This window comes from Hyla sarda, chromosome 6 (genome assembly GCF_029499605.1).
Source record: "Hyla sarda isolate aHylSar1 chromosome 6, aHylSar1.hap1, whole genome shotgun sequence".
Classification (NCBI taxonomy): Eukaryota; Metazoa; Chordata; class Amphibia; order Anura; family Hylidae; genus Hyla; species Hyla sarda.
Window position 1 is genome coordinate 131,341,811 of NC_079194.1, and position 144,179 is coordinate 131,485,989.

Below are 144,179 nucleotides of genomic sequence, written 5' to 3' on the forward strand. Positions count from 1 at the left end.
CCGAGGACCCCCGCGATCTGACATCTTATATCCTATCCTTTGGATAGGGGATAAGATGTCCTGGGATGGAGTACCTCTTTAAGGAGACATTTTCTTGGCATTAAAGGGTTACTCCACTGGAAAACTTTTTAATTTTTAAATCAACTGATGCCAGAAAGTTAAACAGATTTGTAAATTACTTCTATAGCTAGTATTCTCTCCCCAAGTTTATTACCTCCATCTAGCCCTGAAAACGCAAGTAACTGGATCAAAATGATGTGGACAGGCAAGATGTGTAGTGTGCCAGTATGCCATAAAAACCTTTTCCTTCTCTGATGAACGCTCTAACAAAACTTATAAGATCAGAGATTTTCTTAATTGGGATTCTTGTTTTGTAATATAACATGCTCCACTTGCAATTTGACATACATTGGTTCTACTAAAAGAAGTGTAAAAAAAAACGCATTCAGGAACATATCAGGGGTGCAACTAATTCCCTTAATGTGAATGAGTCCAATGTATCTCGTCACTTTCGTGATGTTCACGCTGGTGACGTTTCCTACATGTGTATTTTTGCCATTGAAAGAGTCCATAAACAAATTAGAGAAGGCAACTGGTTGAAGGCACTCAGAGAGCGGGAGACCCTGTGGATATATCGATTTGACTGTTTCCAGCTAAAAGAGTTGAATAACCGTGCAGAATAATTTTTTCATTATTAAGAAATTGACGCTTTGTGTCTTTGTACTTGTCTCTGCAACAAACAATTTCTCCAGCTACTGTTTTTATGTTTGTTTCATATTTTACCTGTTCAGATGATGCGGTTTTACTAGCCAGTATTGGCATTTATGTATAAGAGCGCTCAGTGAAAGTCCACAGGCCGTTAATACCCCAACAGGTGTCACCCATCACTGTTTACTCCCCCTCCCGCCCCCTGACTATAAATATATGTTACAATTCTGTACATGCTATAGGTCTCGTTAAAGAGTCATCAACCGTGCATGCTGACTGTTTGTTTACCTGGTTCCTGACAATTTTAACCCCTTAAGGACCGGAGGTTTTTCCGTTTTTGCATTTCCGTTTTTTGCTCCTTGCCTTTAAAAAATCATAACTCTTTCAAATTTACACCTAAAAATCCATATGATGGCTTATTTTTTGCGCCACCAATTCTACTTTGTAATGACGTCAGTCATTTTGCCCAAAAATCTATGGTGAAGCGGGAAAAAAAATCATTGTGCGACAAAATTTAAAAAAAAACGCTGTTTTGTAACTTTTGGGGGCTTCCGTTTCTACGTAGTACATTTTTCGGTAAAAATGACACCTGATATGTATTCTGTAGGTCCATACGATTAAAATGATACCCTACTTATATAGGTTTGATTTTGTCGGACTTCTGGAAAAAATCATAACTACATGCAGGAAAATTAATACGTTTAAAATTGTCATCTTCTGACCCCTATAACTTTTTTATTTTTCCGTGTATGGGGCGGTATGAGGGCTCATTTTTTGCGCCGTGATCTGAAGTTTTTAACGGTACCATTTTTGCATTGATAGGACTTATTGATCGCTTTTTATTCATTTTTTCATGATATAAAAAGTGACCAAAAATGCACTATTTTGGACTTTGGAATTTTTTTGCGCGCACGCCATTGACCGTGCGGTTTAATTAACGATATATTTTTATAATTCGGACATTTCCGCACGCGGCGATACCATTTATGTTTATTTTTATTTTTATTTACACTGTGTTTTTTCTTTTATGGGAAAAGGGGGGTGATTCAAACTTTTAATAGGGAAGGGGTTAAATGATGTTTATTCACTTTTTTTTTGCACTTTTTTTTTGCAGTGTTATAGGTCCCATAGGGACCTATAACACTGCACACACTGATCTTTTACATTGATCACTGGTTTCTCATAAGAAACCAGTGATCGATGATTCTGCCGCATGACTGCTCATGCCTGGATCTCAGGCACTGAGCAGTCATTCGGCGATCGGACAGCGAGGAGGCAGGTAGGGGCCCTCCCGCTGTCCTGTCAGCTGTTCGGGATGCCGCGATTTCACCGCGGCTATCCCGAACAGCCCACTGAGCTAGCCGGCATGCTTTCGGTTTCACTTTAGACGCGGCGTTCAACTTTGAACGCCGCGTCTAAAGGGTTAATAGCGCGCGGCACAGCGATCAATGCCGCGCGCTATTAGCCACGGGTCCCGGCCGTTGTTAGAGGCCGGGCCCGACCCGCTATGACGCGGGGCCACGCCGTGGCCCCGCGTTATAGATCGGGAGTGGACACATGACGTTCCAGTACGTCATGTGTCCTTAAGGGGTTAAAGCTGCAATAAACTTGGAGTTTTAAATGTGCCGGCCGTTCCACTTTTCCTTCTTCTAATTTATAAATCTGTTTAACTTTCTGGAACCAGTTGATTTGAAAAAAGTAGTTTTCGACCAGAGTAATACCACCCGTATCTGTCAAATCAATCTTCATTGCAACATTTACATCACAAATATGTGCAATTGCCTAGAGGTTATTTCAATAAAGACTAATCCACAAGGACATGTAGCATAGTATTTTACAGCTCTGCAGATGATCTAATGAACAATGCGGTATTCAGTATCTCCCCTGGAGTTTGTTAACGTGTTTGTTCTCATCATATGCATACAAATGGGGCAATCCCTGCATGGTACAGATACTCATTTAGGAACTGTGATGAAAAGAAGCAGGAAGCCTTTGGTGGTACATAGTGACTACTGACAAGAGTAACTTCGGGCCATATTTTCTTCAAGTCTGGTGATAAGTCTGATGATATAGGTTTCATTATTCCTCTTTTTAGGTGTCAATAAATCATGATGATTAGAATTCCTAGCATGTCCTTTGGAGAATATCCCTGTTTCAAAAAATGTTGTACTAGTTCAAAAGATTGTCAAATAATTGACTCTCCAAGTCACAAATGTGACTCTCTGGGGGAAATTTATCAAAACCTGTCCAGAGGAAAAGTTGCCGAGTTGCCCATAGCAACCAATGAGATAACTTCTTTCATTTTTGAAAAGACCTCTGAAAAATAAAGAAGTGATCAAATTGGTTGCTATGGGCAAATCAGCAACGTTTCCTCTGGACAGGTTTTGATAAATCTCCCCCTCTGTGTATATAAAGCTGTCTACATGGTATAGCCCGTATTGTGTGCGATAGATGCGAAGAACTGGCATGCAAAAGAGAATTGACACTCGTTTCCTTCCTGTGTAGCATTGTGTGCAAATCGCCAACCGATCCATAAAAATTTCAGATCAAGAAAATCAATGTTGTCACATTTTATCACATGTATAAACGTGATATTATATTCATTATAAATAAATCCGTACCTTGCCAGATGAACAGGATATCATCGATAAAGCGCATCCAAAAATTGCTTTTTCGATGTAGCTAAGCACGTTTTCTTGTTCCGAGAGACCAACGAACAGAGTTGCCTAGAATGGGGAATCCATGGCCACTCCCCTAGTCTCAAGAAAAAATATTATTTAAAGAAAAAGATTATAATGAATTTATATTCAAATAGGCATAAAAGACATTTGAGAAATTTAGGATCCATGCCTCTCATCTGAAGACAATAAAGCTATTCTCTTGGCTGCTGTGCAGTAAACAGAGGATTGCTACACAGATAACTGGCTGTGAAGAGAGGGTCTGAGCAAATGTGTCCACTACTGCCTTAGGTGGATTTAGCCATTGCTATTAGCTTTGAACACTCAGTGGTGCCATATAGAGATAAGCAAATTTTTGAAAAATTTGATTCTGCCGATTTTCCGAATTTTCCTAAAAAAAAAATTGGTTTGATACGAATTTATTCGCGTCAAATCACTTTTAAAAACGGCAATTTCTGGGCTACAGAGAGCCTCTGTAGGGGTGAAGAACACTTTGCCTTGCTGTAACATGTCTAGGGTGTGTGCTGGGGTAGTGAAATAATACTGTTATTCAGTATGACATGCAGATTCTTTTGGAAATGTCCTTCATGCCATGAGAATGTAGTGACAAGAGTTACCTTCCATTTTGGACTTCTTACCTGGCTTTTATGTATAGCAATTATATATTTAAATTATATAAAATATTATTTAAAAATTTACAAGTCACTTTTCATAAATTATAAAACGTCATTAAACAAAGTCTGCAAACTACAAGGCTCTTATAACAGCGATCAGATAAGTGCTAAACATTGTTACATGATGTGCATCACAGACAGAGCTGTAGCTCTGAGGTGAGAACAGAAAATTGTGCCCCCCCCCCCTCATTTTGGCTTGGGGCACCCCTTTGGAGAAAAAAAATTTGCGGGATATCCTTACTGAATAATCAGAGTCATTCAGTTTTTTTTCTTCTTCCCCATCTGGCACAGGACATCATGATAATCTGTTCCAGCCAAAACTCTTGGGCAGAACCTGCAACACAAACAGAGGGGTTTAGAGGGGTGACAGAAGGGTGTAGAGGGATGACAGAAAGGTTTATGGGATAACAGAGGGGTGTTCAGGGGTAACAGAGAGGTTATGAGCAATGACAGAGAGGTGTAGCAGAGTGAAAGAAGGGTGGGTGCACTACCTGAAGCTGAGTAGGCCTCTGTCAGCACTGCCCCTGCTCCTTCCCTCCATCCGCATCATTCTGCTGAGGGACCAGGGAGAATCCAGAGTCCGGAGCTTTTCCACAGGAGAAGGAGGACACGCAAGGATTGGAGCTGCAGCATCACTCGTCCCGGCACTGCACACAGACTTCCCTCCCGGCTGGCCTGCATGCCTGTGACTCACAGGAGCGCAGGCCTGGGCAGAAAAATCAAAAAATATTAGCGCAATATTTCCCACCAGAGTGTCCTGGCACCCTGGTTGGGAATCAATGCCTCAGTGTAATGTGCGCTGAACCCCCCTTGCACCCCTTTGCAACAGCACACCTGAGGCAATCGCCTCACTCGCCTCATCAGAGACACAGCCCTGATTACAGAACATACAAGTGCAAAAAACACAAACTTCATAAACCACAACAATCGGTCATAAACGTGCTTTCAAAAAAGAGGTAGTATGTATATGTGACAACTGTTACGCCGAGCGCTCCGGGTCCCCGCTCCTCCCCGGAGCGCTCGCAGCGTTCTCTCATTCGCAGCGCCCCGGTCAGACCTGCTGACCGGGTGCGCTGCGATATTACTCCCAGCCGGGATGCGATTCGCGATGCGGGACGCGCCCGCTCGTGATGCACATCTCGGCTCCCGTACCTGACCCGTTCCCCGTCTGTGTTGTCCCGGCGCGCGCGGCCCCGCTCCTTAGGGCGCGCGCGCGCCGGGTCTCTGCCATTTAAAGGGCCGCTGCGCCACTGATTGGCGCAGCAGGCCTAATCAGTATTCTCACCTGTGCACTCCCTACTTATACCTCACTTCCCCTGCACTCCCTCGCCGGATCTTGTTGCCATTGTGCCAGTGAAAGCGTTCCCTTGTGTGTTCCTAGCCTGTGTTCCAGACCTCCTGCCGTTGCCCCTGACTACGATCCTTGCTGCCTGCCCTGACCTTCTGCTACGTCCGCTCTTGTCTACTCCCTTGTACCGCGCCTATCTTCAGCAGTCAGAGAGGTTGAGCCATTGCTGGTGGATACGACCTGGTTGCTACCGCCGCTGCAAGACCATCCTGCTTTGCGGCGGGCTCTGGTGAATACCAGTAGCAACTTAGAACCGGTCCACCAGCACGGTCCACGCCAATCCCTCTCTGGCACAGAGGATCCACCTCCTGCCAGCCGAATCGTGACAGTAGATCAGGCCTTGGATCCCGCTGAAGTCCCACTGCCAGTTGTCGCCGACCTCACCACGGTGGTTGCCCAGCAGTCGCAACAGATAGCGCAACAAGGTCACCAGCTGTCTCAACTGACCGTGATGCTACAGCAGCTATTACCACAGCTCCAGCAACAATCTCCTCCGCCAGCTCCTGCACCTCCTCCGCAGCGAGTGGCCGCTTCCGCCTTACGATTCTCCTTGCCGGATAAATTTGATGGGGACTCTAAGTTTTGCCGTGGCTTTCTTTCGCAATGTTCCCTGCACTTGGAGATGATGTCGGACCAGTTTCCAACTGAAAGGTCTAAGGTGGCTTTCGTAGTCAGCCTTCTGTCTGGGAAAGCTCTGTCATGGGCCACACCGCTCTGGGACCGCAATGACCCTGTCACTGCCTCTGTACACTCCTTCTTCACGGAGATCCGAAGTGTCTTTGAGGAACCTGCCCGAGCCTCTTCTGCTTAGACTGCCCTGCTGAACCTGGTCCAGGGTAATTCTTCTGTTGGCGAGTACGCCATCCAATTCCGTACTCTTGCCTCCGAATTATCCTGGAATAATGAGGCCCTCTGCGCGACCTTTAAAAAAGGCCTATCCAGCAACATTAAAGATGTGCTGGCCGCACAAGAAATTCCTGCTAACCTGCATGAACTTATTCATCTTGCCACCCGCATTGACATGCGTTTTTCCGAAAGGCGTCAGGAGCTCCGCCAGGATATGGACTTTGTTCGCACGAGGCGGTTTCTCTCCCCGGCTCCTCTCTCCTCTGGTCCTCTGCAATCCGTTCCTGTGCCTCCCGCCGTGGAGGCTATGCAAGTTGACCGGTCTCGCTTGACACCTCAAGAGAGGACACGACGCCGCATGGAGAACCTATGCCTGTACTGTGCCGGTACCGAACACTTCTTGAAAGATTGTCCTATCCGTCCTCCCCGCCTGGAAAGACGTATGCTGACTCCGCACAAAGATGAGACAGTTCTTGATGTCTACTCTGCTTCTCCACGCCTTACTGTGCCTGTGCGGATATCTTCCTCTACCTTCTCCTTCTCTGCTACGGCCTTCTTGGATTCCGGATCTGCAGGAAATTTTATTTTGGCCTCTCTCATCAACAGGTTCAACATCCCGGTGACCAGTCTCGCCAGACCCCTCTACATCAATTCTGTTAACAATGAAAGATTGGACTGTACCGTGCGTTACCGCACGGAACATCTCCTAATGTGCATCGGACCTCATCACGAAAAAATTGAATTTTTGGTCCTCTCCAACTGCACTTCTGAAATTCTTCTTGGATTACCATGGCTTCAACGCCATTCCCCAACCCTTGATTGGTCCACAGGAGAAATCAAGAACTGGGGTACTTCTTGTCACAAGGACTGTCTTAAATCGGTTCCCAGTACTCCTTGCCGTGACCCTGTGGTTCCCCCTGTATCCGGTCTTCCTAAGGCTTATATGGACTATTCTGACGTTTTTTGCAAAAAGCAAGCTGAGACTTTGCCTCCTCACAGGCCTTATGACTGTCCTATTGACCTCCTCCCGGGTACTACCCCACCCCGGGGCAGAATCTATCCTCTGTCTGCTCCAGAGACTCTTGCCATGTCGGAGTACATCCAGGAAAATTTAAAAAAGGGGTTTATCCGCAAGTCCTCCTCTCCTGCCGGAGCTGGATTTTTTTTTGTGTCCAAAAAAGATGGCTCCCTACGTCCTTGTATTGATTACCGCGGACTTAATAAAATCACGGTAAAAAACCGCTACCCCTTACCTCTTATCTCGGAACTCTTTGATCGCTTACAAGGTGCCCACATCTTTACCAAACTGGACTTAAGAGGTGCTTATAATCTCATCCGCATCAGGGAGGGGGACGAATGGAAGACCGCATTTAACACCAGAGATGGACACTTTGAGTATCTGGTCATGCCCTTTGGCCTATGCAACGCCCCTGCCGTCTTCCAAGACTTTGTTAATGAAATTTTTCGTGATCTCCTATATTCCTGTGTTGTGGTTTATCTGGACGATATTCTGATTTTTTCTGCCAACTTAGAAGAACACCGCCAGCATGTCTGCATGGTTCTTCAGAGACTTCGTGACAATCAACTTTATGCCAAAATGGAGAAATGTCTGTTTGAATGCCAATCTCTTCCTTTCCTAGGATACTTGGTCTCTGGCCAGGGACTACAAATGGACCCAGATAAACTCTCTGCCATCTTAGATTGGCCACGCCCCTCTGGACTCCGTGCTATCCAATGTTTTTTGGGGTTCGCCAATTATTACAAACAGTTTATTCCACACTTTTCCACTATTGTGGCTCCTATCGTGGCTTTAACCAAGAAAAATGCCAATCCCAAGTCCTGGTCCCCCCAAGCGGAAGACGCATTTAAACATCTCAAGTCTGCCTTTTCTTCCGCTCCCGTGCTCTCCAGACCTGACCCATCTAAACCCTTCCTATTGGAGGTAGATGCCTCCTCAGTGGGAGCTGGAGCTGTCCTTCTACAAAAAAATTCTTCCGGGCATGCTGTGACTTGTGTTTTTTTTTCTAGGACCTTCTCCCCGGCGGAGAGAAACTATTCCATCGGGGATCGAGAACTACTGGCCATTAAATTGGCGCTTGAGGAATGGAGGCACCTGCTGGAGGGATCAAAATTTCCAGTTATCATATACACTGATCACAAGAATCTCTCCTATCTTCAGTCTGCCCAACGACTGAACCCTCGCCAGGCTAGGTGGTCGTTGTTCTTTGCCCGTTTTAACTTTGAAATCCATTTTCGCCCTGCTGACAAGAACATTAGGGCCGATGCCCTCTCTCGTTCTTCTGATGCCTCTGAAGTAGAGGTCTCTCCGCAACACATCATTCCTCCGGACTGTCTGATCTCCACTTCTCCAGCTTCCATCAGGCAAACTCCTCCAGGGAAGACCTTCGTTTCTCCACGCCAGCGTCTCGGGATTCTCAAATGGGGACACTCCTCCCACCTCGCAGGCCATGTGGGCATCAAAAAATCCTTGCAACTCATCTCTCGATTTTATTGGTGGCCGACTCTGGAGACTGATGTTATTGATTTCGTGCGGGCCTGTACTGTCTGTGCCCGGGATAAGACTCCTCGCCAGAAGCCTGCTGGTCTCCTTCATCCTCTGCCTGTTCCTGAACAGCCTTGGTCACAGATTGGTATGGACTTTATTACGGACTTGCCCTCATCCCGTGGCAACACAGTTGTTTGGGTGGTCGTTGATCGATTTTCCAAGATGGCACATTTTATTCCTCTTCCTGGACTTCCTTCAGCGCCTCAGTTGGCAAAGCAATTTTTTGTACACATTTTTCGCCTTCACGGTTTGCCCACGCATATCGTCTCAGATAGAGGCGTCCAATTCGTGTCTAAATTCTGGAGGGCCCTCTGTAAACAGCTCAAGATCAAATTAAACTTCTCTTCTTCTTATCATCCCCAATCCAATGGGCAAGTAGAAAGAGTTAATCAGGTCCTGGGTGACTATTTACGGCATTTTGTTTCCTCCCGCCAGGATGACTGGGCAGATCTTCTACCATGGGCCGAATTCTCATACAACTTCAGAGTCTCCGAATCTTCTGCTAAATCCCCATTTTTCGTGGTGTATGGCCGTCACCCTCTTCCTCCCCTCCCTACTCCCTTGCCCTCTGGTTTGCCCGCTGTGGATGAAGTGACTCGTGATCTTTCCACCATATGGAAAGAGACCCAAAATTCTCTTTTACAGGCTTCATCCCGGATGAAAAGATTTGCTGATAAAAAAAGAAGAACTCCCCCCATTTTTGCTCCCGGAGACAAGGTATGGCTCTCCGCTAAATATGTCCGCTTTCGTGTCCCCAGTTATAAACTGGGACCACGCTATCTTGGTCCTTTCAAAATCAAGTGCCAGATCAACCCTGTCTCTTACAAACTCCTTCTTCCTCCTTCTCTCCGTATTCCCAATGCCTTCCATGTCTCTCTCCTTAAACCACTCATCCTTAACCGTTTCTCTCCCAAAGTTGTTTCTCCCACTCCAGTTTCCGGATCTTCTGACGTCTTTTCTGTGAAGGAGATTCTAGCATCCAAGACGGTCAGAGGTAAAAGATTCTTCTTGGTCGACTGGGAGAATTGCGGCCCTGAGGAGAGATCCTGGGAACCTGAGGACAACATCCTGGACAAAAGTCTTATCCTCAGGTTCTCAGGCTCCAAAAAGAGGGGGAGACCCAGGGGGGGGGGGGGGGGGTACTGTTACGCCGAGCGCTCCGGGTCCCCGCTCCTCCCCGGAGCGCTCGCAGCGTTCTCTCATTCGCAGCGCCCCGGTCAGACCTGCTGACCGGGTGCGCTGCGATATTACTCCCAGCCGGGATGCGATTCGCGATGCGGGACGCGCCCGCTCGCGATGCGCATCTCGGCTCCCGTACCTGACCCGTTCCCCGTCTGTGTTGTCCCGGCGCGCGCGGCCCCGCTCCTTAGGGCGCGCGCGCGCCGGGTCTCTGCCATTTAAAGGGCCGCTGCGCCACTGATTGGCGCAGCAGGCCTAATCAGTATTCTCACCTGTGCACTCCCTACTTATACCTCACTTCCCCTGCACTCCCTCGCCGGATCTTGTTGCCATTGTGCCAGTGAAAGCGTTCCCTTGTGTGTTCCTAGCCTGTGTTCCAGACCTCCTGCCGTTGCCCCTGACTACGATCCTTGCTGCCTGCCCTGACCTTCTGCTACGTCCGACCTTGCTCTTGTCTACTCCCTTGTACCGCGCCTATCTTCAGCAGTCAGAGAGGTTGAGCCGTTGCTGGTGGATACGACCTGGTTGCTACCGCCGCTGCAAGACCATCCCGCTTTGCGGCGGGCTCTGGTGAATACCAGTAGCAACTTAGAACCGGTCCACCAGCACGGTCCACGCCAATCCCTCTCTGGCACAGAGGATCCACCTCCTGCCAGCCGAATCGTGACAACAACGTCATCAAGGGTGGATTTAAAAGGGAGGCAGTTTAAGTTGTAGAAATTCCTACAAAAGTCCGTTCCATAAACCTGAGTGAGGGGAACTCTGAGGACAATGCGCTCCAGTATGCTTAAAACAGAATTTGTCTACAACACCAGCCGGTGTGTACTTTTGCCTTGCCTTTCACAGTATCTAGGCCCTTAATACTTTAACAGGAGCAAAATAGTACACCACTGTTACGTTATGCGCTCCGGTTGCACAAGCTGGCCGTGAGCGCATGGTCCCGTTACCTGCTGCTGCTAACGGGGCTGGGACTCGCATTGCAGGATGCACCCGCATGCGAGCCCCAATCCATTACTCCCCTGGTGCTTCTCCTGCCCCCGCCTATGCCTCTCTGCTCTGGCGTGCGTGTCCCTGTCCCCTAAGGCGTGCGCTGAAGCTTTAATATTTAAAAGGTTCAGTGCGCTCATTAGTGTAATTCACCTGTGGCTCACTGATAAATTCCTCCACCCTCCTCACTTCCCTGCTGGATCTTTGTTGCCTTGAGCCTGAGAGAAAGCATTCCTGTTATTGCCTTGCCATGTATCTCATCCTTTGCTCTGTGACCTGACCTTGCTCCTTGCCTACTGACCATTTGCTACGTACTTGACTACGCTACTGTGAAGCCTGCCCTGACCTTCTGCTATCCTGACTACGAGCTGTCTTATCCCTTCTGTGTCTCGCATCTACTCAGCCACCTGGTGTCGCCTGCCGCAGCAAGTCCATCCCGCTTTGCGGCAGGCTCTGGTGAAAACCAGCGGCACCTTAGACTCCGCTCCCTGGTACGGTTCGAGTCATCTGCCACACAGATCCTGTCTTCTGAAACGTGAGTGTTACAGTAAGATCCGGCCATGAATCCTGCTGAGGTACCCCTGCCTGCAGTCGCCGATCTTCCCTCTGTCAGTCGCAGCAGTTGGCCCGACAGGCGCAGCAACTTTCTGATATGATGCAACAGCTTTTGGCCATACAACAGCAGCAGGTACTGCAAACTGGCCCTCTCCCACCGCCGGTTCCTGCAGTGTCTTCCGTTACCTTCCAAGTATGATGGGGATTCCAAGTCATGCAGAGGCTTTGTTACACAGTGCTCCATGCACTTGGAGCTCATGTCTGAACAGTTTCTGACAGAACGTGCTAAGGTGGCCTTTGTCATTAGTTTACTGTCCAGAAAAGCCCTGGCCTGGGCTACACCCCTTTGGGACCATAGTGATCCGGTATACTCCAATTTGTCAGCCTTTTTGCCAGAATTTTGCAGTGTCTTTGAGGAACCCGCACGTGCCTCTTCTGCTGAAATGGCTTTGCTGAACCTATGTCAAGGGAATTCTTCCGTTGGTAACTACGCGGTTCAATTCCACACTCTTGCCTCTGAACTTGCATGGAATGATGAGGCATTGTGTGCCGCATTCAAAAAAGGACTGTCAAGCAGGATTAAAGATGCCCTCGCAGCACGTGATCCTACATCCTCTTTGACTGAACTTATCCACTTGGCCACTCGCATTGATGTGCGTTTTGCTGAGAGACAGGAGGAACTCCGCTTAGAGAGGGAACCTGCCCGAACAAGGAGATACCCTCATCTAGCACCTGTGTTTCAACGTCCACCTCTTCTGTTTCCTATGCCTCTTGCCGAAGAGGCTATGCAAGAGGATCATTTTCGTCTTACGCAACAGCAGAGGTCACGACGACGTACTGAGAATTTGTGCTTGTATTGTGCTAACCGGAGCACCTCCTCAAGGACTGTACAGCTCGCCACAACTTCCGGGAAACGCTTGCACCTAGGGTTTGTGGGAGAGCCATCCCTGGGTGTGAATACTACCTCTCCACGCTTAACTATTTCAGTACAAGTCTTCACTTCAGCCAAGTCTTCCTTCAGTGCTACAGCATTTTTGGATTCTGGATCAGCAGGTGACTTTATTGATACTTCTTTGGTCCACAAGTATCATCTTCCTCTTACTCAGCTTGCTAAGCCATTGTTCATGTCCTCTGTTAATGGATAAAATCTGGACTGTATGGTTCACTTCCGTACTAAATCTCTTGTCATGCAAGTGGGAGTATTGCACAAAGAAAAGATTGAATTCAATGTTCTGCCACACTGTACTTCAGAGATTGGAGTAACTGGAGAGATTATTCGTTGGGGACAATCCTGTCAAATTCTGTCAGTTCAGTCTAAAATTGTTTTTTGTCCTCCTCCTTTAGCTTGTCTGCCACCACCTTACCAAGATTTCTCTGATGTTTTCTGCAAGAAACAGGCTGAGTCTCTGCCTCCACATCGTCCTTACGACTTCCCCATTGATCTTCTGCCTGGTACCACTCCTCCTCGTGGAAGGATATACCCTCTATCGGTTCCTGAGACCAAAGCCATGGCTAATTATATTCAGGAGAATCTCCAAAAGGGATTTATCCGTAAGTCCTCTTCTCCTGCTGGAGCTGTTTTTTTCTTTGTTGGAAATAAAGATGGCTCACTCCGTCCATGCATTGACTACAGGGGACTTAACAAAATCACGGTCAAGAACCGTTACCCTCTACCTCTTATTTCAGAACTTTTTCACCATCTGTGTGGTGCAAAGGTCTTCTCCAAGTTGGACATATGTGGAGCGTATAACCTCATTCATATCCGCAAGGGAGATGAATGGAAAATGGCCTTCAATACTCGTGACGGACATTTTGAGTATCTCGTAATGCCTTTTGGTGTCACGATGCCGGCTGGCAGGTAGTGGATCCTCTGTGCCAGAGAGGGATTGGCGAGGACCGCGCTAGTGGACCGGTTCTAAGCCACTACAGGTTTTCACCAGAGCCCGCCGCAAAGCGGGATGGTCTTGCTGCGGCGGTAGTGACCAGGTCGTATCCACTAGCAACGGCTCACCTCTCTGACTGCTGAAGATAGGCGAGGTACAAGGGAGTAGACAGAAGCAAGGTCGGACATAGCAGAAGGTCGGGGGCAGGCGGCAAGGTTCGTAGTCAGGGTGATAGCAGAAGTTCAGGTACACAGGCTTTAGACACACAAAACGCTTACACTAGGCACAAGGGCAACAAGATCCGGCAATGGAGTGCAAGGGAGGAGACCAGATATAGCCAGGGAGCAGGTGGAAGCCAATTAAGCTAATTGGGCCAGGCACCAATCATTGGTGCACTGGCCCTTTAAGTCTCAGGGAGCTGGCGCGCGCGCGCCCTAGAGAGCGGAGCCGCGCGCGCCAGCACATGACAGCAGGAGACGGGAACGGGTAAGTGACCTGGGATGCGATTCGCGAGCGGGCGCGTCCCGCTGTGCGAATCGCATCCCCGACGGCCATGACAGGGCAGCGCTCCCGGTCAGCGGGACCGACCGGGGCGCTGCGGAGAGAGAGACGCCGTACGCGCTCCGGGGAGGAGCGGGGACCCGGAGCGCTAGGCGTAACAGTACCCCCCCCCCCTTAGGTCTCCCCTTCTCTTTGTCCGGTAACTGCCTCCCCTGGGATGAGGACACCGGGAAAGGATGGAGGGATTCCTCAACGGCAGGCAGAACAGCAGGAGTAGGAATGGGGAGGGAGGGCAGAGGGCGAGGCCTGGCACGGGGCAGTGTGACACCAGGACGAGGGCCATGAGGGGACACAGAGGCTTGCCTGATGGGACTGGGAGGGGGGGAGAGGCATTTCCTGTGGCAGGCAGAGTCCCTAACGACCTTAGGGGGACCGGTTACAGGAGGAACCACAGGGTCACGGCAGGGAGTACTGGGAACCGGTTTAAGGCAGTCCTTGGAACAAGAGGGACCCCAACTCTTGATCTCCCCAGTGGACCAATCCAGGGTTGGGGAATGGTGTTGAAGCCAGGGTAGTCCAAGGAGAATTTCGGAAGTGCAATTAGGAAGGACAAAAAATTCAATTTCCTCGTGATGAGGTCCGATGCACATTAGGAGGGGCTCCGTGCGGTAACGCACGGTGCAATCCAACCTGGCTCCGTTGACCGCGGAAATGTGGAGTGGCTTGACAAGACGGGTCACCGGAATGCGGAATTTATTCACTAAGGACTCCCGAATAAAATTCCCAGAGGCACTAGAGTCCAGGCAGGCCACGGCTGAGAGGGAAGAGCTGGCTGAAGTAGAAATCCGAACAGGCACCGTGAGACGTGGAGAAGCCGACTTAGCATCAAGAGACGCCACACCCACGAGAGCTGGGTGCGAGCGTGCGTTTCCCAGACGTGGAGGACGGATTGGGCAATCCACCAAAAAATGTTCAGTACTGGCACAGTACAGACAAAGATTCTCTTCCTTACGGCGATTCCTCTCTTCCAGGGTCAGGCGAGACCGATCCACTTGCATGGCCTCCTCGGCGGGAGGCCTAGGCGCAGATTGCAATGGAGACTGTGGGAGAGGTGTCCAGAGATCTAAGTCTTTTTCCTGGCGGAGCTCTTGATGCCTCACAGAAAAACGCATGTCAATGCGAGTGGCAAGATGAATGAGTTCATGCAGGTTAGCAGGAGTTTCTCGTGCGGCCAGAACATCTTTAATGTTGCTGGATAGGCCTTTTTTAAAGGTCGCGCAGAGGGCCTCATTATTCCAGGATAGTTCTGAAGCAAGAGTACGGAATTGTATGGCGTACTCCCCAACGGAAGAATTACCCTGGACCAGGTTCAGCAGGGCAGTCTCAGCAGAAGAGGCTCGGGCAGGTTCCTCAAAGACACTTCGAATTTCCGAGAAGAAGGAGTGTACAGAGGCAGTGACGGGGTCATTGCGGTCCCAGAGCGGTGTGGCCCATGACAGGGCTTTTCCAGACAGAAGGCTGACTACGAAAGCCACCTTAGACCTTTCAGTAGGAAACTGGTCCGACATCATCTCCAAGTGCAGGGAACATTGCGAAAGAAAGCCACGGCAAAACTTAGAGTCCCCATTAAACTTGTCCGGCAAGGACAGGCGGAGGCTAGGAGTGGCCACTCGCTGCGGAAGGGGTGCAGGAGCTGGTGGAGGAGATGGTTGTTGCTGCTGTAGTTGAGACTGAACTTGCTGTAGCTGTGACTGTTGCTGCTGTAGCTGCGACTGGAGTTGCTGTGTCATGGTGGTCAAGTACGACAGCTGGTGCTCTTGACGGGCTTGCTGGGCGACCACCGTGGTGAGGTCGGCGACAACTGGCAGAGGAACTTCAGCGGGATCCATGGCCGGATCTGCTGTCACGATGCCGGCTGGCAGGTAGTGGATCCTCTGTGCCAGAGAGGGATTGGCGAGGACCGCGCTAGTGGACCGGTTCTAAGCCACTACAGGTTTTCACCAGAGCCCGCCGCAAAGCGGGATGGTCTTGCTGCGGCGGTAGTGACCAGGTCGTATCCACTAGCAACGGCTCACCTCTCTGACTGCTGAAGATAGGCGAGGTACAAGGGAGTAGACAGAAGCAAGGTCGGACGTAGCAGAAGGTCGGGGGCAGGCGGCAAGGTTCGTAGTCAGGGTGATAGCAGAAGTTCAGGTACACAGGCTTTAGACACACAAAACGCTTACACTAGGCACAAGGGCAACAAGATCCGGCAAGGGAGTGCAAGGGAGGAGACCAGATATAGCCAGGGAGCAGGTGGAAGCCAATTAAGCTAATTGGGCCAGGCACCAATCATTGGTGCACTGGCCCTTTAAGTCTCAGGGAGCTGGCGCGCGCGCCCTAGAGAGCGGAGCCGCGCGCGCCAGCACATGACAGCAGGAGACGGGAACGGGTAAGTGACCTGGGATGCGATTCGCGAGCGGGCGCGTCCCGCTGTGCGAATCGCATCCCCGACGGCCATGACAGGGCAGCGCTCCCGGTCAGCGGGACCGACCGGGGCGCTGCGGAGAGAGAGACGCCGTACGCGCTCCGGGGAGGAGTGGGGACCCGGAGCGCTAGGCGTAACATTTGGTCTCTGCAATGCTCCAGCCAAAATTTGTCAATGATATCTTCCATGATCTTCTCTACAACTGTGTTGTCATATACCTAGATGACATCCTGATCTTCTCTTCCAACTTAGAGGAACATCGGCCTCATGTTCGTCTGGTTCTTCAGCGACTACGAAAGAGTCATCTCTACGCCAAACTGGAGAAATGCCTGTTTGAGAAATCTAGTCTTCCATTTCTTGGCTACATTGTCTCTCATCAGGGCCTGCAGATGGATCCAGATAAATTATCTGCAGTATTGGATTGGCCTCGTCCTTTGGGTCTACGTGCCATTCAATGCTTTCTGGGATTCACAAACTATTATTGTCAATTTATCCCACATTTTTCATCCTTGGTTGCTCCAATTGTGGCTCTTACTAAGAAGGCATCTAATCCTAAGTCTTGGCCTCAAGAGGCTGAAGAGGCCTTCTCCTGTTTAAAGTCTGCGTTTGCCTATGCTCCTGTGCTTACAAGACCTGATCCGGAGAGGCCCTTTGATTTGGAGGTTGATGCCTCATCTATTGGAGCAGGTGCCGTTCTTACTCAGAAAAACGCCAAGGGCAAGACTGTAACTTTTGGGTTCTTCTAGACCTTCTCTCCTGCGGAGAGGAATTATTCCATTGGAGATTGTGAACTCCTCACTATCAAGCTAGCTTTGAAGGAATGGCGACATTTATTGGAAGGTTCTTCTCATACAGTCAGCATCTACTCTGACCTTAAGAATGTTCTATACCTTCAGTCTGCTCAGCATTTGAATCCCCACCAGGCAAGGTGGTCACTGTTCTTTTCTAGGTTCAAGTTCTTCATTTACTTCCATCCAGCAGACAAGAACATCAGGGCTGATGCTCTCTCCAGGTCCTCTGATATCATTGGTTTGGACTCCACGCCTAGGCATATTATTCCTCCCGACCGTTTGATTCCTGCTGCTCCTGCCAAGATTCAGCAAGTTCCTCTGGGAAAATCCTTTGTGCCCGCCAGATTGAGACACAAGGTCCTGAAATGGGGTCATTCTTCCTTGACAGCAGGACATCCTGGAATACGCAAGACTCTACTTCTTATCTCCCGGCACTACTGGTGGCCCCATCTTGAACGTGATGTTTCTGATTTTGTTCGTTTCTGTGAAACTTGTGCCCATGACAAAACTCCTCGACAGAGACCTGCAGGACTCTTACAGCCTTTACCCATTCTAGAGACTCCCTGGTCCCATATTGCCATGGATTTCCTCACCGATTTGCCTCCATCTCATAATATCATCATCTGGGTCGTTGTAGATCGGTTTTCCAAGATGGCTCATTTCCTTCCTCTACCAGGTCTTCCTTCTGCCCGCAGCTGGCAAAATACTTCTTGTTGCATGTCTTTCGTTTACATGGTCTTCCTCAGCATATCATTTCAGATCGAGGTGTGCAGTTTGTCTCTAAGTTCTGGCAAGCCCTTTGTAATCGTCTGGACATCAATCTGGACTTCTCCTCGGCCTACTACCCTAAGTCTAACGGTCAGGTGGAGAGGGTTAATCAAATTCTAGAAACTTATCTTCGGCATTTTGTTTCAGCTCACCAAGACGATTGGGTCGACCTTCTCCCCTGGGCTGAATTCTCATATAATCATAAGGATTCCGAGCCCACAAGGTTGTCCCCCTTTTTTGTTGTCTACAGACTCCATCTCTGTCCTCCTCTTCATCTCCCAGTCTCCTCCGGTGTGCCTCCTGTTGATGAGCTGGTCCATGACTTCTCTACCATCTGGCAACAGGCTTCTTCACGCATGAAGGCGCAAGCAGATAAAAGTAGAACTCCTCCGTCCTTCTCTCCTGGTGACATGGTGTGGCTTTCATCCAAGTACATCCGCTTCAAGATCCCCTGTTACAAGCTCGGTCCTCGCTACCTTGGTCCCTTCCAGATTCTACAAAAAATCAATCCTGTCTCCTACAAACTCTGTCTACCTGCTACATTACATATTCCCAACTCCTTCCATGTCTCTGTCCTCAAGCCTCTTGTCATAAACCGGTTTTCTCAGAAGAATCTTGTCCCCACACCTGTCTCCGGCTCTTCAGACATCTTCAAGGTTAAAGAGATTCTTGCTAAAAAAATCACAGGGAGGGTAACGGTCCTGAGGAGAGATCTTGGGAGCCTGAGGAGAATATCCAGGACCATGACCTTCTCAGGAGATTTCTGACTCATAAAAGGAGGGGGAGGAGACTAAAACAGCCAAACCCGTGCTTGGCTCATTGAGATGGCTCAAGGAAGGGGTTAGGAAACCAATTATAACCACCTATATGTGCACGGTGTGCACCAACAATAACCCCAAGATAATGTAACAAAATAATAAATAGCTTTGTTTAATAAATATATATTTTATTTAGTACATGATAACAACAATATTATCCACATAGGGACAGAATAAAAAGGGCATAAAAACACATTAAAATTAGTATACCGTATTTATCGGCGTATAACACGCACTTTTTAGGCAAAAATTTTTAGCCTAAAGCCTATGTGCGTGTTATACGCCGATACACCCCCAGGAAAGGCAGGGGGAGAGAGGCCGTCGCTGCCCGCTTCTCTCCCCCTGCCTTTCCTGGGGTCTAGAGCCCTGCTGCCGTCCCTTCTCTCCCCCTGGCTATCGGCGCCGCTGCCCGTTCTGTCCCCCTGACTATCGGTACTGACTATCGGTGCATAGCAACGACGCAGGGGATGCACGCCGGAGGCCTGCAGCAGCGCGGACCCGACCCAGGTAATTATGCCACCGGGGATGGGGGGAGGCAACGGGGCAGCGGCGCCGGCAATGGGTGCCGCTGCCCCTTCTCTCCCCCTGGCTGTCGGCGCCGCTACTCTCCCCCTGGCTATCGGCGCCGGCAACGGGGCGCCGGTACCGATAGTCAGGGGGACAGAACGGGCAGCGGCGCGGATAGCCAGGGGGAGAGAAGGGCCGGCAGCAGGGCTCTAGACCCCAGAAAAGGCAGGGGGAGAGAAGCGGGCAGCCACGGCCTCTCTCCCCCTGCCTTTCCTGGGGGTGTATCGGGGTATACACGCGCACACACGCACCCTCATTTTACCATGGATATTTGGGTAAAAAACTCTTTTTACCCAAATATCCTTGGTAAAATGAGGGTGCGTGTTATAGGCCGGTGCGTGGTATACCCCGATAAATACGGTAGTTAAATGGGCACTGTCACCAACCTTTCTTTTTGATATGTTGTAGTACTTATGTACTTATGTACTACAACATATCTCTAATATAGATTCATAATAAAAATAAAAAAAAATAATAAAATATTGTATTTTACATTTGAAAACCGGCCACTAGGAGGGAGACCCCTAGTGGCCGGTTTTCAAATGTAAAATACAATATTTTATTATTATTTTTTTTTATTATGAATCTATATTAGAGATATGTTGTAGCCTGCAGCCTGACATGACGTCATGCTTGAATTCGGACCGATGCCGATCGGGCAGTCGGTCCTAATTCAGTCAGGCTGCGCTCGCTCCCTGCCTGTCAATCAGACAGGCGGGAGCGAGCGCAGAGAACAGAAGATGCGCACATTGGCTCCCTGGCTCCCGGCATATATGTGTCGCTGCTGCCGGACTGTCCTGCACTTTGGTATGTATGTCTTCTTTGTGGGGGAGCGGGTTGCGCGGCTGTCATGGAAAGATATAGTTTTCAACACAGGGTGCCTCCAGTTGTTTCACCACTACAACTCCCAGCATGCCCTGACGGCCAATAGATGTCAGGGCAAGCTGGGAGTTGTAGTGGTGATACAGCTGGAGGCACCCTGTAGAGATGAACTAAGGGCGGAAGTCGGCCACTCCAGCAGGCATCAGTCGCGCCTACTGGGGAAGTCTGCCTGGTAAGTGAGCACACTACCAGGCAGACAAAAAGACATTTTTAATATAGTAAAAAAAAAATTAAAGACAGGGAGGGGGTTAGGGATAAATCGACAATAGGCAGGGACAGAAAAAAAAAATAAGGATGGTGGGAGCTACTCTTTAATTGATGATTGTATATCTATAAAAACTGTCAGGAGTGGGAGAGGGAGTCCATATAATTAGCTTGATGACATGTGGACAATAAATAGACCTCTATTACAGAAAGTGCTGTTGCATGTAAACTAGTGAGGTAGGGAAGGGGGATAAAAATATAACATGTGAGCACACAACTGTGGTAAAAATAAATAAATAAAGCCAGCCTAAAATAGCAGCTTGACTACCAACATGAATGTGCAACAAATCACATAAGGAAAATAAGGTTCTAAGTGCAAAAAACAGTCAAGTGTGAACACACAACCAAAGTGCAGGTGCATGGGAAATAGCAGCAGTGACATTTTGTCGGGTAATACATACAAGGAGGACTCCGCCACACTGCTCCGTATATCCAATGCAATTCGCTCGAGGGCTTTATCAAGGAGTGGGCTAGTGAGGGATAAGCGCGGTATATATACAACTATGGACCAATCGGATACCAAATAAGCACCTGCAGGTAATCTGGAATTGCCGACAGAGGTGGCATATACTATTTAGTTTAATTGACTAAGGAAAAATGTCCGCCATCGTAAAAGGAAGGGGAGACCAAAGGGGGGGGGGATACTGTTACGTTATGCGCTCCGGCCGCACACGCTGGCCATGAGCACATGGTCCCATTACCTGCTGCTGTCGACGGGGCTGGGGCTGCGGGCACCAGTCCATCACTCACCTGGTGCTTCTCCTGCCACCGCCTCTGCCTCTCTGCTTCGGCGTGCTTGTCCCCGTCCCCTAGGGCGCGCGCGTGCTGGAGCTTTAAGACTTAAAGGGCTCATTAGTGCATGTCACCTGTGGCTCATTGATAAATTCATCCACCCTCCTCACTTCCCTGCTTTTCAGTGCAACACACACTGCTCTCTGTCCCTCTCTCTGCAATAAAAGGATGAAGTGATTGGCCGCGAGATAGCTGCCGATTATATAGGGCTGTGATATCACAGGGGGTGACTGGCTGCTGATAGGCTGCATCCTGCATGTGATTCAGGGTCATCCCGGCCTACCCTTGTTCCCACCTTCCCAGGATTCCTTGCCCCATGTCCTCACATGTGGATCCGCCATTTTGATTCCCTGGAGCCTGAACCCCACTAAATGGAGTTTAACCCGATAACGACCACGGACGAGTATAGACGTCCAGGTTGGCGGGCGTTCCGGCACCTGGACGTCTATACTCGTCCATTCTTCTCGTGGGTGCTGCCCAGTGCACCCACGAGATCGCGGCAGGGACTCGGCTGTATCACACAGCCGGGACCCTGCTGCACTGCCAGGACCGAAGTAAACTTCGGTCCCGGCAGTTTTAACCCTTACAGCCACGGTCGGAAGTGACCGCGGGCTGTAAGTGTTATGACAGAGGGAGGGAGCTCCCTCTGTCACTCCTGCAGCACCCCGCATCGCGATCGCGGGGTGCTGTGTGTGTCCGCGGCTGGCCGGGACCTGCCGCACTGCCGGGAGTGAAGTTCACTTCACTCCTGGCAGTTTAACCCTTACAGCCGCGGTCAGAAGTGACCGCGCACTGTAAGGAGTTCTGACAGAGGGAGGGGGCTCCCTCTGTCTCCTCTGCAGCACCCCGCAGCGCGATCGCGGGGTGCTGCTTCATACCTGGGCAGCCGGGGTCCTACAAAGACCCCCAGGTCTGCCCTGGGTATTGCCTGAAAGGACGTGCCAGACGCACGTCCTAATATGCTGCCTGCTAGTGAAAACTGGCAGGCAGCATATAACTATAATGCTTTGGAATACTAAGTATTCCAAAGCATTAAAAAGTGTAAAAATAAATAAATAAACAAAATAAAAGTGTAAAAATTAATGAAAATGTGATAAAAGTGTAAAAAATAAATAAATAAATAAAAATATATATATATATTATATATATATATATATATATATATATACATTAAAAATACATTAATTAAATGAATCTAATTTAAAAAAATGCATAATGTGTAGGATCGCATTGGCGGACATCCACAGCATGTAATATGCTGCGGATGTCCACCATGTGATCCTACACATTACGCAGCAGTCACGGTAATGAGCTCCCTGCTGCGGCTGGGTAGCTTTGTGTGTCCACTCATAGCGGCGGATTTCCTGTCAGCAGTCATGAGCGGACACACTGAGCTACCCAGCCGCAGTAGTGATGGATATATTCGCCATGAGCGGGTGCTTATTCCCACAACATGGCGGATATATCCATCAGGAGCCTTAACTGTCACAGACAGACGCGTTATACCCCCAGTCGACCAAGGACTAATCAGAGTGGTCCCTGGTGCAGCCAATAACTTGTAGGAGTGCGGTATATAAATGGGGTCACTTGTGGGGGTGGGGGTACTGTTCTGCCCTGAAAGCCAAATGGCGCTCCTCTCCTTCTGAGTCCTACCAAGCGGCCAAGGAACCATATATGGCCAAAGCGGGGGTATTTCCAAACATGGGACAAGCAGCTAAATAAAATATAGGGTGCATTTCTTTCAATATCAGAAGTGATGTACAAAAAATATGCCCCCCAAATGATGCATTTGTGAAAAATTGCAAATTTCGAATTTTTAACACTGACTTTGTAATAATTCCTGCCAAAAAACTATGGTGTTAAAATACTCACTGTACCCCCTAGCGAATACCTTAAGGGGTCTAGTTTTTAAAATGGGGACATTTGGGGGGGGGGGTGTTCCTATGTTCTACTACCTTTTAATTTCTGCAAATCTTGCATAGCACACAAAAAAAGATGTACTTTTCAAATTTTCTAAATTTTCTAAATTTCAAGTTAAATTGTTAGGCTTCTAACTAATTTAAAATGTTAATTAAAAACAAAAAAAATGATGTCAAAATAAAGTAGACATCTGAAAGTATAAGTTTCATAAACTATTTGGTCAGTATGTATAAATATATGCACCCTATTAGTGTTAAAATATCAAAAAAACGTAATTTTTTGTAAACATTTCATGATTTTTTGCATTATAAAAAAAAACTACAAATGATATCGGCTTACTTTTACTATGTACATGAAGGACAACTTGTGACAAAAAAACAATGTCAGAATTATCGTGATTGGCAAAATGTTACCAGAGTTATTCTCTAATAAAGACAGACATCCCCGATTTGAAAAAACAGGCCTGGTCTTTCAGGGGCGTACAGGTTTATTTGTATTGGTCCTTAAGGGGTTAATGAAGTGATTTGCATTCATTGCAAATGGAATTTTTCCTGAAATTCATAACGAATTCGGAATAGTCAGATTCGATTCGCTCATCTGTAGTGCCATACTATGTAACGGAACATTTTGTAAAAAAAAAAAAAAAAACATTCATTTATTTTATGATCTATACCAGTGGTTTCCAACCTTTTTTGCCGAAGTACAATTTGGTAGCCTATTTCCAAAAATTGTATCTCCTATATAAGCAACATTTTTGTAATGAATATAGTTGCTGTTATTTAAAATTTATATACTTTTCTTTACTCCATATCCTCTCACTAGCCCTGATGATCCTCTCTGAATCTCACCAGACTCCTTGATCCTCATAATGGCGGAGAAGGTGGGCCACTCCATGCAATTGTCAGTGTGCAGCACAGGGCATGTCATCGTAGATATTTGGAGTAGTAGCTATGGCTAAGCCAATACATGTCTTTATGGCCCCAAAATCTTGCAGACTGAGACTCCATCGCTTCGACTTCTGCCACCTGCCACCTATACTCATCTTAATCCAGGTCGTCCTCCATGGACATCTTGCTACTTTCCACAGGTAAGAGTGTAGCTTGCCTTTTTTCTCCTCCCTCCTTTCATTTATGAAAAGTCAAGCGCTGTCTTATATGTGCTAAACCTGGGCAAGAAAAGTCACACAGCGAAGAACCTGCTGCACTGTCTGCAGCAGGAAGTTTCGCACTGTCTCTCTGATTGAAGTCTAACATTTGGAAACATGGATGCAGATAAAGGCACAAATATCATGGCTGCCCTGTGTCTAGGTGTCATGACACCTTCTCCCTGTATGTCACATGTGCTAAATTTTGTTGTCAAGTGCTTCTTGAAAAACTGTGGCGGCCTTGGTGATGTGCTGGTTAGTTGTAGGAAAGTTTGCATTCGGTTTAACAGTTTTTATGCTTTTAAACATGCCCTCCGTGACCTATAGTACCAAAATGATCTTCCTCAACACAGCCTTATTTGCGACATTCCAACACAGTGAAGGTGGAATTCAACACCATTTGGCGCTGTTCCAGCAGCGCCAAGTGGTGACAGACTTTCTAATGCAGCAGACGGACAGTTTTTGGAGTCAGTTTGACTTTAAGATGAGGAATTGGGCAGCTAATCAGGCACAGCTGTGCTTAGTTTTTTCGAAGAGGCAACAAGGGTTGTCAGTAAAGACAACAGTGGCATTAATGATGTAATGCTGCGGATATTCCTTCTGGAACACACAATCACAGTAATGATTGAGGAAGGAGGGATGGAGGAAGGTTCACATCTGGCTGGCACCAGTATGGATGTTCTCCTTGGGTAGGAGTTGGAGGAAGTAAGACCTAAGAAGGAGAATTTGAAGATTGAATAGGTCAAATGGACAGGGGATGAGCACCTACACAAAGCAACAGTGATGATGATGATGAGAGGACCATGATGGCCACCCTTGGCAATATGGGATTACTGTCACATGTTACAGATCTGTTACATAGTAACATAGTAACATAGTTCAAGAGGTTGAAAAAAGACCAGAGTCCATCAAGTTCAACCTACAAGTTCAACCTATAACCCTAATGAGTCCCTACCGAGTTGAGTTGATGCAGAGGAAGGCAAAAAACCCTCATACTAGAGGTCCTTATTCTCCAAAAATGCATCATAGCCTTTTTGAACTCTTTTACAGAGTTCACCATGACCACCTCCTCCGGCAGAGAATTTCACAGTCTCACTGTGAAAGAACCCCCATCTGTGCTGGTGTAGAAACCTTCTTTCCTCTAGATGTAGAGGATGCCCCCTTGTTATAGATACAGTCCTGGGTATAACTAGATCATGGGGGAGATCTCTGTATGGTCCCCTGATATATTTATACATAGTTATCAGGTCTCCCCTAAGTCTTCTTTTTTCTAAACTAAATAAGCTTAATTCTGATAATCTTTCTGGGTACTGTAGTCCTCCCATTCCCCGTATTACCCTGGTTGCCTGTTTTTGAAACCTCTCCAGCTCCACTATATAATTCTTGTACACTGGTGCCCAGTACTGTACACAGTATTCTATGCGTGGTCTGACTAGTGATTTGTACAGCGGTAGAATTATTTCCTTGTCGTGGGCATCTATGCCACTATTGATGCACCCCATGATTTTATTTGCCTTGGCAGCAGCTGCCCGACACTGGTAACTACAGCTAAATTAACTGTTAACTAAGACTCCCAAGTCCTTTTCCACGTCAGTCGTCCCAAGTGTTCTCCCATTTAACACATTATATCAGCCCGGATTTTTCTTCCCCATGTGCATGACCTTACATTTATCAGTGTTGAAAAAATTAGCCCTCATACCGGCCCGTACACAGAAACATAAAAAATTTATATGGGTTAGAAGATGAGAATTTTTAACATATAAATTTTCCTGCATGTAGTTATGATTTTTTTCCGAAGTACGGAACCTATATAAGTAGGGTATCATTTTAACCATATGGACCTACAGAATAAAGATAAGGTGTTATTTTTACTGAAAAATTAACTGCGTAGAAATGGAAGCCCCAAAAGCTACAAAATGAAATTTTTTCTTCAATTTTGTCGCACAATGAATTTTTTTTTTTTTGCTTCACCGTGGATTTTTGGGTGAAATGACTAATGTCACTGCAAAGTAGAATTGGTGGCGCAAGAAATAAGCCATCATATGGAATTTTATGTGCAAAATTGAAAGCGTTATGATTTTTAGAAGGTGATGAGGAAAAAATGAAAATGAAAAAACGGAAAAACCCTGCGTCCTTAAGGGGTTAATTACTTATATGTGTCACACCTATTAAATTATGGCTCCATATGTCAAGTGTGGAATGTGGGTTTAAGACCAACTTTGGACAGTTAACCCTTAATGGTTATGATGTTAATTGCTTATGAAATAGCACCCCCTAGCTTATGGGTAGTTGACATTATACCGACAGGAAAGGCATTATGGGTTATATGCTCAATGCATTCTGGGTATTATAGTGATGTCATAGTCATTACAATATGTACACGCCCAACCTACATTCATTGGGAAATTCCAATTTAGGAGGGTGTGTCTAATTAAAATGTCTGGTAAACCAGATGTTAGGAACTGTAGACTGTACTGTGCTGTAGAGAACACACAAAGATACAGGAAAGAGGTCCAACCAGGTGGGAAAGCCATGTGAGATCCCAGCAAATGGACTGATCACACAGTACCAGACCAATGGCTATCCATGACGATGAGATGGACCGTTCAATTTTCCTAGGACCAGAAGCGATGTTCTTACATAGACTTGGTAAGAGATACAAAAATGGTATTCCATTTAATTAAGACTAATTGGGATAATGCGGATGGAATTATACCATTTAGATTGGCGAATACATTTATAAAATAGTTAATTATCTCCATATTGAGATTATAGTTTTAGGATATTGTGAGACTTCATTCTACCTGCAGAAGAATCAAGACTCATTATCTATCAAAGCATGAAATAATTGCTTAGACATATTGATAGAATTCCTACTTGCCAAACTAAGTGTTATAAGTATATTTCCCACACAGGAAACTTGTTTCAAGTTTTTCCTCCTAAAATATAGTCTAGCGAGATCATAAAACTCTGCTATTTGTCTTAATGTCTTACCAAGATGATGTATAGAAAATAGTCCAGAATGTGGTGGAAGTATATCATAGTTCTTCCATGTTTATATATCCTTAGATGGATCTGCTCATTCATGGAATCATGTGATTTGTAATTGGTTAGAAGGGGGCAGGAGAGTATTTAGCATTCCATATTGATATATCTATAATTAGATATTGCCCATCTTAATATCATGAGGTTCCTCTGGATAGAGTGATATGAAACTTTTTTCTTATATGATATCCTAACCAAGTAGCTTTTGTTTCATTTTAACCAGTTACTTACTACTCACATGTATTGTTCTACTATATGTAGTCAATTAACAAGCTTGTAATGTTTATTAATATATCTAATTGATATTTATTTGAATATATCATTGTGTTTCTTACTCATTTATGTTTATAATCTTATAACCAATAAATCTGCATACTTTATAATACCTGTGTATTATTGTACAGTGGAGATCAAAAGTTTGGGCACCCCAGGTAAAAAATTGTATTAATGTGCATAAAGAAGCCAAGGAAAGATGGAAAAATCTCCAAAAGGCATCAAATTACAGATTAGACATTCTTATAATATGTCAACAAAAGTTAGATTTTATTTCCATCATTTACACTTTCAAAATAACAGAAAACAAAAAAATGGTGTCTGCAAAAGTTTGGGCACCCTGCAGAATTTATAGCATGCCCTTTCCCCTTTGCAAAGCTGAGACCTGCCAGTGTCATGGATTGTTCTCAATCATCATCTGGGAAGACCAGGTGATGTCAAACTCAAAGCTTTTAAATGCCCAGACTCATCTGACCTTGCTCCAACAATCAGCACCATGGGTTCTTCTAAGCAGTTGTCTAGAAATCTGAAAATAGTTGATGCTCACAAAGCTGGAGAAGGCTATAAGAAGATAGCAAAATGTTTTCAGATGTCAATATCCTCTGTTCGGAATGTAATTAAGAAATGGCAGTCATCAGGAACAGTGGAAGTTAAAGCAAGATCTGGAAGAGAAAGAAAAATATCAGACAGAACAGCTCGCAGGATTGTGAGAAAAACACTTCAAAACCCACGTTTGACTGCACAATCCCTCCAGAAAGATCTGGCAGACACTGGAGTTGTGGTACACTATTCCACTATAAAGAGATACTTGTACACATATGGTCTTCATGGAAGAGTCATCAGAAGAAAACCTCTTCTACTTCCTCACCACAAAAATCAGCGTTTTAACTTTGCAAATGAACATATAGACAAGACTGATGCATTTTGGAAACAAGTTCTGTGGACCGATGAGGTTAAAATTGAACTTTTTGGCCGGAATGAGCAAAGGTAGGTTTGGAGAAGAAGGGGAACGGAATTTTATGAAAAGAACCTCTGTCCAAATGTTAATCATGGGAGCGGATCAATCAACATCTCACGAGTAGAAGGAAAAATGGATTCAATAAAATTTCAGCAAATTTTGGATGCTAACTTGATGCCATCTGTGAAAAAGCTGAAGATAAAGAGAGGGTGGCTTCTACAAATGGATAATGATCCTAAATACACCTCGAAATCCACGGGGATTACATCAAGAGGTGTAAACTGAAGGTTTTGCCATGGCCTTCACAATCTCCTGACCTCAACATAATTGAAAATCTATGGATAGACCTTAAAAGAGCAGTGCGTGACAGACAGCCCAGAAATCTCAAAGAACTGGAAGAATTTTGTAAGGAAGAATGGGCAAAGATACCTCAAACAAGAATTGAAAGACTCTTGGCCGGCTACAAAAAGCATTTACAAGCTGTGATACTTGCCAAAGGGGGCAGTACAAGATATTAACTCTGCAGGGTGCCCAAACTTTTGCAGACGCTATTTTTTTGTTTTCTGTTATTTTGAAAGTGTAAATGATGGAAATAAAATCTAACTTTTGTTGAAATATTATAAGAATGTCTAATCTGTAATTTGATGCCTTTTGGAGATTTTTCCATCTTTCCTTGGCTTCTTTATGTACATTAATACAAATTTTACCTTACTTCTCTGATGAACCAAAACGCGTCTACCTTGTCCATGTACCTGTTGCCGAATTTGAAATAAAGTTTTTACGGGAGCTGCGCTGGACTTCCATCCTTTCTTTTCTATATTATTAGATATTACAGATCCCTATTATTCTTAGATATTACAGATCCATATTATTAGATATTACAGATCCATATTCTTAGATATTACAGATCTGTATTATTCTTATATATTTCAGATCCGTTTTATTCGGATTTGCCTATACTGGAGAGTTTTTCCTCTTTCTAGTGTTTACAGTGACGTATCAGGCACCTGAATGCATATGTTCTGTATAGACTATAAAGGAGAACCCCGGAAATAGCAGTCTCGGTTTAGCTATGTTAGATAGACGCTTTATTTTTTGCGGCGCGTTTTTCGTTGCCATGGGAACAGGACTCCGGGGGGCGTGGCTTACGAATTGTCAGTCGGCGATGTTTTCAGAGGAGCGGACCGAGGAAGTGACGGGGTGTGTGGCCGCTTCTGTCACGTGGTGTCTGTGTTTCTTAGTTCCCAGCATGCATCGCTGGTAAACAGGAATGGCGGATGAGGAAGGGGAGGAAGATCCCGGTTTAAATAACATGGGCAACCAGCTGCAGCTTATCCCCGGTAATGTACAGTGCGGCCGGGGTCATGTATACCGCCCCCGTGTTCCTCCCGTCATACATTGCGCAGGCAGACTTACACTTCGTCCATACCTGGCGCAGTCCTGGCAGCCAATCAGAATGCTGCTTTCATTTTGAACCCTTCACTGGTGAATTGTTGCCTAGTTGCCCTTACAGTTGTTTTCCCCATCATGCATTGCGCGTCCTTTAAACTTTAAAGGGATTGTTTAGTAACTCTGCATAGTTCTATGTGACATTTAATATGGATGGGGCTACGTGGGTAGAAGGGGATGTATGTCTTCATAGGTAATGGTGACTGTATGGGGTTGGAGGGTGTGTGTGCTCCCTGACCCCGCTCATGTGTATCACGGTGTACCTGTCCCTATGACACCCATAACATGTCTTATTCTAGGGCAGTGCTTGCCAACCAGTGTGTCTCCAGCTGTTGCAAAACTACAACTCCCAGCATGCTCAGAAAGCCAAAGGTTCTAAGGAGTCTTTGCCACAGGATGGATCTTTAAAGACAGCTAAAGGCCTTCCGGTCATGTTGGGAGTACAATGACCCCCCCCAACCTACGATGGCCCCGACATACGATCATTTCAAAATACGATGCTTTTCTATGTCGGGGCCATCGCATTAACGTCTATCCGGCAGCGCAGACTGCTTCAGCTGCTGCCGGATAGCCGTTTACGGTGCCCCGTGTGCTCCGGTGATGGTCTCCTACCTGTCCTCGGGGCTCCGGAGCATCCTCTTCGGGATCCCCTGCATCGTCGGCGCTCTCCATCGACGTCATCACATCGCTGCACACGCCGTCCCGTCATCCAATAGGAGCGGCGTGTGTAACGACTTGATGGCGGCGATGGAGATAGAAGATGCCGGAGAAGCAGAGGCCTTGCCGGAGCGTCGGGGACGCGACGACAGCGATGGACGGCGACATCCAGGGCAGCGGTGACGGTCCGGAGCGGCAGGGACAGGTGAGTACAACTTCCTCTACCAGTTGTCTTCAACCTGTGGACCTCCAGATGTTGCAAAACTACAACTCCCAGTATGCCCGGACAGCCGTTGGCTGTCCGGGCATGCTGGGTGTTGTAGTTTTGCAACATCTGGAGGTCCGCAGGTTGTAGACCACTGTCCTATACTTTACATTGCATGGATCCCAACAAACGATGGTCTGTTTGGAACGGATTACCATCATATGTTGAGGGACCACTGTACTAGTTTTGCAACAGCTAAAGGCACACAGCTTGGGAAACACTGTGCTAAGTAGTCTTTGGCACAGGAAAGTCATCCCCAATGAATCTTACAACTACCCGCATGTGGGATACACTTTATGTCAGGTAGATGAGAACATGATGGTGTAACTGGCTCTTAAGTCTAACATTTCCTCTTCTGACAGAGAGCGAGGAAGATGACGACATGGAGATGGAAGATCCTGATGGAGGAGACCAGGAAGCACCTAATATCATCAATTTTGATACCAGCCTACCTACGTCTCATGCAGTGCGTAACGCGGGGTTAACTTAAAGGGGTCTTGTGTCAATAAAGTTTGATTATACGTTCTGCAACTTTTTAATAGACTTATTATACTCTCATGTGAGTAAAGGAAGAAACTTATCACAGCTGAGAGTTTGTTACAGTTTCATATGGTCTAGAGCAGTGGTCTCTAACCTGCGGACCTCCAGATGTTGCAAAACTACAACTCCCAGCATGCCCGGACAGCCAACGGCTGTCCGGGCATGCTGGGAGTTGTAGTTTTGCAACATCTGGAGGTCTGCAGGTTGAAGACCACTGGTCTAGAGCAGGGCATGCATGACCCTTGGGCTGCTTGCAGCCTCCTCCTGGCTGGGCGGAAACAATGAAGGAGTAATTCACTCAATGGCCATTGAATGGCGCCTGTCCCTATGTCTAGGAGTCTATACTATACAATGAACACTTTCCTCTGTAACTAAAGGAAAGTGATATTTTACACACAGGTGGTAAGATGGCAGGGAAGAATTACATTTATTACTGGTGCCATTACACAGTGTGTAGTGTCAGGTAAGTGCCTGCCATCATTTATACCAGCAGAATGTCTGTCATTAACCCTTTCATTAACCTTTTGTATTACAATGGTGAGTAGTCCCCTTATTGGGTGGAATTATACACTGGTTGCTGTGCCCTAAAAATGGTTTCTTGGGTGGCTTTGTCCTTGTGTCCTGTATTTCGTTAACCCATTGGTACCACACCATACACATATTGCTCTGACAGCCATAGGCTTCCTTGTCTGAGAACTAGGTGTTGGTTAAGCCATTTTTGTAGCTACATTTTGCTTTTCTTTCCATAGCTAGGTTGTCTCTTATTTGCTAGTCTGCCTATACTGCCAGTACTATATGTCACTAGGCTGCCAGCCATGACCTGAATGCCTATGTGTAGATGCTTTTTTGGTCAACAGTGGAGACAGACTATCAGCTCATATCCCAATGATTAGTAAAAACTTTGGTTTAAAGCTATACATGCTGTATATGTTCAGAATTTTGCATATATATATATATGTGCCATAGTTATGACTTTATATTGATGATGACTATGTTAAAAGAAATGCACAGTGATGCTAGATAAACAAGCCTTATACGAATTCCCAGAAGCCTGCAAGACAAATTCAGTACACAAAAATAGCCAACATTTGCCTGGTTTTCCTAACAGACAAACAATTTAAGAGAACAAATCAAAAAACTTACATAGGGGACTTGTAGATCCATACGATGAGAGGAGGTAAAGTAAGGCAACTTAAAGGGGTATTCCAGGCAAAAAAAAACTTTTTATTATATATCAACTGGCTCCGGAAAGTTAAACAGATTTGTAAATTACTTCTATTAAAAAATCTTAATTCTTCCAATAGTTATTAGCTTCTGAAGTTTTCTGTCTAACTGCTCAATGATTGTCATGTCCCGGGAGCTGTGCATGATGGGAGAATATCCCTAACATGATGGGAAAATATCCCCATAGGAGCTGGACAGCTCCCGGGACATGAGTCATCAGAAAGCAGTTACTCAACTCAACTTCAGAAGCTAATAACTATTGGAAGTATTAAGATTTTTTTAACAGAAGTAATTTACAAATCTGTTTAACTTTCCGGAGCCAGTTGATATATATAAAAAAGTTTTTGCCTGGAATACCCCTTTAACTTGAGCAGAGTGGCAATGGCTGATATCAGAGGAAGGAGAGCAGCAATCCTATAGCTCATAGCAAAGGATGGAGAAAATTAAAAGGGTATTCCAGGAAAAAATGTATATTTATTTATATATATATATATATATATATATATATATATATAAAATCTCTCAATTGGCTCCTGAAAGTTAAACAGATTTGTAAATGACTTCTATTAAAAAATCTTAATCCTTCCAATAATTATCAGCTGCTGAAGTTGAGTTGTTCTTTTCTGTCTGGCAACAGTGCTCTCTGCTGACATCTCTGCTTGGCTCGGGAACTGCACAGAGTAGAAGAGGTTTGCTATGGGGATTTGCTTCTACTCTGGACAGTTCCCGAGACACGTGTCATCAGAGAGCAGTTAGACAGAAAAGAACAACTCAACTTCAGCAGCTCATAAGTACTGAAAGGATTAAGACTTTTTAATAGAAGTCATTTACAAATCTATTTAACTTTCTGGAGCAAGTTGATATATAAAAAAAATTTTTTTCCTGGCTAACCCCTTTAATTCTATGACAGAGGCAGGCTCTGTGTACACTGCAGTGAGCCTGTAATGGTAGCCCAGCCCCCACTTACTGCAGTCTGTCTTGGTATTTATAGAGACAGACTGAGCATAACAGAAGGTAGTTAACAACATATGCAGTGGAAGGATAATGTCCCCATATACTATGGAACAAGCATACGTTTTATAAAAGGTTAGAGACCATTTAAGGAGCAGCACCAGAAATAGTAGTACCATAATAGTAGTGGTTAACTGGTGCCATCAACCCTAGGAGGACGGCTTTGATTGACAGCCAGCTTTCGCTAGCAATGGCTGAAATCAGTAGTGACTGTGGCAGCAGTGTGAGCTCCTCTGCCAGTAGACAGTGTGCTATAAAAAAAAATAATAATAATAATAATATATATATATGTGTGTGTGTATGTGTAATTTATTTATTTAGCATTACTAGTTAAACATTAAAATATATGTACCCCAAAACTTTGCAACTCCCACAAAAAAACAAGCTTTCATATATGTATGTAAATAAAATTAAAAAAAATGCATGACATTTGCAAATCTATGAGGAAAGCCCCAAAACCCCTGGATCTTTAAGGATAAAATTGTCTGCGTCCAAAAGGGGTTAAATAAGTTTGCTGGGATTTCAATTCAAGTTCTGCAATGTTGCAATAAAGTTTTCTTTGAGGGCATTGGTAATCGATCCTACTCAGGCCCCTATGTGTCACTGTGGAGAGATTGTTTACCTGACGAAAATTGACTTCTACTTATTGTGGTTTTTGCCTCCTCTGGGTCAGCATATTGGGATCGTTTGGATAGTCTTTTTGTCCTTTTTTCCATTTTCAGCCTTTAAAACTAGTCTACAAAAAAGCTTATTAAAGTTGCAGAACTGTTCATTATACATGATCTATTTTAAATGTTTTATTTTGTCAAACAAATTACTAAAAAAATGAAAGGTATAAGGAAAAAAAGAATCCTGCCTATGAAAAATACAAATATATAGAGGTGTATAAAATAAATTTATTACCAGAATTAAATAAATTAAATAAAACCTAATTTAACATAATTATTATTCATTTTTGCACTTTTGTTTTTTCCTCCTCACCTTCTAAAAATCATAACACTCTGTTTTCCACCTATAGATCTATATGAGGGCTTGTTTTTTGTGCCACAAATTTTACTTTGTAATGAAATCAATAATTTCACCACAAAATCTGTGGCAAAACGCAAAAAAATTATTTGTGGAAAAATGGAAAAAAAACACCATTTTGTGCGCTGTGATCTCTCATTTTTAGTGTATACAGAGTGATCAAAACTATGCAATTCTGGATTTTGGATTTTTTTTACGTATACACCACTGACCGTGCAGTTTAATTAACATTATATTTTTATAGTTCAGACATTTACACACATGGCGATACCACATATGTTCATTTTTGTTTACATATTTTATTTTTATTTTTTTTATGGAAAAAGGGGGGTGATTCAAACTTTTATTAAGGAAGGCGTTAAATCACATTAAGATTTTTATTTTACCTTTTTTACACTATTTTATAGTCTATACATGGAATCGTACACTGTTTCATACAATGTTCAATGCTATGCCATAGCATAGCATTGATCAGCGGTATCGGTGTTCGATTGCTCCAGGCTTCTGAGGCCGGTGAGGACCCTCCCGCTGTACCCTTAGCTGATTGGGACATCGTGGTTTCACTGCAGTGTTCCTGATCAGCTCCGCTAAGCTGCTGGGACTGTTTTATTCCTATTTTAGATGCGACAATCAATTTTACGGCATTAATGCCGGGCATCACAGCAATCGGTGATGTCCAGCATTAGAGACGGGTCCCGGTGGCTATTACCTGCTGGGATCACCCCACCATGATGTGGGCTCAGCTCCTGAGCCCGCATCATAAAAGAGGTGCAGGGTGTACGTGTACGCCCTGCATCCTCAAGGGGTTAAAGGGTTGTTTCCAACTTGCAAAGTTTTCTCCTATTCACAGGATGGAGGATACCAAGCTTTTCGGTGTTGGTCCGAGCGCTGGGACCCCCAATGATCACAGGAACAGAGGAATATTGTTTCTGGAATGAATGGAGTGCATCATTCATTCTCTGTTGGGCATCTGAACATTGGCAAGCCCTGAGCTAGACCATGTTTGGAAGCTCCATAGAGACTGAACAGAGCACTTGCCACGCACATGCTATGTGCTTTTAGTTGACAGTTTTCCTCTCTTCTTGGAATTAGTGGGCGTCCCAGAGGTTGGACCCCCACTGATAAACTTGTTAATCCCTATCCTGTGGACAGGGCATAACTTTGTTAGTTTAGACTAACTTTAGACCAAGCATTTGAAATGGATTCATCTTGGATGGATTTATGGCACCTGACTGGTTGTGGTCATGGCCCCAGGTGACCCCATTCACTAGCCTTAGCTGCAATGTAACATGAACACTGCTGTGCGATGTGGCAAATTTTGCTTGCATGACCCCTGTCATGGCCAAAATCACAATGTAGCCCTAGCCTTATACATGCATTGCTTAAGCAGGAAAAAAAAAAACAATGGAGGTTAATGGGAGGAAAACGTCACACTAAAATCATGCTGCTTTTCTGAAACTGGCAATGACACAAAAACACATGTACTGTAATAAAATGCAATCTTTTGGAAAAACAAATGCACAAAAACAAAACACTGAAGTTTTTGGAGGCATGTTTAGAAGCATAAAAAAAAAAAAAAAAAAAACACACACTCCAAGTTTTATAAGAAGTGTAAGAGGAGATGTTCCCGATAAATGGAGATTGCCCAAAGTTGTTCCCATCCACAAGAAGGGTAGAGAAGAAGCTATTATAGGGGTGGTGTTGATGGCTCTAAGGCCATGTTCACGTGTCAGAATTTTTTTGCATTTCAGAGTCCTGTTGAATTCAACGGGATTCTGATGCGCGGTGCACACGGCGGAATTTCCGTGACACACGTTTCCTGCACAGAAATTCAATTTTCCTTTTCCGCATTTTTTTGTGCTGAGTCTGTACGGAATGCATAGCCGTCTATGAGCTGGCACATTTTGGCTGGCACAAGTTACTTAGTGACTGGAACAGATTAAAAACCCAGTGTCACTGTGCTCTAATATAGTTATAAGGTTAGGTGGATCACCATCCACAACACTTTATTTATGGGTGGGGTCCCTCATAAAAACCCTACAAAACTCCTCCGTCAGCAGCCACAATGTTGCACTGTTTAAAACGCAAAAAGATGCCCCCCTCTACATGTTTCGGTGTAAACATGCCATTGTCAGTAGGAAATGAGGCAAACACAAAAACATTTGCCTCATTTCCTCCTGATGACAATGGCCCATATTTATCAAACTGTGTGAGAGAAAAGATAGAGGAATTTTCCCATAACAACCAATCACAGCTCAGCTAACAAGCTTTGGTAAAGTGAAAGCTGAGCTGTGATTGGTTGCTGTGGGAAAATCCCTTTTTTTTTTTTTTTCTCTCACAAAGTTTGATAAATCTGGGCCAGTGTGTTTATAACGAAATGTGTAGAGGGGCATCTTTGAGTTTATAATATAGTATAACACTGTAGCTGCTGATGGAGGAGCTGTGTAGGTCCCCCATATACCAAATGTCTATGGGGTAGATCTATCAAAACCTGTGCAGAGGAAATGTTGCTGAGTTACCTATAGCAACCAATCTGATTGCTTCTTTCATTTTGCAGAGGCTTTTTCAACAATGAAAGAAATGTGATTGGTTGCTATGGGCAACTGTTCAACTTTTTCTCTGCACTGGGTTTGATAAATCTCCCCCTATGTGTCCAAACTGTGAACATTCCAGCAGATTCCCATTGTTTTTAAAGGGGTTCTCTGGTGCTTAGACACAGGGTCGGCAGCGTGTGACATCACGCCTCCGCCCCCGTGTGACGTCACGCTCCGCCCCTCAATGCAAGCCTATGGGAGGGAGCGTGACAGCTATCATGCCCCTTCCCGTAGGTTTGCATTGAGGGGCGGAGAGTGACGTCACACGCCGCCGGCCCTGTGGTCGTTGGTAATCAGACCCGGAGCGAACATGCTCCGGGGACTGATTACAAACGGGATGCTGCGTGCAAGATCCTTTGGATAGGGGATAAAATGTCTAAGCATCAGAGAACCCCTTTAATGACATTCCGCTGCTCTGTTCTGACTGTGGAATCACCACAACAGAATTTCACCGGCGGAAAGTACATCTGCCCAAAGAATAAACATGTTCATCCTTTTAGTGGAATTCCACCAGACTGCATTGTCATCACTAGAGAATACTTTGGCAGTGACTGCTGCAAGCGGAATTCTGCTGGCTAAATGTCCATAGTGTGGAAAAGCCCTTATTTTGTTACTTTTTCTTTATTTTACAGTACCTGGGAGTTGACATGGAGGAGTTTCATGGAAGAACAGTACATGACGATGACAGCTGTCAGCTGATCCCGGTGTTACCACATATACAAGTGATGTTAATTCCAGGCCAGACCCTGCCGCTACACCTCTCCAGACCACAAGAGGTCAGCATGGTGCGGGGCCTCATCCAAAGGGACAGGACATTTGCCGTGCTAGCCTATAGGTTTGTAAGGGGTAGAATAAATATTCAGTCAAATTTCTTAAACTCTGAATCAGTTTGGGCTTTTTTTTTTTTTCATAGATCATAGAATAGTATTAGTTGCGGTATCCATAGTGAAATTAATAAATGTGAAATTAATAAATGTATTTTTTAATCACAGTGAAGGCCTTCAGAGAGACGCTCGCTTTGGGACGACTGCAGAAATCTATGCATATCGTGAGGAGCAGGAGTACGGCATTGAGACAGTCAAAGTGAAAGCCGTTGGACGTCAGCGATTCCAAGTCCTGGAAATAAGAACTCAAGCAGATGGGTGAGAGGTGGATTTGGTAGAAGAAAAACTGGCAAAAAATACTAATATGTAAATTAAGTACAAAGTATCCCAAGTGCCCTGCAGCTCTGCCCAGTACTGAGTAATCTGCTTGGATAAGGGCCTGTAGTTCTGCCTAGTAATATAGTGACTCCTTCCCCCCGCTCCAATATTGTTACAGAACAAGGTAGATTTAAAAGGGTACTCCGGTGGAAAACGTTTTATTTATTTATTTCTTTTTTTTTTTTTAAATCAACTGGTGCCAGAAAGTTAAACAGATTTGTAAATTACTTCCATTAAAAAATCTTAATCCTTCCAGTACTTATTAGCTGCTGAATACTACAGAGGAAATTATTTTCTTTTTGGAACACAGAGCTCTCTGCTGACATCATGACCACAGTGCTCTTTGCTGACATCTTTTAAGAACTATCCAGAGTAGAAGAAAATCCCCATAGCAAACATATGCTGCTCTGGACAGTTCCTAAAATAGACAGAGATGTCAGCAGCGAGCAAAGAAAATAATTTCCTCTGTAGTATTCAGCAGCTAATAGGTACTGGAAGGATTAATATTTTTTAATAGAAGTAATTTACATATGTGTTTAACTTTCTGGCACCAGTTGATTAAAAAAAATTATAATAATTCCAGCGGAGTACCGCTTTAAGCAAAAATGTATGTGCGTTACAAAACATTTTATTTTATAATAAAGGGGTTTCCATCAAGAGAAACATGTTTTTAAAATGTCAGATGAAATTTATTTGCTTTCATTAAACATTTCTACAGGCGTCATCCCTTGCTTTTAGAGGCAGATGTGGTTGTGTAGTTCATGGTTGTCTCCAAATAGGGCAAACAATGCCCCCTACTGTCTGTATTGAGATGTCAAAGACTGTAGATTAGAGGGGTTTGGTTTGCTAATTCACTCGATTTCAAGCTTCAGGAGTCTGTCCTGGGCTCCTTTTTCTCTACCCTCAGTTAAAGCTGACCATACATATAACATCATAGCTGTCGGCTGAACAACAGCTATCTCACCCAATCCCACCATAGTCATGCATGCTCGGCTCACCTAAGCATGCATGTCTTTTGAAGACCTAGAGCAAAGAAAGATGCTGCCAGACTCCTGGTGGTTACTTATCTCCCAGAGAACAAAAGAATAGGGTTGTAGACATTCAACACGTCTGGTCATTATCAATCTGGGGATACTCACAAGGCCACCTTACACTTTATGGGTGCCTCCCAGCTGGTCCCGCCAAAATCATAGGGACATTTCCCGGAAGCTTTGGCATCTCGATAAAAAGCTAGTAACAATTTAAAGAGATGGTGGGTCCAAATAAGAATATTGCTGCTCAGATGTCCGGAGGATCCAGGCACACAATTTCAGGTATTTTTATTTTTTTATATATATATATTTTTTTTAACTTAATTAAGGCTGCATTCACATCTCATTTTTGTAATACTGTTCAGGTTTTTTGTAAAAAACAAAAAATAAAAAAAACTTATGTCTCAAAACCGGACCGAACTATATACAACCTTGTACAACCGTATATACTTCTGTACGGTTTTAAACCGTATACGGTTTGAAGACAGATGTCCGGTTGCATACGGTTTAATACGTTTTTTGAAAGAAAAAAACGGATAAGGTTTTATGTTTGTCCTTAATTAAATAAAGTTCTTCTTGTATTATTTGTGGGAAGAACTTTCAGCGTGCACTGCGTATTGTGCAAACCGGATGGAACCGTACGCACATACGGTTCTGTATGGTTCCCATTGACCACCATTTAAACAAAAAAACGTATACGGGTTGTATCCGTTTTTTCACCCGGACATAAAACCGTAGTTGACTATGGTTTTGTGTACGGGGAAAAAAAGGGATAAAACCGTAAATTATGCAAAAAGAACACAACCGGATGCTACTTTTGGCATACCGTTTTCAATGAAATGTCTATACATACGGTTTGCAATATTGTTCCATATGGTTTTTTACACTGAAACCAGATACAGGAACCGTATTGCAAAAACGAGATGTGAATGCAGCCTAAGTCACAAGTTTCAGCTGCATATAACTAGGGAACCCATGTAACTCTCTTACAATGCAGTGGTAGAAGGTGTCCTCCTAGTCTTTAAACTTGTCACTTTTGATGTTAACAGCTTCTTTACTTTGCCAGGATCCTGCTTGCTCGGGTCCAGATTTTACCAGAGCGGGTCCTGCCATGTCCAATGATATCCATCCAGCTGGAATCTCAGAATCGCCATCAAGTTTTTCCAAGCAGTAAATCACTGAGCAGTCGGAGTCCACAGAGCACCTTTCAATGGCTGCATAAGTACCGCAGGGTGAGGACACAACCCCTTTCTGCCACAGCCAAATTGTATGATTTTCATCCCCACCTTTTTCTGTAGATGTAGCCATATGAATTGTATTTTTTAGAGCAAATTTGCAGTAAAATAAATGTATCCCCTATCCACAGGATAGGGGATAAGTGTTTGATCGCGGTGGGGTCTGAACGCTGCGATCTCCTGCACGGGGCCCCCACTTTGCCGTGGCTCTCCCGTGCAGGAGGCGTGCCGGCCGCAGCATGATGCAGCGGCCGAAACGCCTCCTTCATATAGTTGTATGAGAGAGGCAGGGATACAGCGTTCGTGCACCCGGCCTCTTCCATAGAGCTTATAGGGGGCTTTGTCCATTGAGCTCTCTGAGCTCCACAACACACGCATTAGCCAGCGCACTGCGAGAGAGATCAAGGGGGGGTCCCAGCGGTCGGACACCCTGTGATCAGACACTTATCCCCTGTCCCGCCGATTAAGTTTATTTCACTGCAGTTGTCCGTTTAATAGCACCATTTTGGAGTATTTATATAACTTGACCCAAGATGGTCCCATAGACTGCACTAAATTGTTCAGGCCACAAGTGGTGCAAAATGTCTAAAAACTCCTGGCAGTGAAAGTTTTAATGTTTTTTGCCATATTTTTCTCTCCTACAGAGGAAGTTTTATGGTGCCAATTTGACGTCATGGCCATCGTGGCTCTACGCCTTGTACGACGCTGTGAGTATAACGGAATGACTGTCAGCTCCTTGGTTGGTTTTCTGCTTCTGTATGCGCTTTTGCATTGCAGTGCACATGGTATAGTCCTGCTGCACTTAGTGTTCACTTTTAAAAGGGTTGTTTCGCAAAGCAAAGTTGGTAAAATCAGATATGTAACACATTCGTAGAATTGTGCTATTTTAAAGTAAAGTAAATAACATCCCTGTACTGTTCTTCTACCTCATGGGTCTGCTCAGAGGAGACTAACTAAGCCAGGACTTCCTGGACAGACTGAGCGTGTGTGACCACCTTAGTGTTACATTGTCAGAAATGCTTGGACATTTCACATGATGCATACATTTAGAACTATTTAGCTTTATTATACCAACCCTTTTAATGCAGAGACCTTTATGTAGGGAGGCTTAACCCTTTAATGACGCAGGGTTTTTCCGTTCTTGCATTTTTGTTTTTTTCCTCATCGCCTTCTAAAAATCCTAACGCTTTCAATTCTGCTCCTACAAACCCATATGATGGCTTATTTTTTGCCTCACCAATTGTACTTTATAATTATATCAGTCATTTCACCACAAAATTTACGTCGAAACCAGAAAAAAAATATCTGTGGGGCAAAATTGGGAAAAAAAATTACACCGCGGCGCCCCCCCCCCCCCCCGAACTGCCCACTGAGCTAACGGGCAACAGTTTTCTCGCCTTTTAGACGCCGCAATCAACTTTGATCGCGGCTTCTAAAGGGTTAATGCTGGAAATTATTAGCCGCGGGTCCTTGCTGCTGAAAGCAACCGGGACCTGCGGGATATGAAGCGCTCTCAGCCTCTGAGCGCGCTTCACATATCGGGAACCCCCCTTAAGGGGTTAAAGGGGTACTCCGTCGAAAAACATCTTATCCCCTATCCCAAGGATAGGGTATAAGATGTCTGATCGCGGGGGGTCCTGCTGCTGGGGACACCTGCGATCTCCAGGCCAGCAGTGGCACTGTCCGGAAAATGGAAGCTTTGAGCTTCCGCGTTTGTGATGTCACACCACACCTCCTCCATTCATGTCTATGGGAGGGGGCATGGCGGATGTAGTCACAGTCATCCGGCACGGAGCGGCGTTCGCTCCATGCACGGATGACTGGGGTGCTACACCAGAGATCGTGGGGTTCCCCAGCGATCAGACATCTTATCCTTTATCCTTTGGATAGGGGATAAGATGTTTTTTGGTGGAGTACCGCTTTAATGTAATCTGTTAGTCTGAGCTGCCACAAGTAACATTGTGCAGATTTGTAATGATACAACATATGGTATCGGTATCTTTCTTTAGGATTCTCTCATGGAGAGGGTGAAGCGACAGCTGCATGAGTGGGATGAAAATCTTCGGGACGATTCTCTGCCTGCTAATCCTATAGGTGAGACAAAGTGGGAGTCATTTATTTTAATAAGTCTTCTGCAACTTTCCAATGTATTTTGTGTTTCAATACCTCTACGTTTTTGAGATGTCTGCTTGCCATCATTGTATTGAGTAATTCCATTTTCCATCCAGAGGGTAACAACACATCTTTATACTTCTTATAACTCACAGTATTAAGCAGTAGGACAACTCTCTCTCCTAAAGGGTTTCTACAATGTATCAGTACCAAGTAAAATTTAGCAGCTGCTACATTGCCACAAAGTCCACATTCACTGACAGCAAGCCAGCAATCCTTAAAACGGTAAGGAAATGGAACTAAGTGTATAATATAAAGCTCAGCAGCTTTCCAATATTACACAAGAAAATAAAAACTATAAATCTTTTAACTACTAAAACTATTAACCCCTTTGACAACAGGTTGAACATTAAAGATTATTCATCACCTATTCATGGGCTGTTGAAACCTTCACCAATTGCCAGTATGGGGCATCTGGTCTCCCTGTTTCTCACAGCTAGGCAGAGTTTTAAGTCGAGCATATGTACTGTTGCTTCATGTCTATATCATTGACAGAAGCATCTGAGTCAACAGAATAGTAAATGCAGCTCTAGAATCTTAACATATAGATTTAATTTATACAAAGAGGCTTTGTATCCCTTTAAAGGGGTACTCCGGTAGAAAACTTTTTTTTCTAAATCAACTGGTGCCAGAAAATTAAACAGATTTGTAAATTACTTCTGTTAAAAAATCTTAATCCTTCCAGTACTTATTAGCTGCTGTGTACTGCAGAGGAAATTCTTGTATTTCTTTTTTGTCTGTCCACAGTGCTCTCTGCTGACACCTCTGTTTATGTCAGGAACTGTCCAGAGCAGGAGAAAATCCCCATAGCAAATATATGCTGCTCTGGACAGTTCCTGACATGGACAGAGGTGTCAGCAGAGAGCACTGTGGACAGACAAAAAATAAATACAAGAATTTCCTCTGTAGTACACAGCAGCTAATAAGTACTGGAAGGATTAAGATTTTTGTAGTATAGATTTTTTTTAAGTAATTTAAAAATCTGTTTAACTTTTTGGCACCAGTTGATTTAAAAAAAAAAAATAATGTTTTCCACCAGAGTACCCCTTTAATCCTTTGCTCGTCTTTTATTGCTCAGCAGCTAATTAATCGCTGCCTCACTTTTATTTGTGGTCAGATTTCTCATATCGTGTTGCGGCCTGTCTGCCCATTGATGACACGCTGCGTATCCAGCTACTGCAGATCGGAAACGCCATCCAGCGACTGCGCTGTGAGCTGGACATCATGAGCAAAGTGAGTTCACTCTAATGCACTAAAGATCCTGTATCCCGAATCATGTCTCCCCTATGACGTACAACCTGTGACCCCCGGCTCCCATTCTCTTGTTGTAGTGCACATCTCTTTGCTGTAAACACTGTCACGACACTGAGATCACAACCAAGAATGAGATTTTCAGGTGAGAGGGGATCGCGTCATACCTATTCAGCATATGATCTCATAGCTGGGGAAGAGGGTGAGAACAATATCGATCGGGATGGTAGTTCGTATATATGCCTGTCTATCTTTTTATGGGGAATTGACATTTCTTGCCTGTTTTGCAGTCTCTCCCTTTGTGGCCCCATGGCTGCCTATGTGAATCCCCATGGCTATGTACATGAGACCCTGACTGTCTACAAAGCCTTAAACCTGAACCTGGTGGGCCGTGCATCCATAGAGAACAGCTGGTTCCCAGGGTAAGAGTACTGGAACATAAAGAGGACTGTGGACATTGACCTTATATATTTGTTTCATAACTCAGATTCACTGTGAAGAACACAGTGGCAGGTCCTTTATAGGATTCTCCAGGGGTCAAGTTCTGGGAAAAAAAGTGTGGGAACTCACCCAAGAATTCCACTAGGGATCGACCGATTATCGGTTTGGCAGATATTATCGGCCGATATTCACGATTTTGGAAGTTATCGGTATCGGCAATTAGCTTGCCGATAATGCGGGTGCTTTAAATCAATGAACTGCAGCAGCTTTTGCAGGGCAAGAGACCGCCGCCACTGCCTTCTTCTCTCCCCCTGCCTGTCCTGAGACGAACCACCGCTGCTGCCCCTCCCCTCCACCTATCCTCTGGCCAGAGACCAACCACTGCTGCTGCCCCCCCCACCCCCCGCCTATCCTCTGGCCAAAGACCGCTGCCGCCGCTGCCCCATTCCCTCCCCCATTCCCGGTGTTATAACTACCTGTTCCCGGGGTCTGCGCTACTTCTGGCTCCTGCGGCATCCTGCGCTGTTGCTGTGCGCTACGCAATGACGAGTGACGTCCTCACCGTGACGTCACCGCCAGTGCGCACAGTGACAGCTCAGGACGTCGCCGAAGCCAGAAGTAGCGCGAACCCCGGGAACAGGTAATTATAAAACTGGGGATGGGGGAGGCAATGGGGCAGTGGTTGGACTCAGGACCGGCGGGGGGAGAGAAGCGGGCGGCGGCAGTCTCTGGCCAGAGGATAGGTTGGGGGGGGGGGGCAGCGGCGTTGGTTGGATTCAGAACCCCAGGACAGGCGGGGGGGGGGGGGGGGGGTTTGGGGCAGCGGCGTTGGTTGGATTCAGAACCCCAGGACAGGCGGGGGGGGGGGGGGGGGTTTGGGGCAGCGGCGTTGGTTGGATTCAGTACCCCAGGACAGGCAGGGGGATAGAAGTGGGTGGCGGCGGCGGTCTCTGGCCCCGCAAAAGCCGCTGCAATTCATTGATTTAAAGCGCCTGCTTTAAATCATTGATCTTCAGCAGCTTCTGCAGGACCAGAAACAGTTTATCAGGGTATACCCGCACACACACATTTTACCACGGATATTTGGGGGGGGGGGGAGAAATAGCCAATAACTTATACCGGAATATCGGTATAAGTTATCGGACTGAAAGTTCACAGGTTATCGGTATCGGCCCTAAAAAAATCAATAACACAATTGTAAAAGAAAATATTCTGTGCTTTTGTTTTATCCTGTTTGTCTAAAAAAAATCTATATCGGTCGATCCCTAATTTCCACTTTCCACTCAAGGGCCAGTCCTGCAGGACTCTTGCTAATGGGAATAATGTTCCTGGTGTGGAAAAAGTGCAGGAACTCAGTTCCCGCTTGTTCCTGCAGGACATGAGCCCTGGGGTTGTCCCTATATTACTTTGAAGGGACTCAGAAGAGGGGCTTGCAGCTAGGGCCCTCATTCGCAGTATCTTCAAAACATAAAGCGGGCCTATTTAAGTCAAGAGATATGGAAGAATCAGACTCTGATACCCTAGGTCAGTGTCCTCTAACTTGTGGCTGTATAACTGATGTGATCTACAACTCCCATCATGCATGTCATGGCAATATGAAAGTTGTAGTGCTGCAGCAGCTGAAGAGCCCCAACCAGTGTGCCTCCAGCTGTTGCAAAACTACAATTTCCAGCATGCCCGGACAGCCAATGGCTGTCCGGGCATGCTGGGAATTGTAGTTTTGCAACAACTGGAGGCACCCTGGTTGAGAAACACTGATGTAGACAAAGTCTTCTAGTTTAGAGCAGGCATAGGTAACCTTGGCACTGCAGATGTTTTGGACTACATCTCCCATGATGCTTTGGCAGGATTTTGGCTGTAAGAACATTATGGGTCTAAGATGTAGTCTAAAACATCTGCAGTGCCAAAGGTTACCTATGCCTGGTTTAGAGTTAGCTGACAGATACAGTATAGATAAAACTGAGTAAGTTATGCCACCTGGTGGATAAGTGAGTGAAAAGCACTCTGATTATCGCTAAGTTCTACAATTGTATCCTCTATGGGCACAAGTCTCTCTCCTGTCCTGATTGTATTTTACATTTACCAGCATGGATACGTTGTATCAGTATAGAGTCCAGACTGTTTAGCTCAGAGGATTGTCTATAACTGTGCCATATTCTCAGCTGTGAGAGGTATTCCTTGTGTAAGGCTGGGTTCACACCACGTTTTTGCAATACAGTTCCCGTATCAGTTTTTTTTGATAAAAAAACAGATTCCTCAAAACCTGACTTAGGCTGCATTCACATCTCGTTTTTGCAATACGGTTCCCGTTTCCGGTTTCAGTGTAGAAACCGTATGCAACCGTGTTGCAAACCGTATGTATAGACATAGCATCCAGTTGTGTACGTTTTGCATCATTTACGGTTTTATCCGTTTTTTTCCCCGTACACAAAACTGTAGTCTACTACGGTTTTATGTCCGGGTGAAAAACCGGATACAACCCGTATACGTTTAAAAAAAAAATGGTGGTCAATGGGAACCATACAGAGCCGTATGTGCACAATACGGTTTTGCAGTTTGCACAGGCACAGTGCACACCGAAAGTTCTTCCCACTAATAGAACAAGAAGAACTTTATTTAATTAAGGACAAACCTAAAACCGTATATTTTTTTTCTTTTTTCTTTTTTGTTAACAAATTAAACCGTATGCAACCGAACATCCGTTTTCAAACCGTATACGGTTTAAAACTGTATAGAGGTATATACGGTTGTTCACAATTGTATACGGTTCGGTCTGGTTTTGTTTTTTTTACAAAGAAACCTGATACGGGAACCGTATTGCATAACCGAGTGAATGTAGCTAAAACTGTATCAAAACGTGTGTACAAATTTTAATCTGTATACAGTTGAAAACCGTATACGGTTTGAAAAATTATGTCCAGTTGCATCAGTTTTTTTAAGGAAAAAAAGTATACGTTTTTAACTTTTCACTCCATTATGAATAAAGTTTCACTTGTTTGATTGAAATTCCTAAAAAAAAACTGTGCAAAGTAAAAAAACGTATGGTGAAAACCGGATGGAACCGTACGCACATACAGTTTTGTACAGTTACCATTGACTCCGATGTTAAAATAAAACGTAGACGTTTTCAATAAGGTTTTTCACCCGGACCAAAAGCCGTGGTAGGCTACGGTTTTGGGTATGGGGAAAAACTGACAAAACCGTACAGGATGCAAAACAGACACAACCTGATGCATCTTTTGGCATATGGTTTTCAATGGAGAGTCAATGCATACGGTTTTCAATACGGTTCCGTACGTTTTTTAAACTGAAATCGTATACGGGAACTGTATTGCAAAAACGTGGTGTGAACCCAGCCTTATAGGGGTTTATCCAGTCTTACAAAGTTGATGGCCTATCTTCAGGAAAGTTCATCAACATTAGATTGATGGGTGCCAGGGGTTAGCTGCATGTTCTTCCCTGTTTCTCTGCTTGCCCATGGAATCACTAGACTATAAGTAACGGTGGTGCAAAGTGCTACAGCGTTGTTTCTTTGAATTCAATAAGACAACTTAGAATTGCTGCTGCTAAGAGTACGACAAGTGCTGCAGCACATTCAAATAGCTAATTAAAGGGGTTTCTGGAAACTAGCCCACCCCATTCTAAGGCTGGGTTCACACCACGTTTTTGCAATACAGTTCCCATATACGTTTTCAATTTGAAAACCGTACGGAACCGTATTGAAAACCGTATGCATTGTCATTGTCTCTCCATTGAAAACCGTATGCATTGTCTCTCCATTGAAAACCGTATGCATTGACTCTCCATTGAAAACCGTATGCATTGACTCTCCATTGAAAACCGTATGCATTGTCTCTCCATTGAAAACCGTATGCATTGACCCTCCATTGAAAACCGTATGCATTGACCCTCCATTGAAAACCGTATGCATTGACTCTCCATTGAAAACCGTATGCATTGACCCTCCATTGAAAACCGTATTCATTGACCCTCCATTGAAAACCGTATGCATTGACCCTCCATTGAAAACCGTATGCATTGACTCTCCATTGAAAACCGTATGCATTGACCCTCCATTGAAAACCGTATGCATTGACCCTCCATTGAAAACCGTATGCATTGACCCTCCATTGAAAACCGTATGCATTGACCCTCCATTGAAAACCGTATGCATTGACCCTCCATTGAAAACCGTATGCATTGACTCTCCATTGAAAACCGTATTCATTGACCCTCCATTGAAAACCGTATGCATTGACCCTCCATTGAAAACCGTATGCATTGACTCTCCATTGAAAACCGTATGCATTGACCCTCCATTGAAAACCGTATGCATTGTCTCTCCATTGAAAACCGTATGCATCAGGTAGTGTCTGTTTTGCATCCTGTACGGTTTTGGTCCGGGTGAAAAACCGTATGCATTGACCCTCCATTGAAAACCGTATGCATTGTCTCTCCATTGAAAACCGTATGCATTGTCTCTCCATTGAAAACCGTATGCATTGACTCTCCATTGAAAACCGTATGCATTGACTCTCCATTGAAAACCGTATGCATTGACTCTCCATTGAAAACCGTATGCATTGTCTCTCCATTGAAAACCGTATGCATTGTCTCTCCATTGAAAACCGTATGCATTGACCCTCCATTGAAAACCGTATGCATTGACCCTCCATTGAAAACCGTATGCATTGACTCTCCATTGAAAACCGTATGCATTGACTCTCCATTGAAAACCGTATGCATTGACTCTCCATTGAAAACCGTATGCATTGACCCTCCATTGAAAACCGTATTCATTGACCCTCCATTGAAAACCGTATGCATTGACCCTCCATTGAAAACCGTATGCATTGACTCTCCATTGAAAACCGTATGCATTGACCCTCCATTGAAAACCGTATGCATTGACTCTCCATTGAAAACCGTATGCATTGACTCTCCATTAAAAACCGTATGCATTGACTCTCCATTGAAAACCGTATGCATTGACTCTCCATTGAAAACCGTATGCATTGACCCTCCATTGAAAACCGTATGCATTGACTCTCCATTGAAAACCGTATGCATTGACCCTCCATTGAAAACCGTCTGCATTGACTCTCCATTGAAAACCGTACACCAAAGGATGCATCAGGTAGTGTCTGTTTTGCATCCTGTACGGTTTTGGTCCGGGTGAAAAACCGTATTGAAATGTATACTTTTATTTTTTTATTTTTTTTTATCATGGGAACCGTACAGAACTGTATGTGCGTACGGTTCCGTCCGGTTTTCACCATACGGTTTTTGGCTTTGCACAGTTTTTTTTCTTGGAATTTCAATCAAACAAGTGAAACTTTATTCATAATGGAGTTAAAAGTTAAAAAACGTATATATGTTTTTTTTTTCTTAAAAATCAGATGCAAACGGACATCATTTTTCAATCCGTATACAGATAAAAATTCGTACACACGTTTTGATACAGTTTAGTCAGATCTTAAGGAATCAGTTTTTTAACAAAAACCTGATACAGGAACCGTATTGCAAAAATATGATGTGAACCCTGATGGCCTATCCTGTAAGGCTGGATAATTCCTCTCTTGATGCAGGCAAGCATTACTGCTTCACACAGACTTAATCAGGTGAATTATATAGAGTTCATATGGTATCAATGACCACGCCATTCTACTACATCCCAAAATATATTTCATGTCAGACGTGACCAAATTGTGGAGGCCAGATGATCATCTCCACAGTGGCAGATCTTATGGGGTGTTCCTGGTATGCAGTGATGAGTACCTGAGTGGTCCATGAAGGGACAAGTGGTAAACCAGTCACAAAGTTGTGAGCTTCTTGATCTGTGTGGGGAGCGAGACCCATCTCTGAGCAAATTTAGCATCAGCTTCACTGCTGGCCATGATAGGAAGGTGTCGGCACACAGAGCATCAAAGCTTTACTGTGCTTGGAGCTACATAAATGACACCTAATCAGAGAGCCCCTGAAAGCATCTACAGTGGACACCTGAGCATCAGAACCATGGAGCCATGGAAGAAGGTGACCTGGGCTGATAAATCATGTTATCTTTTCTATCATGTGGACGGTCAGGTGAGTGTGGAAAAGAGAGAGCATCAGGATATGCTGTAGTAAGAAGATAAGCCATTGGTGGCAGTGTGATGGTCCGGGCAATGTTCTGCCGGGTCCTGGCATTCATATGGATATCACTTACCACCCATCTAAACAGTATTTTAGATCAAGGACACCCCTTCATGGCCGTGGTATTTTCTAATGACAGTGGCCTCTTTCAGCAGAATAGTGGATCCTGCCACCAATGGTTTAAAGGGGTACTCTGCTGCTCAGCGTTTGGAACAAAGTGTTCCGAACGGTGGAGCCGGGAGCTTGTGACGTAATAGCTCCGCCCCTCGTGACGACCCGCCCCCTCAATGCAAGTCTATGGGAGGGGGCGTGACAGCTGTCACGCCCCCTCCCATAGACTTGCATTGAGGGGGGCTGGGCATGACATAATGATGGGGCGCGGCTATGACGTCACGAGCTCCCGGCTCCAGCGTTCGGAACAGTTTGTTCCAAACGCTGAGCAGCGGTGTACCCCTTTAAGGTGCATGACTAAGATTTCTACTTGTTGACCCAGCTTTCAAATTCCCAGATTTCAATCTGACCCAGCATCTGTGGGATCTTCTGGAAAACAAGTCTATTCCATGAAGCTCACACTTCACAACTTACCTCAGGACCTAAAGTGGTTGTCCAGAATAAGAAAATCACTGCTTCTTTTATTTTTGGTCAAAACGGCACCACTCTTGTCCACAGGTTGTGTCTGGTATTGCAGCTCATCTCCATTAAAGTGAATGAGATTGAGCTGCAGTACTGCACACAACCTGTGGATAGGAGTGGTGTTTCTTTTTACAAACAAAAATTAGCAGCAGTTTTTCTATCGCTGGCGACCACTTTAATGAATATCTGTTGCTAATGTCTTTGTTCCAGTTACCACAGGAAACATTCTGAGGACTTGTAGAGGCCATGTCTTCTTCAGTGGCATGAGGGAGACCTGAACAATAATGGGCTGGGGGCTTCAGTGTTGTGGGTGGTCATTGTAAGGTTTCTATGGAATTAATTCTATAAACTCTGCATAAAGCTTACCAAACTACCTGCGAGCTGGTACAGGTCATTCCATCTGTAATGTGCACTGACCCACCAAATGTTAAGTAGTGTCTCCTGGTCTCCTATTACTTAAAGGGGTACTCCGCCTCTAGACATCTTATCCCCTATCCAAAGGATAGGGGATAAGATGTCAGATCGCCGCGGTCCCGCTGCTGGGGATCCCCGGGATCCCCGCTGCGGCACTGCGCTATCATTACAGCACAGAGCAAGTTCGCGCTGTGCGTAATAACGGGCGATACAGGGGACGGAGCCGCGTGACGTCATGGCCGTCCCCTTAATGCAAGTCTATGGAAGGGGGCGTGGTGACCGCCGCGCCCCCTCCCATAGACTTGTATTGAAAGGGGCGGGCCGTGACGTCACGAGGGGCGGAGCCGTGACGTAACGATGCTCCGGCCCCTGTATTCTGCGTCATTACGTGCAGAGCGAACTCGCTCTGTGCTGTAATGATAGCGCGGTGCCGCAGCGGGGATCCCGGGGCTCCCCAGCAGCGGGACCGCGGCAATCTGACATCTTATCCCCTATCCAAAGGTCTAGGGGCGGAGTACCCCTTTAACTGCAAACAGAGATCTTGAAAATGTTGAAGAATTAAAGGAGTACTCTGGTGGAAATCATTTTTTATTATTATTATTATTTTTTTCAAATCAATTGGCTCCAGAGAGTTAAACACATTTGTAAATTATTTCTATTAAAAATAATCTTAATCTTTCCAGTACTTATCAGCTGCTGTATACTACTACTATTCTGTCTGACCACAGTGCTTTTTGCTGACACCTCTGTCCATGTCAGGGACTGTCCAGAGTAGGAGCAAATCCCCATAGCAAACCTCTCCTGCTCTGGACAGTTCCTGACATGGACAGAGGTGTCAGCAGAGAGCACTGGGGTCAGACTGGAAAGAAATTCAAAAAGAAAAGAACTTCCTGTGGAGCTTACAGCAGCTGATAAGTACAGGAAGGATTAAGATTTTTTTTTTATAAAAGTAATTTACAAGCCTGTTTAACTTTCTGGCACCAGTTGATATGAAAAAATATTATGAAATGTTTTCCACCGGAGTACCCCTTTAAAACAATGTATATTAGTTGCTTTAGAGAGTTTATTGTTTTTAAAGATCACGGAAAACAGAAGTGGTAATGGTGGGTGTGCGAGGAGAATAGATAAAAGAATAAAAGCAGAAGGAAGTAGATATTTTTATCACGACACTTTGCATAATAAAAACAGCAGCCTGATATGTGCAAAAAGAGCCTCAAAATGTGTATATGCAGAAACGCTGCACATACAACAAATGTCCCCGTCAATGTCTGTGGTGGCTGCTTCCTAAATCCTGGCAGTCCCAATGACCTCCCAGGACACTGTCACCAGTGTACAACTATATTCGGCTGTCAGGAATGAATAATGTGTATGTCCACTCCGATCCTCAATCATGCTGGATTATTGGAACTAGAGAAAAACCTATAGCACAGTGCAAAGACATAAACAGTATAGAAAATTGCTGTTTCCTTGACCTGTAATACAAATCTGCATATTGATGTATTTAAAGAAGGCTACATAACTCACCCACCCATTTATCTAACAATGTCTGACACCGTGTATACACCAGGGAAACCTAGATGGCGACATCCCTCACAGACTCCGCCCTCTTTTACTAGGCAATGGTGATAATTTGGCATCAGTCATAGAAAATTCTTTAAATTGATTTATAAGGCTAGAGAACCAGGAGCTCACAATAAGATGCTACCTGTTTTTACTTTGCAGTTCACTCATAAAGGGGTATTCCCAACATCAAAGTTATCCCCAGTATAACTGGTAGAATAGAGATAAGTTGTCCCCTATTCATTTGGTGGACAGTTTTTCTTTGTTCTCATTCCGCCCCCCACAAATGTTATACCTTGACCTTTTGATAGGAGAGAACTTATGATGTTGGGAATCCCCCCTTAAAGGGGTACTCCGGTGGAAACCCCTTTTTTTTTTTTTTTATCATCAACCTGTGCCAGAAAGTTAAACAGATTTGTAAATTGCCTCTATTAAAAAATCTTAATCCTCCCAGTACTTATCAACTGCTGTATACTACAGAGAAAGTTCTTTTCTTTTTGAATTTCTTTTCTGTCTGTCCACAGTGCTCTCTGCTGACACCTCTGTCCATTTTAGGAACTGTGAAGAGCAGGAGAGGTTTTCTATATGGATTTGGTCCAACTCTGGACAGTTCTTGACATGGACAGAGGTGTCAGCAGAGAACACTGTAGTCAGACTGTATTATACAGCAGCTGATAAGTACTGAAAGGATTAAGATTTTTAAATAGTAGTAATTTACAAATTGGTTTAACTTTCTGGCACCAGTTGATTTAAAAAATAAATATATATATATATATATATATATATATATATATATATGTATATGTTTTCCAGCGGAGTAACCCTTTAAGGGCAGGTCATATTTTGCTGAGTATTTTCTGCAGAAGATTTTGCTACCCATTGACTTCAATGAGTAAGAAAACACACAGCAGCAAATACGCAGCAAAATACGGCACAAATTAGGACTTGTGACCTACCCTTATGGTGTATTCACACACTGCTGTGTATTTGAAGTAGCTCTGTGTGTTCGCTCATATCAGTGGATTTCCCGCTGTAGACACAGTGCCTACTCGTAGCAGAAGCGCAGCAGGAAATCTGCTGGTACAAAGGGACACTCAGAGCTACCCAGCCACTGCAGGGATCTCACTCTTGTAACTGCAGTCTGCGCATTTGCAGTGTAAAATACGCTGTGGTGCGCTACTTGTGACCCTACCCTACCGGATTTGAGGTTGCAGATCCGCAGTTGTAAAATCCACAGTCGCGGATATTACAGGGTAATCAAAAATACACAAGAATTGCCTTGTAAAATCCACAATTGTAAGAATTTACAGCTTGCCAGCATACGGAACATTTAAAGAGTACCTGTCATCAAACCATATTTTGTAAACTAACTCAGATTATATTCCTTAACTACTCATAACACCCCTTCTCACCTTTAAAAAAAATTTCCGAGCTTTAAAAAGTTCTGTATCATACCTTTCCCCTTGCTCACATAGTGTGAGCTCCCGGCAGGAGAAAGTGGGTGTTCCCCAGCAAGTGCAACGTCACTGAAGCTTGTGAGAGCTGTGCCTCGCCATGCCCCCACACACTTTCTGAGTTTGGTCTCCTGCCAGGCTCGTTGAGAATTTTAACAGCAAGTAAATAGCAAAGTGTTATAATTACATGAAAAATATTAAAAGTTTAGTTTGCTGACAGGTATTCTTTAATTCCAAACGCTGTGTGCACGCTGCGGAGGTCGTTCACGCCCCCTAGGGACATCACACCACGCCCCCCCAATGCAAGTCTATGGGAGGGTACGTGACGGCAGCTATGCCCCCTGCCATAGACTTGCATTGAGGGGGTGTGGCCTGACATCACGTGGGGGCATGGCTGACCCCCGCAGTGTGCACACAGCGTTCAGAACTAAATGTTCTGAACGCTGACCCATGAAGTACACCTTTAAGTCCACATCTGCCGATTTTGCAACTTCAAATCTGCATCACATCTTGTGTGTGTGTGTGATCCGGTGTGTGTGAATGCATCCTTATTACCAGAGTTCTGTTGCATTTCTACAGCTTTTATATTCCTTCCACCCTGTCTTTTCTCCCCGTGCAGGTACGCCTGGACAATCGCACAGTGCAGAGTATGTAGCAGCCACATGGGGTGGAAATTCACGGCTGTACGGAAGGATTTATCCCCTCAGAGATTTTGGGGTCTGACCCGTTCAGCTCTGCTACCTCGAATTCCAGTGCCAGATGAGGAGGAGGCGAGAGAGGATCAGTCCACGATTCTTTGTTTATGATTGGCACATATCACCGCTATGCTTTGTCTCCTGCCCCCCAGATATGCCATAGATTTGGGGGGGTGCAGCCCCCTGCATGTGACACCTTTTATCTGTGGTTAAGAGGAGGATCTGTCCTTGTGTGCAGGGATGGAGCAGAGAGCACAGTCCTGGTGCCTGCTCCTGAGCTCACCTCAGACCCGCACGTCCACTTCTGAGGCTTTTACCTGCGCTACTCCGTGACACTGATTATATTGTGATACTTACTAGCCCTACATCAGACGCTGAGTTATATGGCTGTCCTGACTTCAGCCCCACAACTGTGTCTGGTCACTAGAGTCAGTCTTCTGTAAATACCTCTTAAAGGGGTTCTCCGGTGCTTAAACATCTTATCCCCTATCCAAAGGATAGAGGATAAGATGCCTGATCGCGGGAGTCCCACCGCTGGGGATCCCCGGGATCATGCACGCGGCACCCCGTTTGTAATCAGTCCCCGGAGCGTGTTCGCTCCGGGACTGATTACTGGCGACTACAGGGCGGGTGGCGTGTGACGTCACGCCTGCGCCGGTGTGTGACGTCACGCTCCGCCCCTCAATGCAAGCCTACGGGAGGGGGCGTGATAGCCCGCCGCCCGCCCTGTAGTCGCCGGTAATCAGTCCAGGAGCGAACACGCTCCGGGGACTGATTACAAACGGGGTGCCGCGTGCATGACCCCGGGGGTCCCCAGCGGCGGGACTCCCGCGATCAGGCATCTTATCCCCTATCCTTTGGATAGGGGATAAGATGTTTAAGCACCAGAGAACCCCTTTAATCATTTATAAAAAGAAAAAAACTATCCCAATATATATATATATATATTGTTCTTCAATTCCTTACCAGATCGCTGCGTACTGTCCGTGAATGGAAACTTTTTTTGTTATACACTTAATACATTTCACAGCAATAATTGTGAACTTAGCTAAATAACCTAGACTCCTGCAGTGATACATTGTAACATATTGTCAGGCTGGACGAGCCTTGTGCTGTTGTCTTTTTCACTCTAGACTGGTTAGAACCAACCAATAGCTGTGAAACGTTTCATCTTGGGATTAGTGTTTCGGCCACAAGTTTTATTTTCACTGACAGCAAGCAGAGATCTTGAAAATATAATATATAAACTCAATGTATATAAAAACGTAGAGCTTTATATGATAAAGCCGTATTTACATAAAACTGGATATCCCTTTGTCTTTATGACTCCACGGTAGACTGTAAGAGAGCAATTTCAGTTGTCCTGCGCCTTTTTTAAGGCAGCAATATATTCAGAGAAGTTCCCTACTTCTCTTACATAATATACCAGTCTTTTCCAACAAGAGTGCCTCCAGCTGTTGCCAAACTACAACTTCCAACATGCCCGGACAGCCTTCAGCTGTCCGGGCGTGTTGGGAGTTGTAGTTTGGCAACAGCTGGAGGCACCCTTATTGGAAAACGCTGTCCTACACAGTACAGAAGTCAGCAGGAGGCAACAGAGAAACCTGCCCTGAGGAATTATAGGAGGAACGTTCAGAATATAACTAAAGGATTTAGCGATTTTGTTAAACATTATGGATATGCTCAAATAATATAGCAGGTCCCATTCAGTCTGGTCAGCGCTAAGGGTATCTTCTCGAGAGGCTGCAAAAATCTTCTGTTTGATATTGTCGCAGAACTTTCAATATTCCGACTGTCCTTTACATGAGAATAAGGCTTGCAGAAACATCTCCATTAAAGGGGTACTCCAGTGGAAGATATATATTTTTTTTAATCAACTGGTGCCAGAAAGAAACAGATTTGTAAATTACTTCTATTAAAAAAATCTTAATCTTTCCAGTACTTGTCAGCTGCTGTATGCTCCACAGGAAGTTCTTTTTGAATTTATTTTTAGTCTGACCACAGTGCTCTCTGCTGACACCTCTGTCCATGTCAGGAACTGTCCAGAGCAGGAGCAAATCCCCATAGCAAACCTATCCTGCTCTGGACAGTTCCTGACATGGACAGGTGTCAGCAGAGAGCACTGTGGTCAGGAAGAAAGAAAGAAAAGAACTTCCTGTGGAGCATACAGCAGCTAATAAGTACTGGATTGATTAAGATTTTTTAATAGAAGTAGTTTACAAATCTGTTTAAAGGGGTACTCCACCCCTAGACATCTTATCCCCTATCCAAAGGATAGGGCATAAGATGTCTGATCGCGGGGGTCCCGCCGCTGGGGACCCCCGCATTCTACCATGCGGCACCCACCTGTAACTGCTTCCGGAACCGCTTGAGGCCCTCAGGCTAATACCATCATGACCAAGGGGACGTAAGATCGTGACGTCATGACTCCGCTCCCGTGTGATGTCACACCCCGCCCCCTCAATGCAAGTGTATGGGAGGGGGCGTGCATTGAGGGGGCGGGTGTGACATCACACGGGGGCAGAGTCGTGACGTCACGCTTACGTCCCCGTGGTCGGGATGGTATTAGCCTGAGGGCCTCCAGCGGTTCCGGAAGCCGTTACAGGTGGGTGCCGCATGGTAGAATGCGGCGGTCCCCAGCGGCGGAACCCACGCGATCAGACATCTTATCCCCTATCCTTTGGATAGGGGATAAGATGTCTTGGGGTGGAGTACCCCTTTAACTTTCTGGCACCAGTTGATTAAAAAAAAAATTCTACTGGAGTTCCCCTTTAACGTGCAGGGAATGGATTTTTCTAGTGCAGCTATAACAAATGTGCCGCGTGTGAATGGAACTTAAAATGAATCACTGGATTCCTAATGTGGATGATAGGTGAAGCAGGAAGGAAGCTTGTCTGCTATTCAAGCTGCCCCCTTTTCCCCCCACACCCCCGGGAGGCTGCTTTCTTGTGTCCGTTTTTTTTCTCTCTGTTTAATGAGAAATGAATATTGCACTGCAAGATTATCAATGTCTAGAACATAGAAATAAATGGAATCTTAAATGAGACTGTCTGTGGTTAACTATAGCGTGCGAATATCTGATTCAGGCCACATTCTCAAGGTAGTAATTTGGTCAGTATCTTGCATCAGCGTTATCAGCCAAAAACAGTAGGTTCACGGCCGTACGGAATCTGCAGCGGAATTCCCACAGCAGATTTGCTGGAGACCCATTGAAGTCAAATCTGCTGTGGGAAATCTGTGTAAACGTACCCAAAAAGGAATAATGAAAAGAGTTGCATCTCTTCTGTGTTTGGGATCAGCTCCTAGTTCTGGCTTACAAATACTAACTGAAGTACTGTCACGTGAAAGTGGCTTCACAGGGGCTGTCCAGCTTAAGGACAGAATCCAACGAATGTGTGTTAGAGAAAGGTACCAGGTACAACCTCCTTGTACCTACCTGGCAGATGGTGCTAGGGACAATAAGGAAGATTTATCAAAACCTGTCCAGAGGACAGCTCGCTTCTTTCATTTTTCAGAAGCCTTGTTAAAAAAATTAAAGAAGTGATCTGACTGGTTGCTATGGGCAACTCAGCAACTTTTCCTCTGGACAGGTTTTAATAAATCGCCCCCAATCTGTCTGACAACCCATTTTAAAGGAGCTGTCCAACGAACGAAAGAAACAACTTGTGTATATGAACAAAAAGTTTACCAAAGCAATTTACTAATATACTGTTATTAGCCAAAGATCTTCCATACCAACTGTGCTTTTTGGCTTGTAAGCTGTGATGCCACATCACAGGTCCATGACTAAAACTTCCTGACGTATACATTGACACCCCTTATAGACATGCATAGTTCAGGGTGACACACGCCTCACTACGTCATGTATCTATTGTCAGCATTACAAATGCAGCTACTACCCCCTGTGCAATTTATTCCCCCCCCCTTGTCCAGCCCCAGTGCCACTTTATTTCCCCCCCCCCTGATCACCCCCTGTACCACTTTCTCAGACTTGATCCTCCACTGTACCATAGCTCACCAAGCCTGTGTCTGTCAGTATGGCTCCCGTGACACAATATTTTGTGGCACAACTTAAAAAGCACTGACCTAAGGTCTGTGGCAAATGCCTTACAGTAGTATTTGTAGCCCATAGGCTCTCATATTTAAAAAAAAAGAATTGCACAATAAAGACAATGCGTTTCAGCACTGGCTCGTGCCTTCCACAGGTCCACCAATGTATCCCCGTGGGGGGTTTATCCAACTCGTCGGGATACTGGTGCGGTGCGGAAATCCTGCTGTCTGTCCGCTCCATTCTGGAGAGGATTCTGGTCAGAGTGCAGCAGCAGCTTCCATCTGCTTCCTCATTTGGTTAACCGTAACAGACGTTACACCCAACCATTCACTTACTTACCAGGTCGGTATATCACTTTGGCGTGGTGGCGGGTAGACACCAACTGATATACTACAGTAAGGGAGCGCCGCCTTGTTTTTTTTTTCTCCACCATGTTTCTCAAAATGAAAGCAGAAATCGCTGTTCAGCTGTGACCAAGCACCGTCAGGATGACAGTGGCAGGGGATCAAGCTGTTGCCTATACCGTTTTTATTTATATATATATATATATATATACACACTTTTTTTTTATATTTTAAAGGGCTTTTCTGGGGATCTATTTCTTTGTTTCAAACTGAAAAAAAAAAAAATATCTGTACTCACCCGCTGCTGAAGGCATTTAGTCTGTACTGGTCCCCGCAGTCAGTGCTTCCTGTTCTCTGTCCCGACACATAGGAAAAAGGCCACTCGGCCAATCACTGACTTGAGCAATGACCCACCTTAGCCAGTGATTGGTGATATTTTCAGTGTGTTGAAGAGAAAGAGCTCAGCAGCAGGGCCCAGTACTAGCAGAATGACATTGGCGGCAGGCGCCTGCATGGTTTTTAGGGCCGGGCAACTCTTTAAAAGAAATTAATGGGGTTTTAGGGAATCTACATATTCGTTCGCTTACCTTAAACCAGAAAACCACTTAAAAAGAAATTCTACATTTTCTTTCCTGCTGATTTTGTCTAGGAGGAATACAGAAAAAAAAAACTTGGCAACAACGTAACATAAAAAAATAACTTTACTAAGAACATAAAGAAGATGCCTTGTATTATCAGGGATGGATGCTTTCTCTCTATCATCATTCAGTGATCTCTGGTAGAGATGAGCGAATTTACAGTAAATTCGATTTGTCACGAACTTCTCGGCTCGGCAGTTGATGACTTTTCCTGCATAAATTAGTTCAGCTTTCAGGTGCTCCCGTGGGCTGGAAAAGGTGGATACAGTCCTAGGAGACTCTTTCCTAGGACTGTATCCACCTTTTCCAGCCCACCGGAGCACCTGAAGGCTGAACTAATTTATGCAGGATAAGGCATCAACTGCCGAGCCGAGAAGTTCGTGACAAATCGAATTTACTGTAAGTTCGCTCATCTCTAATCTCTGGGCTTGTCTAATATTCTGTAACTCATTGGATCATTAAAATGTTCTGCAGCTTTCTAATAGGCTTTATGATTTAACTTCTTACCAGTAAATAAGATTTTTTTTTACTTAAAACGTCTTAGAGCTGAATTTATTACATTTGTTTTAGTCTAGACCAGAGTTTTCCAAACAGTGTGCCTCCAGCTGTCGCAAAACTACAACTCCCAGCATGCCCGGACAGCCTTCGGCTGTCCGGGCATGCTGGGAGTTGTAGTTTTGCAACAGCTGGAGGCACACTGTTTGGATAATACTGGTCCAGACAATCCTGTGAGCTGGACATATTAGAAACAGTGGTATAATGTATCAATCTGAAGTCCAGGCTGTTTACAACTATAGTAAAATAAGCTGTAAATTTGAGTTGTCACGTGTTACCGGTTGGGTAATGTCGTAATGCTACTTTCGCACATCTGCCTTTGGAACACTTTAGTGCTGTAACACACATTGTATGCAACTTTTAGTTTGTTGTATTGTTTTGTAAGATTTAAACATTACAAGAAAACACATTTGAAAAACCGCCCTCAGCTTCGTCAAGTTATAGGACCGGGCTGTATTGTCAACAAGTGGAAATTTTGAAAATGGTGATAAATTGAAGATGGTATATTAGAAGGTTGCAGAACATCCCCTTTTTATTGTATTCAAAGTAGCAACGTGGATGGGGAGCCACATTGCATTAGAGTCCATGTTAAGATCAGCCTTACATTTTACAGATATCTCTGTGCTTCCCAACTTGTGACTCATACACCTCTATTCCCCTCATCCTTAAAGGGGTACTCCGGCGCTTAGACATCTTATCCCCTATCCAAAGGATAGGGGATAAGATGCCTGATCGCGGGGTCTGCCGTGCTCTTGCACGCTCCGCCCCCTCAATGCAAACCTATGGGGAGGGGCGTGACAGCTGGCTTGCATTGAGGGGGCGGAGTGTGACGTCACACGGGGGCAGAGCCGTGACGTCACAATGCTCCGGCCCCGTGGTCGACAGTAATCAACCGGGGATTGATTTTAACGGGGTGCGGCGTGCAAGATCATGGGGGTCCCCAGCTGCGGGACCCCCACGATCAGGCATCTTATCCCCTATCCTTTGGATAGAGGATAAGATGTCTAAGCGCCGGAGTACCCCTTTAAGAGTCCACATCCAGGGTTTGTATCCTAGCCTTATTCTGCATTTTGGCTCCTAGACACGCTATTCAGAAGTTCCTCCTTGCCGGTCTGGTAGCCACTTTCCTTCCAGCTCTCCCGCAGTTCCTGTAGAATTCTCCCAATCTCCTTCCCCGATGAGATGCCCATACGTCGCAGGTCATGCCCACTGACAGGGAAGCGAGGCAGAGTCCATTGTTCCATCTGCCTCAGAAGTCGTTCTTCACCTTGGTACTTGAGCAGTTCACATACCTTCTTATGGGCGTCTGTTTCTCTAGACTGAAAGAAAACAGAACTGGTTAAGTCAAACTGTAGAGAAAAGAGAAGCAAAAGAAAAATCTTCGAATAACAGCACAATTAAAATACCAAAGGCAATGGGATACTTAAAGGGGTAGTCCTCAGGATAGTGGATAGGTGTCTGATCACAGAAATACTGCCTGGCACCCCAGCTCTCTGAGAGACAGAGGACACATGCTCCCTTCATTTTTAAGGGGGTGCCGAAGAGACCTGAGTGGGGTGCCTGTAGATAGGGGATGAGTTGTTTTTCGTTGGACTACCCTTTTAATGTAAAATATAAGCTACTAGAGTAGTCACTCTAAGATGACTTTTTCTGCAGCTCACAAGTCAAATTTAAAGGATATGGACACATCAGTGCAGAATTTCTTTTCAATGTTCAGTTGCTTCTTACATGCAAAATTAAAGTTTTATTTAAAAAAAAAAAAAATCTTGCTCCTGTAGAATCTGTGTAAATCCTTCACATAGCTAGCTGCCCTGCTAAATCTGACATCATATGCAGGATAACATCCTACTTTTTCATAAATTAAAGGAATGACAAAATGCAGTGGGGCAAATCTTTTTACTATGGTTCTCTCACCATCCAATCCCTGTCAATGCAAGTCCAATATGCTCAGGGCACCTCCACAACATGCATAACTACCAGGAAGACCTATATCACCATACAGTGCCCTCAGATGGGTCACATATCAGTTCTACCCTAGCACTCTGCAGAGTAACTTATATTGTGTAGTTATGTCCAGCCTTACAGGAGTCGTTCACTATCCCACTTCTTTCTCAGTCTGACCCAGACAGATATGACCACTTCTCAGAGCCACATGCTTTTTCTGCAGGTTTCTGACCAAATGTCTTTTCCCAGCATTTTGCCCACAGAAATTTCACATTATACTGCCCCTTTTACCAGTACCCTACTACTGCAACAATAGTGCCACACAAATCATGCCCCCACTGTTATGTCCTTGTGTCAAATCATAGTGCCTGTATGTGCCACCATACAATAATCCCCCCACACTCTAAAACAACCCTCTACACATTAATGTTGCTCCGTTGTGCCTCAATCACCTTCACTGCCACTCAGAAATAGTTCTTTCTTTGTCTCTCTTCACATTGAAATAGTGCTCCCTTAAAGGGGTATTCCGGGCAAAAACATTTTATCCCCTATCCAAAGCATAGGGGATAAGATGTCTTGATCGTGGGAGGCCCACTGCTGAGACCCCCTGCGATCTCCCTGCAGCATTCTATGCGGGTGCTGAATCTCTAGTTTCAGAAACCTCCGGGTTTCTGGGACTGGGGACGTCACGCCACGCCCCCTCCATTCATGTCTATAGGAGGGGGTGTGACTGCCATCACGCCCCCTCCCATAGACATGAATGGAGGGGGCGTGGCGTGACATCACGTCCCCAGTCCCGGAGGTTTCCGAAACTGGAGATCAGCACCCGCATAGAATGCGGGTGCTGCAGGGAGATTGCGGGGGGTCTCAGCAGTGGGCCTCCCGCGATCAAGACATCTTATTCCCTATCCTTTGGATAGGGGATAAAATGTTTTTTCCCGGAATACCCCTTTCAAATACTCAATTTCTCCTATTTACACAACAATTGAGCAGATCATTCTGTATCGCACCTGCCTATTCCAAGTGCCCCCTTGAATCAGCATTGTAATATATCTAAGCCCTGGGGACACATATACAGTTAAAAGTAGTGCTTGCGAAGGGTTCATATAAGGTCTATGGTCCACATGTCTAATAGCTGGTATAGTCTATATTCTACAGTCAGATATGATCAGGCTAAAAAGTGTGAACAGACCAGCTGTTTAAGGTTAACCCTGTGCAATGGTAATGAATTTATCATCTAAGTAGGGAAGCAATAGTAACCAGCACTCACCATTCAGAGAACTTTATTGGTATCAGTGCATCAATACAACTTTGGCGGGCAGGGTGTTCGGAGCAGAGGTATCAGGACAGCACGGTTTCGCGCCGCTCCTGCGCTTCCACAACCGGCTTAGACAAACGCCCTTTGGTTAAGTACGTGAGGAATGCCGGGAGAGTTGTCATGACTACACCCAAGCTTGAAGGTATCATGTGACATAACTATAAAAAGCATAATTAGTGAAAAACCAAGAACATTCAAGTGAAAAATAGACATAATAAAAAAGGAAGCATTCATTGCGGTCATTGAGCCCTAAAGCTCCTGTTGCATCCAGCCTGACAATCCATTGTAAAAATTTCAGTGCTACTATTAATTCTCCTTAATAGGAAAAACTTGGATTATGAAATGCTATTTCTCACGTGTAATGGGTGGGAGCTCTGATAGTGGAGTAAAGAATTACGCGCAATTGATTTGTGGTAACTCATAGTTACAAGGGACTCATCTTCGACTTTTAGCTTCACATCCAAGAAATTGAGCTTTGAACCACCGAATACACATGTGAACAGCATATTTTCATTGTTAGTTTTGTTCAAATACTGGACAAATTCATGGAAAATTGGTTCAGGACCGTCCCACACCACTAACACATCGTCGACAAAACGCAAGAACAATTTTATTTACCTTACATATGGGTTAGTCTCACAAAAAAATGTAAAGACCTATTACAGGTGAGAAATAACATTCCATCTTCCCAGTTTCTATGATTAAGGAGAATTAATAGTAGCACTGAAAAGTTTAACCAACAAGCAAAAGATTTAAAACAATGCCTACTAGAATGAAAATACCCCCTAACCTTAATTGAGGAAAGTTTAGAATGGGTGAAAAATGTTAAAAGATCTGACCTGTTGAAAAGGTAAAAGATGACATCCACTGAAGAGACTAAAGCTACGGGCTCCAAGTGGCTGACAAAATATACCCCTAGAGGTAACCATCGTTGTGGGAATTGTTCATTTTGTCCCTCCAACATCGCAAGCAGACAGGTACTGTTAGGTGGCTTCACCCATGTCACTGACCATTTCATCACATGCCGTACATCCCATGTCGTATATTCCCTGACCTGCCCTTGCGGCAAATATTACGTGGGCAAAACCATCAGGCCACTACATGCACATTTGTGCTCAATCAGAACAGGGAGTGATTGATAGCCCACATCATTGTGATGTCACGGCCCCGCCCCCGTGTGATGACACACGCCCCACCCCCTCAATGCAAGCCTACGTGAGGGGGCGTGACAGCTGTCACGGGGGCGGGGCCGTGACGCCACAATGCTCCGGCCCCCGTGATCGCCAGTAATCAGACCCGGAGCAAACGTGCTCCGGGGACTGATTCTAACGGGGTGCTGCGTGCAAGATCACAGGGATCCTGGATAGGGAATAAGTTGTTTTAGCGCCAAAGTACCCTTTAAAGGGGTACTCCGGTGGAAAACTTTTTTTTAAATTAACTGGTGCCAGAAAGTTAAACAGATTTGTAAACTACTTCTATTAAAAAATCTTAATCCTTCCAGTACTTATTAGTGTCTGTATACTACAGAGGAAATTATTTTCTTTTTGGAACACAGAGCTCTCGGCTGACATCACGAGCACAGTGCTCTCTGCTGACACCTCTGTCCATTTTAGGAAATGTCTAGAGCAGCATATGTTTGCTATGGGGATTTTTTCCTGCTCTGGACAGTTCTTGAAACGGACAGAGGTGTCAGCAGAGAGCTCCAAATCCAAAAAGAAAAGAATTTCCAAATCTGTTTAACTTTCTGGCTTCAATTGATAAAAAAAAAAAAAAAAAGTTTTCCATGGGAGTACCCCTTTAAAATGTACTGGCTTAGAGAGGGTTAATCCTTCATTGTATGGCGGAGACCGCAACAACCCTCTGCTTCAAAAGGAGGCATGATGGATTGTCAGGTTGGATGCAACAGGAGCTTTAGGGCTCAATGACCGCAATGAATGCTTCCTTTTTTATGATGTCTATCGTTCACTTTAATGTTCTTGGTTTTTCACTAATTATGCTTTTTATAGTTATGTCACATGATACCTTCAAGGCATTCCTCACGTACCTAATCAAAGAGCGTGTGTATGGGCTTGTGGAAGCGCATGAGCGGCGCGTAACAGTGCTGTCCTGATACCTCTGCTCCTAACACGCTGCCTGCCGAAATTGTATTGATGCACAGATATCTGCAACAAAGTTCTCCGATTGTTGAGTGCTGCCTACTATTGCTTTCTTACACATTACTTCTAGATTAGATGAGCATTATGCACCACCGCAATCGGAGCAGGTGCATCAAGTGTAGCAATTACTCCTGGTCAACGCCGCGCGGCTACTAGTGGCGTATGTGCCGGTATCATTACTTCTTATTGAAATGTAATGAATTTATCAACTGCGGCTTTTTTAAAAAGTCACAAAAAAAGTCACAAAAACCACCAAAAAGTCGCAATTCTACACCAGCCCAGTCTTAGGGTACGTTCACACACACGGATTTTCGCAGCGAATTTAGCTGCAGATCCGCTGGTGAAGGCCCCACTCTATGCTGTCTTTACATGTGCCTGCTCGTAGTGGCAAAACGCCGCTACAAGCAGACACACTGCAGCGCTGTGCGCGGCATACTCGCACATCGTGGCCGCTCTCCCTGCTCTGAGCTAGGCAGAGAGCTCCCGTGATGTGCGAGTATACGGCGTCTCACACATCGCAGTGTGCCGGCTGGTAGCGGCGTATTTCCACTACAAGCAGGCACATGTAAAGACAGCATAGAGCGGGGCCTTCACCAGCGGATCTGCAGCGTAAAATACCCTGATAATCCACGCGTGTGAACGTACCCCTTAGTGTAGATTTTTGGTGTATGTGAAGAGTGAAATTTCAGAAAAGGTGTATCCTCCACAAAATGTATCAGATGCCATGCGACCATTTAATAAATTTGGCCGGGTCACGCAAAAAAAAAGAAAAAAGGAACAAAGAAAATGTACTACATCACAGACATCTTAGTAAATTCCCCCAATGTGTCAATACTCTAATATGGTGTAAGGCCTGCAATGGTCTATGAGGTTAGAACCTTACATCGGTCACATAGTCTTGGAACGGCTTCAGCGGTTCTCGCTCTGTGTGTTCTGCCGTCAGCTCTTTACGTTCCTTTAGTAAGAATAGAGCCAGCCCCTTCTCCTCTTTGGAGATTTTTAACCTTAGGTCCAGTTTTTGGACACCGTCCGGGTGGGAAAACAATGCAGTTAGAAGTGTCATGGGTTTAGGAGACAAATGCACAGCCTGGGAGCAGACACGAGAAAACTCCTCTAGATTTCCATTCTCTGGTAATCCTGGAATAAATATAAATTAAGAGAAATTTTAGGAAGACACAAAAAAAAAACTGACCCACAGACACAAGACCATTCCTAGTTATCAGCTGGACCCAATGGGGGCGATTTATCAAAAACCTGTGCAGAGGAAAAGTTGCCCAGTTGCCCATAGCAACCAATCAGCTCGCTTGTTTCATTTTTAACAAGGCCTCTGCAAAATGAAAGAAGCGATCTGATTGGTTGCTATGGGCAACTTTTCCTTTGCACAGGTTTTGATAAATCTCCCCCAATGTCTACTTGTGAGGGAGGAATAATAGTCTGTTCAGACTATTCAGGGGCCGGACAAAGCTGTGTGACCACTTCTATGGGAGCTGAAACAGCGACCACATTGCTAGTCAATTAAAGGGGTTATCCAGGAAAAAAACTTTTTTTTTATATATCAACTGGCTCCAGAAAGTTAAACAGATTTGTAAATTACATACAAAATGTATAAAAATGTATGTATTTTTTCACAATTCCGGCCGTTGGGTTTCGGCATATAACCAATTATATCCTCGGATTGTGTTTTGTGAGCTGCACACATCTCTATATTTTTTGATTTGTAAATGACTTCTATTAAAAAATCTTAATCCTTTCAGTACTTATGAGCTGCTGAAGTTGAGTTGTTCTTTTCTGTCTAAGTGCTCTCTGATGACACGTGTCTCGGGAACCGCCCAGTTTAGAAGCAAATCCCCATAGCAAACCTCTTCTACTCTGTGCAGTTCCCGAGACAAGCAGAGATGTCAGCAGAGAGCACTGTTGCAAGACAGAACTCAACAACTCAACTTCAGCAGCTGATAATTATTGGAAGGATTAAGATTTTTTAATAGAAGTAATTTACAAATCTGCTTAACTTTCTGGAGCTAGTTGATATAGCACAGTGTATAGCAGTGCATAGCACAGTGTGTCGCAACCAGGGTTCCTACAGCTGTTGCAAAACTACAAATCCCAGCATGCCCGGACAGCCGAAGGCTGTCCGGGCACGCTGGGAGTTGTAGTTTTGCAACAGATGGAGGCACCCAGGTTGGGAAACACTGGCATAGCAGAATAGGGGGAAATCTCATGAAGTAATAGGATGTACTAGGATGTACCGTAGCTTCATCTTTAGGGTGTATTCACACACACAGGATCTGATGCATATTTAATGCTGCAGATCTGATGCTGTGCTTGATGGTGCGCAGCATGAAGATCCTGTGAGTGTGTGTGAATACAGCCTAAGGGTCTGTTCCTGTCAAATATTAGTGGAGTAGCCCTTTCTATAGTAAATCAATGAAACCTGCTAATATTGACAATAGTGCCTGAGGGGCATTAGCCACATGGAGACCCAATATCTTAGTGTATACAGAACAAGCTTGGTCAAAGAAAGGTTTGATCATGTGACAGCTCCCCAGATGTGTAGCATTGATCCGCTATCTCCTTTGCAGCAACAGCAATCTTTTTTTTTTTTTTTTTTTACATTTTGTTTATTCTTTTTTTCCTTTTCACACAAGTTACAGAAAACTAAAATCCATTGTATCTCAACAACATAACATCATAAGACATAAGACACAACAGGCTCCTTTAGCTATAATAGTGGTGGAGATGGTGCAGGTAGTTTTTTTGCGATATGTGTTCTACTGAAGTAATCCTGGTAAGTAGACTAAGTGTCTAGGGCAGGGGTCTCAAACTCAAATTATCTGGGGCCACTGGAGGTAGCAGCTGGGTGAGGCTGGGCCGCATGCGCCCCTCACATATAATGCCCCATCATGCGCCCCTCACATATAATGCCCCCATCATGCCCCCCTCACATATAATGCCCCCATCATGCATCACTCACATATAATGCCCCCATCATGCATCCCTCACATATAATGCCCCCATCATGCATCCCTCACATATAATGCCCCCATCATGCGCCCCTCACATATAATGCCCCCATCACACGCCCCTCACATATAATGCCCCCATCATGCGCCCCTCACATATAATGCCCCCATCATGCGCCCCTCACATATAATGCCCCCATCATGCGCCCCTCATATACAATGACCCCATCATGCGCCCCTCACATATAATGCCCCCATCATGCGCCCCTCACATATAATGCCCCCATCATGCTCCCCTCACATACAATGACCCCATCATGCGCCCCTCATATATAATGAACCCATCATGCGCCCCTCACATATAATGCCCCCATCATGCACTCCTCATATACAATGACCCCATCATGCGCCCCTCACATATAAAGACCCCATCATGCGCCCCTCACATATAATGCCCCCATCATGCGCCCCTCACATATAATGAACCCATCATGCGCCCCTCACATATAATGACCCCATCATGCACCCCTCACATACAATGCCCCCATCATGCTCCCCTCACATATAATGCCCCCATCATGCACCCCTCATATATAATGAACCCATCATGCGCCCCTCACATATAATGCCCCCATCATGCGCCCCTCACATATAATGCCCCCATCATGCGCCCCTCACATATAATGCCCCCATCATGCACCCCTCACATACAATGACCACATCATGCTCCCTCACATACAATGACCCCATCATGCGCCCCTCACATATTATGCCCCCATAATGCAACCCTCACATATAATGCCCCCATCATGCGCCCCTCACATATAATGAACCCATCATGCACCCCTCACATATAATGAACCCATCATGCACCCCTCACATATAATGCCCCCATCATGCGCCCCTCACAATGACCCCATCATGCGCCCCTCACATACAATGACCCCATCATGCACCCCTCATATACAATGACCCCATCATGCGCCCCTCTCATATAATGACCCCATCATGCGCCCCTCACATATAATGCCCCCATCATGCGCCCCTCACATATAATGAACCCATCATGCGCCCCTCACATATAATGCCCCCATCATGCACCCCTCACATACAATGACCCCATCATGCGCCCCTCACATTTAATGCCCCCATCATGCGCCCCTCATCATCCACCAGAAACACCCCCATCATCCACCAGCAACCCCCCCCATTCCCCCGTGTGGTAAGAGCATGAGCTGACGGATGATGGGGGTGCTACTTCTGGGGGTTCCCCAGATTAGGTAGGCAGCAGGTTCCCCACATTAGGTAGGGCAGGGGTCTCAAACTCAAATTATCCGGGTGCCACTGGAGGTAGCAGCTGGGTGAGGCTGGGCTGCATGCGTCCCTTACATATAATGCTCCCATCATGCGCCCCTCAAATATAATGCCCCCATCATGCACCCCTCACATATAATGCCCCCATCATGCGCCCCTCACATATAATGCCCCCATCATGTGCCCCTCACATATAATGCCCCCATCATGCCACCAGAAACACCCCCATCATCCACCAGCAAACCCCCATTCCCCCGTGTGGTAATAGCATGAGCTGACGGATGATGGGGGTGCTACTTCTGGGGGTTCCCCACATTAGGTAGGCAGCAGGTTCCCCACATTAGGTAGGCAGCAGGTTCCCCACATGATGTAGGTAGTAGCAGTTTCCCCACATTAGGTAGTGGCAGGTTCCCCACATTAGGTAGTGGCAGGCTCCCCACATTAGGTAGTGGCAGGCTCCCCACATTAGGTAGTGGCAGGTTCCCCACATTAGGTAGTGGCAGGTTCCCCACATTAGGTAGTGGCAGGTTCCCCACATTAGGTAGTGGCAGGTTCCCCACATTAGGTAGTGGCAGGTTCCCCACATTAGGTAGAGGCAGGTTCCCCACATTAGGTAGAGGCAGGTTCCGCACATTAGGTAGAGGCCGGTTCCCCACATTAGGTAGTAGCATGCTCCCCCACCCCCCCCCCCACCCCCCCGACTCTCTCACACATACACACACTGACAGACACCCACACATGCGCACACAGACAGACACACACGCTCAGGCAGACACCCACACATGCACACACACAGACAACCTTACCTGTCCTGCGCTTCTCTCCGGCGGCGGCCTGACGAGTGACGTCGCTGACATCCTCCTATGTGGGTCTGCGGAGGGACGTCACATGCGCGACGTCCCTCATTAGACTCGGACCGGCCGGCCAACCGGAGAACGGGAGGAGGAGGGCGGGGTAAGTGAAGTCTTTCGGCGTTTACCGCTGGTAAATGCCTGAAGAAAGCACCTGCCCGGCGCCCGGAACTACATCTCCCGGGCGTCGGGAAATACAAATCACACATCCCTGGTGCGGGCCACAAACTTCCGTTTCGCAGGCCGCAAATGGCCCGCGGGTCGGGAGTTTGAGACCCCTGTTCTAGGGGTTTAAATGTTAACCATTTAGACCATGCATAGAAAAAAAACTGATAGTGTGTTAGTAGTTGTAGCTATGATGTGTCCCTTAAAGGGGTACTCCGGTGGAAAACTTTTTTTTTTAAATCAACTGGTGCCAGAAAGTTAAACAGATTTGTAAATTACTTCTATTTAAAAATCTTAATCCTTCCAGTACTTTTTAGGGGCTGTATACTCCTGCTTTATAGTTTCAGAAATCCCCCTCACTCAAAGGTTATTCCTTCTTCATCGATCCTCCATATCTGCCATTTTGGTTTTAAGATTTTCTACTTCATCTTTCCAATGTTTTACTGAATCCTCTAAGTTGTGTGCTATGGCCTGCTGTTCCATTCTTTCCTCAACTTGAGAGGTGCGAATGCCCAGACTTTGCATTTCTTTTTGTATGTCACTTGCAGCATTTATGAGGGTAGCTGTAAATGATGTATGCAGCTCCAACATCTGCCTCATAGAGGCTTCTGTGACCAGAGATGCAGAATCAAGTTCTTTAGGCGGTGACAAGCTGCTCCTTTTAGGTATAGGAGTGTGATTTTGGGGTTTTAATTGCTGTGCAGGTGATGGAGTTTTGAAGAACGGATTTACGTCAACAGCTGCTCGGGCAGTTGGTCTGAAGGCCACTGGTGTCGCCAGCCTAGCCAATGAGGGGACCCTCAAGGAACAGTTCTTTACAGCTGGCATAGGGCATATCTCATTATCCATACCCCTACCAGTTTCCGGGTCTATAATTAGCATTTCTAATACTTCACAGTCAGCACTTCTAATAGTAAGTTTACTCTGGCTACTGCACTTCTTTACCGCACCCGAAAGGGATGGAGTATCTGCACTCTGTGGGCAGTCAGCTTCTGCCTCCCTGTTCTCTACCTCTGCCGCTGTTACCATGGTCTTCCTCTCCAGCGAGTCCCAATTGCCGCTCCCCGACTCAAAAGCAGTGGCTGCTGCTGCTCCACGGTCAGCAGCCGAATGCAGGGTCGCGCTGTCAGCTTCTTGCTTCCGGGTTGCCGACGGACTCCGGGTCATGCTCCCCAGTGCAGGAATCTTGCGTCTTACACCAAGGGTGGGGGTTCCAGATCCTTGCGCTATTGTGGGGGTGAGAACGGCTTTCCCCGTTGAAGCCGATGCTGCCTGAGTGAAGTCCTCAGGTGATGCAGTGTTTAACGATTCCTCCATTCCTATACCCCGCATCCCCGTTGCATGACCTTCTGTGCGGCCGCTGCGTACCATCGGTGAGAAAATATTTGTCAATTTGTTGTTAGGGCTGTTGTTCTTAGCTCTGCTGCAGGTCATTCTAATTTAGTTATATTTTCCAGCAATCTTCCTTCTCCTTCTTCCGTTTATTTGTATCCATTTCGGTGCTTTAGGATATATTTGCCAGAGATATTAGTGGTACTACTCCTTCACATGTTCAGAGTAGCCACCATGCTCAGTTAGCCCCTCCTCCAGTACTTATTAGGGTGGGGCAGCGGTACCAAATAATTAAAAGGAATCTGTCAGCTGTATTTGCTGCCAAGAGCTGCAGACACTATTAAATAGCTGTTAGGGCATAATCCTAAACTGTACCTTTTCTGGATCTCATAATGGTTGCCAAACTTATAAAATTGCATTTTCAATTCCCAGCCAAGTGTCAAGGAGGCGGGACTGAGCTGCACAAGTACTACAGTCTGGCATTCCTTCTCACCTCCCAGTCCCTCCTTTACTGATGTACATCAATCATGAAGAGTCTGGGAGGTTTGGAAGAGCAAGCAGGTATGCCAGACTGTGGCACTTGAACAGCTCAGCCCCACCTCCTTGACACTTGGTGATTTTATACAGTGTCTGCAGCTCCTGGCAGTAAACACAGCTGACAGCTCCATTTAAGATATTATAGTTATTCTCTTGTGCAGCACAGGCAGAAGACATTTTATGATTGAAAATATTGCTTTTTGCAAAACCTGGGTTGACATGGAGGACACAATTCTTGTTCCCAGGCCTGGGTATAGCCAAGAACAGAATTATAATACTAGGTCTCAATCTACACCACACAAATTCAATTGGGGCCAGAGGTCTAATTGGAGCAGATTAGAAAATATGCAATAATCTTGGAAGCATGTTCATCTTCAGAGCATTTGCTCACCCAAACCAGAATAGTTTTTTTTCTTACCATATTCTTTAAATGGGCACTGTCATGAAAACAAAAAATTGATATGTTTTAGTACTTAAGTACTACAACATATCTCTAATATAGTTCCATTAAAAAAAGTGATTTTAAAACAGTTTAAAATCACTTTTAAATTCGGCCACTAGGGGTCGCCCTCCTAGTGGCCAAATGCATTCGGCAGTGACGTCACCAAGTGACGTAACCACCGAATTTCGACTCGTTGAAGCCTGGCAACGAGTCGAAATTCAATCACTGCTGTGCTCGCTCCCGCCTGTCAATCAGACAGGCGGGAGCGAGCGCTTTGAAGGAAGAGGACGCGCGCAGGCTGGGGGACAAGGTAAAGTATTGTGTTCACTGTATTATGTATACATGTTTTATGTATACTGTTCACCTATACAGTATGCCTCCAGTTTCCACACTACAACTCCCAGCATGCCCTGGGAGTTGTAGTGGGGAAGCCTGGAGGGACACTGAATAGGTGAACTGAGGGGGAGTGGGTTGAGCGGAGCGGCGGGGCCGGGGGGGGGGGGTACTCTGGGTGAACTAAGGGGGAGTGAGTTGAGCGGCGCGACGGGGCCCGGTTGTGGGCTGCGCAGTAGGGAGCGGTATGTGCTCCGGTGTTCACCTATACAGGGTGCCTCCAGTTGTTTCCCCACTACAACTCCCAGCATGCCTCGACAGCCAATAGATGTCAGGGCAAGCTGGGAGTTGCAGTGGGGAGACAGCTGGAGGCACCCTGTATAGGTGAACTACGGGCGGAAGTGTCGGCCCCCAGCAGGCATCAGTGACATGGTGCCTGCTGGGGAAGTCTGCCTGGTAGTGAGCATGCTACCAGGCAGACAAAAAAGCATATTTAATATGTAAAAAAAAAAAAAAAAGGCAGGGAGGGGGTTAGGGATAGATGATTTAAATGCCCATTTGTTCCCTGTATAGTGGGCCCTGGCTACCCAGCTGTCCAGGAAATTACAGTGTGGCCCTCTTTCTCTTAACTGGTTGGGATCAAACCTCATAGTAATATGGCATCACTCAAGGCAGTGTTTCCCAACCAGGGTGCCTCCAGCTGATGCAAAACTACAACTCCCAGCATGCCTTTGGCTGTCCGGGCATGCTGGGAGTTGTAGTTTTACAACAGCTGGAGGTACCCTGTTTGGGAAACACTGACTTAAGGAGATGGGAAAAGCCCTTTTAGGTGACAGTAGAACACTCACCAATATGAGGAGCGACTCCCAGCTGGTAGATAAGTTGGATAAGGTGATTGACGTGGTTGCCCTCCAAGACCTTCTTAAGCTCCACCCAAATTCTTTCTCCTGAGATGCCGCGCAGACCAGGTGCATTTTCTTTTATTGCGTCTAGGGTGGATTGACTGTGGACTCCAGATTTCTCTGCCATTCTTCCATAAAACCTGCAAGACATTCATTAATTTGGTACATAAAAAGTTTGAAACATGAAATATAACTACTTAGCTTTATCTTATACTGATACGATGTATTTCTACAGCAAATGTCTCCAGAACTGCACTCAAGAATCAGATGAATCTCCACCAGGACCTGTCAGCATTGTGCTCATAGACATGCACCTAAGCTGATACAGTATTCATTTGTGAATAAAAGAAGATGAAAACACTCACCAATTCTGATGCCTGAAAACTTTAATTTATCATGCAAAAATATAAAAGCAGCAAGGTTGCGTTAGAACGCCAACTGTAGTAACCGCACGGTTTCACACCATCCTGTGTTTCTAGTAGCCTGAAGAAACCGGATGGTGTGAAACCGTGCTGTTACTACAGCTCTCAGCTGGTGTCCTAACCCAACCTTGTTGCTCTTATCTTTCTGCACAATAAATTAAAGTTTTCAAGCATCAGAAGTGGCGAGTGTCTTCATCTTCTTTTATTCACCATTTGGACATTGCGAACTGTATTTCTGAAAGAGCACCCCACGGATGCAAACTCCTCTGTATGTATTGCCTATAGACCTACTCTCCACCTAAGTGTGTATGTCAGAAGGAAGGTTGTGCCGCCATCTTTTTCTACATTCACTTGATATTCATTTGTGCTGCACACAGCTTTATTCTACCTGCTTTATCGTACCTGGTATCAACATAATATTCCTGCAGAACAACAGAACCTACCAGAATGCAACAGTGAGGAGAGGTTTGTGGGGGGGGTCTGAAGTTTGAGAGCTAACAGGAGCAAAATAGTGACTGTAGCTCCGTGGCTGATGACGGGCGATACAGGGGCTGGAGTATCGCGATGTCACGGTCCCACCCCCTCATGATATCACGCTCTGCCCCATAGGGGTGTGAATCGCCAAGAATTTGGCGATTCGATTCGAATCGCGATACCAGTGTGGCGATTCGATATATCGCGATATATCGCGATACCGTCTAGGTGACGATACATCGCGATATATCGCCCACCTGGGAGCATTCATAGATCCCAATAGACGCCGCTGTCAGCTTTGACAGCGGCGATCTAGTACTCCGGTGCACACTTTTTTTTATGTTATCCCGTCCGGGCTGCAAAATAAAATTAAACGCACTTTATCTTACCTGCCAACGAGCCCGCGGAGCTCCGGTACAGTCCGGTACAGGTGTTCGGTCCCCGGGCTGTATTCTTCTTACTTCCTGTTAGTCCGGCACGTCACACGGAGCTTCAGCCTATCACCAGCGGAGGCGGGACATCGCTGCAGCCAGTGATAGGCTGAAGCTCCATGTGACGTGCCGGACTAACAGGAAGTAAGAAGAATACAGCCCGGGGACCGAACACCTGTACCGGAGCTCCGCGGGCTCGTTGGCAGGTAAGAAAAGTGCGTTTTATTAAAAATTCCACATCCCTAAAAGAATCGATTCAAAAATATTTTTAATCGATTCTGTATCGGCAAATGAAAAATCGCGATTATCGCGAGAATCGATTTTTTCTTACATCCCTACTGCCCCATAGGCTTGCAGGGGCGTGACATCACGATACTCCAGCCCCAGTATCCTCTGTCATCAGGCACGGAGCGTTCTTTGCTACGTGCAACTGTTGAACAGAAGTGCTGCAGGAGAGATCGCAGGGGTCCCCAGTGTCGGGACCCCGGCAATCAGACATCTTATCGCCTATCCATTGGATAGGGGATAAGATATCTATGGGCGGAGTACCCCTTTAACCCCTTCCCGACCTATGACATACATGTACTTCATGACCGGGAAGGTTTTCCCGACCTATGACGTACATGTACGTCATGCTGATACTGGCCGCTACTTGCGGCATCCCGCTGCGCCCGGCAAGATGGTGGCTATCACTGATAGCAAGCCATCTTGCCTCGGGACCTAGAGAGGTTTCATCCCCTCCCCCTCACAGCGATCGCTCCTATCAGCTAGTCAAATCTGACTAGCTGATGGCAGCGCTCCGCACATAAAAATCCTAAGCAGCGCGGTGTGTGTGTGTGTCCCGATCACGGGGATCAGGACACACACACTGCTCTTCTAGGTGACCCCAGTGTCCCCCTTCCCCCAGTGTCCCTTACCTCTCCGGAGCTGCTGGCGCTGTGCCTAACGGCATGCTTTACTTTTACTTTCACTTTCATTTTCTTTTTTTTCTTTTTTTAAGTTGTACAACAGCTCCCCGGAGTGTCCAAAACCTGGTAATGCATGTTTTGGGCACTAGACACTATGGGGAGCTGTTGTAGAGAAGTAAAAAAAAAAAAAAAATTTAATGTTTAATTAAATAAAAGAAATTAAAAAAAAATTAAATAAATTATATATATATCTACACACACACACACACACACACACATATATATATATATATGTTAATATATATATATATATATATATATATATATATATGTTATTGCTCCCCAAAAATTTTTTATTTTGAACTTTTGTAGAAAATTTGAAAAAATGCTCATAATAATATAAGCCTTCTAATGTCATAAAAAAGTAAAAGAATGTTTAACAAATGATGCCAGCATAAAGTAGATATGTTGTGGATGTGAATTCATAACTACATTTTTTTGGCATGACTATTTCTATTACAAGTAGAGAGTTTTTCACAAAAATCGCTTCATGTATCAACAAAAATTTACCACTAATATAAAGTACAATATGTCTCGAAAAAATAATCTCTGAATCACTTTGCCTGGTAAAAGCAGTTTAAAGTTATTACAACTTAAAGATTTGAAAAAACGGACTGGGTCATGAAGGCCAAAACTAGCTGGGTCATGAAGGGGTTAAAGGAGCACTCCGGTGGAAAACATTTTTTTACTTATTTATTTTTAATCAACTGGTGCTAAAAAGTTAAACAGATTTGTAATTTGTAAATGACTTCTATTAAAAAATCTTAATCCTTCCAGTACTTATTAGCTGCTGAATACTACTGAGGAAATTATTTTCTTTTTGGAACACAGAGCTCTCTGCTGACATCATGACCACAGTGCTCTCTGCTGACACCTCTGTCCATATAAAGAACTGTCCAGAGTAGGAGAAAATTCCCATAGAAAACATATGCTGCTCTGGACAATTCTTAAAATGGACAGAGATGTCAACAGAGAGCACTGTGGTCATGATGTCAGCAGAGAGCTCTGTGTTCCAAAAAGAAAATAATTTCCTCCGTAGTATTCAGCAGCTAATAAGTACTGGAAGGATTAAAATTTTTTCATAGAAGTCATTTACAAATCTGTTTAACTTTTTAGCACCAGTTGATTAAAAATAAATAAGTAAAAAAAATGTTTTCCACCGGAGTACTCCTTTAACCCCTTCATGACCCAGCTAGTTTTGAGACATATTGTACTTTATATTATCTCTGGACATCTCTGTCCATTTTAAGAATTGTCCAGAGCAGCATATGTTTTCTATGGGGATTTTCTCCTACTCTGGACAGTTCTTAATATGGACAGAGGTGTCAGCAGAGAGCACTGTGGTCATGATGTCAGCAGAGAGCTCTGTGTTCCAAAAAGAAAATAATTTCCTCTTTAGTATTTAACAGCTAATAAGTACCGGAAGGATTAAGATTTTTTAATAGAAGTAATTTACAAATCTGTTTAAATTTCTGGCACCAGTTGATAAAACAAAAAGCAAAAAAAAGCGGAGTACCGCTTTAAGTTGTCCATAAGTGTAATTGTCACTTACCAAAAACGTTCAGGTTTTGGTGATAGAGTATATTACAAATTCAGATCAAATAAAAGAGGGTCCATCCTTGTAGCTGCTCTCTGCCCCGATTCCCCAATTTTGGCCTCTTGCTTATTATTTCTATAGTCATATGGACAGGGACAGAGTATCTAGAGGGTTTCCATTCACCTGAGGTAACGCAGAATTCGCAGATAATCCTCCTGGATCCGCTTAGCTGGATCTCCCACAAATCTGATTTGACGGTTCTTCAAATCCTCGTAACCATTGAAATAATCGTAGAGCGTGCCATCAAATCCTGTGAACACAGAAGAATGTAAGGAAACTATAGAGAGCTATAATAATCAGGGCAATAAAGACCGGAGCATGTCCTGTGCCCTAACTGCAAAGTGCAGAGAGGAGAACAGTGTCTACAGGAACATCCTGCGGGATTGATTAGCCATGTCTGTTCTGAAGGCCCTAGGTACATATGAAGAGGAGATGGCATATATACCAGGCTGACATAGAAACTGATCTCATAAACAGGCCCAATCTCTTATCTGGGAAAACTGCAAAAACTGCAGTTCCTTTATACAGCTTTCCCAAACTCCTGAAAAGCAAACCTACACAGGTAAAGAATCGTAATAATCATCCCAACTCCATCCACCAATTACCAAGAAACATGGCGTTGATTGTGAGATCTCGCCTCTCTGCGTCTTGTTCCCAGTCAGTTGTAAACTTGACCTCAGCATGGCGCCCATCTGTCTGCAGGTCGATCCGCAGTGTAGTGATCTCAAAGTTCTGCTCATTAATCTGTGAAAATAGGAAGAAAAGGGGAGGGTGTTAAAAACATGACATGGTATCAAGAAGAGCACTCGCCCCAGTGATAGATGTGCCTCACCCTCGCTGTCACAGTGCCGTGCTTCTCTCCTTTATTGTTAATCAGCCGGATTCCCTTGCTGAGGAAGAGATCCTTCATCTGATCGGGGGTGGCGGTGGTGGCGAAGTCTATGTCATGTGGCTGCTTTCCTGCAAGAAGATCCCGGACGGCTCCTCCTGCGATTCGCAACTCGTACTTCCCCTCAGCAAATAAATCTGAAGCAACAGGACTAAAAATGACATCACTTCTGTATAGTCACCTCCCGTCACCACTTACATATAGTAGAAATAAACTCGGCACTCATATGCAATTAAGTATGTGTAGATTTACTCCGCAAATTCATCAATCCCAACAGATTATTACATGACATTTCGGTCCATTAGGGGATCTTCATCAGATATCTAGGATTGCTGCGGAGGCATGTGCAGGAAGATGGCCTAATGCCGGGAGATGCAGGAGATAGGGGATATGATCTATGATCGCGGTGTGCAACAGATGCTGAATTTGCAGGATAAATATACACATACCCTATTGCATAAGAGTGCATGAATTAAGGATTGGATCCTACCTGAGCACCAATATCCAAAGAGAATGCCATATGTCATTTACATGTGGACCACCTCCGTACAGTCACCTCCCGTCATCACCTCCGTACAGTCACCTCCCGTCATCACCTCCGTACAGTCACCTCCCGTCATCACCTCCGTACAGTCACCTCCCGTCATCACCTCCGTACAGTCACCTCCCGTCATCACCTCCGTACAGTCACCTCCCGTCATCACCTCCGTACAGTCACCTCCCGTCATCACCTCCGTACAGTCACCTCCCGTCATCACCTCCGTACAGTCACCTCCCGTCATCACCTCCGTACAGTCACCTCCCGTCATCACCTCCGTACAGTCACCTCCCGTCATCACCTCCGTACAGTCACCTCCCGTCATCACCTCCGTACAGTCACCTCCCGTCATCACCTCCGTACAGTCACCTCCCGTCATCACCTCCGTACAGTCACCTCCCGTCATCACCTCCGTACAGTCACCTCCCGTCATCACCTCCGTACAGTCACCTCCCGTCATCACCTCCGTACAGTCACCTCCCGTCATCACCTCCGTACAGTCACCTCCCGTCATCACCTCCGTACAGTCACCTCCCGTCATCACCTCCGTACAGTCACCTCCGGTCATCACCTCCGTACAGTCACCTCCGTACAGTCACCTCCCGTCATCGCCTCCGTACAGTCACCTCCCGTCATCACCTCCGTATAGTCACCTCCCGTCATCACCTCCGTACAGTCACCTCCCGTCATCACCTCCGTATAGTCACCTCCCGTCATCACCTCCGTATAGTCACCTCCCGTCATCACCTCCGTATAGTCACCTCCCGTCATCACCTCCGTACAGTCACCTCCCGTCATCACCTCCGTACAGTCACCTCCGTATAGTCACCTCCCGTCATCTCCTCCGTATAGTCACCTCCCGTCATCACCTCCGTATAGTCACCTCCCGTCATCACCTCTGTACAGTCACCTCCCGTCATCACCTCCGTACAGTCACCTCCCGTCATCACCTCCGTATAGTCACCTCCCGTCATCACCTCCGTGCAGTCACCTCCGTGCAGTCACCTCCGTGCAGTCACCTCCGTGCAGTCACCTCCGTACAGTCACCTCCGTACAGTCACCTCCGTACAGTCACCTCCGTACAGTCACCTCCCGTCATCACCTCGGTATAGTCACCTCCCGTCATCACCTCCGTATAGTCACCTCCCGTCATCACCTCCGTACAGTCACCTCCCGTCATCACCTCCGTATAGTCACCTCCCGTCATCTCCTCCGTATAGTCACCTCCCGTCATCACCTCCGTATAGTCACCTCCGTATAGTCACCTCCCGTCATCACCTCCGTATAGTCACCTCCCGTCATCACCTTCGTATAGTCACCTCCCGTCATCACCTCCGTACAGTCACCGCCGTACAGTTACCTCCCGTCATCACCTCTGTATAGTCACCTCCCGTCATCACCTCCGTATAGTCACCTCCCGTCACCACCTAGTATAGTAGAAGTAAACTCAGCACTCATATGCAATTAAGTATGTGTAGATTTATTCCGCAAATTCATCAATCCCAACAGATTATTACATGACGTTTCGGTCCATTAGGGGATCTTCATCAGATATCTAGGATTGCTGCGGAGGCATGTGCAGGAAGATGGCCTAATGCCGGGAGATGCAAGAGATAGGGGATATGATCTATGATCGCAGTGTGCAACAGATGCTGAATTTGCAGGATAAATATACACATACTCCATTGCATAAGAGTGCAGTTTATTTTTACTATGAATTAAGGATTGGGATCCTAATTGAGCACCACAATGCAAAGAGAGTGCCATATATTATTTACATGTGGACCACCTCCGTATAGTCACCTCCCGTCATCACCTCCGTATAGTCACCTCCCATCATCACCTCCGTATAGTCACCTCCCGTCATCACCTCCGCATAGTCACCTCCCGTCATCACCTCCGCATAGTCACCTCCCGTCATCACCTCCGTATAGTCACCTCCCGTCATCTCTTCCGTACAGTCACCTCCGTATAGTCACCTCCGTATAGTCACCTCCGTATAGTCACCTCCGTATAGTCACCTCCGTATAGTCACCTCCCGTCATCTCCTCCGTATAGTCACCTCCCGTCATCTCCTCCGTATAGTCACCTCCCGTCATCTCCTCCGTATAGTCACCTCCCGTCATCTCCTCCGTATAGTCACCTCCCGTCATCACCTCCGTATAGTCACCTCCCGTCATCACCTCCGTATAGTCACCTCCCGTCATCACCTCCGTATAGTCACCTCCCGTCATCACCTCCCGTCATCACCTCCGTATAGTCACCTCCCGTCATCACCTCCGTATAGTCACGTCCCGTCATCACCTCCGTATAGTCACCTCCAGTCATCACCTCCCGTCATCACCTCCATACAGTCACCTCCCGTCATCACCTCCCGTCATCACCTCCGTATAGTCACCTCCCGTCATCACCTCCGTACAGTCACCTCCCGTCATCACCTCCGTATAGTCACCTCCGTATAGTCACCTCCCGTCATCTCCTCCGTATAGTCACCTCCCGTCATCACCTCCGTACAGTCACCGCCGTACAGTTACCTCCCGTCATCACCTCTGTATAGTCACCTCCCGTCATCACCTCCCGTCATCACCTCCGTATAGTCACCTCCCGTCACCACCTAGTATAGTAGAAGTAAACTCAGCACTCATATGCAATTAAGTATGTGTAGATTTATTCCGCAAATTCATCAATCCCAACAGATTATTACATGACGTTTCGGTCCATTAGGGGATCTACATCAGATATCTAGGATTGCTGCGGAGGCATGTGCAGGAAGATGGCCTAATGCCGGGAGATGCAAGAGATAGGGGATATGATCTATGATCGCGGTGTGCAACAGATGCTGAATTTGCAGGATAAATATACACATACTCCATTGCATAAGAGTGCAGTTTATTTTTACTATGAATTAAGGATTGGGATCCTACTTGAGCACCACAATGCAAAGAGAGTGCCATATATTATTTACATGTGGACCACCTCCGTATAGTCACCTCCCATCATCACCTCCGTATAGTCACCTCCCGTCATCACCTCCGTATAGTCACCTCCCGTCATCACCTCCGCATAGTCACCTCCCGTCATCACCTCCGTATAGTCACCTCCCGTCATCTCTTCCGTACAGTCACCTCCGTATAGTCACCTCCCGTCATCACCTCCGTATAGTAAACTCCGTATAGTCACCTCCCGTGATCTCCTCCGTATAGTCACCTCCCGTCATCACCTCCGTATAGTCACCTCCCGTCATCACCTCCGTATAGTCACCTCCCATCATCACCTCCGTATAGTCACCTCCCGTCATCACCTCCGTATAGTCACCTCCCATCATCACCTCCGTATAGTCACCTCCCATCATCACCTCCGTATAGTCACCTCCCGTCATCACCTCCGTATAGTCACCTCCCGTCATCACCTCCCGTCATCACCTCCGTATAGTCACCTCCCGTCATCACCTCCGTATAGTCACGTCCCGTCATCACCTCCGTATAGTCACCTCCAGTCATCACCTCCGTATAGTCACCTCCCGTCATCACCTCCGTACAGTCACCTCCCGTCATCATCTCCCGTCATCACCTCCGTACAGTCACCTCCCGTCATCACCTCCGTACAGTCACCTCCCGTCATCACCTCCGTATAGTCACCTCCGTATAGTCACCTCCCGTCATCTCCTCCGTATAGTCACCTCCCGTCATCACCTCCGTACAGTCACCGACGTACAGTTACCTCCCGTCATCACCTCTGTATAGTCACCTCCCGTCATCACCTCCCGTCATCACCTCCGTATAGTCACCTCCCGTCACCACCTAGTATAGTAGAAGTAAACTCAGCACTCATATGCAATTAAGTATGTGTAGATTTATTCCGCAAATTCATCAATCCCAACAGATTATTACATGACGTTTCGGTCCATTAGGGGATCTTCATCAGATATCTAGGATTGCTGCGGAGGCATGTGCAGGAAGATGGCCTAATGCCGGGAGATGCAAGAGATAGGGGAAATGATCTATGATCGCGGTGTGCAACAGATGCTGAATTTGCAGGATAAATATACACATACTCCATTGCATAAGAGTGCAGTTTATTTTTACTATGAATTAAGGATTGGGATCCTACTTGAGCACCACAATGCAAAGAGAGTGCCATATATTATTTACATGTGGACCACCTCCGTATAGTCACCTCCCATCATCACCTCCGTATAGTCACCTCCCGTCATCACCTTCGTATAGTCACCTCCCGTCATCACCTCCGCATAGTCACCTCCCGTCATCACCTCCGCATAGTCACCTCCCGTCATCTCTTCCGTACAGTCACCTCCGTATAGTCACCTCCCGTCATCACCTCCGTATAGTCAACTCCGTATAGTCACCTCCAGTCATCACCTCCGTACAGTCACCTCCCGTCATCACCTCCGTACAGTCACCTCCCGTCATCACCTCCGTACAGTCACCTCCCGTCATCACCTCCGTACAGTCACCTCCCGTCATCACCTCCGTTCAGTCACCTCCCGTCACCAATAATGTAAAGTCACCTCCCGTCATTACCTCCGTATAGTCACCTCCGTATAGTCACCTCCCGTCATCACCTCCGTATAGTCACCTCCCGTCATCACCTCCGTACAGTCACCTCCCGTCATCACCTCCGTACAGTCACCTCCCGTCATCACCTCCGTACAGTCACCTCCCGTCATCACCTCCGTACAGTCACCTCCCGTCATCACCTCCGTTCAGTCACCTCCCGTCATCACCTCCGTATAGTCACCTCCCGTCACCAATAATGTAAAGTCACCTCCCGTCATTACCTCCGTATAGTCACCTCCGTATAGTCACCTCCCGTCATCACCTCCGTATAGTCACCTCCCGTCATCACCTCCGTATAGTCACCTCCCGTCATCACCTCCGTATAGTCACCTCCCGTCATCACCTCCGTATAGTCACCTCCCGTCATCACCTCCGTATAGTCACCTCCCGTCATCACCTCCGTATAGTCACCTCCCGTCATCACCTCCGTATAGTCACCTCCCGTCATCACCTCCGTATAGTCACCTCCCGTCATCACCTCCGTATAGTCACCTCCCGTCATCACCTCCGTATAATCACCTCCCGTCATCACCTCCGTATAGTCACCTCCCGTCATCACCTCCGTATAGTCACCTCCCGTCATCACCTCCGTATAGTCACCTCCCGTCATCACCTCCGTATAGTCACCTCCCGTCATCACCTCCGTATAGTCACCTCCCGTCATCACCTCCGTATAGTCACCTCCCGTCATCACCTCCGTATAGTCACCTCCCGTCATCACCTCCGTATAGTCACCTCCCGTCATCACCTCCGTATAGTCACCTCCCGTCATCACCTCCGTATAGTCACCTCCCGTCATCACCTCCGTATAGTCACCTCCCGTCATCACCTCCGTATAGTCACCTCCCGTCATCACCTCCGTATAGTCACCTCCCGTCATCACCTCCGTATAGTCACCTCCCGTCATCACCTCCGTATAGTCACCTCCCGTCATCACCTCCGTATAGTGACCCCCCCGTCATCACCTCTGTACAGTGACCCCATGTCATCCCCTCTGTACAGTGACCCCATGTCATCCCCTCTGTACAGTGACCCCATGTCATCCCCTCTGTACAGTGACCCCATGTCATCCCCTCTGTACAGTGACCCCATGTCATCACCTCTGTACAGTGACCCCATGTCATCACCTCTGTACAGTGACCCCATGTCATCACCTCTGTACAGTGACCCCCCCGTCATTACCTCTGTACAGTCACCTCCCGTCATCACCTCCGTATAGTCACCTCCCGTCATCACCTCCGTATAGTCATCACCCGTCATCACCTCCGTACAGTCACCTCCCGTCATCACCTCCATATAGTCACCTCCTGTCATCACCTCCGTACAGTCACCTCCTGTCATTACCTCCGTACAGTCACCTCCCGTCATCACCTCCGTACAGTGACCTCCCGTCATCACCTCCGTACAGTCACCTCCCGTCATCACCTCTGTATAGTGACCCCCCCCCCGTCATCACCTCTGTACAGTGACCCCATGTCATCACCTCTGTACAGTGACCCGTCATCACCTCTGTACAGTAACCCCCCCCGTCATCACCTCTGTACAGTGACCCCCCTGTCATCACCTCTGTACAGTGACCCCTGTCATCACCTCTGTACAGTGACCCCCTGTCATCACCTCTGTATAGTGACCCCCTGTCATCACCTCTGTATAGTGACCCCCTGTCATCACCTCTGTATAGTGACCCCCTGTCATCACCTCTGTATAGTGACCCCTATCATCACCTCTGTACATTGACCCCCAGTAATCACCTCTGTACAGTGACCCCCAGTAATCACCTCTGTATAGTGACCCCTATCATCACCTCTGTACAGTGACCCCCAGTAATCACCTCTGTACAGTGACCCCCATCATCACCTCTGTACAGTGACCCCCAGTAATCACCTCTGTACAGTGACCCCCCTGTCATCACCTCTGTACAGTGACCCCCCTGACATCACCTCTGTACAGTGACCCCCTGTCATCACCTCTGTATAGTGACCCCTATCATCACCTCTGTATAGTGACCCCTATCATCACCTCTGTATAGTGACCCCTATCATCACCTCTGTACAGTGACCCCCTGTCATCACCTCTGTACAGTGACCCCCTGTCATCACCTCTGTACAGTGACCCCCTGTCATCACCTCTGTATAGTGACCCCCTGTCATCAACTCTGTATAGTGACCCCCTATCATAACCTCTGTACAGTGACCCCCTATCATCACCTCTGTACAGTGACCCTGTCATCACCTCTGTACAGTGACCCCCTATCATCACCTCTGTACAGTGACCCCTATCATCACCTCTGTATAGTGACCCCTATCATCAACTCTGTATAGTGACCCCTATCATCACCTCTGTACAGTGACCCCTATCATCACCTCTGTACAGTGACCCCCTATCATCACCTCTGTACAGTGACCCCTATCATCACCTCTGTATAGTGACCCCCTGTCATCACCTCTGTACAGTGACCCCCTATCATCACCTCTGTACAGTGACCCCCTATCATCACCTCTGTACAGTGACCCTGTAATCACCTCTGTATAGTGACCCCTGTCATCACCTCTGTACAGTGATCACCTGTCATCACCTCTGTACAGTAACCCCCTGTCATCACCTCTGTATAGTGACCCTGTCATCCACCTTTGTGTAGCCAGCTCTGTATACAGTCTCACCGGTCAGGGTTTTGAGGCCTTCAGTGAAGAGAGCCTTGAACTGCGGGCTCTGCACCGTCATGGTGGACATGCGGCAGCTCTGTATGTAGAGACGGCCGATCATCGGAATTCAAGGGAACATCTGTCTCCTGAACGGTAGATCCTAGAGGGCTAAAGGACCATTCATGTGATCAGTAGCCTGTGTAGAAGTCAGACTCTAACAAGAAGCCGTGTGGCTGAAGGACCTGTGATGATGTCACGATCATGTGATCAGTGTCATGTGAGGGAGGAGACTTCCGGCTGTGTATTGTGAAGACGTTTCTTTTCTTTTCAGGAAAGAGTCTTCTCCCCGAGCCTAGGGCATGTTCACATGCTGCTGTTGTGCTATGGTTTTTACAGTGCAGATAAGAACTGGGTAACAAATGTCCCATGTACAGTGAATTGCCTTGGTTTTCCAGCTCATGGCGCCATCTCCATAAACCCTCATAGGATGCAGCCTAGGGAAATACACATAATAAAAGATACATGTCTCTTCTTTTTTTACTCCTGGAATAATTACAAGCATAAAAACCTAAAAAATACACCATGTGGGAGATTTATCAAGAAGTTATAATTTTTTTCATATAGCGCACACAGATTCTTCAGCGCTGTACACTCACATGGGTCCCTGTCACCATTGGAGCTCACAATCTAAACCCAGGAGGAAACCCACATAAACACAGGGAGAACATACAAACTCATTGTAGATGTTGTCCCTGGGCGGCGTTTTAACCTAGGACTCCAGCGCTGTAAGGCAACAGCGTCACCCCTGAGCCACCAGTCACTCCCTGTTTCTCCATACTTATTCTAATGATAGTGTGTGTGTGTGTGTGGGGGGGGGGGGGGGGGGGGTAAAAGGGTCTTTTATTTGTGTTGCCCACAGTAATCGATCAGTTCAGCTTTCATTTTACTAGGGCAATATGAGAAATGAAAGCTGAGTTGTGATCGGTTGCTATGGGCAACACAGAATCTTACTATAAGACAGCATGACAAATCTCCCCCTGTGCTCTATGCAGCATATGTTATCCAATAGGTGGCTTCATGTTATGCCAGCACAAGTGCCACCGAACCTGACTGTGACCTTGTTGCTATTTGTATTATTAAAGTGTCCCCGCCGTTTGAAAAAAACTTTTGGCAGTTTTGATTTGTCAGGGTCTGGATATTAAGACCCTCAAAAATCAGAACAAGGGGGAAGAAGTGGGAAATCTCCATCTCACTGCAGGAGACAGGCTCCAAAGATGGGGAGAGAGAAATGCTTAGCTGCATGCTTCTCCCCACTCATTCTAATGATCAGTGAAGGTCTCAGCACACAAACTCTGGCCGATCAAAACTTGTGAAACCTCTATGACATTTTAGTTTGTTGTTAGGCTTAGTTCACACTGTGTTAATACTTCTCAATGACCATATCTCTCGGCATCATGCCGAAAACGGGATGTCGGTGTATACTGTAAAGCCTTCTTAATTGCCTTTCCCAGCATCCTTTAGCGTATCCCTGACATTTGAAAAAAATTTGGACATGTCACAGACAAATGCTGCAAAGTTCACCTGTCATTATGGAAAGCTTTTTTGACATGTCCTAGCGACATGTCAAAAGTTTTGATCAGCGGGGGCATGAGTGCTCATACCTCCACCGATCAGGAGAATGAGTCGGGAGTAGTCTGCACTGCCGTGTGCTCCTCTCCCTGCATTCCCCCCCTGTCTGTGTCACATGTGTGGTGAGGGGTGGGATGAAGGGCAGATGTTGTAACCCTTAGGGCAGATGTTATTAACCCTTAGTATTTGTGACACCAGGGCGTGGTTATCCTCTACACCACCTGAGGTATGGCCGCTGGTTCCTGGGCCAGGCGCGGGGCAAATAATCACTCCAATGCAAGGTTACGGAACAACGACAGCTTGGACTCAATTATGCAGTCCCACGCTGACTTTAGACTTGACAGACTTGACTATGCTGACTGTATTTGGGCTTACCAGGCTTTGACTTTCACCTGAAGGGGTGTCACGCTCCAAGCTCCGGCCACTTGCACCGTCTGCGAGCACATTGTTCCCTTGTCCCTGGCTGCTGGCGGGGCTGGGATTCGCATCGCTGGACGTGTCTGCATGCGAATCCCAGCCCGTCATTCACCTCTGCCTCCACTGTGTCTCGGCTCCGGCGCACAATATTTTAAAGGGCCAGTACGCCCATAATTATTGTGTACACCTGACCCCATTCTATAAGTCAATGCACCTCCCACACTTCCCTGCGGGATCTTCAGTGCCCCTAGCCTGAGATTAAGCGACCCTTATAGCCTGTTAGCCTTACCCGTGTATCCAGACCTTCTGCTACGTTATTAGACTCCGCACCTTTGCCACCTGCCTTGACCTTCTGCTACGTTTGACTACGCTACTGCCTTATTCTTCGGTACCTTGCCTTTCCCAGCTACCTGTGTGGTCAAGCCGTGTCGTGGGTAGCAACCTGGGTGTTGCCTGCCACAGCAAGCCCGTCCTGTCTTGCGGCGGGCTCTGGTGAAGACTAGCGGCACCTTAGACTCCGCTCCCCGATATGGTCCGAGTCATCAGCCACACAGGTTAGAGGATCCACTTCCAGCTCCGTTACAGCAAGATCCAGCCATGGATCCCGCTGGTGTTCCTCTGCCTGATAGTCCGGATGTCGCTTCCATCGTGGCACTCCAGTCACAGCAGTTGGCCCAGCAGGCACAGCAGTTGAGCCAGTTATCCGCCATGATGCAGCAGTTGCTAACCGCTCAGCAACAACCACCACAACCACAGCCTCCTCCTGCTCCGGTGGCACCTCCCGCTCCTGCAGTCGTCAAGACTCTGCCTGTCTCTTCCTAAGAAATATGAGGGGGATCCCAAAACCTGTCGTGCTTTCGTGACTCAGTGCTCCATGCACATTGAACTCATAGTGGATCAGTTCCCTATGGAACGAGCAAAGGTGGCCTTCATCCTCAGTCTTTTAACTGGAAGGGCTTTGGCCTGGGCAACTCCGCTTTGGAATCGCAGTGATGCTCTCACTACCAATCTCCAGGCGTTCCTGACGGAATTTCGGGGTATCTTCGGAGAACCTGCTTGAGCTTCCTCCGCTGAGACGGCATTGCTGAGTCATACTCAGGGCAACTCCTCTGTGGGCGAGTATGCCATTCGGTTTCGTACCCTGGCATCGGAGTTAGCATGGAATGATGAAGCTCTTGGCGCCACCTTCAAGAGAGGATTATCAAGTCAAATCAAGGATGTCCTCGCTGCCCGGGAATTTCCATCTAATCTGAATGAGCTTATACAGTTGGCATCCCGAATTGATATCCGTTTCTGAGAGCGAAGTGAAGAACTACGCCAAGAAAGGGAATCTGCATGACCTCGGCGCTTTCCTCTTCTGGCACCTGTCTTCCAGCAACCACCGCAATCTCCTCCCTTGCCTCCCGCAGTGGAGGCTATGCAGGTGGATCGGTCTCGCCTGACCCCGCAGGAAAGGACTCGCCGACAAACTGAGAATCTATGCCTATACTGCGCCAGTGCAGATCACATCCTAAAAGATTGTCCTCTGCATCCTCAGTCACAGGGAAATGCTCGCACCTAGGGTTTGTGGGAGAGGCCTCCCTAGGTGTAAATATCACCTCTCCACGCTTAAATATGACGGTCAGGCTTTTCCTACCTTCCAAAGAGATCATCTCCGTTCTTGCCTTTTTGGACTCTGGCACAGCAGGAAATTTTATTGATGCTTCCCTAGTACATAGGCATTGTCTGCCTGTGTTCCGCCTGTTAAAGCCTCTGTATATCTCTACGGTGAAAGGTGAAAGATTGGACTGTACTGTGCTATATCGCACAGAACCATTGTATTATGCAGGTCGGTGTCTCGCATAGGGAGAACTTGTCCTTCTATTTTCTCCCTCATTGTACTTTGTCCTCTCTTGCTTGGCCTACCGTGGTTACAACTCCATGCTCCGCAGCTGGATTAGAAAACTGGAGAAGTTCTACGCTGGGGTCCGCATTGCAACAACCACTGTATCCACATACGTATCTCAAAATTGGAACCATCATCTCATCCACTACCCAGTTTGTCTTCCTTTCTTCAGGACTATGCTGATGTCTTCAGTGAAAAGCAAGCCAAAGAATTTTACCACCACATCGTCCTTACGATTGTCCAATTGACTTGGCACCACACCTCCCAGGGTCTGTTCCTGAAACTCTGGCCATGTCTAATTACATCCAGGAGAACCTTCAGAAGGGATTTATCAGGAAGTCCTCTTCCCCTCTCGGAGACGGTTTCTTCTTCGTGGAAAAGACGGGTCTTTGCGACCTACGAGGTCTGAATAAAATTGCAGTAAAGAACCGATACCCACTTCATTTAGTCTCTGCGTTGTTTGATCGTCTGTGAGGTGTCAAAATCTTCTCTAAATTGGACCTTCGTGGGGCCTATAATTTGATTAGTATATGAGAAGGGGACGAATGGAAGACTGCATTTAATACTCGTGATGGTCATTTTGAGTATCTAGTGATGCCATTCGGACTCTGCTTCCTCAGTGCTTCCTCGGCTTTGCTAATTACTATCGGCAATTTATTCCTCACTACTCCACTCTGGTAGCCCCCATCTTACCAATTAGACTGCTAATCCAAGAGTTTGGACTCCTGAGGCTGAAGAAGCTGTCATACAGTTAATGTCTGCCTTCACTTTGGCTCCTGTTCTATCTAGACCCGATCCTAGCAAGCCATTCATCTTGGAAGTGGATGCCTCGTCAGTTGGAGCAGGTGCAGTGTTGATGCAGAAGTCTTCTAAGGGGAGAACTTTAACCTATGTATTTTTCTCCAAAACCTTCTCCCCTGCGGAGATAAATTATACCATCGGAGATCACGAGCTCTTGGCAATTAAGTTGGCATTAGAAGAATGGCATCACCTCTTGGAAGGCTCTGTACATCGCTTACTATCTATTCCGACCACAAGAACTTGCTCTATCTCCAGTCTGCCCATCGTCTCAACCCCCTCAGGCTCTTTGGTCTCTGTTTTTCTCCAGATTTAACTTCTTAATCTACTTCCGTCCTGCAGGGAAGAATCTTCGTGCTGATGCTTTGTCCAGATCCTCTGATGTTCAAGGCCTGGAATCCCATTCTCAACATATTATTTCCCCTGATCGTCTCATCTCAGCAGCGCCAGCGTGTCTTCAACACTTGCCACCAGGGAAGACTTATGTACCTCCCCATTTAAGACTCCGAGTCCTGAAATGGGGTCATTCCTCTCTATTGGCCGTTCTTGCTGGAATTCGTAAGTCCATACAGCTCATCGCCCGTCAGTATTGGTGGTCAATAGTGTTGAGCGGCATAGGCCATATTCGGATTCGCGATATTTCGCGAATTTATGGAAGAATATTCGTCATATATTCGCTAAATTCGCATATTCGTAATATTCAAGTTTTTTCGCATATGCGTAAATTCGCATATGTGAAAATTTATGAACTTTATAGCAAGTATACCAGTGTTACTTGATAGAAGCAGCAGAAGGGAGGGATCAATATTCGCGAATATTCGCATATGCGAATATTTGCATATGCGAATGTTCGCCCGGCGGTCTCACACAGTAGTATTAGAGCCTTCTTTAGACCACACAATCTGGTAGCAGAGAGGGATGTTGACTGTGATGTGTACTGTGAAAAAAAAAGCGAACATTCGTAATTTTGAATATATAGTGCTATATTCGCGAATATTCGCGAATTCGCAAATATGCGATATTCGCGAATGAAATTTGAATTGCGAATATATGCAAGCAACACTAGTGGTCAACTCTAAACTGATCTTGTTCAGTTTGTGCCCGGGACAAGACCCCCCCTGTTCCAAGCCTGCTGGTCTACTACATCCTTTGCCAGTTCCAGAGCAACCTTGGACCGATCTTGGACAGATCTTGTGCCCCTAGCCTGAGATTAAGCAATCCTTATAGTCTGTTAGCCTTACCCGTGTAGCCAGACCTTCCGCTACATTATTAGACTCCACACCTTTGCCGCCTGCCTTGACCTTCTGCTACGTTTCACTAGGCTTCTGCCTTATCCTTCGGTACCTCGCCTTGCCAGCTACCTGTGTGGTCGAACCATTTCGGGGTAGTGGCCTGCTGCATGAAAGCCCATCCTGCCTTGCGGTGGGCCCTGGTGAAGACCAGCGGCACCTTAGACTCCGCTCCCCGATATGGTCCAAGTCATCTTCCACACAGGTTATAGGATCCACATCCAGCTCTGTTACAAGGAGGTTCACTGCTGGTGGAAGCGTGGCTGCATGGTTAGGCCTACGTCTCCCTCAGGACAACAGACACTCTCAGGCCTTGTGGATCCTCTTCCTCAGCTTAGACTAAAAAAGAAAAAAGCATAAGGCGCTAGTAACGTAGAAGTTAAGGGCAGAGAAATTAGAAGACTCAATACCGCTTACCAGTGGGGGTCGTGCGAGAACATACACAACAATGTTAAAAGGTGTGTAGTTTCAATAAGGTCCATCTGCAGCCTTCCTGGGTAGGTGAAAGATATATCAAAGGAGTGCTTCGTTAAAACCAGGATAACTTGGCGCCGATCAGGACAAAGGAATCACAGAACCAGGATAAAATCCATCCAACTTTAATTACCAATAATGCAACGCGTTTCGCTGCGCATGCGCAGCTTCAGGCAGTATGTGCTGTCTACCACTCCATGCAGCAGAGAGAACTGAGATTGCAGGGGTTTCAGCGATTGGATGCTTATCCTTGTGGATAGAGGATATGTTTTTTTTTGTTGGAGTACCCCTTTAACTGCATTGTAATCACAGTGGAAAACTATAACTAAAAAACCGCAACACATTTAATTATTTGCAACTGAGATTTTGACATGATTATCAATTGCAAGCCAACTGGAACAGATTTTTGCTAAAATTTCTGTAACAAATCTTCTTGTGACTATATTCCTAAACTGCAAATCCACCACCGGAACACATGCTCTTATTTCTGTCAGAGTCTCAAGTAATAGACAATCAGGGGCGGACTGACCTGCTGGTCCATTCGGCCGTGCTCCGAAGGCCCGGCCGGGTATAGGGCCCGCTGCAGCTGCTGAGGATTCAGGACACTTGTCCCGGATCCCCAGTCAGACAAGCGCTACTTTCAGGTGATGTCTTTCTCTATATAAATATCCCTGCACTGCTCCTGCTCTGGTATCATTAGCAGAGACAGACAGCAGCGCAGGGATGAAGAGGACCTCATTGATGGCTCTGCCCCCAGCACAGGAAAATGACAGGGCCGAGAGCTGAAAGGCCTCCCGGGAACACAGAGCAGCCGCTTCATGTGAGGTGAGTGATGTCCCTGTGTGCTGCCTCTCTCCCCTCTGATCAGCAGTATATTCTGGCTGGGTGATGGGTAAAGTAGCAGTCCAGTGGGGTCACTTTCCCTTCTCCAGTGTCCACAGGTCACATTACCAGAACAATTTTTGGAAAAAATCACGGCAAAAATGGCGCGGTTTTACCGCGATTTTTCGCGATAAAAAAATTGCTGCGATTTTTCAAAACAAAAATTTCTTGTAATGTGACCTGTTGGTGACCTGTGGACACTGGAGGAGAGAAAGTGACCCCACTGGGGTGACAGCATGTGAACACACTGCTTGTTTATCTATCATTAACCCCTTAAGGGTACATTCACATGTACAGAATCTGCTGCATATATTTGCTGCATATTTTGTGCAGCGGACTTTGCAACCCATTAGCTTCAATAGGTAGCAAAATCAACTACAGAAAATATACAGCAGATCCTGTATGTGTGAAGTGCTTATTCACATGGACGGAGAGCTTATTCACATGGACGGATCCGCAGCGTATTTTACGCTGTGGATCCGCGGGAATGGACCCTACAGTGCTGCCTCCATCTGAGACATGCTTCAAGGTGCATGTTCACCACACGCATGCGCAGTATACTCACACACATCGCAGCCGCTCCTCCTGTTCCCTGAGCTAGGCCGAGAGCAGCCGCGATGTGTGCGAGCATGCACATCAAAGCATGTCTGTTTGTAGCGGCGGATTGCCACTATGAGCAGACACAGATGTAGGCAGCACTGTAGGGTCCATTGTTGGCGGATCCGCACCATAAAGTACGCTGCAGATCCGTCTGTGTAAATGAGCCCTAAGGACACAAGGCGTACATGTACGAACAGTCCCTGCTCCCAATGTATTGTAAAAATCATTAGCTGGAACCCTTGGCTAATGCCAGACATCACCAATCAGGCTGATGTCTGAATAGGAGTGGGGCAGAGGTGTGGCCAGGGGCCAACTGGGTGCCCTTGCTTTATTTGGTCTGGGGGCCCTGAGTGTTGTCAGTCTGCCCCTGCAGACAACGTTGGCAATTAGTGAAAGCTACATATTTTTTATGTGCAAATCTTTGGCAGATATATATACTGTGAATTTTAACAAATCTGATTCACATGCCTCAGAAATGTTCAGCACAGAACTGAACTGCGGTATAGCATGAGAATTTAGATGGCGGAAAGAAGAAGGACAGAATAATATCCTAGAGATGCCGCCTTTGCTTTGCATTGCATGCAAATTGACAGCAAAATCAAGTCTGGGATCACACTATGGAATTTCCGAGAGGAATTCTGCTTAGAAATTATGCTTGGAGATTCCAGTTCAGCAACAGAATCCCATTGCTCTCAATAGGATTCCACTGCACAGTGTACACTACAGAATTTAACCCCTTAAGGACCAGGCCCATTTTGGCCTTAAGGACCAGGCCAGTTTTATGTAATATCCCAGTACAGGACATGGTCATGTACTACCCGTAGGCCCTTAGTGACCTGGGGGCTCCCCGGCAGGGTCTCCCCCTGTTGTTTCCAGAATGTTGTGTATACTGCTTTAATTTATAGACAGAATCCTAATGTATAGATAGAGCAGAGGACCTGTGAGAGGTTGTTTCAAGCACCTGTAAGTCTGTCACATGTTATGTCATGCAGTCACATGATTTGTTGTCACATGTTCTCCCAGAGAGCACCATCTTAACCTATGACCCACAGCTTGACCAATGGGCTTTAGTCCAGCCCCCCTTTATATAAAGGGGCGGCAATTAAAATTCACTCTCTTCCTTTACTGAGAACTAGCCAGTGCAGATATCTCAGTGCTAGTGATCAGCTACCTGGAAGGCCACAAAGCTACAGTCATTCCAGTAAGTCAAAAGTCTATGTCTGCTGTCACTACAAATAGTCAAGTCCTGTATATAGTCAAGCCTCAAGATATTGTCTCAAGTTTATTACAAGTATAATTGGTCCCAGCAAGCTGCGAGGTCTCCTGAATTCCAGGCCACCTCTCTGGGAATGTGTCCTAGATGTGAAGATAATACCATCTGTCTTAAACTCAGTAAAGCCTCCGTTAAACCATAACTGGTTGTGGACTCTCCTTTCCTTAACTATCCATTGGAATAGCGGCGATACCGTTCGTGTGGTTCCGGTACCAAAAAACACTCTGGCGTCACGAACACTAGGGGTTAATAACATTTTGCCCCTGGGGTTAATACCATCTGATCCCACCACCTACACCGCTACACCGTGGTCCCGCTATACACTGGTGGTCCACCACATTTATTTTTGCGTTTTCGTTTTTTCCTCCTAAGGGTGCGTTCACATTGAGCAAATCAAGAGGAATTCACGCTGAAAAATTTACGTGTGGAATTTTTTTTTTCTATTTGTGCGGAATTTTCGTGGAACTCCCGCGGACTTTGCGTGGAATTTGAACATATTCTTTCTTCAAGCGGAAAGGAATTCAGCTGTCCTGTGTGAACAGGACAGCAGAAAAAACATTAAAGTCAATGGGCAGAGGAGATGTGCATTAATTTGGAGCGGAGAATTCAAGAGGAATTACTCGAGTAAATTCCTCCTGAATTGCTCAGTGTGAACACACCCTTACCTTCCAAAAATCATAACTCTTTTATATTTTCATACACAGACCAATATGAGGGTTTGTTTTTTGCGTCATCAATTTTACTTTGTAATGACATCACTCATTTTACCATAAAATGTACAACACAACCCAAAAAAATTTTTTTATGTGGGGAAACTGTAAAGAAAAATTTGGAAGGTTTGGTTTTCACGCTGTACACTTTAAGGTAAAAATGACATGTTTTCTTTATTCTGTGGGTCAATACAATTAAAATGACACAAGGTTATATGCTTTTTTTACGCCGATGAATTAATAGCTCAGATGAAAGTTTTTTAAGGAAAGCTGCAGAGTTGGAAAAGAGATTTATCATTAGGGGGTATCCAAAAGGAATTTTGAAAAAGGCTCTGAACAGACAGGAGGAACCTCCTCTTTAACCCCTTAACAACACAGGACGTAAATGTACGTCCTGGTGCGGTGGTACTTATCGCACCAGGACGTACATTTACGTCCTGTACATGACCGCAAGCATCGGAGCGATGCTCGGGTCATGTACGGCAGTTCCCGGCTGCTGATAGCAGCCAAAGACCCACCGGTAATAGCCAATATCCACGATTGCGTTGATGTCTGTCATTAACCCCTCTGATGCTGTGATCAATACAGATCACGGCATCTGCGGGAGTGCAGCCAGAAAAATGCATGATCCGTTCACCCGCAGCGCTGCCGCGGTGATCCGATCATCTGTAATGGTGGACGGAGGTCCCCTCACCTGCCTCCGTCCATCTCCCGGCGTCTTCTGCTCTGGTCTGAGATCGAGCAGACCAGAGCAGAAAATAGCCAATAACACTGCATAGCACCGAACAGTATTAGCAATCAAATGATTGCTATAAATAGTCCCCTATGGGGACTATTAAACTGTAAAAATAAAAGTAAAAAAGTAAAAAATAAAAGTAAAAAATTTTAGAAAAAAACCCTCCCCCCATAAAAATTTAAATTGTCCCTTTTTCACCATTTTACCCCCAAAAAGTGTAAACATTTTTTCTTAATAAACATATTTGGTATCGCTGCGTGCATAAATATCAGAACTATTAAAATATAATGTTAATTATCCCATACGTTGAACGACGTAAACGTGAAAAAAAATCCAACATCGCTGCTTTTTTATAACATTTTATTCCCCCAAAAATTGATTAAAAAATTGATTAAAGGTTTTACATATGCAGGGGGGGGGGGGGGGGCGTGGCTTGCAGCTGCCGGTAATGGCCGCATAGATCCTGTGCTCTGCGCCTCGTGGCTGGAATATTAGCTAAATCAGCAGATTACTGCCCTCACCCTCATGCCCAGAGGCACCAGAAGACGTAGGAGGACCCCGGCCACAGAACTTGCTCCTCAGATCTTGTCTGGAGGGATTGTGCAGTACCTCCGTGCACCCTCCTTGTCGGCCCCGGCCTCCCCGCCTGCTTCACTGGCCTCCGAGCTGCATTCCCGCTCAGTGGGAGCAGCTATCTCTGCGCACAGACCTGCTCGTGGCTCCGACGGATTCTCCGATCTCCCTCCTGACCGCTCCGCTGCACTGCTTGAACTGGGGGTAAGCTCTGGGGACCCTGTCTGTCTCCCCCCGGCCCCATCTTCTTACCCTGAATGAGCTGCCGGCGCAACTGCTGCAGCCACACACTACTGGCCCCACTGCTGCCTGTGTCCTACCTATAAAGGGGAAGCCTGCTGCCTGTGCCTTTAGGGCCCTGGAATTTGGCCATCTGCTGGTCCCTGCTCCGGATCTGTCCCCTGCTGACTCAGGGCCCCTATCGCAGGGGCTGCCATTCTTTCCCCGGCGTCCTCTCTGGCTGGGTGTGGGGCCCCTGAAGCCCTTTCCCTGGACTCTGCAACTCCCGCTGATACCTCTCCTGCGGGGGGTGCTTGGTCTCCTAACCCTGCTGTGGCCCCTCCAGAGTCTTCCCCGAATCCGCAAAGGAATATGCCTGAGCGCAGGAGCGCAGGGGATCTGTAACAGTGAGCACTCCGGTCTCCTCCTCTGGATCGGAGCGCTCGCTGTCTCTGCCCCGGTCCACGGTGTCCCTGCGCGTCCCGGTCAGACACGCTGGCCGGGAGCGCAGGGTCTCCTCCGTCGGGGATGCGGTTAGTGTGGCGGCCGGTCCCCGCACACACGCCGCATCCAATGTCCACTTACCCGCGGCCCCGTCCTCTTACACTGCCTCCCGGCGCGCGCGGCCCCGCTCCTTAGGGCGTGCGCGTGCCAGCTTCATGAAATTTGAAGGGCCAGCGCACCATTGATTGGTGCCTGGCCCTCACTGTTCTAATAAAGGTTTCCAGCCCCTTCCTGCCCTCGCCGGATCTTTATGCCTCGTGCCGAGAGAAAGCGTTCCATATCATTATAGTATTCCCTGCCTGTTGCCAACCCTTGCCTGTGACCTCCGCCTCTGAACCCGTGCTGCCTGCCTTGACCTGTTGCTAGTGACTACCGCTTCTGATCCTGTGCCGCCTGCCCTGAACTTCGCTACGTCTGACTACACTTCTGCCTGTTCCTCCTGTACTGCGCATATCTCAGCATCCAGAGGGGTCAAGTCGCTATCTGGTGGAACGACCTGGGGGCTACCTGCCGCAGCAAGACCATCCCGCTTTGCGGCGGGCCCTGGTTAAGACCAGTAGCTCCTTAGATTCTGTTCCCTGGGTACAGCCACGTCATCACTCCTCTGGTCCAGTGGATCCACCTTCAGTTACCTGTCCGGACCGTTACAGTAAGATTCGGTCATGGATCCCGCTGAGGTACCTCTTCCTAGCCTTGCGGATCTCACTACCGCAGTGGCTCAACTGACGCAACAGATGGCCCAGCAAGGTCAACAGCTGGCCCAGTTGACCGCCATGGTGCAGCAGCTCCTGCCTGTCCAGCAACAGCCGTCTCCTCCGCCTATGTCGGTTGTCCCGCCTCAGCCAGCAGCCGTCTCCTCTTCCAAAATCCGCTTGTCCTTGCCCGACAAGTATGGCGGAGATCCGAAGCAGTGCCGTGGGTTCCTGTCGCAGTGCTCTCTCCACCTTGAATTAATGGCCGACCAGTTTCCTTCTGAACGTGCCAAGGTGACCGTCATTCTCAGTCTGTTAACAGGGAAGGCCCTGGCCTGGGCTACACCTTTATGGTTACCGCGCTGATCCAGCCACTACCTCCGTTCGGAATTTTTGCCAAGAGTTCCGCAGTGTATTCGAGGAACCTGCCCGGGTGTCCTCTGCAGAGACTGCTTTGCTGAACCTGACCCAAGGAGGTTCTACCGTGGGTGATTACGCCATCCAATTCCGCACTCTTGATTCCGAGTTGAATTGGAATGATGATGCACTATGGGCCACATTTAAGAAGGGACTACGCAGTGAAATCAAGGACGTCCTGGCGGCACGTGAGATGCCATCTACCCTTAGTGACCTTATACTGCTGGCCACTATGATTGACAAGCGTTTCCTGGAGAGAAAAGAGGAACTGCAGCATGAAAAGGAGAAAACTCGTCCAAGACGCTATCCTCAGCTGGCTCCGGTTTTCCAGTGTCTACCGCAAGCCTTCTCTGGGTCTCCCGCCGTGGAGGCCATGCAGGTGGATCAGTCTCGCCTGACCACTCAAGAACGGAGTCGTCGAAGAAATGAGAATCTGTGTCTGTACTGCGCCAGTCCTCTCCGTCCTCTGCATTCGGGAAACGCACGCACCTAGTGAACGTAGGAGAGGCGTTGCTAGGTGTGGATTCCTCCTCTCCACGTCTTACAATTTCGGTTCAGCTCACCGTGCCTGTCAAGTCTACCTTTCCTGCTACCGCCTTCTTGGATTCCGGATCTGCCGGTAATTTCATCCACGCCTCTCTGGTTGACAAGTATCAGATCCCTGTGGTTCGTTTGCCCAAGCCATGCTTCATTTCTACTGTCAACGGAGAAAGACTTTCTGCCACTGTGCAGTACCACACTTTGCCATTACATATGGACATCGGATTTTCGCATACAGAAACTTTGGAGTTCTTGGTCCTCCCATACTGCTCTTCAGAACTCCTCCTGGGCTTGCCTTGGCTTCAGAGTCACTGTCCCATCCTGGATTGGTCCTCTGGAGAGATCCTGAAGTGGGGTGCCTCTTGCTCCGGCCGTTGCCTCAAGTCTGTCTTTGTCAAGCAAAACCCCGCTGTTCCTCCGCCACCTGGTCTTCCGGAGCCTTACCACTGCTTCGCTGACGTTTTTTGCAAGAAGCAAGCCGAGGTTCTTCCACCCCATAGACCCTACGATTGTCCTATCGACCTGGTGCCTGGGACTACTCCACCCCGGGGTAGAATCTACCCACTTTCACCACCAGAGACTCTCGCCATGTCGGACTACATTCGGGAAAATCTACAGAGAGGTTTTATAAGAAAATCTTCCTCTCCTGCTGGGGCTGGTTTTTTCTTTGTTGCCAAAAAGGACGGCTCCCTCCGTCCTTGCATAGACTACAGAGGTCTAAACAAGATTACCGTCAAGAATCGTTACCCTCTCCCCTTGATCTCTGAGCTATTTGACCGTCTCCGAGGGGCTAGGATTTTCACCAAGTTGGACCTGCGAGAAGCTTACAACCTGATCCGAATCAGTGAGGGTGACGAGTGGAAGACCGCTTTCAACACAGGGGATGGCCATTTTGAATACCTGGTGATGCCATTCGGTCTTTGCAACGCGCCTGCGGTATTCCAAGAATTTGTCAATGACATTTTTAGAGACTTGCTCTACACCTGCGTGGTTGTATACCTTGACGACATCCTCATCTTCTCCTCCAACCTGGACCAACATCGGGCCCATGTTCGTCTAGTTCTGTCGCGCCTTAGAAAGAATCGACTGTACGCTAAGATCGAGAAGTGTCTGTTCGAGCGGTCCAGCTTTCCCTTCATAGGGTATATCATTTCAGCCCAGGGTCTACAGATGGACCCAGCCAAGCTCTCAGCGGTACTGGACTGGCCACCCCCCTCTGGACTCCGTGCCATTCAAAGATTTTTGGGTTTCGTCAATTAATATAGGCAATTCATTCCCCATTATTCTACTCTGGTGTCTCCCATAGTAGCTTTGACCAAGAAAGGGGCTAATCCTAAATCATGGCCTTCTCAAGCTGAAGAGGCCTTCCAGTCTTTGAAAACTTTTTTTGCCACCGCACCTGTACTCTCCAGACCTGACCCCACTAAGCCTTTTTCCCTGGAAGTGGATGCCTCCTCAGTGGGAGCCGGAGCCGTACTCACCCAAAAGTCACCCAGGGGCAAGACACTCACTTGCGGTTTTTACTCCAAGACCTTCACTCCCGCCGAGAGAAACAATTCTATTGGTGACAGGGAACTGTTGGCCATAAAATTGGCACTTGAGGAGTGGAGGCATCTTTTCGAGGGCTCCATCCACCCTGTGAGTATTTTCACGGACCACAAGAACCTTGCCTACCTCCAATCCGCTCAAAGGCTGAATCCATGTCAGGCTCGCTGGTCGTTGTTCTTTGCTCGCTTTAATTTTGTGATTCATTTTCGTCCAGCGAGCAAGAATATCAGAGCGGATGCCCTTTCCCGCTCTTCCGATGTGGTGGGCAACGAAACTACTCCCCAACATATAATTCCACCCGAGAGCATAATTGCCGTTGCTCCAGTGGATCTGCGTTCTCTCCCTCCAGGCAAATCCTATGTACCCCCACGTCAGCGGCTACGTGTCCTCAAGTGGGGCCATGCCTCTTTATTTGCAGGTCATCCTGGGGTACAGAAGTCTCTCCAGCTTATCTCCCAAAGATACTGGTGGCCTACTGTGGAAAAAGATGTCTCGGACTATGTCCAAGCCTGTATGATTTGTGCTCGGGACAAGTCGCCTTGCCAGAAGCCAGCAGGTTTTCTCTTACCCCTCACTATTCCTGAGACTCCGTGGTCCCAAATCGCCATGGACTTTGTTACCGACCTCCCCTCCTCCAATGGAATGACAGTCATTTGGTTTGTGGTAGATCGCTTCTCGAAGATGGCTCACTTTGTACCTCTGCCTGGTCTTCCGTCTGCGCCAGCATTGGCCAAACAGTTTTTCCAACACATTTTCCGCCTCCATGGTCTCCCCAAGCACATTGTCTCAGACCGTGGGGTACAGTTTGTTTCTAAATTCTGGAGGGCGCTATGTGGTCAGCTCGGGGTCAAGTTGGACTTCTCATCTTCCCATCACCCTCAGTCCAATGGCCAGGTGGAACAAGTGAATCAAATTTTGGGAGATTATCTACGCCACTTCGTCTCCTCACGCCACAGTGACTGGTCCGATCTGCTTCCCTGGGCAGAATTTTCCTATAATTACAAGCACTCCTCTGCCTCTAACAAGTCTCCATTTTTTGTGGTCTTTGGTCGCCACCCTCTTCCACCGCTGCCGCTGACTTCCTCTTCTTCCGTACCTGCAGTTGACGACCTTGTCCGGGATTTCTCGTCTGGCGAGAGACTCGCACCGCTCTCCTCAAAACCTCTGCCCGCATGAAATCTCAGGCAGACAAGAAACGCAGAGCTCCTCCAGAGTTTTTCCCTGGTGACAAAATGTGGCTCTCTTCCAAATATATACGATTCAGGGTCCCAAGCTACAAGTTGGGTCCCCGCTACTTGGGACCCTATAGAATCAAGAAGCGAATCAACCCGGTGTCCTACCAACTCCATCTTCCTCCTTCCCTCAGGATTCCCAACTCTTTCCATGTCTCCCTTCTTAAGCCTGCCATCTTTAACCGCTTCTCCCCCAAGTTCTCTTCCCCTACCCATGTGACTGGCACAACTGATGTGTTCTCTGTCAAGGAAATTCTGGCATCCAAGCTCATCCGGGGAAGAAGATTTTTTTTGGTCGACTGGGAGGGCTGCGGTCCTGAGGAGAGATCCTGGGAGCCTGAGAAGAACATCTTGGACAGCAGCCTCATCCTCAGTTTTCTTGGTGCCAAAAGGAGGGGGAGACCTAAGGGGGGGGGGGGGGAGGGGTACTGTAACAGTGAGCGCTCCGGTCTCCTCCTCTGGATCGGAGCGCTTACTGTCTCTGCCCCGGTCCACGGTGTCCTTGCGTGTCCCGGTCAGACATGCTGACCGGGAGCGCAGGGTCTCCTCCGTCGGGGATGCGGTTAGTGTGGCAGCCGGTCCCTGCACACATGCCGCATCCCATAGATCCTGTGCTCCGCGCCTCGTGGCTGGAATATTATCTAAATCAGCAGATTACTGCCCTCACCCTCATGCCCAGAGGCACCAGAAGACGTAGGAGGACCCCGGCCACAGGACTTGCTCCTCAGATCTTGTCTGGAGGGATTGTGCAGTACCTCCGTGCACCCTCCTTGTCTGCCCCGGCCTCCCCGCCTGCTTCACTGGCCTCCGAGCGCAGGCTGTGTTCCCGCTCAGTGGGAGCAGCTGTCTCTGCGCACAGACCTGCTCGTGGCTCCGACGGATCCTCCGATCTCCCTCCTGACCGCTCCGCTGCACTGCTTGAACTGGGGGTAAGCTCTGGGGACCCTGTCTGTCTCCCCCCTTGCCCCATCTTCTGCTGGACTTACCCTGAATGAGCTGCCGGCGCAACTGCTGCAGCCACACACTACTGGCCCCACTGCTGCCTGTGTCCTATCTATAAAGGGGAAGCCTGCTGCCTGTGCCTTTAGGGCCCTGGAGATTTTGGCCATCTGCTGGTCCCTGCTCCGGATCTGTCCCCTGCTGACTCAGGGCCCCCTATCCCAGGGGCTGCCATTCTTTCCCCGGGGTCCTCTCTGGCTGGGTGTGGGGCCCCTGAAGCCCTTTCCCTGGACTCTGCAACTCCCGCTGATACCTCTCCTGCGGGGGGTGCTTGGTCTCCTAACCCTGCTGTGGCCCCTCCAGAGTCTTCCCCGAATCCGCAAAGGAATATGCCTGAGCGCAGGAGCGCAGGGGATCTGTAACAGTGAGCACTCCGGTCTCCTCCTCTGGATCGGAGCGCTCGCTGTCTCTGCCCCGGTCCACGGTGTCCCTGCGCATCCCGGTCAGCGCAGGGTCTCCTCCGTCGGGGATGCCGTTAGTGTGGCAGCCGGTCCCCACACACACGCCGCATCCCATGTCCACTTAACCGCGGCCCCGTCCTCTTACACTACCCCTGCCTCCCGGCGCGCACGGCCCCGCTCCTTAGGGCGCGCACGCGCCGGCTTCATGAAATTTAAAGGGCCAGCGCATCATTGATTGGTGCCTGGCCCTCACTGTTCTAATAAAGGTTTCCAGCCCCTTCCTGCCCTCGCCGGATCTTTATGCCTCGTGCCGAGAGAAAGCGTTCCATATCATTATAGGGTTCCCTGCCTGTTGCCAACCCTTTCCTGTGACCTCCGCCTCTGAACCCTTGCTGCCTGCCTTGACCTGTTGCTAGTGACTACCGCTTCTGATCCTGTGCCGCCTGCCCTGACCTTCGCTACGTCTGACCACGCTTCTGCCTGTTCCTCCTGTACCGCGCATATCTCAGCAACCAGAGGGATCGAGTCGCTATCTGGTGGAACGACCTGGGGGCTACCTGCCGCAGCAAGACCATCCCGCTTTGCGGCGGGCCCTGGTGAAGACCAGTAGCTCCTTAGATTCCGTTCCCTGGGTACGGCCCACATCATCACTCCTCTGGTCCAGTGGATCCACCTTCAGTTACCTGTCCGGACCGTTACAGGATCCCCTGGGGTTTTACCTCAGCCAGGCCCCTCTGCAGCTGCTGGGTCCCCTGCTGGACACTGTGAAATTGCGGGTCAGCCTGCCTGGGGAGATGGCCCAGACCTAGCCCTACTTTGTTCAGGGGAGCCCGCTTCTGCCCCTCTCTCCATGGAATTTAGTCAATTGCTCTCTCACCTGCCTTCCAAGGAAGACTTTCAGGCTCTCATTAATGAGGTCAACGATGCCTGTAGAGCCAAAATTGACGACATGCGTAAAGACCTCCAACATGTCTCCGATAGAGTTGAAGACCTTGAGGGGGCCCATGATTCTACCAGAGCCTTTATCCCCAAGTTACAGGGCACTCTGTCTGCCCAGACTGAGTTTCTCACTGACTTGCACTCACATGTGGAAGCTACGCAGACAGAGGACTTACATGTTACTTTGGAGGCTATATTTAACAAGATCTTGGGCGAACTCCCTTCCCATAAAGTCAAGTTGGACTGTGCTCACCGGGCTCTATGCCCTCGCCCTGTCAACGGCCCTCCTCGTGATGTAATTTGCTGTGTCACGGACTTCCAGCTAAAAGAGCGTATTATGTCTAAATCACGCTCTCTGCGGAACTTTGACTTCGATGAGGCCCCCATACAACTGTTCCAAGACCTATCCTGGATTACCCTTCGCAAGAGGCGAATGCTGCAGCCTCTCCTGTCGGCCCTATGGGCGGCTCAGATCCCCTACAGGTGGTCCTTCCCGTTCGCCTTGCAAGCTAGAAGGGATTGACGCTCTGTTGTCTTGCGCTCATTTTCGGATCTGCAGGAATTCTGCTCGACCTTTGACCTCCCGATCACCTCATCTCACGGACTGGGGCTTGATCCCTCCTCCCCCTCCCTTGCCCCTGGTGTGGCAGCCTGTACGGGGAAAGTGCCATTGTCCAGGCCGTGCTGCCTCTACCTCCAGCTCACGGAGACTTGGATTGGACCCTCCCTGATCTCTTCGCTGCTTACTTCGCTCTGGGGACTTTTTTGATCCTGATTTAGGGCCTCTGTTTACTTTGCCTTTACTTTACTGTTGAATATCTTGCTTTTGCATTCTAGGTTCCAGATGTAAATGATACCTGTCCTTCGGGATAGTGCTGAGGGTAGTATCTCTCTCTCTTTGCCCAGCATCTAGGCGGGACTCTAGTCCCTCTGTGTGGTTTCATTTCCTGCTGTGTTCTTCCATTTCCCCCTGAGAGGCTGTGGCAAATGGCAAAATGGTAATGTTCTATGCTATTTTGTTACATTGTCTGCTCATTTTAGCCTCGTCACTGGCTAGTGTTCCAGTGGTTTAATCTTGGTTCATTTTGTTGTGTTCCCTTTCCCCATTGTTTCTGTCTGTCTTCACCTCTTGTACTCTTCTGTTTCTTCTCTTGAGTTCTCTTCCCAGAAGCACCTCCCCCAAGATGTTCTACCCGTGCAGTGGACCCTCGCACCCGGTTGGACCTCCCCTGACATTACTGTGATGCTGAGTGAGTACCTTACACTACACGCATTCCTCCCTTCTACACGCCCTCATGGCTAGGTGTGTCTCCTTGAATGTGAAGGGCCTCAATACCCCTATGAAAAGGCGTTTGCTGCAGAGGGAGTTAGTAGCCCTTAGAGCGGATATTGTGTATCTTCAGGAGACACACTTTGACAGGACGGGTTCCTTCCACTTTCTCCACCACCTCTACCCCCGGACTTTTCTGGCCTCGGCCGATAGGAAAGTAGCTGGCGTAGCTATACTGATCTCTAGGACGTGCCCCCTGCAGGTTACTTCCTCATATGCAGACCCATCGGGTAGGTTTCTTATTTTGCAGGGGTCCTTGGGGGACAAGCAACTACTCCTCTGTAATGTGTATGCCCCAAATACCTCCCAGCTACCTTTCCTCAGGCGGGTTTTTACGCGGCTCCACAAATACGCCGCGTCGGCTTGGTTACTAGGGGGGGATTTTAATTTAGTCTTCTCTCCTAGGGTTGACCGCCACTCGCTAGTCGGGTCCCCTACTCCTGCTCCGCAAGAGCGCCTCTCTACTCTTTTTCGTCGGTTGCTCCGCTCTGCTGCTCTTTTTGATTTGTGGCGTATTAATCACCCCACGGACCGTTCGTTTTCTTTTTACTCACATCCTCACAAGCTCCATACTCGCATTGACTTTTTTTTTCGGTAACCTTCCCATGGTCCGCATGCTCACTTCTTCTTCTCTGGAGCCTATCTCCTGGTCTGACCATGGCCCTGTTCTTGATTCTTTCTCTCCGTTTTCTACTTTTCTCCACCGCTGTTATTGGCGTCTAAACGACTCTCTGCTTAAGTCTCCTCCTTCCCGAGACTCGAACCTTCACAGCATTATTGACTATTTTGCTACCAATGAGGGTACTGTCTCTTTCCAGGCTATCCTATGGGAAGCGCACAAGGCTGTGGTCAGAGGTCATTGCATAGCTTTGAGCTCTAGACAGAAACGAGATAGTATGGCTCACTCTCGGGAACTTAGGACCTTGATCTCTGATCTGGAGGTTCGCCTCCAGGCTGCTCCTTCCCTCCCAATCCTGAGGCGCTTGGTCGCTGCAAGGTCCCAATTGGGAGACCTGGCCCTCCATAAGGTGGAGCGACAATTACTCTATGCCAAACAGCGCTTTTATGAAAAAGGCAATAAGGCTCATACTATGCTGGCTAGGCGCCTTCGGGATCGGGCGGCTTCCCAAACGCCCTCTGCTCTTAAGGACTCGGTGGGGACTCTTCACCATCATCCTGACTCTATCTCCCGCCTTTTTCATGACTATTATTCTAAACTTTACTCTCTTCCATCCCAACTGCCCTCGGACCCGGATGAGCGTGCTGCTGCTCTTGACTCCTTCCTCTCTCGGTGTGGCCCTCCGGTCCTCTCTGCTGATGATCGAGAGGTCCTGAATGCCCCGGTTACCCAAGAGGAACTTGCTGATGTTCTCAAGTCCCTCCCCGCGGGGCGTTCTCCGGGTCCCGATGGTTTTACATATCTGTACTATAAAACTTACTCTGCTGTCCTCTTACCTAAACTAGTTCCTTTGTTCAATTCTTTTCTGGGCGGGGAGGCCATACCGCAATCCTTCTTACACTCCTTGATAACATTGATCCCGAAACCGGGCCAAGACCCGCACGAATGCTCCAGCTATAGGCCCATAGCCCTCCTAAATTCTGACATGAAGTTATTCTCTAAAGTACTGCCGACTGGCGACTCGCTTATGTGGGTTTTTGCCTGTGCTTAAACACAAAGACCAGGTGGAGTTCATCCCCAGTCACCAGGCGGGTGATAACACGAGAAGTATTTTGTATTTGATAGATGTGGTCAATAGGGGCTCGGGGCAGGCTTTGCTGTTGAGCTTGGACGCGGAAAAAGCCTTTGATAGGCTGGGTTGGCCGTTTATGCGCTTCAGGGCCTGTACTCTTCTCCTACTGCATCACTTAAGCTCCCTTGTGCCTCCGATATTCCTTTACCTCTTTCTAACGGCACTCGACAGGGATGCCCGTTGTCCCCCCTGATTTTTGCATTGTGCATAGAATCGCTGGCGTCCTTGATCCGGGGGAACCCGGACGTTTCTGGTGTGGCTGTTCACGATAGGGAATTAAAGATCTGTCTTTTCGCTGATGATGTTTTGCTTACCCTTACTAACCCCCTTATGTCTTTACCTTCCCTTTACAAGCTTCTCCATTCCTACGGTGTAGTTTCTGGCTATAAGGTCAACCTGTCTAAATCTGAAGCGATGCCTCTCAATTTATCTCCTTCCATGGTATCTCTCCTGAAATCCAACTTTTCCTTCAGATGGTCTCAATCTGCTATTAAATACTTGGGGGTCTCACTCTCTCCTACCTACTCCTCTTTATACTCTGTCAATTTCCCTTCTTTGTTCAGTGAGCTGCGGACGTTAATGGAGAAGTGGCATTCTCAACATATCTCCTTTTTTGGGCGTATTGCGGCGGTCAAGATGACTATTCTCCCGATATTGCTTTACTATTTTTAAACGCTGCCGGTTCGTGTCCCGCTTGCTGTCTTGTGCTCCTTCCAATCGGCCATTTTCAGGTTTATTTGGGACACGAAACGACACAGGCTACCAATGTCAGTAATGATGAGCCGATGTCACGGGGGGCTCGGAGTTCCAGATGTCACAAAGTATTATCTGCGGCATTTAGCTTCCTGGTCCACTTATCACGCATATAGCAAATGGATGGAGGTGGAGAAGTTATGGTTTGCGCCTACACATCCGAACTCTTTCTTATGGACCTACCCTCTCCCGTCCCCAGCTGACCCCCTCCTTGGACCTATGTCTTTCACTCGGTATAATGGGAACACTTAAACATCAATTTCACATGCTGTTGTGCTAATGGAACAGACAACAGGTGGAAATTATAGGCAATTTGCAGGACACCCCAATAAAGGAGTGGTTCTGCAGGTGGTTACCACAGACCACTTCTCAGTTCCTATGCTTCCTGGCTGGTGTTTTGGACACTTTTGAATGCTAGCGGTGCTTTCACTCTAGTGGTAGCATGAGACGGAGTCTACAACCTACGCAAGTGGCTCAGGTAGTGCAGCTCATTCAGGATGGCACATCAATGCAAGCTGCGGCAAGAAGGTTTGCTGTGTCTGTTAGCGTAGTGTCCAGAGCATTGAGGTGCTACCAGGAGACAGGCCAGTACATCAGGAGACGTGGAGGAGGCTGTAGGAGGGCAACAACCCAGCAGCAGGACTGCTACCTCCGCCTTTGTGCAAGGAGGAGCAGGAGGAGCACTGCCAGAGCCCTTCAAAATGACCTCCAGCAGGCAACAAATGTGCATGTGTCCACTCAAACGGTCAGAAACAGACTCCATGAGGGTGGTATAAGGGCCTGATGTCCACAGGTGAGGCTTGTGCTTACAGCCCAACACCGTGCAGGACTATGGCATTTGCCAGAGAACACCAAGATTGGTAAATTCTGGGGGCGTGGCTAGCCATTGCCGAAGATGGCCGCCTGATCTCTGAGCTTCGCTCCTCGTGGCCTTATCATCCGCTACATTTGCAGTCCCTGACCCTCTGCCTCATGACAAAAGGCACCAGACGGCGTGGAAAACACCAGCCAGCGGTCCTCCCTTCTCAAAATCCCTGGGGAGGGATCCTACATTACCTGCAGGCTTCCCCCTCGTCTGCAACGGCCCCCCCGCCATCATCCCCGGCTCACTTGCGCAGCCTGCGCTCGCGCTCTGCTGGAGCGGCAGCAACTGTGAGAGCCCGTGACACCGCGGCGCTGCCTGCACTCTCACCGGAGCGCTGTTGTCACGATGCCGGCTGGCAGGAGGTGGATCCTCTGTGCCAGAGAGGGATTGGCGTGGACCGTGCTAGTGGACCGGTTCTAAGTCACTACTGGTATTCACCAGAGCCCGCCGCAAAGCGGGATGGTCTTGCTGCGGCGGTAGTGACCAGGTCGTATCCACTAGCAACGGCTCAACCTCTCTGACTGCTGAAGATAGGCGCGGTACAAGGGAGTAGACAGAAGCAAGGTCGGACGTAGCAGAAGGTCGGGGCAGGCAGCAAGGATCGTAGTCAGGGGCAACGGCAGGAGGTCTGGAACACAGGCTAGGAACACACAAGGGAACGCTTTCACTAGGCACAAGGGCAACAAGATCCGGCGAGGGAGTGCAGGGGAAGTGAGGTATACATAGGGAGTGCACAGGTGAAGACACTAATTGGAACCACTGCGCCAATCAGTGGCGCAGTGGCCCTTTAAATCGCAGAGACCCGGCGCGCGCGCGCCCTAGGGAGCGGGCCGCGCGCGCCGGGACAGGACCGAGGGAGAGCGAGTCAGGTACGGAAGCCGGGGTGCGCATCGCGAGCGGGCGCCACCCGCATCGCGAATCGCATCCCGGCTGGAGGCGGTATCGCAGCGCACCCGGTCAGTGGGTCTGACCGGGGCGCTGCCATAGCGAGGATGTTGCGAGCGCTCCGGGGAGGAGCGGGGACCCGGAGCGCTCGGCGTAACAGTACCCCCCCCCCTTGGGTCTCCCCCTCTTCTTAGAGCCTGAGAACCTGAGGACCAGACTTTTATCTAGGATATTGTCCTCAGGTTCCCAGGATCTCTCTTCAGGGCCACAGCCCTCCCAGTCCACTAAAAAAAAAGTTTTTCCTCTGACCTTTTTGGAGGCTAGTATCTCCTTTACGGGGAAGATGTCTGAAGAACCGGAGACAGGAGTAGGAGAAATAAGTTTGGGAGAGAAACGGTTGATGACGAGTGGTTTAAGAAGAGAGACATGAAAGGCATTAGGAATACGAAGAGAAGGAGGAAGAAGAAGTTTGTAAGAGACAGGATTAATTTGGCACAAGATCTTGAAAGGACCAAGATAGCGTGGTCCCAATTTGTAGCTGGGAACACGGAAGCGGACATATTTAGCGGAGAGCCATACCTTGTCTCCGGGAGAAAAAATGGGGGGAGCTCTTCTTTTCTTATCAGCAAACTTCTTCATGCGTGATGAAGCCTGTAAGAGAGAATTTTGGGTCTCTTTCCATATGGTGGAAAGATCACGAGTTATTTCATCCACAGCGGGCAAACCAGAGGGCAAGGGAGTAGGGAGGGGGGGAAGAGGGTGACGGCCGTACACCACGAAAAATGGGGATTTGGAAGAAGATTCAGAGACTCTGAAGTTGTACGAGAATTCGGCCCATGGAAGAAGATCTGCCCAGTCATCCTGGCGGGAGGAAACAAAATGCCGTAAGTAATCACCCAGGACCTGGTTAATTCTTTCTACTTGCCCATTGGATTGAGGATGATAAGCAGAAGAAAAGTTTAATTTAATCTTGAGTTGTTTACAGAGAGCCCTCCAGAATTTTGACACGAATTGGACGCCTCTATCCGAGACGATCTGCGTGGGCAACCCGTGAAGACGAAAAATGTGTACAAAAAATTTTTTGCCAACTGAGGCGCTGAAGGAAGACCAGGAAGAGGAATAAAATGTGCCATCTTGGAAAATCGATCAACGACCACCCAAACAACAGTGTTGCCACGGGATGGGGGTAAGTCTGTAATAAAGTCCATACCAATTAGAGACCAAGGCTGTTCGGGGACAGGCAGAGGATGAAGAAGACCAGCAGGCTTCTGGCGAGGAGTCTTATCCCGGGCACAGACAGTACAGGCCCGCACAAAATCAACAACATCCGTTTCCAGAGTCGGCCACCAATAGAAACGAGAGATGAGTTGCAAGGATTTCTTGATGCCCGCATGGCCTGCGAGATGGGAGGAGTGACCCCATTTGAGGATTCCGAGGCGTTGGCGTGGAGAAACGAAGGTCTTCCCTGGAGGAGTTTGCCTGATGGAGGCTGGAGAAGTGGAGATCAGGCAGTCAGGAGGAATGATGTGTTGCGGAGAGAGCTCTACTTCCGAGGCATCCGAGGAATGAGAGAGAGCATCGGCCCTAATGTTCTTATCGGCAGGGCGAAAGTGAATTTCAAAATTAAACCGGGCAAAGAACAGAGACCACCTGGCCTGGCGAGGGTTCAGCCGTTGGGCAGACTGAAGATAGGAGAGATTCTTGTGATCGGTGTAAATAATAACTGGAAATTTTGATCCCTCCAGCAGATGCCTCCATTCCTCAAGTGCTAATTTAATGGCCAGTAGCTCTCGATCCCCGATGGAGTAGTTCCTCTCCGCCGGAGAGAAGGTCCTAGAAAAAAAACCACAAGTAACAGCATGCCCAGAAGAATTTTTTTGTAGAAGAACTGCTCCAGCTCCTACTGAGGAGGCATCAACCTCCAATAGGAAGGGTTTAGATGGGTCAGGTCTGGAGAGCACGGGAGCAGAAGAAAAGGCAGACTTGAGCTGTTTAAAGGCGTCTTCCGCTTGAGGAGGCCATGACTTAGGATTGGCGTTCTTCTTGGTTAAAGCCACGATAGGAGCCACAATGGTGGAAAAATGTGGAATAAATTGTCTGTAATAATTGGCGAACCCCAGAAAACGTTGGATAGCACGGAGTCCGGAGGGGCGTGGCCAATCTAAGACGGCAGAGAGTTTGTCTGGGTCCATTTGTAGTCCCTGGCCAGAGACCAAGTATCCTAGGAAAGGAAGAGATTGACATTCAAACAGACATTTCTCCATTTTGGCATAAAGTTGGTTGTCTCGAAGTCTCTGAAGAACCATGCGGACATGCTGGCGGTGTTCTTCTAGGTTGGCAGAAAAAATCAGAATATCGTCCAGATACACAACAACACAGGAATATAAGAGATCACGAAAAATTTCATTAACAAAGTCTTGGAAGACGGCAGGGGCGTTGCACAGGCCAAAGGGCATGACTAGATACTCAAAGTGTCCATCTCTAGTGTTAAATGCCGTTTTCCATTCGTCCCCCTCCCTGATGCGGATGAGATTATAAGCACCTCTTAAGTCCAGTTTGGTAAAGATGTGGGCACCTTGGAGGCGATCAAAGAGTTCAGAGATAAGAGGTAGAGGGTAGCGGTTCTTTACCGTGATTTTATTAAGTCCGCGGTAGTCAATGCAAGGACGTAGGGAGCCATCTTTTTTGAACACAAAGAAAAATCCAGCTCCGGCAGGAGAGGAGGATTTGCGGATAAACCCCTTTTTTAAATTTTCCTGGATGTACTCAGACATAGCAAGAGTCTCTGGGGCGGACAGAGGGTAAATTCTGCCCCGGGGTGGAGTAGTGCCCGGGAGGAGGTCAATAGGACAGTCATAAGGCCTGTGAGGAGGTAGAGTCTCAGCTTGTTTTTTGCAAAACACATCAGCAAAGTCCATATAGGCCTTAGGGAGACCGGTTACAGGGGGAACCACAGGGTCACGGCAGGGAGTACTGGGAACCGGTTTAAGGCAGTCCTTGAAACAAGAGGTACCCCAGCTCTTGATCTCCCCCGTGGACCAATCCAGGGTTGGGGAATGGCGTTGGAGCCACGGTAGTCCAAGGAGAATTTCGGAAGTGCAATTGGGGAGGACCAAGAACTCAATTTTTTCTTGATGAGGTCCGATGCACATTAGAAGGGGCTCCGTGCGGTAACGTATGGTACAGTCCAATCTTTCATTGTTAACACAATTGATGTAGAGGGGCCTGGCGAGACTGGTTACCGGGATGTTGAACCTGTTGATGAGAGAGGCCAAAATAAAGTTTCCTGCAGATCCGGAATCCAAGAAGGCCATAGTAGAGAAGGAGAAGGTAGATGCAGATATCCGCACAGGCACAGTAAGACGTGGAGAAGCAGAGTAGACATCAAGGACTGTCTCACTTTTGTGCGGAGTCTGCGTGCGTCTTTCCAGGCGGGGAGGACGGATAGGACAATCCTTCAGGAAGTGTTCGGTACCGGCACAGTACAGGCAGAGATTCTCCATGCGGCGTCGTGTCCTCTCTTGAGGTGTCAGGCGAGACCGGTCAACTTGCATAGTCTCCACGGCGGGAGGCACAGGAACGGATTGCAGAGGACCAGAGGAGAGAGGAGCCGGGGAGAAAAAACGCCTTGTGCGAACAAAGTCCATATCCTGGCGGAGCTCCTGACGCCTTTCGGAAAAACACATGTCAATGCGAGTGGCAAGATGAATGAGTTCATGTAGATTAGCAGGAATTTCTCGTGCGGCCAGAACATCTTTAATGTTGCTGGATAGGCCTTTTTTAAAGGTCGCGCAGAGGGCCTCATTATTCCAGGATAGTTCAGAAGCAAGAGTACGGAATTGTATGGCGTACTCGCCAACGGAAGAATTACCCTGGACCAGGTTCAGCAGGGCAGTCTCAGCAGAGGAGGCTCGGGCAGGTTCCTCAAAGACACTACGAATTTCTGAGAAGAAGGAGTGTACAGAGGCAGTGACGGGGTCATTGAGGTCCCAGAGCGGTGTGGCCCATGACAGAGCTTTTCCAGACAGAAGGCTGACTACGAAAGCCACCTTAGACCTTTCAGTAGGAAACTGGTCCGACATCATCTCCAAGTGCAGAGAACATTGTGAAAGAAAGCCACGGCAAAACTTAGAGTCCCCATCAAATTTATCCGGCAAGGATAGTCGTAGGCCTGAAGCGGCCACTCGCTGCGGAGGAGGTGCAGGAGCTGGCGGAGGAGATGATTGCTGAAGCTGTGGTAGTAGCTGCTGTAGCATCACGGTCAGTTGAGACAGCTGGTGGCCTTGTTGCGCTATCTGTTGTGACTGCTGGGCGACCACCGTGGTGAGGTCAGCGACAACTGGCAGAGGTACTTCAGCGGGATCCATGGCCGGATCTACTGTCACGATGCCGGCTGGCAGGAGGTGGATCCTCTGTGCCAGAGAGGGATTGGCGTGGACCGTGCTAGTGGACCGGTTCTAAGTCACTAATGGTATTCACCAGAGCCCGCCGCAAAGCGGGATGGTCTTGCTGCGGCGGTAGTGACCAGGTCGTATCCACTAGCAACGGCTCAACCTCTCTGACTGCTGAAGATAGGCGCGGTACAAGGGAGTAGACAGAAGCAAGGTCGGACGTAGCAGAAGGTCGGGGCAGGCAGCAAGGATCGTAGTCAGGGGCAACGGCAGGAGGTCTGGAACACAGGCTAGGAACACACAAGGGAACGCTTTCACTAGGCACAAGGGCAACAAGATCCGGCGAGGGAGTGCAGGGGAAGTGAGGTATACATAGGGAGTGCACAGGTGAAGACACTAATTGGAACCACTGCGCCAATCAGTGGCGCAGTGGCCCTTTAAATCGCAGAGACCCGGCGCGCGCGCGCCCTAGGGAGCGGGGCCGCGCGCGCCGGGACAGGACCGAGGGAGAGCGAGTCTGGTACGGAAGCCGGGGTGCGCATCGCGAGCGGGCGCCACCCGCATCGCGAATCGCATCCCGGCTGGAGGCGGTATCGCAGCGCACCCGGTCAGTGGGTCTGACCGGGGCGCTGCCGTAGCGAGGATGTTGCGAGCGCTCCGGGGAGGAGCGGGGACCCGGAGCGCTCGGCGTAACAGCTGTGAAGATCTGCCTGCCTGCTCTCCCCTGCTGTTTTCGGCCTCCAGACCCAGTGAGTGGCTTGCTATTGGTGATTGTGCGCAGCCTCCCCTCTCCCTAGCGGCGCCTGTAACGCTGCCACCGGCGCAACTGCTGGAGGCCCCCTCTCTGGAACCCACTGTTGCCTCTGCTTTGTTGCTGGACTCTCTCCTCCCCTCCCAGCGTTTGCAGGACTCGGACTCCCTATCCAGGCCAGCTGCTGCAGGGGGTCCCTCGTCAGACATAAAGGGGCCCTCCACCTCTGTGGTCTCTGTCCTCTCTGGTGTGTCTCCCCCTCACTTTGGGTGCTCCACTGACCCCCCCCCCCCTCACTTGGTCTGCTGCTGCTATGCAGTCTCCTGCTGCAGTAGGTGACTGGGCCTCGGTGGCCCCCTCGCTCTCTCCGGGACCCCACCCCAAACCGCAGAGACTCATGTCAACTCATAAGCCTTCGGGGGGGAACCTCAGGGGTGGTACCCCAGCAGGGCCACTCTTCAGCATTGGGGTCCCCGGGAACCCCTGGACCAGAGGCCAGACACTCCACTTGGGCTGATGGCCTGGACGCAGACTTGGATTGCTCAGGATTGCCTGCTTCTGCTCCACTTTCCATGGACTTTAGTCAATTGCTTTCCCACCTCCCCTCTAAGGGGACTTCAAGGCGCTCATTGTGGAGGTCAAAGATGCCTGCAGAGCCAAAATAGCCGCGATGCGCCAAGATCTACAACATGTCTCCCAGAGTGTTGACGACTTGGAGGAGGCCCATGACTCTACTCGGTCCTACATTGGGAAGATTCAGGGGTCTATGACTGCCCAGGCTGACTTCCTCAATGACCTGCACTCCCATGTGGAAGACCTAGATAACAGGTGCAGGCGAAAAACATCCGTGCCTATGGTCTCCCTGAGGCTACCCAAGCTAAGGACTTGCACGTCACCTTGGAAGCCATCTTTAACATGATCCTGGGGGAACCCTCCTCGCATGGGATCAAACTAGATCGTGCACATCGGGCCCTACGCTCCCGAACCACCAACGGTCCTCCACAGGATGTCATTTGTTGTGTTGCTGACTTAAAACTGAAAGAGAGGATAATGGCTAAATCTCGCTCCCTGAAACACTTTGACTTTGATGGTGCTTCCATTCAGCTATCCCAGGACCTCTCTTGGATCACCCTGCGAAAGAGGCGATTGTTACAACCTCTTCTGTCATCTCTGCGCTCGGCGCAAATACCCTACCGGTCCTTTCCATTTGCTCTACAAGCCAGGAAAGATGGACCTGCTGTGCTGCGAACCTTTGCCGATTTGCCAGATTTTTGTGCCTCCTTGGATCTTCCTGTGGCCCGACTCCAGGATTGGGGTCTGCTTCCCCCCCCCTTCTCTTCCACGGAAATGGCAGCCGGTACGTGGGAGGCGTTCTAGAAGTGGCAGAGCTGCTCCCCTCCCTGGTGCTTCTAGCCCCAACACCTGCCCTCCTTGAGGGTTCTGGCCGAGACTTTAGGTGATAGCCGTGACTGCTGGACTCACGTCTTGGTCTCTCTCTTCCTGATTGTTTATTTTATGACTTCTCTTATTTTAGCTTATTTTGTATGGTTATAATTTTAGCACGAGAAGCTACTACGGGACTGTCTTTAGCATGGCCTCTGGGCGGGACTCTAGTTTTGATTAGTAGACCCCTTTGGTGCGTTCTTCCACCTTCCCCCTCTGGGGCCATGGCGAATGACGATATGTTACAATGTTTGCTTCTACTTTTGATTCTGTTCTCTGTGTTGGCCTCCTCTCTGGCTATTAAGCCAGTGGTCTGTTGGTACTATTTGTTCTTTGCCCTTTTCCCATTGTGTCTGTTTGTACACTCCCTGTGTTATACTCCTGCTTACTGTTTTGTCGGTCTCTTTCATGGCCTGTTTTCTTTTCTTCTTCTAGTTCTCTCTTTTACTAGGTCTTGTGGTGGACTGTGGTGGTTCTCGGTCCCTGGGTTGCCCGTCTGTATGAATCCTATCCCGCTGAGTGAGTACTATACATTGCATTTACAATACTCTTCCCCGTCCTCTCATGGCTAAGTGCATTTCCTTGAATGTTAAGGGTCTTAGCAGCCCCACGAAACGGCGTCTGCTGAAGCGGGAGCTGGTGGCCCTCAAGGGAGATATTGTCTATGTTCAGGAAACGCACTTTAACAAGATGAGCACTTTCGACCTTCTACATCACCTCTACCCCCAGGCATTTATCGCCTCCGCTGATAGGAAAGTAGTGGGAGTCGCGATCCTGATCTCAAGGTCCTGCCCTTTACAAGTCTCCACCTCCTATCTCGACCCATCGGGTAGGTTTGTCATTTTACATGGATCTCTGGGGGGGACACCTCTACTCCTCTGTAACATCTATGCCCCCAATTCTGCTCAAATCCCCTTTCTTCATAGGGTCCTAGCACACTTTCATAAATACCCTTCTTCTGCATGGCTCTTGGGGGGGGATTTTAATTTAGTCTTCTCTCCCACTGCTGATCGTCACTCCCTAAGTGGAGCCCGACCTCCCTCTCCCCAGATATGCTTCTCTATGCGTTTTCGGCAGTTGGTACGTTCGGCTGCGCTCTATGATCTCTGCTGCATCAATCAACCCGTCGGATCGCTCCTTCTCATTTTATTCTCACCCCCATAGACTCCACACTCGTATTGACTACTTTTTCGGTAACCTCCCATTGGTGCGTATGCTCTCCTCAGCCTCTATGGAACCTATCTCTTGGTCTGACCACAGTCCTGTACTTTTATCCTTTTACTTCTTCTCTGCGTCGCTGTCATTGGCGTCTTAATGATTATTTGCTGAAACACCCTACTTCCTGGGACTCGATCTTGAACAGTATCAATGAATACTTCACGGACAATGAAGGCTCTGTGTCCTCCCCGGCCATTCTGTGGGAGGCTTACAAGGCGGTGGTCAGAGGCCATTGCATAGCCTTGGGCTCTAGACTAAAGCGATCTGCATTGATCCGCTCCCGGGAACTTAGGGCACAGATCTCCTCTCTGGAGGCGCTACTGTTAGCATCCCCCTCCCTCTCGGTGCTGAGGCATCTGGTCGCTGCTCAGTTTCAATTGGGGGATTTGGCCCTCCACAAGGTGGAGCGTCAGCTGCTCTATGCTAAACAGAGGTTCTACGAGAAGGGCAACAAGGCCCATACTATGACAGTGCTGCGGCTCAGACTCCTTCCGCCTTACGGGATGCTGCAAGGACTCTCCATTATCATCCTGACTCTATTTCCCACTTTTTTCATGACTACTACTCCCAGCTCTATTCTCTTCCTTCCCAGCTTCCTTCAGACCCCGGAGAGCGTGCTGCAGCCTTGGACTCGTTCCTCTCTAGCTGTAGCCTTCCGGTTCTATCTGCCTCTGACAGGGAGATCTTGAACGCTCCTATTACCCCTGAGGAGCTCTCTGAGATCCTTAAGTCTCTTCCGACAGGGCGTTCTCCAGGCCCTGACGGGTTTACCTACCTGTATTTTAAGACTTATTCCTCTGTCCTTCTTCCTAAACTGGTCCCCCTATATAACTCTTTCCTGGGGGGGATTCCCAAGCCTAACAAGGACCCCCATGCTTGCCTAATAAGGACAGACCTATTGCTTTGCTCAATTCTGACCTGAAATTGTTTACTAAAATATTAGCTACACTCCTTTGCAATTTATTCCCTGTCGTCAGGGAGGCGACAACACTAGAAGGGTTGTCAACCTCATCCACCTGGTTAACAAACAATCTGAGCAGGCTTTGCTTTTAAGTTGAGATGCCGAAAAGGCATTTGATAGGCTCGGTTGGCCATTCATGTTTGCAACACTTCAGAAATTTGGGATCCCAGGTAGCTTCCTCACAGCGCTGCGGGGCCTCTACTCCTCCCCCACAGCCTCTCTTAAACTGCCGTCTGCTTCCTCTTTGCCTTTCACTCTTCACAATGGCACTAGGCAGGGCTGTCCGTTGTCCCGCCTGATCTTCGCCCTTTGCTTAGAACCACTTGCAGCCCTGATCCGGGGAGACCCAGACATCTCGGGAATAACTTTACACGAGAGGACCTTTAAGGTCTGCCTCTTCGCAAATGATGTCCTACTCACACTCACTAACCCTCTCATATCCTTGCCTTCTCTATATAAACACCTACATGATAATGGACTGGTCTTGGGCTATAAGATTAACCTTTCCAAGTTGGAGGGCATGCCCATCAATCTACCTTCTTCTTTGATTTCCTTGCTACACTCTATTCTCTCCGTTTGTCTCCCTCTGCTATTAAGTATTTAGGGGTCTCCCTCTCCCCTAATTATGCCTCTCTTTATTCTGTGAATTTTCCTTCTCTGTTTCGAGAGCTGCGCTCCTTGCTTGACAGATGGTGTCCGCAGTATATTTCCTTCTTTGGACGTATTGGTGCTGTTAAGAGGACTATCCTCCCCAAACTGCTTTACTTTTTTTGAAACATTGCCGGTTCGGATTCCCTTGGCTATGCTACGTTCGTTTCAGTCGGAGATTTTTCGATTTATTTGGGAGCCCAGGAGACATAGACTCCCTATGTCAGTTATGATGGCTAGCTGATTTTCAGGGTGCCTGGGAGTGCCCGATATAGCAAAATATTATTGTGCGGCCCACCTTCGTCACCTTGCAGCGTGGTCCACCCATCTTGCTTATAGCAAATGGATGGAGATTGAGAAACTGTGGTTAGCCCCTATACACCAACTCTTTTCTGTGGTCTTTCCCACTTTCCTCACCTACACCCCCCCTTTTAGGCCCTATGATGTTTACAAAATATGTTTGGACATATTGCTCTAGGTGGTTCCGGTTCCTCTCCCCCTACTCCCCACTGCACTCTTTCCTTTATCGCCCGGATTTTCTCCCTGGCAGCACCTCCCACATGGTCCGGGTATGGGGTTCGAGGGGATTGTTCTGCTGGGCGGACGTAGTGAGCCCTGTCACACGTGCCCTCTTATCCTTTGATGACTTGAAATCTTGTTGGGATCTCCCTGATTCCGAATTGACCCACTATATGCAGCTTTGGCATGATCTGGCATTGCAACGGGGTTCGCTGACTGTGTCGCTCCCCACAAGTTTTGAGAGGTTGTGTAGGAGTGGGCTACAGATGAAGGGATTGCTAATGAGTATTCACTCCCTCCTTATCTCCCCTCCCAATGATGCCCCCCCTTCCCATCACTACATGGAATGCTGGGATGAAGCCCTTAACACAACCCTTACAGTTCCACAGTGGCAGGTGATTTGGGATAGAGCTTCTCAGGTCTCTATTTGTACGGCTTACAAAGAGACACAGTATAAAATGCTGATGGGCTGGTATCATACTCCAGTCCTGCTTAACAGACTGAATTCAGATATTCCTCCTCAGTGCTGGAGGTGTAAGGTGGGCTTGGGTGACGTTTACCACATATTCTGGTCCTGTCCGCAGATTATTCCATTTTGGGAATTTGGGCTATGGTCCAACGTCTAATCCGGAATGTCCTGGGGGTTGGGGTGCCCTTAGATCCGTTGGTTTAACTACTGCAGTTGTCCATGAGAACACTGGCCAAACGACCGTTTAAATTGTTCTTACATATTGTCCTAGTGGCCAAGACTCATTGCAAAATATTGGAAAAGGGTTCCCCCCCCCCTCCCGAGAGTGAGTTGTTGGCCAGAGTTCGTGAAATTCGCTCCTTAGAGTTTCTAACAGCCTCTCTGAATACCACTGTACCTCAGTTTCTCTTGGTGTGGGACCCATGGGACAGATTCATTGACAGACAACCTCCTTGATTACCTTCGCTCTCGGACCTTACTTCCCCTTCTTTTTCTACTTTTCCTTCTTTCTTTCTTTCTTTCTTTCTCTCTCTCTGTCATTGTCGGTGTCTCCCCTTCCCTGGTGTTGCATGTCATTGTGTTCCTTTCCTAACCCCCACATTATCAGTTTGTTTGTCTTTCTTTGCTTGTTCTAAAACTAATAAAAATTATAGTAAAAAAAAATTAACCTCTTCAGGACACAGGGCGTATGGATACGCCCTGCATTCCGAGTCCTTAAGGACACAGGGCGTATCCATACGCCCGTGGGAAATCCGGTCCCCACCGCTAGCCGGTTGGGGACCGGAGCCGGATGCCTGCTGAAATCATTCAGCAGGCACCCTGGCACATCGCCCAGGGGGGTCCTGAGACCCCCCCATGTCGGCGATCGGAGAAAATCGCATGTCAATTCAGACATGCGATTTTCTCCAATTCCGGGCTGATCGGGTCTCTGGTGACCCGATCACTCGGAAAATAGGGCTGATCGGAGTTGTCAGCAACAGCCCCGATCAGCCTAAAGGATAGGAGTGAGGTCGCAAAGCTGCGATCTACTCCTATCCCCTGCCATTACTGCCATGGCAACCCCCCGTTCTGCCCGCCCCTGGATGTCGAGGGGCTCTGGAAAGAAGATGGAGGCCGTACCTGCAGGAGAAGATGCCTGGGGACCTGGGATCTTCGCTGGAGCCTGCAGGATCCTGATCAGGTAGGGAATCGACAGTGGGGGGGGGGGGGGGGAATTGAAAGATAAAGTAAATCGATCTTTACTGTGGCAACCACTAGGGGGGCCAAACTGCAACTCCCAGCATGCCCAGAGAGCCAAAGGCTCTGAGTCCTTTCCTATATAGCGTTTTTCTTCTTCGCTTGTTTTTTTCACACCCCTAACATTAACCAAGTCACGTTCCTCCTACACCTAGTTGATGAGGTCCTACCGCTTCTTAGAGGCACGCTTATTCTCTGTGGGGACCTGAATCTTACCTTGGACTCGACCCTAGATAACTCCTCTGGCCGCTCCTCTATCTCTTATGCAGCCATAAAACGCCTTAAGCAATCCTTCCGTCCGTTGCAATTATGCGATGCTTGGCGCCTGCTACACCCCTCTGATAGGGATTACAGTTTCTACTCGCCCGTCCATGACTCTTACAGTAGGATTATATCCTTTTACAACACAATGCTCTGTCCTGGTTGACTTCCTCCCACATGGGCAATATTCTTTGGTCAGACCATTCCCCTTTACTATGTACCCTGCGTTTGCCTTCTCTAACCAGGGGGGGAATGGACCTGGCGCTTAAATGAATCGCTCTTACTCGACCCGGTCTGTGTGATGGACATAGAGGGGTCTATTGCTCACTTCCAGCTTGACCACGCGCAGGATTCCACATCCCCCCTGATGAAATGGGAAGCTGTTAAATGCGTACTCCTCTGAATCTTTATCAAACATGGTACCAGGCTAAAAAAGGAAAAGGCCCATGTCCTGAGGCATGCACTGGGGAGGGTTGCGGATCTAGAGCCAGCTCATAAGCGGGCTCTTTCTGACTCTGTAGGCCAGGCGTCTCTTGGATGCCTCCTCTAAACGGGCGCTGCACTTATGTAGAAGCAAATTTTATGAGTATGGTAATAAATGCGGGTGCATGCTGGCTAGGGCCTTCAGGGAGAGGATGTCCTCGTCATACATCCCTTGCGTTAAGTTGCGCGATGGTAACAAGGTACATACCACACCAGAGATAGCTGCTGAATTCCATCAGTACTACACTAACCTATATGGCCTGTCCACTCCTACCCGCCCTGGCCTTGACTCTTTCCCCGTGCCTGGCCTTCCTGGCCTTTCTGCTGAGATTTCGGAACTTGATACCCAGTTCACTAAGGAGCAGCTCCTCGGAGTTATCTCCTCCGTCACGGGAGGTAAGAGTCCGGGCCCGGATGGCTACACGGCGACCTTCTATAAGAAATTTGGAGAAAGCCTAGCCCCTTTAATGGTAGCTTCTTTTAACACAGTGGGCCTAGAATGGCCTTTCCCTCCACAGTCCACTTTGGCCCATGTCGCAGTGCTCCCCAAACCGGGCAAAGACCCTCAGCTTTGCACCAGTTATAGACCCATTTTGTTATTGAATGTGGATCTGAAATTGTTCTCTAAGCTTATTGCGAATAAATTAGGCACTCATCTGCCTAAACTGATCCACCCTGACCAGGTGGGATTTGTTCCGGGGAGGGAAGCCCGCGACAACATGCTGAAAACCCTTGACATCATTCACTATGCCCAATCCAACCACATTCCCCTCATGGTCCTATCCCTCGACACTGAAAAGGCGTTTGACCGCGTCTCGTGGTCTTCCCTGAGAGAAGTCTTGCACGCCATCGGCCTGGGTCCGATCCTGACCGCTAAAATACTGTCCCTATACTGTCATCCTTCTGCTAGGTTGAGGATTAATGGCTCCCTTTCCCCCTCCTTCACCATCCATAATGGGACCCGGCAGGGCTGCCCTTTATCGCCCCTCCTGTACGTGCTTGTCATGGAGCACTACTTGGCTCCATGACATCTCGGGGATTAGGATTGGGGAAGTGGAGTATAAATGCTCTGCGTTTGTCGATGACCTCCTGGTCTATATTTCTAACCCTCACATTTCGTTTCCCTCCTTGATGTCTGTGATGTCCGGATTCGGATCTTGGTCCAATTTTAAAATCAATATGTCCAAATCAGAGGCCTTAAATGTCTCCCTCCCACCCCCTGACGCGACTAGACTTAGACTAAATTTTCCTTTTACGTGGCCAACCCAGGGTATCACATATTGAGGAACCACGATTCCCTCGGACCTATTCCTTCTATACCAACGTAACTTTGCCCCTCTTCTTTCTCATTTTATGGATTATCTGGACCGTTGGCAGAGTAAACCGCTCTCCTGGTTCGGGAGGGTGAACGCCCTAAAAATTACCTTATTGCCTAAGCTGCTGTACTTGCTTCAGACCCTACCTGTTGTTCTGCCTGTATCCTATTGGCGTACCTTACATAGTAGGTTCGGCGCTTTTATATGGGCGGGAAGCCGGCCCCGCCTGGGGCGAAGGGTGTTGTTTCGACCTAAGGAGGAGGGGGGCCTGGACCTTCCAGATTGCCGTTTTTACTATCTGGCCGCTATGCATGCCAGGCTGCTGGATCTATTACATAATTACGATTCTAAACTTTGGGTGCGTCTTGCCCATGATGTTTATCCTGGAGACCTAGCTGGGCTGCCTTGGACTTGGCCCCCGCCCCCCTCCTCCTCTCCCTCCCTGTCTTTCACAGCCCGAAAAACGCTCTCTGTGCTGGGAGGTCAGGGGCTGAAAGATTCTCTGGTGGACTCGAAGGGCCCGCTGCTCCCAATTACCGGTAACCCTGCGTTTCCCCCCGGGCTCTCCTCAACGTGTCCATTTATGCTACTAGATAAATTGCCCCTGCGTTTTTATCACGCGCTATCCTCGGTGGATCTGTTACCCATGGCTTCTCTTGTGCGTGCTGATTGCCCTAGAGGACGAAGTCTTTTCGTCTACGTTCAGCTCCAGCATTTCTATGCATCTATTAGACACACGTCGAACCTGCAGAGGGAGTTGACCACATTCGAGAAGCTATGCTTAACACCTCCGGTGCTGTCCCACACCATTAGTTTTCTTTACAACATACTACTATCTCATTACACTTCTGACTTGCCCTCATACTGCACTGTGTGGGAACACGAACTGGGGTTATCTCTCACACCGATGCAATGGAATAAATGTTTTCGCCTCTCCCATAAATCTGTAGTCGCCTGTAAGGCCCAAGAAACAAACTACAAGGTTCTCGCTCGTTGGTACCGTACTCCAGCCCAACTCCACCGGTGGTTTCCGTCGGTACCGGATGTGTGCTGGCGTTGTGGCACCTCATCGGGCACTATGATACATATATGGTGGGACTGCCCCAAATTATCCTCTTTCTGGTCCACGGTCCTTAGGGTGATTTGGGAGGTGACGGGTATTGTAGTTCCTTGCACCCCAGAAGCAGTCCTGCTCTCTCACCTCCCCATGGCTGCCCCTTCTGTCAAGAAATCCCTTCTCAGTTATATGCTCCAGGCGGCGCGAACGGTCATTCCCCGTAGGTGGAAGGCGCTTGAACCCCCTACCATTGGTGAGTGGTTAGCTGAAATCGCTTGTACCCAGAGAATGGAGGAGCTTGTGGCGGTCACTCCTGCGGAGAATGACCGTTATACGAAAACATGGTTCGATTGGTTGACGTTTCAGGCATCCCCTGCCTATGGAGCTCTAGTGGTCCCTAGTCCCACGCAGCACTAATGTGGTTTTCCTATACCCCCTGTTTTTCCCCCCTATGGATGTCGTACGTTTCCCCCTTCCTGTCCGTCTCTGTTTGTGTACCCCACGTCCGTAAGAGGCTCATTCTCACTGTTGTCTCTTTTTTTTGTATAGTTTTTCTGATCTCTCTCTGCATCTACATTCCTTTCTCTCTTTTTGTCCTACCTTGGTCTTGGCTGAGGATTGCAGATGTTTTGCCTTGCTCCCTAAGACTAGGTAGTCTGTTGTTCAGATTTATTCTGGTAAAGAGTTATTTAATTGGTTAGTACGCCATCATTCTAATCATACTGACAATGTTGGGATTCGCCTACATCTATATCTTGCTGTAGGCTTACTTTGATTGTCGCCGATGGAGCCTGGCTGCCCCCTCGAGGGGCCTCCTGCTCTTTAACATATAAACATCTTCCTAGGATTTAATGTATTGCTGTATGTGTAGCTGACTGTATTTGCTCTTATTGTTTCTGCACTGTTGTTTATCTTTCATTGTTATGGAATGCATTTGTTGTTCCCTTGTTAGAAAATAAAATAAAACTTTCAAATAAAAAAAAAAAAGCCCGCCCGCTTATAAAAACTAGCACCCCTTTTTCCCATTAAAGAAAAAAATTTAATTCAACAAAAAATAAAATAAAAGACATACAAAAAGAGTGCAAGACAGTTCTGTCCTCCCCATCTCCTGTTTTACTTCCTCTGTCTCATCTCGGAAATATAGAGGCATATCACAAGCAGTCCAAGCCTGCAGCTAATGTGCCAAGAAAAGGACATCCCTACTGCAGGAAAGAACAAGGAACAACTTATTGCTTATCATGTGTAGTATGATGCTCGTGCAGAAGAGCTGAGTGACATGAGGCAAAGTCCTGCAGCTGGAACTGCCATCCAAGGACTGATATCTCCTGGGGAACGCAGCAACATTACTCCCCATCAGGACAGTACTCCACATGAGGCCTTGGACTCTTATATGCGGACTGCCTTACAACACCTTGGGAATGTGGATGCCAATATGAATCTCCAACTGCTTCTCCAGTACCAAACTGCAGATAGAGAGAGGCACGAGCCACAGAGAGAGAGGCACAGTGAAGGCATGAACTGGAGGTTCTGAGGCTGAGAGGGGATGCTTCATCCGCACGGAGTGATATTCAGGATCAAGGAGACCACAAACCCCGCTTGGAACATTTCCCCATGTTGGAGAAAGATGGTGATCTGGATGTGTTCCTGAGGGGATTTGAAAAGGTTTGCTGGCAGATCCATCTACCTAAGGAACAGTGGGGACGATATCTAACCCCACGGCTGCGAGGGAAAGCTCTGGATGTGTTTGCTCCGCCTCCCTCTGAGAGTGACCAGGACTATGAGGCAATAAAATCTGCCCTGCTCAAAAGTTTTAATCTGGCTCCAGAGACTTATCGGAAAAAGTTTCGGACTTTGCAACAAAGTGCCACAGAAATCTGCACTGAACATGCAGGTCAGCTAAGGACTGCATTCAGGCAATGGACTGGGGGCCTACAAGTCACTACCTATGAGGCCCTGGAGGACTTGATGGTCCTGGATCAGTTTCTCCAAACACGGAGCTTTGAAGCCAGAGAGTGGATTTTGGACCGCAAGCCCAAGACAGCCATGGAAGCAGCAGAACTAGGAGATGACTTTGCCAACAACCGGGCACCAGCAGCAAAGCGTGGATCTGCACAAGCTGGAGCAAGTACCTGGAGGGGAGCCACACAACCACAAAGCACCACCAGGTCAGCCGGGAAATTCTTCCCATCACTCCCAAAAGCAACAGGAGCCACATTGAGTCAGGGGGACACCCGCCGATGTTACAAATGCAAACAATATTGGGCACCTGAGTGCCACTTGCCCCAACAAAAAGAATTCTCCACCAGTAGCTGGAGGACACACAGCCGTTTTTCTGATGTCCAGAGCGGTGGAGAAAAGAGCGGATAACTTGGGTGTAACTGTGGGTGACCGGGTGACAGTGGGTTTGCGAGATCCTGGAGCCTCCTTTACCTTGGTGCGGCCTGAAGTGGTGGATACAGAGGACATCATCCCTGGAAGAACAATGGCTTTAAAAGGAATTAGAGGTGTGCGGCCTGCTGTGCCCATGGCTCGTGTGTACCTGGATTGGATTTCAGTAGGAGGTTTGTGGTACAAACAGATGCTTCCAATTTTGGTCTGGGGCTGTTCTTAGCCAAGTAAACTCCAATGGAGAAGAACACCCCATTCTCTACCTGAGTAGGAAGCTATTGCCTAGAGAAGTGGCCTATGCGGTCATAGAGAAGGAATGTCTAGCTGTGGTCTGGGTTTTACAAAATTTACAGCCATACCTGTATGTAGGGATTTTACTGTCATAACTGATCACAACCCTCTACATTGGTTGGACAGAGTGTCAGGTAACAATGGCAAACTGCTTCGCTGGAGTCTTATCCTCCAGCAATATAATTTCACTTTCCAACACAGAAAAGGAAGCCTGCATCAAAATGCAGATGGATTATCGCGTCAGGTGGAAATAGATGGTTAATGAAAACAGATCTATCAGCCTGGAAAGGCAAGATCTCTCTGTCCCCATCTTAAAGGGGAGGTGTCAGGCCCAAGGCCTGATTATTAAAATCCTATATGTGCATTATAATTATAACTGTGTGATGTATTATCCAAGCCATGGGTGAGGGGTCATTCAGACGGTGTATCCTTTGTTTTTTGTGTATTGCATTTTATTGGGGGTTTGGCTGCTTGGTATCTCCTTTGAAGTCATGCACCCTGGTACCATCATATAATCAAACAGATAAGGGGTCAGGAAGAGAGATGCCCCACCTTGTGGGATCAGAGGGGAGGGGGGGAATGGAGTTTCCCTCCAAAGAAGCAGAGATAATATTTAAACACTATCATTACCCATTCACCTCCACCTATTGTCTGCTCAAGTGTTCCGTGGTTCCAGAGTCTCCTGCCTTCCCTATATTCCCACCTGCCTTCCTTTCTCCCTCCCTGGGGCCTAACCTTCTCTCGCCTTTACAATCATGGCCTCCTTAAACTGTGTCTCCTTTAATGTGAGGGGCATGTTGACCCCTAACAAACGGAATCATGTTTTGTCTATGGTTAGGAGACTCCGTTCTCATGTCCTATTCATACAAGAAACTCATTTCAAACGTGAGAAAATCCCTAAGATGCCCTTGAAACATTACCCTACATGGTTCCACGCTTGCCACGTGACCTCTGCATCTAAGGGTGTGTCCATCGCCATTCACAGGAGTGTGCCATTTAAAGTTCTCCAACAACACTCTGACGAAGAGGGAACAGTTCTCTTTTTAAGAGTACTCCTTCATAACTACAAGTACACACTGGCAAACTTGTATGCACCAAATCATGTGCAGGTCCCGTTGCTCCTGAAGGCCTTAGATGACCTGAAATTGTTCGCTGATGGCCCTATAATCCTAGGTGGTGACCTGAATGTAACCTTGAATCCTGCCCTAGACACCTCTGCCTCAAAACCCTCCATCCCTTATAGGGCGTTGGCGTGCTTACGTAACAAACTGTCTGACTTGTCTCTTTTAGATGCCTGGAGGACGCAGAATCCCACGGTCAGGGATTACTCTCACTTCACGGCTGCTCACAACTCCCATCAGAGACTAGATTACTTGTTCCTGCACTCTTCCTTGTTACCATCTCTAACGACCACAGGTATTGATGTGATCTCTATTTCCGACCACGCTCCCGTTTTCCTCTTTATTCTCGCCTCCCCCTCTGCTGCTGGGGCCAACCGGTGGCGTCTGAACGAGCACATTCTTGAAAACCCCCAGGCACGAGCTGATATTGAGTCGCTCCTGGTGTCCTTTTTTGCTACTAATGTGGACTCAGGGCCACCGATCCCCATTGTCTGGGAGTCCCATAAGGCCTATGTCAGGGGTATTTTTTATCTCTTGGGGCACCAAACTTAAAAAGATTTATCAAAGAGAAATAGACTCCCTCTTGAAGCAAATAGCCTCGCTGGAGCGGATACATAAATTGTCCAGGTCAGAAGACACCCAGAAGGAGCTAGTCTCTCTTAGAGAAAAGCTCTTAAGACATCTAAATTACAAATCCTCCAAGGCCTACTTAAATTTCCGGCACCGCCTCTATGCCCATGGCGACAAGGGTGGTAAGCTCATGTCCTCCCTCCTTAAAAGAGCAAAAGAGAAACGACACATCCATGAGGTAAGGGGAGAGGATGGCTCTCTTTGCTACGCTACCCGGGATATTGCCGTAGCTTTCCAACGTTTCTACTCTAAACTGTATAGCCTGGATGGCGAAGCTGCTGATATACGCAGGGCTGACAGAGCCCCTTTAATCTATAAGTTTCTGGAGGAAATTTCTCTCCCATGTGTTGATGAGGGCATGGCGGCATCCCTCCTCGAACTCGTCACACAAGAAGAAGTCAAAAAAGTATTGTGTTCATTTCCCCCCGGGAAGAGCCCAGGCCCGGATGGCCTGCCCCTCTCATATTACAGAACGTTCCAATCTGTGCTTCTTCCCCAGCTGTCTAGTTGGTGTTCCTCACTCTTTTCTGGTGCCACGCTACCTAATCAATCACTAAAAGCTCACATAACCCTGATTGCTAAGGATGGCAAGGATCCATCGAATTGTGGGAGCTACCACCCCATATCGCTCCTAAATCTTGACCTCAAGCTGTGGGCTAAACTCCTTTCTTTACGCATGAAAAAGTTACTACCGCACCTGATAGGGGAGGAACAGGTGGGCTTTATCCCGGGAAGGGAGGGCAGCACGAACACAGAGAAGCTCCTTCTCACTATATCTCACGCACAGGCCACTGGGAAGTCACTGGCTCTTCTCGGGATCGACGCCGAGAAGGCCTTTGATAGAGTCAGCTGGCAGTATATGGAAGCCGTCCTACGGAAATTCCTCTTCCCTGAGCCCTTCATCGCTGCCATCATGACGCTATATTCCAATCCTACAGCATCCCTGCTGGTGAACGATTCCATCTCCCCCCCCTTCCACATACTAAATGGCACCAGACAGGGCTGCCCCCTCTCTCCCACTCTGTTCGTTCTAGTGATGGAGACTCTCCTACAGAAGACACACCAGCTTTCCTCTATCTCCGGCTACGACACCACCCGCGGAAAACTTAAAGTCCTAGCTTTTGCTGATGACTTACTCTTCTTGCTTACAGACCCCCTGGGTAGCCTGCCCTCGTTGACAACCCTCTTCGCTGACTTTGGAGCTATTTCCAACTTCAAGGTTAACGTCACGAAATCTGAATTGCTCAATGTCACTTTACCACCTGTCACAGCCGCACGTCTCCGCAGCCAGTCCCAATTCAAATGGGCACCCTCTCACCTTAAATATCTAGGAGTAAATATAACCGCCACCATAGGGACTTTATACGATTCCAACTTTGACCCGCTGCTCTCAGACATCGCTACTGTCTTACGTGATTATGACTCTCCCCTAATATCCTGGATAGGAAGAAGGAATGTCCTACAATGCTATGTACTTCCCAAAATCTCATATAAACTCACAATGCTTCCTATATCGCTCCCTGAGAAATTCTTTCGTGCCATTAAATCTATTTTCTCCAAATACCTCTGGAGACAAAAGAGGCCTCGTATAGCTCACAGCCTCCTAGCGCGACCAAAACATGAAGGTGGACTGGGACTGCCAGACATCCGGGGATTGTACAGGGAAATCCAACTCAAACGGTGGGCCCACTTTGCCCGAACATCATACCCCTCGGGGATTGCGGAGTTGGCCAGAACGGTATATAGTGGTGACATGCTGAGAGATCTCTGGTTACCCTCTAACTCATGTAGCGGGTACAGACGTGAAGTCGGTGGGTCCCTATACAGAGGGATCTTCTCTTCTTGGTCCTCTCTATCTCCTATTCTTTCCCCACCTATTTTCCCCCTGCTCCCCTCTCATCTGATACCTGTGGTCGTGGGGATGCCCTCTCCAACGTTCTACCCCATGTGGGCGGAGATCTCTAATATTCCACTGAAGCAGCTCTGCCCTGACGGTGGGATTCTGTCCGTAGAACGCCTTAGACCCCTGTTACCTGAAATTAATTCCTCCTTTTTGCATCTGCAACATGTCAGAGACTGTTGCACTGCCTTCACGAAACACTTTCTCCCGCTTAGGAGCCTAACGGACTTCGAAAGCTCCTTTGCGCTTTCTAATGCTGATACTCCATGGAAACTGTTGACAGTCAGACGTTTGTACAGCCAAGCCCGACCGAAATCTAGACCGGGATATATCTCCTCCTGGGAGAGGGAGCTCAACTGCCACTTCACAGACACTGAGGTCTCACGTATCCTGATTAATTCACACGGTCTGTCCCGTTGTGTTCGGTTGCAGGAGAACCACTTTAAAATCCTAACTAGGTGGTACAAAGTCCCCGAGTTCTTGCATGCTCATGGCCTCTCTGACTCTAATTTATGTTGGAGGTGTGGTGCGCATGTTGGAACCCATCTCCACATTTGGTGGCAATGCCTACTGATTGCGCCTTACTGGAGAGAAGTGGAATCCATGCTTGCCACGCTTCTGGATAAGACCATTACATTAACACCTGAGGGCGTACCACTGGGTAGTCCATCTATCTCGTATGTACCCTCCTCCGACCTGCTGACCACTCACTTGCTTGCGGCAGCTAAAAGCTTGATTCCAATCAACTGGCTTCAGCAACATCCTCCCTCTAGGCAGGACTGGCTCACCAAGGTGGCCCAGGTCTGCAGATTTGAGGAAATGTCCAGTAGAATCAACAGAACACATGCTTCTTTCCTCAGGGTCTGGAGGCCCTGGCTAGACTCAGACCTCGCGGGCCCCGGGGGATGAGCATCCTACTGCTGTTGAGTTCCTCTTACCTTCTTCTTTCTCTCTTTCCCCCTTCTTCGCCCTTTCTCCCTCTCACATTACTGCATTACTAAATCTTTAACTTTCTCTGGAATCCCGGGACACGTACCTCTCTCCTGGATAGTGGCCTCCACGTACTTCTTTCTCTCCCTCCCTTCTCAGGCCCTTCCCGCTATCATCAGCACCCCCCCCTAGCCTCGTACCCCCCTTACCCACTTCTGCTATACACCTCCCACCTCCTCCCCTGCCCCACCACCCCCTCCAGCCCCGACCACCCGACCCCCCCCTTCCCTTTAGATCACTCTTGCCCTTACAACTGCTGCCATGATAGCCTCCCTACCACCCTGCCCCCTCGTGCTTGCATCCCCCCCCCCTTCTGATTATTCTCATACCCGTATGACCGGATTGTTCTTGACCTCGTAGATCGATACGAGCATTAGTGTTGCAAGATTATCTGTCGGTACCGACTCTCCTCCTCCTTTTCCCGACACACAAATGGTACCTTCGGACTTGAGTTACATGTTTAATAATATTGAACCTTATATGTGTTATTGAAAATTGTGAGCATTGCAAGTGCACCCACCTGCGTGTGGGTCTGTTATGTTTAAGACATATTTGTTGTCTCGTGGTCAATAAAAATTATAGTTGAAAAAGATAATATTTAAACAATGCTAGACTCAGGTTGTTCTATGCTGTGCCACAAGCTGACAAGACCATCCTAAGAACAGTACTCTCCTGGACTGCTATATCATCATGCTGTAAGAACTTCATCTTTTGTTTTCTGAACTTGCCTTGCAAAACTCTTTATATATTTTTGTACCTGTATGTCATTTGTTCCTGTCTTTTTATATATTTAGCACTGTGATACCTTTTATCAGATTAAATGTTTAATTAATCAGCTCTGGTCTTTGATCTCTAAATATATGAGATCACCTTTCTTAAGGCAGCTCTGGTGGAAACACGTTTATCTAAGGGTTAATTTGGTGACTTGCTGGGAGTAGTAGTGGATACCCAGAGGTCTGGCGGCTTTAACCCTTGCACCATCACACTCTCTCTAGCGTCTTAGCTGGACCGATAGGGTGTGATCGTGACAGGAACGCTTTCTCTTAGGCAATGAGCACTGAAGATCCGGCAGGGGGTGTGTGGGAGGTGCAACAACTTTATAATGTGCTGTTCAGGTGCATTACTAATTATGGGCATACTGGCCCTTTAAATCTCAGAGCACCAGCGCGTGCCCTAGGAGACGGGGACATGTGCGCTGGAGCTGAGACACAGTGGAGGAGGCAGCAGAGGAATGAGGTAAGTGACGAGCCGGGACTCGCATTCAGGCACGCCCCACGATGCAAATCCCGGCCCCGCCGGGAGCAGGGACAGTGCGCTCGCGGCCAACATGTGCGGCCGGAGTGCAGGTTGTAACAGTACCCCCCCTCCTTTTGCGGCTAAAGAATTTCTTGAGCAGGTCTTTGTCCTGAATATTGTCCTGCGGCTCCCAAGACCTCTCCTCCGGATCGAAACCTTCCTAATCAACCAGAAAAAAGCGTTTTCCTCTGACGAACTTAGAGTCCAAGATTTCCTTTACAAAATACACATCTGAGGTACCAGAGATGGGAGCAGGAGAGTTGTCCCTTGGAGAAAAACGGTTGAAGATGGCTGGTTTCAGGAGAGAAACATGGAAGGAGTTTGAGAGAGGAGGTAAGATGAAAGGAATAAGCCACAGGATTGAGCTGTTTCTTGACTTTATAGGGACCCAAATAACGAGGACCATGTTTATAACTGGGTATCTTGAAATGCATATATTTAGTGGATAGCCAGACTTTGTCACCAGGAGAATACTCAGGAGGAGGACGTCTCTTCTTGTCTGCCTGAACTTTCATGCGAGAAGTAGCCTGTAGGAGTGAAAGATGTGCCAGATGGACGAAAAATTCCGTACTTGTTCATCAACGGCAGGAACTCCAGAGGTAGATGACAAAGGATGAGGAGGACGAGGGTGAAGTCCATAGACCACAAAGAAGGGTGGAAGTGGACGAAGAAGTGGAATCTGGAGAAAAATAAAGACCATCGAGCCTGTCATGGGTTGAGATGATGGGCTGACTGGAGATAAAGCAGATTCTTGTGGTCTGAATAAATTGTGACGGTAAGTACCGAACCTTCCAAGAGGTGACGCCACTCTACTAAGGACAGTTTGATTGCTAGGAGCTCGCGATCTCCAATAGTACAGTTTCTCTCTGCAGGGGTGAAGGTTTTAGAGAAAAAGCAGCAGGTTAAAGTTCTCCCTTTAGCAGACTTTTGTGTTAAAACTGCGCCTGCTCCTACCGAGGAAGCATCCACTTCCAAGAAGAATGGCTTGTTAGGATCAGGTCTGAATAAAACAGGAGCAGAAGCAAAGGAGGACTTCAACTGTTTGAAAGCTTCTTCAGTCTCTGGTGTCCACACCCTTGGATTAGCCGTCTTCTTGGTAAGGGAGACGACGGGAGCTACCAGAGTAGAGTAATGTGGTATAAATTTTCGATAGTAGTTGGCAAAACCAAGGAAGTGCTGGGTCGCTTTCACACCAGAAGGTTGAGGCCAGTCTAGAACATTGGACAACTTGTTGGGATCCATCTGGAGACCTTCACTTGTAACAATATAGCCCAAGAACGGAAGACTGTTTTTTTCAAAAGTGCATTTCTCCAGTTTGGCATAGAGACGATTTTACCGGAGACGCTGTAAGACTTGGGATGAGAGCGATGAGATTGAGGATTGGACGAATAGATTAGTATGTTGTCCAAATAGACTACGACACAGGTATATAGAAGATCTCTAAAAATATCGTTGACGAACTCCTGAAAGACTGCTGGAGCATTACAGAGTCCAAATGGCATGACAAGATACTCGAAATGTCCATCACGGGTATTAAACGCAGTCTTCCATTCGTCCCCTTTACGGATGCGAATCAAATTATATGTCCCACGCAGATCAAGTTTTGAGAAAATTTTGGCACCTCTCAGGCGATCAAATAATTCCGAGATTAGAGATAGTGGATAGCAGTTCTTTACAGTAATTTTATTTAACCCACGGTAGTCAATACAAGGTCGCAAAGAACCGTCTTTTTTCTCAACAAAGAAGAACCCTGCCCCGGCAGGAGAAGAGGACTTCCTGATAAACCCCTTCCGAAGATTTTCTTGGATGTAGTCTGCCATGGCGTGGGTTTCTGGAACAGACAAGGGGTAAATTCTGCCTCTGGGAGGAGTGGTAACGGGCAGTAAATCTATAGGGCAACCGTAGGGACGGTGTTGAGGCAATACTTTAGCTTGCTTTTCGCTGAAAATGTCTGCAAAGTCCTGGAGGAAAGTAGACAGACCTGGCAGAGGTCTAGAAGTTGGTTTCAATTTAGTAACACGTACATGGATACAGTGACTGTTACAATGAGGAGCACAGCTTAGGACTTCTCCAGTTTTCCAATCAAGGTGTGGAGCATGTAGCTATAACCAAGGTAGACCAAGCAGGAGAGGAGAAGTACAGTGTGGGAGTACTTAGAAGGACAAGTTCTCCTTATGATTGACTCAGACCTGCATAGACAGGTGTTCTATGCGGTATAGCACGGTGCAGTCCAGTCTTTCTCCATTGACCGTAGAGATGTACACGGGTTTCAGAAGGCGGGACACAGGCAGATGATACTTATGCACAAGGGAGGCATCAATAAAGTTTCCCGCAGAGCCTGAGTCCAGGAAGGCCAGAACGGGGATGATCTCTTTGGAAGGAAGAAAGAGCTGGACTGTTAAATTTAAACGTGGAGAGGAGGAATTCACACCTAGGGAGGCCTCTCTTACAAACCCTAGGTGCGAGCGTTTCCCTGTGGCTGAGGGCGCAGAGGACAGTCTTTAAGGAAGTGGTCTGCACTGGCGCAGTAGAGACAAATATTTTTGGTCCGTCGGCGAGTCCTTTCCTGTGGAGTCAAGCGAGACCGATCCACCTGCATGGCCTCTACTGCGGGAGGTAACGTAGAAAGTTTCGGTGTAGCTGGAAGACTGGCGCCAGACGAGGAAAGCGCCGAGGTCCGAGGTCATGCAGATTCTCTTTCTTGACATTGTTCCTCACGTCTCTCAGAGAAACGGATATCAATCCGGGATGCCAATTGTATCAGTTTGTTCAAGGTAGACGGCAATTCCCGGGCTGCGAGGACATCCTTAATTTGGCTAGATAATCCTCTCTTGAAAGTTGCGCAGAGAGCTTCATTATTCCAGGATAATTCCAACACTAGGGTTTGAAAATGGATGGCATACTCGCCAACAATGGAGTTGCCCTGAGAAAGATTCAGCAGAGCCATCTCAGCGGAGGAAGCACGAGCAGGTTCCTCGAACACAGAGCGAAATTCTGTCATGAATGTCTGGAGATTAGTAGTGACTACATCACTGCGATCCCGCAATGGGGTTGCCCAGGCCAAAGCCCTTCCAGACAGGAGACTAATGACGAAGGCCACCTTTGCACGTTCAGAGGAGAACTGGTCCGCCATGAGCTCAATGTGCATGGAGCACAGTGTCACAAAACCACGACAGGACTTGGGATCCCCCTCATACTTTTCTGGAAGCGACAAACTGGAGGCTGTACTGGAGCTGGAGGAGGAGTCTGAGGCTGTGACTGTTGCTGCTGAGCAGAAAGCAACTGCTGCATCATGGCGGTTAGCTGGTTAAACTGCTGTGCTTGCTGGGCCAACTGCTGGGACTGAAGTGCCACGATAGGTGCAAGATCCGAGTTGTCAGGCAGAGGAACCCCAGTTGGATCCATGGCCGGATCTTGCTGTCACGCACCTGATAGCGGGCTGTCACGGAGCTGGTAGTGGATCCTCTACCTGTGTGGCTGATGACTCGGACCGTATCGGGGAGCGGAGTCTAAGGTGCTGCTTGTCTTCACCAGAGCCCGTCGCCAAGCAGGATGGATTTGCTTCGGCAGGCGACATCCAGGTCGCTACCCCCGACACGGCTCGACCACACACTTAACTGGGCAAGGCGAGGTACAGGAGGATGAGACAGAGGCGTAGTCAACGTAGCAGAAGGTCAAGGCAGGCGGCAAAGGTTTGGAGTCAATAAACATAGCAGGAGGGTCTGGAAACACGGGTAGGCAAAACAGGCTATGTGAACGCTTTCTCTTGCAATGAGCACTGAAGATCCGGCAGGGGTGTGTGGGAGGTGCAACAACTTTATAATGTGCTGTTCAGGTGCATTACTAATTATGGGTGTACTGGCCCTTTAAATCTCAGAGCACCAGCGCGCGCGCCCTAGGAGACGGGGACACACGCGCTGGAGCTGAGACACAGTGGAGGAGGCAGCAGATGAACGAGGTAAGTGACGGGCCGGGACTCGCATGCGGGCGCGTCCCACGATGCAAATCTTGGCCCCGCCGGGAGCAGGGACAGTGCTCTCACAGCCGACATGTGCGGCCGGAGTGCAGGTTGTAACAAGAGCACAGAGGAGTGCTAGCCCACCCTCACTTACTGGACTTTGTCCATGCCTGTGCTTCAGCTTGGACAAAGCCACCATTTTATAAGGCATGATTTCTATATAAAGGTAATAACATTTTCTTATTAAGTTTATTAGAAAGGTTAATGTTTTTCCAAGATGTACAACATATAGGAAGTTTTTGTATGTGACAGTGCCCCTTTAAGGACCAGGGGCCTACCTGTACACCCTGGTCCCATTACCGGGGTTTAAATCATTCTCACGAGCGGAGAATGCTTCAAACCTGGTTGCTATGTGCAGCCAAGACCACGGTTAATGCAGTGCAATCAGGCTGATGCCATGCATTAACCATTTAAATGCCACGATCAAAGTTGATTGCAGTGTCTAAAGTGCTCCTTGCCATCTGAGCAGTGCTCTGAGGCTCTGGCCAACGATGGCAGGCAAGAGCAGCATAGTACCGATAACACTGATCAATGCTATGCTTTGGCATAGCATTGAACAGTGTATGCAATCTTCAGATTGCATGTTTTAGCCCCCTATAGGGACTAAAAAATAAAAAATAAGGAGTAAAAAAAAAAGTTAATAAAATTGAATTATCCCCTTCCCTAATAAAAGTTTGAATCACTCCCCTGTTCCTATTTTTTAAATAAAATAATGTAATAAAAAATAAACATAATCATATGTGGTATCGCTATGTGTGGTATCGCTGCCATGTTCGAGCTATATACTAATAAAAACTAATAAAAGCGATCAAAAAGTTCCATCAAATCTAAAATGGTAAAATTACACAAATGCGTAAACAAAGAAAAAAAAGAGATCAAATCAACAAAAAATTACCACTAACATAAAGTAGAATATGTCACGAAAAAACAATCTCGGAATCAAATTTATAAGTAAGAGCATCCCAGAGTTATTAAAGGGGTATTCCAGGCCAAAACTTTTTTATATATATCAACTGGCTCCGGAAGGTTAAACAGATTTGTAAATTACTTCTATTAAAAAATCTTAATCCTTCCAATAGTTATTAGCTTCTGAAATTGAGTTGTTGTTTTCTGTCTAACTGCCCTCTGATGACTCACGTCCCGGGAGCTGTGCAGTTCCTATGGGGATATTCTCCCATCATGCACAGCTCCCGGGACATGACATCATCATTGAGCAGTTAGACAGAAAATTTCAGAAGCTAATAACTATTGTAAGGATTAAGATTTTTTAATAGAAGTAATTTACAAATCTGGAAGGATTAAGTAATTTACAAATCTGTTTAACTTTCCGGAGCCCGTTGATATATATATATATATAAAAAAAAAGGTTTTGCTTGGAATACCCCTTTAATGCATAAAGTGATAGAGGTCACCCAACAAATATCGCAATCTGAGAATACTTATACAGTGGTCCCTTTAGACAATATTACCACCAAACATCAAAGAGCAAAGTACAGAAATTGTATCAACATATACAGAGTATAAAAACACATAAAAGACACACATATGGAGAGGTAAACCGATGACATAGACAGAAGACAATAGAGGTAATGAGGTAGCATCAATATTAAATCTTTGTATACATGTGGTAAATGGCACAGTGCGGCTCTGATCTACACATAGGTGATGGTGTAGCAGTAGCCATAATGGCACTTAAACACAAGTAATAATCATACTTTGAACATACAGGTAGTATAGACAATAAAAATGACAAGATATATGGAGAAATGCACCCTGCCTCAACACCTCACCTCTGTACAGCCCCAAATGCGTTTTCACACACCTGCTTCCTCAGAGGTGAGGTGTTGAGGCAGGGTGCATTTCTCTATATATATCGTGTCATTTTTATTGTCTATACTACCTGTATGTTCAAAGTATGATTATTACTTGCGTTTAAGTGCCATTATGGCTACTGCTACACCATCACCTATGTGTAGATCAGAGGCGCACTGTGCCATTTACCACATGTATACTAAGATTTAATATTGATGCTACCTCATTACCTCTGTTGTCTTCTGTCTATGTCATCGGTTTACCTCTCTATATGTGTGTCTTTTATGTGATTTTATACTCTGTATATGTTTAATAAAGATTTTCATATGTTGATACGATTTCTGCACTTTGGTCTTTGATGTTTGGTGGTAATAAAGCGATAGAGGTCAGATTTGAAAAAAATGCTCCCGTCCTTAGGGTAATAATGGGCTCTGTCCCCAATGGGTTAAGATGGTGGTTTGTAGATTCAAGGGTAAGTATAGGTGACCATCAAAAGGGAAGTAAATAAACCATTTATGCCCAGCCCAAATAATGACAATACATATAAATAACTAGTGCAAAATAGTAGGTAACTATCCAATACAAAACACCTAAGGATCAATAGAAAGACATCAAAATAAACAAAAAAATATTTGGGCTGGGCAATTAATATCTGTAAGGTGATATATTTACTTCCCTTCCAATGGTCACTTTTACTTACCTTTGGATCTACGAACCATTATCTTTGTTTCTGCTTACATTATCTATCTCTGTTTACATATTTGTGTGTTTCATATGCTTCAAATTGTATGTTATTTTTGTGCATATATGTTTAATAAAATGTATTATGATCAAGAATACATTTTTAGTTTTTTTGTTTGTTATGGTCTCACATGCAGAGTCTCATACACAGACAATTTTTGAGCATTAGACAGTAAGCATTTTACTTCCACAATTATCCACTAGAGGGAGCTACAGAGGTTATGAAGGTTGTGCTGCCTGTTATGTCCTCTGAGATTTCAGCATTACTTTAAAGTGCCCCCGCTCATAGTCACATGGGGATATCCTTTGGTGATATGTGGTGATTAAATAGGAGATGAGCAGTTTACACTGTCGGAAATGGTAAATATCATTAGGGGTGAGACCTCGCAGTCAGCAAGAGTTGTTCTCAACTCAGCAGGATAAGACAATAATTGTATGCAAATTAAAGGGCTAATTAAGGGAAGAGACATAGAAGAGCCAACAGTGACATGACATTGTGTCTCTGGAGTCAGAATGTTATAAATTTAAGTGACCATGACAGAGCTAAGCACAGAGCCACATCACAGACCACTTTTGCCCCCATAATCAGACATAAAGGGATAGTCCTATGTTTCTTAATTTTAAAAGTGGCCAATAAGACAATAATAGAAGGTAGACTCCTCTGCCGTGATCGCTTGCAGCTGATGTTGCGATGGTGCCTGGTCCCCGCTGCTCACCAATCACTTTCTGGTCTTCGTCCAGATCATCCAATATCACTGAATGTGGCGGATCATTGCTGCATTCACTTCCCTTTGTCAAGAAAAAGACCAGAAAGTGATGAGCAAAAGGGGCTGGGCACCATCAGAGTGGAAGCATTGGGGATTGCGTTAAATTGATCAGTGTGTACAAAAAGGAATAGATCACGGCAACTCCCTTCCTATTTATATCACTCACTAACTGACTGGGAACTTTTGCCAAGTTAGACATGTGCCAAATGAATGAGCTGCTTTGCATATTCCTTTTCCCAGAATTCCTAGTCATGTGCTAAATGGCTTAAAATTCTCCATACCGTACCGTGCTCTCCTTAACCCCTTAAGGACGCAGCCCTTTTTCACATTAAGGACTGAGCCCTTTTTCGCAATTCTGACCACCGTCGTTTTACGAATTAATAACGCGAAAATGCTTTTACAGAATATTCTGATTCTGAGATTGTTTTTTCGTGACATATTCTACTTTATTTTGGTGGTAAATTTTCGGCGTTACTTGCATCCTTTTTTGGTGAAAAATCCCAAAATTTCATGAAAATGTTGAAGATTTTGCATTTTTCTAACTTTGAAGCTCTCTACTTGTAAGGAAAATGGATATTCACAATAAATTTTTATTTTTCTTCACAAGTATAAAGCCTGATGGGCTGTATTTGTGTGAGGGGCGGAAGTAATTATCGCTCCCTGCACTTCCAGGTGGGGCTTATTGGGAACAGGTGGTGGCGTGTGTATATAACTTCCCCCTCTCCTACAGGGGCGGAGCACGTGTCGTTTGTGGAATCTCTGCTTCCTGTGTCTGGTGTTTGAATCTCCCACAAAAATCTTCAGAGCTGCTGCTCACGGTGCCGAGGCCTCGCTGATCATGAGTCTGGGGGGTGCAGGCGCGGCATCCTGGCAGCTCCGCTGGCTGTCTTATCTGGGGTGCTGTGTCTCACTCTGATTATAAGGTAATATTGGGCAGGTATGGTTCTGGCTGGCTCTGCCCGCAGCGGTAGTGGGGGCCAGGAGCGGCAAGCAGGTGAGTTAAATCGGTGCTGGGGGTGGTGCGGCCTCAGCATTTCGCGCAGCCCACTAGCTGCCTCATGGCGACATGTGGACCGCCCACCACCCGCACAGCTACAATTGTCTATGCCCTTGGGACAGGTTGCGGCAGCTGCCCAGTCCTCGTTATGCGG

At 47.3% G+C, this 144,179-nt stretch overlaps 2 protein-coding genes across 4 annotated transcripts; one reads left to right on the forward strand and one right to left on the reverse strand.

The window, feature by feature from the left end:
• The first annotated feature begins 29,725 nt into the window (after positions 1-29,725).
• Positions 29,726-56,086, forward strand: CRBN (cereblon). 2 transcript variants are annotated; one of them, XM_056525029.1, is made up of 11 exons: positions 29,726-29,954; positions 31,348-31,451; positions 38,013-38,215; positions 38,373-38,522; positions 40,680-40,845; positions 41,493-41,555; positions 42,858-42,942; positions 44,138-44,253; positions 44,352-44,416; positions 44,562-44,693; positions 55,525-56,086. In XM_056525029.1, exons 1-11 carry the CDS (start codon positions 29,885-29,887, stop codon positions 55,709-55,711), a joined length of 1,341 nt encoding a protein of 446 aa, XP_056381004.1. In that variant the 5' UTR covers positions 29,726-29,884; the 3' UTR covers positions 55,712-56,086. The 2 variants fall into 2 exon arrangements, with proteins under 2 accessions (XP_056381004.1, XP_056381005.1); XM_056525030.1 differs by lacking the exon at positions 29,726-29,954 and adding an exon at positions 30,103-30,256.
• A 5,231-nt stretch (positions 56,087-61,317) lies between these two features.
• Positions 61,318-88,239, reverse strand: TRNT1 (tRNA nucleotidyl transferase 1). 2 transcript variants are annotated; one of them, XM_056525031.1, is made up of 7 exons: positions 87,999-88,239; positions 80,167-80,360; positions 79,940-80,078; positions 79,458-79,584; positions 75,389-75,582; positions 67,490-67,743; positions 61,318-62,507 (listed from the first exon to the last, which is right to left on the reverse strand). In XM_056525031.1, the coding sequence occupies exons 1-7, from the start codon at positions 88,099-88,101 to the stop codon at positions 62,247-62,249; spliced, it is 1,272 nt and encodes a 423-aa protein (XP_056381006.1). In that variant the 5' UTR covers positions 88,102-88,239; the 3' UTR covers positions 61,318-62,246. The 2 variants fall into 2 exon arrangements, with proteins under 2 accessions (XP_056381006.1, XP_056381008.1); XM_056525033.1 differs by having other exon boundaries at positions 80,167-80,374; positions 87,999-88,135.
• Positions 88,240-144,179: the final 55,940 nt, after the last annotated feature.

Excerpts from the sequence above, each read along its gene's own strand:
- CRBN (XM_056525029.1), top strand. The coding sequence starts at position 29,885 with ATGGCGGATGAGGAAGGGGAGGAAGATCCCGGTTTAAATAACATGGGC. Across the intron at positions 29,955-31,347 it reads CCAGCTGCAGCTTATCCCCG|AGAGCGAGGAAGATGACGAC; the intron begins GTAATGTACAGT and ends CTCTTCTGACAG. Across the intron at positions 44,417-44,561 it reads ACCAAGAATGAGATTTTCAG|TCTCTCCCTTTGTGGCCCCA; the intron begins GTGAGAGGGGAT and ends CCTGTTTTGCAG.
- TRNT1 (XM_056525031.1), bottom strand. The coding sequence starts at position 88,101 with ATGATCGGCCGTCTCTACATACAGAGCTGCCGCATGTCCACCATGACG. Across the intron at positions 80,361-87,998 it reads AGGCCTCAAAACCCTGACCG|ATTTATTTGCTGAGGGGAAG; the intron begins GTGAGACTGTAT and ends CTGTTGCTTCAG. Across the intron at positions 67,744-75,388 it reads GGGAGTCGCTCCTCATATTG|GATTACCAGAGAATGGAAAT; the intron begins GTGAGTGTTCTA and ends TATTTATTCCAG.